Raw genomic sequence first — 123,670 nt, forward strand, 5'->3', positions numbered from 1 at the left:
CCCCCCCCCCCCCCGCCAGAATGCTTACAGCTGAATTGACTGCTCAGGTGCAACTCTCAGAGTTAGATGTCAGGTATATCTCACATACTTTATGTCTCCCCCGCTTTAACAGCCAGATGTAACATATGGTCTTTATTTGTGTTTCCTCCAGATACACCTATACCTACGTTACCAGATGAGAAGACAAACACACAGACCCAGAAGAGGCAAGAGCCTCACTTGGGGGAGCGGACGCAAAGGGAAAGCAAGAACATTGGTGTTGGAGGGGCCTGGGAATTTCCTAGACCAGCGGTCCCTAAACTTCTGTGGACCACCAAGCAGGTTGGTAAGACGTTTGAAACGCTCCCCAGAGAAACGTGCAGAGAAACGACAGTTTGCATATAATTTCAGAGGGCACGTGGACCGCTCCACCCCGACCCCAAGCCCACCCATGGCCTTCAGAGTCTCTGAAGCTCTGAAATTTTAACCCCTCATCCTGCACGTGAAAGAACAGAGGCCTGGAAAGGGAGAGAGGCCCCCAGCCCGGGACTGAGGGTGGGAGAGAAGGGAAGACAGAATCCTCGGTCTGGCCAGGGCAGGCCCTGCTAGCAGGTGTCCGGCTCTCCGTGTGATCCTCCGCCTAGGCTGCCCGGGCCACAGGAGGAGCCTAAAGGCAATTTGGAAACTGCGATGGGGCCGGAGGAAACACCCGGGCTCTGCAACCCCCTTCCTGTGCAGCAGGCTTGGGAGGGTCGGGTAGTCAAAACCACAGCTAAGTGAGCTGAAGGGCTCGGACCAGATCAAGAATCATAATTAGCCAAAGGACCCACACACCTTCACCTCTGGGCCCAGACGGAAGCCCCCCAACCTGGCTGGGCCTGGGGGCTGGAGTTCACCCCCGGGAGGGCCTAGCTGGGTGGGAACCAGGAAGCCCAGTGCCTCCCTGCCCATGGGGTACCCCCTCCCCGTGAACAGTCTGACCGGGGCTTTTCATTTCGCAGCTGCAGCTGCAGGCACACCCCTGCCTCATCTGGCTTTGTTGTGCTTTGTTTCAGGAAGGAAACAAAGCAGCCGTCCTCACCCCTCACCCCCACTTCTATTCCCAGTCAAGGTCACAGGCTCTTCCTCTCCTCCTGGGGCCCGTGCTAGCCACTACCCGTCAGGGTTTAGAGAGCAATCTTCCGAGCTTTCAACGGCTCTGTGAAAGTGGTTGTTTGGGGAACCATTGCTGAGCGGGACAGGGGAGATGCCCCAAAACTCGAACTGACTATCTGAAGTCAAGTAGGTACTTGAGAATTCCTGGGAAAAATCGAGGACCTATCCAGTGTCACCGTGGGGACTGCCTTTTGCAAATGTAACTGGTTCATTAAATGAGCCGCACTGCGTGGCTGGCAAGCAAGAAGCAACTTTATTTTTTCTTCCATCGTCCCATTCAAACCCATTCTGTCAGACCCGCCTTCTCCACTGGACCAGGTTCCGCTCCTGCGCGACCTTCACCCGGATACTGAGTGACTGAAAACAAGCACCGCTCACGTGCTCACAGTTCTGCGGGTTAGCAACTTGGGCGGGGCCCCGAGAAGAGGTTTTGGGCCCGCCCCACCTGGGGTCCTTCATGCCACTGCCGTCTTGTGGCTTTGGGGCTCAACAGGGCCTGGACGGTCCCAGCTGGCCCCGTTCGCAAGTCTGGTGGTTGGTGCCGGCTGTCGGCCTGGCCCCTCCTCTCCTACTCCAGCTTTCCTGATGCTTTATTCACGTGGCCTGTGAAAGCGGCCTCTCCTCAGCCTCTGCAGCTCCAAGTTCCCACTGTCACCGTCAGTCAAATGACCGACCGACTTTCTCAGTTCCAAATTCCCAGAGGAGAACATTGGACGGTCTAAGCTCAAGGTAAGTTTAGCCAGGTTTGGTCAGCCGTGACCAGGAGGCTGAGGTCACCTGGTTGTAGTACGAGTGCTGTGTTCTGCCCTGTTTATGGGAGAGATGGAAATTCCCAGGGAGAGGGGTGGCCGTGAGCCCCCAGGCTGGACAGACAAGCCCAAGAGGCGTTTGCCGCGGCGTCTGCGACCAGATCCAGCCCCGTGCCAACTCTTATACGGACAGTTCCTCCAGGACCATCAGGCTGGTTAACTCTGAAATCGTTGGCGGTTACTTAGAAAGCTGCTTCGGCAGAGTGGTGGGGCGGAAAGTGGATTGAGAGGGTGCGAAGGTAAGGCGGGGGGGGGGAAGTGGAGGCCAGATAGATGTGCAGGCTGCTCGGAATAGACGTCTGGCTCTTCTTCATCCAGCACAGCTGTCCTTCCGGGAAAAGCTTCCCCCTTATTCTTCCTGCTTCACCGACGTGGCCGGGTGAGGCTGCCACGTGCTCGCAAGGTCCTGCCCTCCCTACTGGCCAGTTGTCCAGGTGAGAACCCAACAGCGGCTGGGCCAGCTGGGGCCCTTTGCAGGGCACTGAGCTTTGCATCAGAGACTGTGTGAGTCAGACCCTCCCGGGGAGCAAAGGCCTTACTTGTCAAAGTCGGAATCTTTTGTAGGCCGTATTTCTTATCATGCGGACGAGGCTAGTCTTCGGGGAAGGCGAATGGAGCTGACCACAGAGAAAAGCAGGGATGAGAGATGGAGAGAGTCTTGGCATCAGATGGACCATAGATTCTTGACATTCCCGAGGCCAAATGGCATTCCTGGCTTTCTGAGGCAGCCACGGAGATGCGCCGCTTGGGTTTCCCTTCCAAACCAACTCCATTCCGCTGTGGGTCAGTGGGGCACGGTCGGCCTGCAGAGTCCACCTCAGCTTGTGAGCCGAGACCAAGCCCTCCCCAGGGAGTCCCTAGCCAACCCGGAGTGCGGCTGGGAACTCAGGCCTGGCTATCCCTGCCCACCGTGGATCTCTGCTCCGCAGCGCCCTGTGGGTCAGCCGAGACTCTCTGCCTCGTGGTTTGAAGTCCCACCTGCACGATTCTGCTTCCTCCCAACTTTCCTTTCTGAGGTGTCAGATCCACATTGTGCCTAAGACTGTTTTCTCCCTTTTTTAATCTTTCACAGGAATTACCTCCCAATATATCTCTTACCCCCTCCCTCTACCTGCCTCCAGAAGGACCCATCTGACACCCTTTCCCGGGAATTCAATGAGCCGATACATTTCCCTTTACATCTTGGTTAGTTGAGTTGGGCTTCCGACCTTGCAATCACAAGATTCCTGACGTTCTACCCTTGACTTACACAAACAGTATTAAAAACATGACGTAGGTCCTCCAGCCCCTTGCCCAGAGCGCCTTCCCTTCCTGGAATTCCTTATTCTTCTCCCACCACCAGAGGACCCAGCTGACCTGGTTTCCCGTTGAAAGAATGGCTCCCCTGGCCCCTGGCTTTTCCCCACAGGCTGAAGGAGGCTGGAGCCCAGCGCCCCCTCCATCAGCGGTGGGAGCCGGAACTGTGGTCCAGAGAGTCCATTCTCGTGGTGTTCAGCGGAAGAGAAAAGCCCAGATCCGTGAAAACATCCACTCCTTCTCTGCTTAACCCCTGATTCTCAGAAGATGGAGACTTGCCCCTCCCCATTCCTCCAGGTGAATCAGCAGTGGAAGGGCCTAAGACCCCTGCTCAAAGGGAGCCCAGTTCAGTGCAGGCCTCCAAGGGGCTGTCAGAGTCTGACACTTGCAAGTTTCCAGCTGGGGTCAAGGTTATTAACAACTCACCTTGCCCAACATCCAGGTGGTAACCATCCCCGGTGGTGCCACTATGCTGAGCATCATTGCATTCCTGACCGCTAAAGGAAAAGAAGGTGGGAGCAGTGGCCCTTCAAGGTCGTCTTCATCAGCCTGTTTTCCAGAACCATCCTCCAGACCAAACCAGCCATGATGCCACAGGGGCAGAAGTGATAACTGAGGCCCCGGGGCCAATGCCTGCCGCTAGGGATGCCACTCTTCCTGGACCACCTGGAGCCATTTCCAGGCAAACGTGGGAGACCCATGCTGGTGAGGCAGCCTTCCCTCTAGACTTGGAAAGATGAGTTCTGATGGACTGGGCTCCAGCAGCATCGAGCAAGAAATGGAAGAGGAGGAACACGTTCCCTGGAGTGGGGCCCGTGAAGGAAGAGGAAGCCCCTGGCAGGAGCGTGACAAGAGGACTCTGCACTCTTACGTGGATGGGATCCAATGTACCTCCAGTACGACTGGGAAGAGAGGACCCCGGGCGGAGCTTGTCTGGCACCAGCACAGCCCTTTCGCTCACACGGCGGTGCAGGTGACTCCCTGTTCTAAGCGTCCGTTTCCTCTCGGCACGATGAGGATGAAGTGACACTTCACTGGACGAAATGAACTGGTGTATAATAATGACATGATGGAGCAGGGCCTGGCGAATTCTGGGTCTAAAATTAGCTCACGTTACTGAAAGACACATTGAATCTTATTGCATAAAACTCACCCAGGGAAGGACTATTTTCTGATCTTTCCAACTGCGGTTCTTACAGAGCGTCATGGCTGTGAGCGGCACATGGCAAGTGCTCAGCGAGTGGTAACCAGCGTTGCTCTTCTTTTTCCCCATCAGAGACAGGAGCTTTTATTGATGCTGATGGGGGTAGGAAGGGCCCCCGGGAGCCCGGAGCGGGGTGGGAGGGCCGAGTCAGTCAGCAGATGCCCAAGGCCTGGGCAAGTGGGAGCGGCTTAGGGCACATTCATCTTCTTAGGATTCTGCGGCTCCTTCTTTGGGGAAGGGAGAGAGCATCTTGAGGGGGAGCAATTCGCAGACCAGCAAGGGGAGGTTAGGGATGGCTGAGAGCTCCTAACCTGAGAGAAGGCACCGCAATAGGCACCTTCTGTGTGGAAAGCTGGATTAACTGGTCAGTAGGGGAAAGGGAGCGGGGCACTGGGTTGGTGATGGAAAAGAGCTGGGGCGAGTGACAAGTAAATGCTGCGGACGAAGGTCAGGCCAGCGCCAAAGACACATTCCTAGAGAATACAGGGTCTAAATTAGAATGTGGGCTCAGCGAGGAATCATTATATTTCAACAGCAACACACAAAGACAAGGCCACCAAGTAAATCGCGTTACAGCTGAATCCTTTTATGGACTCTTGGAGACTTTGGTAAAATGTCATTGGGATTATGCGTTTTTCCCCAGACTTGTGTAACGTTGTTTCAGATCTTAAAATCCCTTCAAGTGGGTGTCAGAATTCCGGCTGAAAGTGTGCCTCAAACATACAAAAGCCGAGAGCCCTGGCATAGCAGGTGAGACGTTCTGGCTGGAAACCCGGTGGAGGTAGGTTTTTATTCTGAATCCACCACTTTTACTCGCTGTGTGACTGCAGGCAAGCCTTTCACTCTCTCTGAGCTTCAGTCCCCTCCTCAGCGGGGGGTGATTGGAGGATTAAATTAGGTAAAGTTTGTTGTGGTGACGGGCACATTTACTAGCACTTAATAATGTGAGCTATTGTGGGGTATTTTTATTTTCTTCTTTACACCTTTTTTTTTTTTGGCGGTATGCAGGCCTCTCACTGACGCGGCCTCTCCCGTTGCGGAGCACAGGCTCCGGACGCGCAGGCTCAGCGGCCATGGCTCACGGGCCCAGCCGCTCCGCGGCATGTGGGATCTTCCTGGACTGGGGCACGAACCCATGTCCCCTGTATTGGCAGGCGGACTCTCAACCACTGCGCCACCAGGGAAGCCCTGTTTAGTTTTTTTGTAGGTGAACGTTAGCATCAGGTCGTTTTTGTTTGTCTTAAACACTAGCTCACAGGCGTCACCTTCGCGATTGCTCAGCAGAGAGGAGGGAAAGCCTCCTGCATGAGTGTTCTAGAATATTCTCCTCCATGTACCGGGACGGCTCTATAAACAGCAGTCACAGCAAAAGTGGCAAGGTCCCAAGTGAAGAACCGTGGTAATGAGAGAGTAAAGAGAATGGGATGGATTTTAGGAGAAAAGTTGCCTGTTAGAAATATGTGTAGGTTTGGGGGATGTAGCTCACGTGAGGGGCACTGACTGTAGGTCACACCGTCCAAGGTCCAAGTTCATGTACCGTCTAAGTACTCTGACACTGCGATGTCCCTCTTGGTGTAGGCATCTCTCCACCTCTCTCTCTCCCCTGCTCAGCCCTCTCTCATAGCGCTGAGAACATGAAGTCTCATCCCCACAACAGAGCTGCTTTTCATCAAGCGCATGTCACGTAATCAGTCTGCAGTCGGGCTCGTCTGTCCACCTCGGAGACCAGGGCCTCCTGTGTGAGGATGAGCGAGCAGCGGGGCCCGAGGAGATGAGGGGTCCAACCTCGCAGACCCGGGGCCGGACACCGGCTCAGTGGCGGTGCCAGAGCGTCCCGGGAGTGGGTGCAGGACAGCCGCCCACACTGCCCTGAGGGGCAGTCAGGTCTGACAGCATTAGCTTCAGGACCTCTAAGATAGCAGAGAACATTAAGAGTCTAAATCCCACCTTCCACTGCAGGGAGATTTCTTTTATTTTGTCTAAAATTTCCCTTTTCCAGTCTCAAGGGGAGGCCCTCTGAGTGGTCACACCTAACAAGCCCTGGGCACTTCGCCTGTGCTGGGCACCACGTGGGCGCTGAGGGACGAGCTCACCAAGTGTCAGCCGTGGGTAAACAGTAGGTCACCTGACTTGCACGCGGGAGAGCGCCGGAGGGGGCGGCTGAGGCTCCCTTCCTGCCACTGCGCTGGCTGTGGACACAGAGGCTGCCGCTCGCCCAGCTCACCCCACACAGCCGAGGATGCTGACGGGGCCCGGTGGGGTCAGCAGCATGAGGACCAGTAGCCAAGCCATCACCAGCTCCGCAGTGGTCCATGGCCACCTCACCCCTGGGGCCGCTTGAGGCCCCTCTCCCCAGGCTGTCCCCTCTCTCCCTTCCTGGGGGCAGGGACTTGGACAAAGGCTATGGAATCCTCACCGGCCCCTCTGCTTGGATTTCCATCCCTTTCCCCAGGGTCAGGGAGGAGACTCGACGTCCCACGTCCCCTCAGCCATGAGTGGGGTGCGCTGTGCAGGCTGGAAATCATAGTTCCTGGCAGACGCCTCTCCTTCCCTCATGTTTTCCCTGGACCTGGGGACCCTGAACTGCCTGACGCAGTGAAGCAGTGAGAGGCGCTCAGCATCCCCTAGTCTTGATGAGAGCCTTGAACCTGAATCCAGTCATAAGAAACAATGAGTCCAAACCAGACAATGGGGTGTTGTACAGGACAACCGCTCTGACATATTAAGAACTGTCAGTGTCCTTAAAAAACTAAAAATAGAGTTACCATTCCTGGGCATATATCTGGAGAAAACTCTAATTCAAAAAGATACACGCACTCCCTATGTTCACAGCAGCACTATTTACAATAGCCAAGACATGGAAGCAACCGAAATGTCCATCAACAGATGAATGGATAAAGAAGATGGGGGGGCTTCCCTGGTGGTGCAGTGGTTGAGAGTCCGCCTGCCGATGCAGGGGACGCGGGTTCGTGCCCCGGTCTGGGAAGATCCCACATGCCGCGGAGCGGCTGGGCCCGTGAGCCATGGCCGCTGAGCCTGCGCGTCCGGAGCCTGTGCTCCACAACAGGAGAGGCCACAACAGTGAGAGGCCCGCATACCAAAAAAAAAAAAGAAGATGGGGTATATATACACAATGGAATATTACTCAGCCATAAAAAAGAATGAAATGATACCATTTGCAGCAAGATGGATGGAGCTAGAGATTATCATACTAAGAGAAGTCAGAGAGAGAAAGACAAATACCATATGATATCACTTATTTGTGGTATCTAAAAAAAAAATGATACAACTGAACTTATTTGCAAAACAGAAACAGACTCACAGAGATAGAAATCTTACCAAAGGGGAAGTGGTGGGAGAGGGATAAATTAGGAGTTTGGGATTAGCAGATACACACTACTATATATAAAAACAGATAAACAACAAGGACCTACTGCATAGCACAGGAAACTATATTCAATATCTTGTGACAACCTATAATGGAAAGGAATCTGAAAAAAAAAAATATATATATATATATACACACAAAACTGAATCACTTTGCTGTACATCTGAAATTAACACAACATTGTAAGTCAAGTACATTCATTAAAAAAAATAAAAAAAGAATTGTCAATGTCATGGAAGAAAAAAGGGTCGGGGCGGTTCTAGATTAAAGGAGATGAGAGATGCGTCAGCCAAATTCAATGCATACCATTTAGTTGAATCTTGGACAGAAATAAATTGTAAATCATTATTGGGACAATTGGGAAAATTTGAATGTAGACTGCATCATGCCATGATATTATTATGTCAAAGTTAAATTTTGGGGGGGCTGTAGTAGTATGATTATGTAGGAGGTTGCTCTTAGGATATATATGATGAAATATTTCAGAGAGGAATGCCATGATGTCTGCAGTATACTTACAAATGGTTCAGCAAAAAAGAAAACATGTCTATACATATGGCGAGAGAGACGTGAAGCAACTATGGCTAGATAGTAACACCTGGTGAATTCTAGGGGGCGCGTGCTTGGCTGTCTGTAGCACCATTCTCTCACATTTTCTGTAGGTTTCAAATTAAACGGAAACGTATCAATCCCACTACATGATATATATTTGTAAAATTGATACAGATATGTGTTGTTAATGCTAAATGTCTTTCAGAAACCATTTGACTTTCCCTGTCCAGAGCCTTAAAATACATATTCAGTGATCCTATTTTAGGGGATTTCAAAACAGGAGAAAAGCCGTGGGCACTGCAAGCCAAACACCGAACAGTGAAGATACGTCCAAATAAACGATGGTGCCTCCGTTGCATGAAATATTGTCCAGTGATTAGAACTATAATGTGAAACAACCCACATAGTCAGATGGAAACACTTAGGATAGACTCACTTCTGGCTGCAGGAAACATGGTGGAGGTACCAACTTTGGGCTTTGCTAATAGAATGGACTTTGCCCAATAAAATGTGAAAACTGAGAAAGGGTATTTCTGGCGGGGGGAACAGCAAGGAAGAGTGGGAATGTTTGGGCTCAGGTATGCGTGAGGAGCCGGGCTGAAGTGTAAGTTCTGTGAGAGAAGCCAGTGCGTGATGAGATTGTTCGGCTAAGTCGAGGCCAGCCCGTGGAAGGCTCTGGACGCCGGGGTGAGCTGAGGGACCTGATTCTGCCGCCCATGGGGAGTCTCTGAAGGATGCTGACCCCGCTCCCCACCCCCAGCAAGGTGGCAGCAGCACCAAGCTCTGCTTTAGGGAGAGAAACCTGGCGACAGTAAGACATGGGCTCACCCCACATCCAGGACGCCCACACAGGATGACCTCAGGTGCTGCACAGTGGAAGCTTTGAGGGTCCTTCAAATTGTTTAGGAATAGAAGGGGCCTATTCGTGGCTTCTCGGCCTTCCTTTCAGCCCTCGGACCACACTGGTTGCAGCTTTAATCTGTAATTGCTTGTCCTGCCCTGCAGGTGGCGCCGAGGCCCTGGAACGGAAGCCCAGCAATTGCCTCCTAAACTGGAATTCAGAAATGCAGCCACTCTGCCTCGGTTTGACAGAGAAAGTGGTCTCTGTGCAATCTGATGGATGGCGAGAGGCGTCCCAGGCTAAGAAGAGCCTCCTTTTCTGCTCACAACCACCTGAAAGTCAATATATAGGTGACCCAGGGCCGGGCCTCGCTCCAGACCAATAGAATCTGTGCAAGTGGGCCCCAACCTGACCCCAGTGTGTGCCCAGGTCTGCTTCTCTAGGGTCTTGTCCTTCGTCACCTTAAAGACCAGCTCACCACCAAGCCAGAAGCATTTACAACATTGGGAGTGGAAAGGAGGGAGTGTCTGAGCCAAGTGGACACAGATGCTCCAGGACTAGGATAGAATGTTTCTAACTTCTTTTCTGTAATAATGTGTGACCAGCCTCTTAACGGGGGGGGGGGGGGGGGGGGGGGGGTGGGGAAGCAGAAACACAGCGCTGAACCCCAGGTGTCAATGGTATTAGCTCACAGTTTCAATTAGAATCCAAGGGCTCTATAAACTCTTGGAAAATTTCAATGAATTCATTCCAATACCTTCACTCTCTGGTGTCTCAAATCCAAATAAAAGCGTTGTTCAGATATTCAATACATGTTTATTGAACCCCTACTATGTCCCTGACCCAGTGTTGGTGCAGAAATACAACATGTCTCCGCCCTCATTCATAGAGCTTAGATTTCGGGGTGGGGAGCATTCAACAAATAACGCACAAATAAATGTTTCCTGTTAGTAGTTTTAAAGATAATCTTTTCTCTTCCTCCCTGAATTGCCTCAGACTTGAAGGTGCAGCTTTCACTGTGCTCTTGCTCTGCATGTTTTAGGATCTCACTTTGCTCTGAAGCCAGATTACCCAAGCTCCCAGCACAGCTCAGTCCCCTAGTGGCTGTGTGACCTCGAGCAAGTTTTCTCATTTGTAAAATAAGAATGAAATAATGGGGGCTTCCCTGGCGGCGCAGTGGTTAAGAATCCACCTGCCAGTGCAGGGGACACGGGCTCGAGCCCTGGTCCGGGAAGATCCCACATGCCGCGGAGCAGCTGAGCCCGTGCGCCACAACTACTGAGCCCGCGCTCTAGAGCCCGCGAGCCACAACTACTGAGCCCGCGCGCCTAGAGCCCGTGCTCCGCAGCAAGAGAAGCCACTGCAGTAAGTCTGCGCACCGCAACAAAGAGTAGCCCCCGCTCGCCGCAACTAGAGAAAGCCCACGCGCAGCAACGAAGACCCAACGCAGCCAAAAATAAATAAATAAAATAAATTTATTTTTTAAAAAAAGATGATAGTATTTACAGCTACCTAAACTGTTGTGAGGAATGAGGAATGAAGGAACTCATAAAAAGTACTCAGTGGTTTTCTTCATATAAATCTTTGTTGGATTTGTTCCTAGATACTTGAATTTTTGTTACTATAAAAATGTTTTCTTTTTAAAAAAAAAATTTATGTATTTATTTGGTTACACCGGGTTTTAGTTGCAGCACATGGGCTCCTTAGTTGCAGCATGTAGGATCTAGTTCACTGACCAGGGATCGAACCTGGGCCCCCTGCATTGGAAGCCCAGAGTCTTATCCACTGTGCCACCAGGGAAGTCTCCCCCAATTTTTTTTCTAACTGCCGTTGTTGGTATATGCAAATACTGCTTACTCTGGTACATTGGCCTTTAGCCATTTATAAACTCTCCCATTACTAGGTTATCTATAGATGTTTTCAACTGTCTATATATATAGTCATATCACCTGTGAGTAATGACTCCTGTGTTCCTTTTCTGATCATCAAACCTGCATCTTCCTTGCTCACTGTTCTGTCTGGGACATCCACTGCAGCGCTGAATTACAGTGTGAAAGGCAGCCTCCTTTACTTGTTCAATAGGTCATCATTAAGTATTACGTTTACCGTAAGACTTTTTTTTTTTTGGTAGATAATCTTTATCAAATTAAGCGATGTCCTTTCTCATCCCAGTTTACTTAGAGCATTTATGGATGTTGGCTCTTATCAGATGATCTTTATGCAGCTACTGAGATGACCTTTCTCCTTTATTATGATGGCGTGTTACCACTAGTGATTTCCAAATGTTAAAACCATCTGAATCTCTGCAATAAAACCAACTCAATCATGATGTTTTTTTCTTTTTATAAACTGCTGCATTGTTTGGCAATACTTTAAGATTTTTGCTTCTTTGAACACTTTGGGAGATGAGCCTGTGACTTTCTTCTCTTGTACTGTCCTTCTCAGGTTTTGGTTTCAGAGTTATGCTAGTCTCACAAGTGAGTCAGAGCATTCTGTATTTTTCTGTTCTTTGGGATACTTTGTGTATTAGTGAAATTACCTTCTCCTTAAATGAGGTAGAATTTATCAGAGAAGACTTCCAGGTCTGTACTTTTGTGGGAAGATGTTTGACCACCGATGCAATTTTTCCAATGTCATGGGACTAGTCAGGTTTTCTATTTCTTCTTGAGTCTGTTTCGCTAAGTTGTATTCTTGTGGGAGTTGTCTGAGTTTTCAAATTTTTGGCGAAGTTTGAAGTATCTTTTTATCTTCATACGGTCTGTAGCAGCATCTGAAGGGGTGTCACCGCCTTCTTTTTTCAGTGACGAATCACACCACGAACTGGTCAAGTTTGTTAGGTTTGTGAAAAACACAATTTTTGGCTTTCTTGATTGTATCTGTTATGCGTATGCTATTTCAGTAATTTCTACTCTTATGTTTACATGCCTTAATGTTTCGGGGGCTTTTGCTGTCCTATTTGTACCTCCTTGTAAATTCTCAGCCTTTCTTTTTTTTGCATGCTCACCCATTTCTCAGTACTGATTCAGCTGTATCCTACAAGTTTTGATATGCCGTACTTTCTTATAGTGCTGTTCAAAATATTCCTTATGATTTCTTCATTGACACACAGGTTACTTAGGAGCACAGTTCTTATTTTATTTATATATATATGTATATGAGTTTCTCATTTCTTGTTATTTGCTTCTAGCTTAAAAGCTTAAGTATGGTCAGGAAGCATATTCAGTGTAATTTGAATACTTTCAAATTTGTTTACACTTAGGGCTTAGTATAGGGTCCGTTTTTGTAAATGTTGTGTGTGTGCTTGAAAAGAATGAATATTCTGTAGTTCTGTGGTGCCGTGTTCTAGATTCATCAATCGGGCCAATTTTGTTAATTGGCTCGTTCAAATCTTCCATATCCTTCCTGATTTGTCCTATCAATTTCTTAAAAAAACTATGCTAAAACTTCCCAAATACAGCTGTAAATTTGGATGTCTTCCCTTTTATTTCTTTAAATGTTGAGGCTGGTTGAGGGGAAAATGGAATGACTGATAACAAAACCCACAACACTGTCAGTACAAAAGGTGGCAGGAAAGACGGGAACCCCCCACCACCAAGTGAGACAAACGTAAGCACAAAATAAGATGCTATATTCAAATCTCAATGTGTCAGCAATCGTTTTGCACATAAATGGATTAAGGGCTCTGAGTAAAGGACCAAATTTGTCAGGCTGGATTAAAGGACAAAATCCAACCGTAGGCTGTTTACAGAGGCCACATCTAAAACACAAGGACACAAGGTCTAGAGCAAGCCTGGTCTGCCCATGCGCCGAGCTCCTTCAGCAGAGAGCGGTGACGTTGTGGGGCGTCTCAGGCAGGGACTGTGGACCCCGCACCCCTTCACCTCCACGGCGGCCCCCCTTCTGCTGGACTGTGTGGGGCCCGCTCCGATGCCGACAGGCTGAGACGGGACCTTCCCACCTTCCTGCCTCACAGCGGCCTCGGGCTGGCGGGGCAGGTGGGCCGCCGGGGACCCTGACCAGAGGAAGCTCCGTGGGAGCAAAGGTTCTCTGCCCCCATCTCCAGACCCCGGGAATTCCTGAGTTCCAAAGGCCCCTCGGTTTCTCCCACCAGAGTGACCCCATTTCCTCACGAAGTAGTTGGAGATGGACACAGGATCAAACTCCTACACTGCACACAGATTGCTCACCAAATCACAGATTCTAGAAGGCTTTTCAGTTAATAAAGGGTTTTGTCCACGTGGCAGGCAGTGGACCTGGGGGACGAATGTGGCTGCAGACCAAGGAGTGTCTCACCCTTTATTTTATTACTCGTTTTCTACATTCTTGAGAAAAGACTTGCACTTTCCTACAGGGTCCAGGTGGACCCGCAGCCCCCGGCCTGGGCCGCAGCCAACGCCGTGCGCGCTCCCCCACCCCGCCAGCGCCAGCAGGAGGCCCGCGCAGCCCGGAGCAACCGCTCCTCCTGGCCTCTGGGCCCGCGTGCTCCCTCGCGCGTTGACGTGCAGGCTGATTTGTAAAACCCACAAAACCGAGCCTTCAAACGTCACGCAGAGGAGGACGGCGCGCCCCGCCCCGTCCCCCCGCTGAGAAGGGCGCGCGGAGGGGAGGCCGCCCAGGGTGATGGGCAGGCGGATGGGCGGAGGCCTCCTCCGCGAGGCCAGGGCCCCTCGCCCGCACCGACCCCTCTCCCCGCCAGGCCGCCAGACCCTTACTACTGGCTCTGAAACGGGCCCAGCGTCGCTCCTGCACAGCCTGGGAACGAGCTGGACTCATTTTCCTGAGTGGAAAGCCTAGAACTTTTCTGTTCCTTATGCTCCATCGAGTATGGCTAACCGGAGGCTTCCCTACTGGCGCAGTGGTTGCGAGTCCGCCTGCCGATGCAGGGGACACGGGTTCGTGCCCTGGCCTGGGAAGATCCCACATGCCGCGGAGCGTCTGGGCCTGTGAGCCATGGCCGCTGAGCCTGCGCGTCCGGAGCCTGTGCTCCGCAACGGGAGAGGCCACAGCGGTGAGAGGCCCGCGTACCGCAAAAAAAAAAAAAAAAAAGTATGGCTAACTGTGAAGACTGTCTCTTAAACATCCTACTTACATGATCTGACGAACACTAGCTTCTGAGACAGTCACCTTGGGACTAGTCCTGGAACTGCTCTAACACCCCCTTCCCATGGTCTGTCTGCAGGCTACTGCCGTCGGCATGAGTGGCCTGCTCCCTCCACAGAGGCAGCAAGGAGCACAGGCCAGGCCCGGCGTGTGTCCCCAAAAACCCTGATTTTAAGGGCGCACTGGGTACAGCAGCCACAAGGCCCCCCTTCAGCACCCATCGTGGCTACAGCCGCTCTGGCCCCGAGTTGGCCTGGGCCTCAGCGCCGCACCCGGGTTCCCTGACAGCACAGCTAACCACGCCACAGGGCCTTCCCGGATGACCTGTGTGCACAACCATCCCGAGGATTCCTCAGATCAAGTAAGGACTCAGGCGGGGAAAGATCGGGAGAGAAGATCTGACCCTCGGGAGGGAAATGCGGCAGACGACAGGCAGGCCGTTCCCTGTGCTACACCAAGTGCCACCTGAGGGGCGGGGCCCAGGGTAGGCTGGTGGCCGCCGGGAAAGCAGACCTAGTGACCCCGCTCATGCTTTCTTCCCCCACGAGGAACCCAAGTTTAGCTCAGCCCCTCACGTGTGTTAGGGGCTGGAGTGTGCACGACTCCCGCGGATCGTACATTGGAGTCCTACCCCCAGTACCACCAAACGCGATCTTAGCTGGAGGCAAGGTCTTTACAGAAGTAATCATGTTAGTCAGGGCATGAGGATGGTGTCCTCAGACGAAAGGGACATTTGAGGCATGAGCTCAGGGAGAGCACACCGCGAACATGAGGACGGTCAGCGACCGGCCACGGAGAGGGGCCTCGAACAGCCTCAGAAGGAGCCAACTCCTCAACCTTGGACGTCTGGCCTCCAGAACCGCGGGGATGTAAGTGTGTGTTGTTTAGGGCGCCCGGCCTGTGGTACTGTTACTGCGGCCCCAGGAAGACAACATGTGTTGCTCTTTCCCAGGGAGTCGTGTGCGAATTCCTCCCCCAGCCGCGGAGGGGGCTTGGGGGGCGGGGTAGGGGGTTGCTGATTCTCTGGAGGCTCTGGGAGGGCAGGCTTGTCCCCAGTGCTGGTGACAACCAAACAGCCATGTGCTGGTGTGGCCCCTCTGGACTCCTTTCTGTAGGAGCCATGGGCCTTTTCATTAGCAACCAGGGTCGGTAATTTTAGAATCCACCACAGGTATATCCAGCTTAGACCAAGGGGTGGAGTTCTGCCCCAAATGAAAGCTAAGCCCCCATCCGCCAGGAAGAGGGCAGCCATGGCTTCTCAGCGCTGAGGTCAGGACAGCAGGCGGGAAGAGGGGCTCTCCTGCGTGGCGCCCCTGCAGTGGCTCGCAGCGCCCCGGCAACGTGGTGTGCGCACGCGTGTACGCATACCACCCCCTGCCGGCGCTGGCAGTTCCAGCACGAAGGGCAGGAGGGGAAGCGACATCTAAACGAACCTGAGTCAAGAAAGCCAGAGGCGTGGCTGGGGAACGCACCTCCCTGAGCAACAGGCATCCTGAAGTCTGGGGCGGTCAGGCCAAGGGCAGACCCCTGGCCCCCTCACAGTCCAGACACAGGGAAGGTTCTGCTGCAGGGGGCCGAGGGCGGAGGCCGGCCTCCAGAAGAGGCCAGGGGTGGGGCATCCTCGGAAGGATGCAGCCCATTAAGACGGCGGCTAGGGGGCCCCCACCCGGGGTCCCTGTGCTCCCCACCCCACAGCTCCCCCTCAAGGGCTCTCTGGAGCCCCGCCAACAGGCTGCTTGGATCCTTGGGCCACTTTAGGGTCCTGGGCGGTGCCGCTGCTGCAGCCCGAGGCTCTGCTCCTGCACTGGCGGCCACCTGGAGGGGTGGGGCAGCAGGCAGCAAAGGGGGTGGGGGGCTCCAGTGGCTCTCCGGGAGTCCGAGGGGGTGACAAGCGGTCAGCACAGCGGGGCTGCCGCATGCCGAGGAGAGAGGGCCGGAGCTGGGCCCAGAAGCCTCTGCCAGGGGCACGTCCGGGGGCAGCTGAGGCACCAGGCGGGGCCTCCCGCTGGCCAGGCCTGAGGAGTCGCCGGCCCTGCAGCCTTCCGCCTGGCCCCGCAAGATCTTCGGTCTCGGCCTGCGGGGGCCCTTGTGCCTCCAGTAGGGCGGGTGTCTGTGAGCAGGGCCACCGGTCCAGCGAGGGCCCCAGAGGAGGCCCTTCGTCCCCGGGCCCCATGGGCGCCGCCCCAGCCGATCCACCTGGGTTCTCACGGCGGCCACTTCCTGAGCCAGGCCGGCCAGGGTCCCGGCCAGCCGATCCAGCTTCTCTGAGAGGGCGGCACCGAGGCCGCGGAGCTCGTGCTGCAAGGAACTCGCGCAGGGGCACGGTGGCCGTGGGGAGGCGTGCGGCAAAGCCCCAGGGATGGCGGCTCCGGGGGTAGGCCCAGGCGGATCTCCGGGAAGGGGCCTCGGGTGGGTCCCGGCTGAAACCAGAGCGGTACGCGGGTGAGGGTCCTTGAAGGCTCAGGACCTTCTCTCCCCCCAGGGTCTGTCCCTTCAGCTAAGGCCGGGCTTCAGACGGGTAGGATCCTAGTGACTCAGAATGGGGAATTATGGATGGCTGTTCCCCAGAGTCACGGGCAGGCTAAATCACAGACCGGGTCTCCATGGTAACCAAGCTTGCTTAGGACAGTGGCCTTCCCATCTTCTAGGAAAAGGTGGGTTCTCTATGCCACCTTTGGGCCCTACTGATGTCCCGAGTAACTCTGCCCTTGGGAGTCAGTGGGCAGGGCCTGGAGAAGCCACAGATGGTATGAGGCCAAGACCGTGGGCAGCATCTGGAGAGGGCCCAGGAGGGCCAGTCCAGCCTGGGTCCCAGGTGTTGCTAGTGGGGTGACGAGGGAGCTGTATCAGCACCCAGTGCTACTGGTCACCAGTAAACCACAAGCGTCCCCACTCCCTCCTGACCTTTGCCCTCCCTCTTCAGAAGTTACAGACATAGGACTTTAAGTCTTCAGTTACTTTAAAAAAAAAAAAATCACCTCCTCCTTCACCCTAAGTTCCCTTGGAACTGGTCTCCACCCGATGCACTCCACCCATAAAGAAGCCCCGTTACCACCCGGAGCTGCAGGACAGACCTGCTCTCCGGCCACGTCTGAGTCCCCAGCCCGGCTCTGGCCTGCGCTTCTCAGGACCCCAGAGCTTCAAACAGAAAAAGCGGAGACTGGAGCCCAAGGACCCAAACGATGCCCGGCCACGTGCTTCAGGAAGGACCTCGGCTAAGGGCCCTCGATAGTGCTGCTGTCCTACGCACCCTTCTACCTGTCGCGCAGCAGCAGGGCTGCTGGCCTCAGGCCAGCTCAGCGCTCCCGATAGAGCAGCTGCACCTGCAGGGGCGCCAAGCCCACGACACGACGGAGCCCCCCCACCGCAGGCTTCAAGTGTGAGGATCTGGGTGCACGGCCCAGAGCGGACCAGGGGCCGAGCCCTGCCCTCCCGAGGCGGGTCTCTGACGTGGTGTAGGGAAGAGCTTCCTCGGGGCCGGGTGACGCAGAGCCACATCTCTGGGGACGCCCCCGCCGGGCCGCTCACTACTGCGCCTGTTCCCCGCTCTGTCCTCTAAAGCCGCCTCAGACCCCGAGCTTTGATCCTGGACGCACCTATTCTGGGGAAAGTCTCAATGTCTGTTTTGCCTCTAAAAAGGGTCTGCACACTCTTATGAAACAGCCCACTAGTCCTGGAGGAAAACCCTGAAATGAAATAAGCAAGCCGAAGTGAGTTCAACGTGAGACTCTTCCTGCCTGTGACCCAGACGAGCCTGGAAGGCTGTTATGAAAACGCCTTTCCCAGGCTGTGAGCCCAGGGGTCTGGCTGGCCCACCCCGCCACAGTGAGCTAAGCAGCGGGGAAAGAGGGTGGGTGGCCGTGCAGACGCTGAGGCCCCGCCAACCCCGTGCTTGCAGGGCTCCCGATACTTGAGGCGGCGGGGAAGCCACCAGCTCACCTGTAACACCTGGGCTTCCGTCTCCGGGCCCCAGGCCCCTGGACTCTTCACCAGCCGTCGGATTCCAGGACAGGGGCCCACAGGCTGACCCAGGAGGCTGGCAGGGCCCAGACCCCGACCTTGTCTCCAGCTGAGAGGCAGGGTCCACAGCTGCCCCCGCAGGAAGAGCACAGAGCACTTGGCGTGTGGATACACATCGTCCTCCCAGAGCCACTCTGACCGGGGATACTTGGACACGACCTAAAAAAACCCAAAACAACCAAACTTTCAACTTTCAAATACTCGTTAAACGAGACGCAAGAGGGATATGCTCGGCTCGTTAGGATGCCCATCTCTGGGCACCAGGGCACACAGGACAAGGGTGGCCCAGATTATTTCCGGAGTCCTCTGCGGCTCCAGCATGATGCCTCTGGCTCTCCCAGTAGGTGGGGGCTGGAGAGCGCCATGCCTGCAGTGAGGCCCCTCTGGAGACCTGATGGAGGCCCTGTGGGTCCCCCAGTGAGGCCCCTCTGGAGACCTGATGGAGGCCCTGTGGGTCCACGCCTGGCCCCCTCTGCTGTTTCCCGACAGGCCCACAGCCGGTGAGGAATGTGGGTACAGCCGGGGCTTGCGCAGAGGCCAAGCGGTGGGCGGAGCCACCGGCCTGAGTGCGGGGGGTGGGGAGCCCCTTCCCCGACCCTGCACCCCACCCATCCCTACCTCCTCCGGCGCTGCCCAGGGGGCCAGGCGGGCCCAGGCTCTCCAAGCACACTTCTCTCCAGGGCGGATGGGACCGGCCTCCCACCTTCTCTTCTGCTTTTCCTGCTGGGAGCGAACACTGGGTCAGGCTCCGACTGAGAACTGCGGAGGCCTGGAGTAGCAGGCAGCCGTTTCCAGCTTTCCTGACGGGAGGACCACTTCGTTTCCCTGGGTGGAGGGATCTCACTTGTGACACTGTTTCTGTTTACCGCCAAAGCTACTGGCAACACAACCAGGTAAGGAAGCAGGCAGCCCCCAGATCTGGGTGACCTAGATCAATGACCACTTGAGTGACCCTACTTCTCCCTTCTTGGGCCCCAATTCCACGCTTATGCTTTAAATAAGCCAATAAAGAGTGAACCTGCCAAACCCTAGACACCCTACCCTCCACCCTAATAAAAACACAGTCAGGGCTGCGCACGCTCTCTCCCCCGCACCTTGCCGGTGGGCGTGCCACGTAACCTCCACGACCTGCAAGTAATACATCCTGTGCCTCCAAGTTCCCTGACGGTTTCTGCCGAAGTGCGTCCTACAGCACACAACGCTGGCTCCAGTGGGGCTCCAGTGTGTGGGGCTGGCCCGCTACGAGTAACACGAGCTGGGGTGAGGGCCCCAGGTGTTCCTAGCTGAGAGCTTCACTATCGATATACTGGGACCGACACAACAGTATATATACGTACATATGTTATTAAGTGTGTGTAATGTGCATATAGTATATACACATATTAAAAAAAAATATATATATATATATCAAGTTTACTGTCGGACTTTCCAATTAAACACACTCATTTAACACTCCTGGGGCCCCATGTGCCTCAATGTCCCCGCCTTCTCTCTTGGACACAGCTCATCCTATGGGGAACTCAAGCGTGACAAAAGTAGAGAACTTTCTGGCAAGAGTCAGGGCAAGTGATGGGTGGGACTCAGAGAACCCAGTCTCTGGACCCTTGGCCCTTCTGGGGGACATGCCCCCTTCTCAGGAGACCCCAGGCTCACCTGCACTGAGACCACGGTGGTCCCCGGTCTCGCCTCTTCTCCGGCCTTCACCAGGGCTGCTGCCAGCGCGAGGGCCGCCAGGGCGTGGGGAAGGAGGGCCAAGGCCCTTGCAGCTGGGAAGGCGGTCCCTCTCTGTCACAGACAAAGCCGGGGTCAGGGCGGTGCCTGCACCCTGGGGCGGGGCTGCCGGCTCTCCTCTCCCCAACAAGCTCACCCTGCAGGAGGGGCTGCCAGAGCTCAGGCTCCAGCCTTGGGTCTTCTCCTTCTGAGCTGCTGGAGCTGGAGCTGGGGCTGGGGCTGGGGCCCGGGACAGGGTCAGCCAGGCAGGCGAAGTGCAGGGGCCCCCCGGGCAAAATCCCCTTCAGAGAGTTCTCCAGGCAGTGGAGTGGGGAGGGCTTGGTGGCTGGCCCTGGGCAAATGGCAATAAAGAAGCCCTCTGTCCATCAGCCCAATGCGCGGCAGGAGGGCCCTCTGCCTAAACGGGCGGGCTCGTGGAGCTGATCCCTTTTCAGCTCAGCCCCATACAAGCTCTGGTGGACCCTGAACAGCGTCCTCTCTGGCCATGGGGAGTGGACAGATGCAAAGCCAGAGCCTGGCCCGGTCCCCAGTCACTCTGGAAAGGCCGCCGGGGACCCTTCCAGAAGTCTCAAGACCCTGGAAGCCATTAGCAGTCTGGTTCCAGCCAGGATTTGGGTCTTATAAGCTAGGCAGCACCCCCTACTCGCACTCACTCAGGACCTGCAGCCTGAGAAGAGATTCAGTTATGCCCACAGGAGGCCCTCCAAACCAGCTCTTTCTTGCCTGGTGGGAGTATTAGAAATACTGTACTTATTCAAGTGAGTCAGACCCTACCAGCCCACCTCAGCAAGTCTAGGAAGGAATTCTGCTCTGAGTTCAGCTACGCTGCAGCAGCAGGACACACGCCTCCCACCCCAGGCAACTAGTACAATAGAGGAAACCACCAGTCTTTCCCCCAGAGAAACGCAACTTCTGGATAAAAGCAGTGCTCTCCCCACTTCTTTTCAGCACACCTCGGGGTGCTCCAGCCAGCAGTCTTTGGGAAATGTACACACACTCCAGCTGGCAGTCCCGAATGGGTGAGATAAGGAAGGAACAGAGGAGCACAGAGGGAAGGGGACATCTGTTCCCTCATCAAACACTGTTACCGGGAGGGAAGACACGCCAGCAAGTCCCGGGGCAGAGGCAGCTCACCATCTGGGAGCCACCTCCACGGTCCTGGCCTGGCGGCCCCGGGGTCCTTGGGACCTTGCTGGTGGCAGGCAGGGATGGTGCCAGGGGCAAGTGCCTGTGGGCTGGCCAGGCGGAGGCTCCTGGTGGGCACGTCACCCCCTCGCTGTCCCAGGTGGGCTGGCTCACAGGCCTCGCCCCTCAGTCCTGTTTCAATGAGAAGCCAAGAGGCCTGTCAGCCCGGGGGCCCCGTGTTGGCACCGAGGCCAGGAAGTCACTGGACAGAGAACAACTTCTGTCACGTTGGACTCTCGGGCTCACGAGCTCCTGGAGCGCGTCATACAACAGCCCCGCAGACGTTCCCGGAGCCTCCTGAATCCTCCAGGATCTCCTCATGCCCCGACCCAGCTACCCAGACTCCCAGCAGCCCCACAGCTCAGCGGCCGTGCTGGACGCCAAGGCACGTGGGGCCGACAGCCAGGACACAGACACTCTGCGGCCCAGGCCCCGGCCCAGGCCCGGATTTGGAGCAGCGGTGGGGCTGGGTGTCCCGTCCCGCCTCACCGCCGCCAAGCCTCTGCCCAGGCCGTTTCCAGGACATCATCTCATCTCAGCCTGGGATGGGCGCCCACCAGCTTCCGGGGAGGCAGCGCCCAGGGCGGTCCCTGGTGCTGGCCTCCAGCTGCTCTGGAAGGCTGCCGGGGAACCTTCCAGAAGCCTCAAGATCCTTCAGACGCCGGGCAGCGCTTTACCTTCCACGCCCGCCGTCCAGTTCTTGGACTCCACCCTCCGCGGCCCCCTGTGCCCTGCCGAGGAGCAGGGCCAGGTGGGCTGCGGCCCAGGTGCAGGCATCTCTCTGAGGCAGTTCTCCAGGCCCTGGAGCGGGGAGCTTCCCTCGCGGCTTCCTGTGAAAACCCAACGCTCACGGTCTTGGCTGGTCAGAGCTCGGTCCTGTGAACCGCAGGAGCCTCGCCTGTGCCCCGTGTCCGGTGCAGCCGGAGCTACTGGAGGCGGCGCACGGCCCGAGGCCGGTCACGCCGGCTCAGGGCACCCGGGGGTGGGGGCGGACCTGGCCCCAAACCCATCACTCCTGCCTCCCGGCCGCCCTGGGAGAGGCCTCCCCAGCTCGGCTGCCTACACAGAAACTGGTCAGCGGGCTGTGGTGGGGGAGATGGGCCCTGAGGCTGGAACATCATCAGGCTGCCTTCGCTACTCAAAGAGGGAAAGGCCAAGGATGGAGCAGGTCAAGAAGGGCAACGTGGGCTTCCCTGGTGGCGCAGTGGTTGAGAGTCCACCTGCCGATGCAGGGGACACGGGTTCGTGCCCCGGTCCGGGAAGATCCCACAGGCCGCGGAGCGGCTGGGCCCGTGAGCCATGGCTGCTGAGCCTGTGCGTCCGGAGCCTGTGCTCCGCAACAGGAGAGGCCACAACAGTGAGAGGCCCGCGTACCGCAAAAAAAAAAAAAAAAAAAAAGAAAAAAAAAAAGGCAACGCTAATGCCTTTCAACTTGGGAAAAAAACAAATTGCCAAAATCGTATTTCTAGTGACGGAGCCGTGGATGCGACAGGAACTAGATGGACTGAAACTGTTTTTCTTTTTTTTTGGCTGTGCCACGCGGCACGTGGGATCTTAGTTCCCCGACCATTGACTGAACCCACGCCCCCGGCAATGGAAGCGCAGAGTCCTAACCACCGGACCACCAGGGAAGTCCCTGGACGGAAATTCTAGAAAAGGCCCTTCCTGGGTCAGCTGTCACCTCAGCCATGCTCTTCCCTGAAGGCGTTTGCCGATGCTGGGCCAGGCAGAGCAGGAGAAAAGAGAAACTTCCAGAGCTTCAGGCCCCTGTGAGGCTGGAATTGCAAAGTCACGAGAGGAACCCCACACACAGCTTTCCCCACGGACGCTGCTGAGTTCTGGGGCAACACGGGGAGCTGGGGAGCTGGGCTGGAAGCTTCTACAAGGCGGCGTGAGATCGCCCGCCGTCTGGGTGACTTAGAAAACCAGGTCTGTTGACAGAGGATGCTCGAGAAGGAATGTCCTGGTACCGACCGCAGCCCACCGCGCAGCTGCGGGGAAGAGACGAGGGGGCAGCACAGCGCTGAGGATGCTAAGATCAAAGGTGGGAAGACGCCAAAGGGACGCATGAAGACAGAAAGCACGGTGGAGAAGCTGCGCGCAGGATGCGGGGCCACACGCAGCGTCCCTGGAAGTCACGGCAGCGGGTGGCTCAGCAACACAGGGCAGCAGAGGGAGATGCCACCCTTCCTCCGCAACCGTCCGCAGCTTTTAAGCAAGACTGAACGATCTATTACCTACTAAGAACTAAAAATTAAAAAGAAACTTCGGCTGCATGTTGGGAGGTAAAGCCCCCCCCCACCCAAGGGGCTAACCCGCGGCAGGTGCAGGGACCCAGGCCCAGGGACACTGGAGGACCCAGGCCGGCCCGATGGCCCCAGCTGGCCTGGCGCAGAGCCCTGGGTGCAGCTCCAGGCCTTTCCACTGACAGTGGGTGAGGCCAAAACACAGAGGAGAGCCCCGGGGACCGGGTGTCCATGGACAAGGCAGGCAGAGAGCACTGGGATTATTCAGGTGGAGAAAAAGGTCCAGTCCTGCAAGGTCCCAAAGAGGGGACAGCTCACATGGCGGCCTCCACGAGGAGGTACCCCGACGCACAGCCGCCAAACACACCCTCTAAGGTGGTTTCACACAAACCTCATGACGTTTTTCCTTAAGTTGGAAAGTCAGTGAATATGACAGACACTGACTTCTTCGTGGCTGGGATAAGGAAGAATTTGATGTTAAAGGAGCTCTTTTTACTTTTTAAGACATCTTAGTTGTCGTCCTGCCCCTTCTGAGCCAAGTCACTAAAAGAGACCCCCGCCCCCAAAACAGGTCCTGCATCTGCTCCCGCCGTGGCATCCCCGCTCTGCTGCCGGCATCGGGCACGATGGCCTGACTTGCTGGGGCCGGACACATGGCGGTGGGCAGGGGGCGCCTCCCGTCCTTCCCCAGAATCCACTCCCAGCCTCAGGCCGGCCAGCTCACCTTTTCCAGGCCGATGCCCCTGGCTGCCCTCAGGGCTCTGGAAATCCAGGTCCCCGTCAATGCTGCTGGACGAAGAGAAGCTGGCGGAGGTGCCTTGGGAGCCTGCAGGGAGGGCAGGGGTCTCTCATGCAGCCCCGCAGGCCCAGAGCCAGAAGAGGCCCCAAGACCACCTCTGCGGGAAACAGCACAGCTGGTGTCATGGGAAAACCACAGGAGAAGAGGTCCCCTGGGCCCTGGGCTGTGGACGGGCGCCCAGACCAGCCCCAACGCCTCTCCCACTGGGATCTCCCCTTAGGTGAGGGCACTCGTGGCGCTGATTAAAACCCTGTAGCACGTTAACCCACATAAACCCAACCACGGGTCTCGTGGGCCTAGAGGGTAGGTGAACCTCTCAGTGGAGACAGTGGGCAGAAGAGTTTAACTGGCTTCCACCAAATGCAGGGGCTGTTTGGGGGTAGGCGTGGGAGGGGGCTGGGGGAGAAGGGCTGCACCCCTGAGGCCTGGGATGAGGGCGGACCTGACGGTGTCCTTGGCATCCCCCCGTTCTGTGCACAGGGACAAACGCCACCCCGAGCCCATGACGTGGTCTACCTCTGCTGTGTGATCCGAGGCGCTGCAGCTCGGGCCTCTGAGACCCAGGGTCTCCTGGCTGGGGGCTCTGGGACCAAGAGCTGGCCGGCGGCTGGGAAGGTAACGACCCACTCAGGGGGATGCCCCTCAGACAGGCCTCCAGGGCTTCCAGGGGTGAGCTCGAGGCGCTGCCGGCTGGGATAGGGGAGATGCCCCATCACCATCTCTGGCCCATCCCCCCGGCCCAGCCCCGGCTGGCTGCCTGGCCTGCCTTCCACAGGGGTGGCGAGTCCTGTACCAGGCGTGGGAGCCTGCCGGGCAGGACACCCTTCTGTGCGGGCTCTGATCTGTTTTCTGCTCCCCAATCTGGGGAAGCAACGCCAGCTGTACTCAGGCCCAGGGGCAGCGCTGGGAGAGCCACACGTAGGGGCCAGCTTCCCAACTGTTGGGAATTGTCTGCAAGACCACGGTCCTTACAGTGGAAGGCTTCCTGGGCAAGGGCCTGGGTTAAGGAGGACGGGAATTAAGGAAAGGGATTAACTGCCTGGGAAGGACGGCCAGGTGAATGCCTCTCCACCCAGGAGACAGACAGGTGCCCCGTCCCCTGTGGGCTGGCAGAACTTTGTTGGGGCGCTGAGAACCCCACCCGGGAAGACTCGAGCAGACAAGCCCAGGCCTCACCTCGAGCTGCAGAGCCCCAGCTGGGCACTTGGACCCGGGCAGTGCCTCCACTGTCCCCAGGGCTGCCCGCGGTGGAAGGGCCGTGGGTCCGCTTGCTGAGCTCACAGGCTGTGGGCTCTGGGGGCCCCTGGGCCCAGCCGTCCTCCACCTTCACTGCAGAGAGCACGCTGCCAGCTCCAGGACCAGGCCCGGGGGGAGGGGTCTGGAAGGGGCGGGGCCCTGTGGGAAGCCCCGCGTGAGGCCTTCTCATAGGGTTAGGATGGGGCATCCAAGGCCCCCGGCCTCCACAGCCGCCTCGGCTCCAAGGTCGTCGCTGCTCAGTCATCGGCAGATGGACCCAGTCCCACCCCCGCCTCCAGGGATTTCTGCCGAGGGATGATGCCAAGCAGCCCACCCCAGGCAGCACCGAGCCAGGGTCCTGCCTTCAAGGGCAGCGCGCCCGTCTCAGATCGACTTTCTCAAAGTTCCGGGACGCTGATGACCAGTGGTGAGCCCGTGCGAATGTGACAAGAACCCCGTCGTCAAAATGATACCGGGCACGTCTACTGCCTGGAGCTATGTCTCCTATTTTCCGTCTCTCTCCCTCCCAACCATCCCCTGCTTCCTCTGGAACCCTCAGCTCCTACTGTAAGAGCCAATCTGGAATGTCACTGCACTGCTGCACCTCCTACACGCCCTTTTACAGCACGATCCCCGACGTCTGGCTACTCCAACCGACACACTGATGTGGACGCCCGAGTGTCTGGCTGTGGAGGGTAACCTACTGCCCTGCTTGGAGTGGAGAAAGGCAGTGGTTGACGTCCAGGGGCCTCCCTGCCCAGCCAGTGGCCTTTACCTCCAGAATTCCTTTTCCAGGCCCCTGGGTCCTCCTGCAGCCATGGGTCCCTTGCTCCTGAGGGGCTGGGTTGCTTGTCCCGGGCCTCTGGGATCTCCTTCAGACAGTTCAGCAGACTCTGGAGGGGACAAGCCCCTGAGGCTGTCTCTGTCTTCACTACAGAAAAAAGGAACACACGTTCCCCCTGAATCGGCGACTTCAGGCTCGGTGACAAACACCCAAAAGGGGAATTCAGTTAAAAGGTCCAAGGCCAGAAATCTGGAGATGCAGGTCTTCTTACAACTCACTCAGCCTTGCACAGGCCACTGTCTTCTTAGTGCTTGGTTTAAAAATGCCTGTCTACACACCTCCCAGAACTGGATGGATGAAAGGAAGATGTGCAAATGCACCCTACGGGCAGAGCATACGGTGCTACTCTGAGTACAAACGAAGGAAGTGGGTGGACTGGGTTGCTGCTTTGTAGATGGTTCTCTGGGCCCTGAACAGAACTTAATTTGAGGAGGCCCAAGCTTTTTACACACACACACACACACACACACACAGTGTACCTACGCCTCACAACAGCCCTCTAAGGTGGGAACAATTATCCCCTTTTACAGACTGGAAACCAAGGCTCAAAGCCTGGAGGAGCGTCTCACAGTCTGCCCGGCTAACAGGCGTCAGGGTCCAGGGCTGGGGCTCCTGCCCCCACCGCGTCACCCTGCTCCCCCAAGCCCACCGCAAGCATCCCACTTCATGTCAACATGAAGTGACATCACTCATCATCTCCTCCTCAGGTGTCCCATATCAGGACGAGTAAAGAACCCAAAGAACCCAGGGCAAAGTCTATTTCTGAGCTTTCTTACACCAGCTGACCAAAGCTGCTCCCCTAAGACAGCCATCTGGCTCCAGAAATGTGACACTGACGATACTGGAACGGCCAAGCTGGCGACGATCCTCAGGGAGGATGTTGTATTTATAGACAAGGATCCATCCAAGGGCAATTCCGCGGGCTCAGAAACCTTGGCGCGAGGAGACGGGTCCGCAGGGACTCACCTGCCCAGGGCGGGCTCCCGGGCCGCAGCTCTGCTCCAGTCAGCTGGGACGCACCCAGGCTGCCGGCTGGCGGCAGGAAGCGCAGGGGCCGCTCGGGGTGCTGGGGCCCGGGCTCGAGGATTTCCTTCAGGCAGTTGATGAGGCCTTGCAGGGGGCTGTTCCCAGGAGAGGTTCCTGCAGCTCCTGCAAGGCCCGCACGCTCAGGGCAGCCCTGAATGCGGCAGCTGTGGGAACTTCAGGGTCAGATTTCCCACCCGTGAGAATGCGGGCGACGTCTGAGCGCCACGCCGGGCGGTCAGGAGGCTGAGGTGGGAGCCACACGACGCCTCCCTTTTCCCACCCCCTCAGCTCCGGCGCAGGCCCCGCCCTCAGGAAAGGCAGCCCCTCACCTGCCCCCGTGGCCCGTCTCTCCTGATTCCTGTGGCTCTTCCGCCTGCCGGGGCTACAGGTAGGAGGGCTAGGCTCCTGGCTGGGGGCCCCTGGGCTTTCCTCCTCCACAGGCCTTGGCATGTCAGCAGTTTCTGTTGCAGGAGAGACAGGAAGGCCTCTCTAGCCCCAGCTCCCGACCCTGAGAAGTCACGCAGGATCTGGTCCCCCGAGAGGACAGGCCTCTCCAGGCTCTAAATCCCTGAGGGGCAGCCAAGTCCTGGGAATCTGGATTTGCGGCAGAGCCAGCTCCCGCAGGCTTGTTCCAGGAGTCCATCCTGGGGAAGGCAGGGTCTCTCCCTGTTTCCTTATGGTGTAAACGTAAACACAAGACTGTCCACTCCGGGACCCTCCCCCACCCCCAGCCTCTGACTCTGGCTCAGCAGGTCATATGCCCATAGCCTCAACACGCAGGCCCAAGCCTTGTACATGTTTCTCAAAGCTGGGCACGTGGCAAAGGTGCCAGGTGACCCCTGAAACTACAGGCTAAATGGGGTATGTTTTTCAGGAGTGCCAATTTTATGCCATATTAATTTGAAACGTTTCAGATAAAAACAGATATTCAGACAAATGTATAATTTGCAAAAATTTTAAAATAAAATGAGACCCAGAGAAATTGCAGTGGCCACCTTGCCCTCCCCGACTATTAACGCTGCCCCGGCGAGAAGCTCTGAGAGTCAGGTCCGGGGCCACAGGCACGCTGCACACAGCACCCCGCGAGTGGGGCCGAGCACCCCGCATCTGCGCTGGCCCACGGGCGGAGGCCCAGCACTAGGCCTGCTCCCTGGGGCCCCCGTGCTGGGTCATACTCACTGATGGGGAGGGGGCTCCCCTGCCCCCTGGCTCTGGGCGGGCTGCGGGATGAGCTGCCGCTGGGCATGGCGGCCAGGCCAGGCCGGCTGACAGGTGTGTCCGGAAGGCAGCCGAGCAAGCCTCGGAGAGGGCAAGTATCCCCCATCACAGCTGCTGCTGGGGCGGGACACTGGAATTAAGCCCTGCAGGAGGCAAAATGCCCCCACCATTGTCCCATCCTGGCCCTTCCCTGCCGTGTTCCACTAACAACGACCAGGACGTCAGTAACCTCCGCCCTGTCATCTCTGGGCTCTGACCGTAGATTCATAGTCTAGGTCTTGTTCTGATAAGATCCTTCTCACCCGACCATCAGCTGAGCGGACTCAAAGGAACCCTACGGGCTGGGGCTGCTGGGGACAGACGCCTGAGGAGGTGAGAGTGCCGGCGAGCAGAGCTTGGGGAAGGAGGGAGAGTCTGGTGAGGCGGGAAGAGTGCAGGCTCGGGGGGCCTGGCCGCTCATCTACAGAACAGGGCTGGCCTCGCCCACCACGCGGGGCACGGCACGACGGGGGCCCCAAGGGCGTGGATGAAGCCAGGCAGAGCCAGTAGAGAAGAGTCAGAAGCTGCTGTCTCACCACGATCCACGCTCTCTCAGAGGACAGACACGCCGTCCGGGTTCATGCAGTGGGGCGACTCCACCCAGGGCCTGGCAGGGGCCGGGCAGGCGCACAGTGCTGCCCACAGCTTGAACTTGTCTGTGGGATGCAGAGGGCCCGCCCGCTGTCGACTCACCCTCAGGGCTCGCCCCCTCCCCGTCCAGGCTGGCTCCCCTGCTCTCAGGGCTGACTTCCCCGAACAGGAACTCTGGGATCTCCTTCACCAGCTGCACCAGGGCGCTGAGGTGCAGGCTGTGCTGGGGGGCTCCTCCTGCCAAGAGGCCACAGGGAACCCCCCGCATTAGCTCGGCACTCATGCTGCTGCTTGCGGCGTCATGCTGCGTCTCATGTAATCCTCCCACCATGTGAGGAGCAGCAAAGGAGAGACCCATGTCCGCAGACAAAGAGGACCTGGGCTCAGGGCACAGCCAGGAGCAGGACGCTGGGGACCACGGGTAACTGAGCTCCTGTCGCTCGTTCCCTGTTACTCCTCCGAGGCGACCGCCAAGGAGGGCTGCCTCCCCGTGCCCTGCCACTATCCGGGCCCCTGCCTTTCCTGGCACCCCCTGGACCACATCCACCGCCCAAAGCCTCTGGACCTTCAGGGGCTGCAGGCTGGCTCTGCACGGGTGGTGGCGGGAAGGGGGCCTAAGCGGGGAAAGCTCTCCAAGGTGACCCCAGCTTTCTTCTGAGCACTTCATGTGATGGGCAACAGTGTACCAGGCTCCCGGCCCAGAGGGGTGAGGGGTGAAAGGTCATGGAGGGGTCGGTGTGGCGAGGCGGGGAGGGTTGCGGTCACAGCGTCCCGGAAGGAACGGAGCCAGAGGCTGAGGACACGTGGGAAGGACACGAGTGAGTCCATCTGGGCCTAGCCTACCCAGGAGGACCAGGACCCCAAAAGGGCCTGTCCTCGTCCGCCAAGATTACTCACCCAGGGGCCCTCCTCCCCGCGGAGGGTCCTGCCCATCAGCAGCACAGCCCCCGCCCCCCACGGCTCCTCCAGGCTCCGAGGGACACAGGAAGGCAGAGAGGGGCAGCAGCTCCACTGTCCCTGGGAAGGAAAAGAGGGACAGTCCCCCGGGAGTGGAAGCTGGCCTCCGCCCCCCCACACGCGATTGCGCCAGCAGCCCGGGCACCTGCAATCCACGCACCTGTGCACGTGTGTGTCCGTATGAGCACCCAAACCCCAGGGACGGTCAGAACCTCGGGGACCAGTGCTGTTTTGCCAGTCTGTTAGGGCCCCCACTGAGTCACACCCAGCACCCTAGTACAGTCCACAGAAACGACAGCATAGAAGACCCGCGAGGCCCCCAGCTCAGCGCAAGGCTCCCGACGCCACCTCATGTGTAAGCAAAGCCCAAGGCCCGGTAGGTCCCAGGGTCCAGAGCGACTCGGGACCCGGCCTCCCGTCCACCCGCCAGCCAGCTCCTGCCTGCCCCTCACCCAGGGAGGCCAGCGTCTCGTAGTTCTCCCGCATCACGTCCAGGTAGAGCGCCCTCTGCCCCTCCCCCAGCAGCCGCCACTCGTCCTCGGAGAACCGCACGGCCAGGTCCTGGAAGGCCATGGACACCTGTGGGCACAATCTCAGGGGAGTTGGCTGGTTCCCTCCCAGCAAGGCCCGCCTAGTCATCCTCAGCTTGCCTGTGTCTCCAGGTGGACACCAGAGGGGGGGCAGTAGTGACAGAGAGCGTGGGGCGGGCGCCTGACACACGGGAATGGGCAAAGGGGCAACGGGAGTCTGCTCAAGAGACAGTGACGGGGGTCAACTGTGTCCCCCAAAAGTTACGCCAAAGACTTCACCCCAGTACCTGAGAACGTGGCCTTATTTGAAAATAGGGTTGCTGCAGATGTAATTAGTTAAGGTGAGGTCATAATGGAATAAGGCAGGTCCTTAATCCAATATGACTGGTGTCCTTAAAAGAAGAGGAACAGAGACGGACCCACAGGCAGGAAAAGTCCATGTGACAATGGAGACGGAGGCTGGAGTGCTGTAGCCACAAGCCAAGGAATGCCCGGGGCCACCAGAAGCTGGAAGAGGTGAGGCAGGAGCCTCCTCCAGAGCCTTTGGAGCCAGCTTCGTAAGATTAAAGAGACATTGTGTCCTAATTTCTTTAAAAATAGTCATTAAGTGGGCTTTAAAATGGCCGTCAGACCCTAGAAGATGACCAGCATCTCGAAGGCATGTATTTTAAATTACAGCAAAAATTAACTTCATGCAAATTAAGCACAAAGTTTACATTTATATTAAGCAGAATATAAATTACGGGAAGGGTCCTTCTGGCTTAGGAACAAATGCTAAACTATTTATCTGTAAGAAAAAAATTATTAAATAAAATGAAGACACTCCTAATAAAGCAAAGATAATCTACTGCCTTGTTTCATCAACTCAAGTGAGTGATTTTAAAAACCATCGCTGTGGGACTTCCCTGGTGGCGCAGTGGTTAAGAATCCACCTGTCAACGCAGGGGACACGAGTTCGAGCCCTGGTCCAGGTGGAGCAACTAAGCGCGTGCGCCACAACTACTGAGCTTGCGCTCTAGAGCCCGCGAGCCACAACTACTGAAGCCCACGCACCACAACTACTGAAGCTCACGCGCCTAGAGCCCGTGCTCCACAACAAGAGAAGCCACCGCAATGAGAAGCCTGCGCACTGCAGCGAAGAGTAGCCCCCGCTTGTCGCAACTAAATAAATAAATAAATAAATGTAAAAACCATCGCCGCTACCAACCACGGCCTTGTCACCAATGGCATCTGCTCCCCGCTCTGTCTCCCGCTGACCACTGGCACCACGAGGACACACCCGGCTGGAGGCAGCCTCTCCACGGGCTACCTGCCTTTGATCCAGAGTCCGAAGGCCCACAAGTGGTCAGACACCGCAGTCTCCTCCTCCTCGGCCCCCTGTGCATTCTGACCACCGGACAGCCGCTCAGCAGGCCAGCGGGCTCTCCTGAACTAACCTCTGCCCCCTGGCTGGGTATGGGCACCTCCTCTCGGGAACACGCTCAGACGCCCTCCGAAACATCTCTCAAAGAGCCACCTTCATCTCTTCCTGGCCTTCTGGACAGAGAGCTCGTAGCCAAAGCTCAGGTCCGTATGGAAGAGCGGGCCTGACGCTGCTGCCCCGAGAAAGGCTTGCCTGCGAGGCTGGCCTGAGGCTGGTGTTGGGGAACTTGGATTTGGGGAGGTTCCCACGGTCTCCTGACTGATGAGGATGGTTTGCTGGGCCCAGACTGTTTGTGCAAACAGTGCGGTTGATGCTGAACACTGCTTTCCTTCTGGGACTCTGGGATTTCAGTACATGCCAGGAGGAGGGTGTCTACATGGTCTGCCTCCAGTGAAAACCCTGAGTCTCTAGTGAGCTTCCCCGGGAGAGGACATTTCACACCGGTTGTCACAACTCACGGCTGGAAGAGTTAAGTACGACCTGTGTGACGCCGCCAGGAGAGGATGCGTCTCCTGCTCTGTCGGGACTCTGCCCCGTGCCTTTCCCCTCGGCTGATCGTGACTGCGTCCTCTGGCTGTAATGAGTCACAGCCGTGAATACAACTATACGACGGGCCCCGGGAGTCCTCCTAGCAAATCCCTGACCCTGGGGTGGTCTCAGGGACCCCGACACAGGGTCCCATTACACTTCCCAACAGGACACGAGCACTGTGCGGGCCCAGAGGGTGTCCCACCTGGCACACCTGGCGGGGAGGCCTCACGACCCTAGCTTTGCAGCCTCGTCCCCCGCTGCTTCCACTCACGCCTCCCTCCTGGCATCCACAGCCCACCTGCCTCGCTCTGTCCTCTGTTCCTCTCTCCTCTTCTTCCGTCTCTCCCTCCCAGAGTCTGAATCTCAGCCAGGCTCGGGAACCCTGGAGCTGGTGGAGCAGGGAGACGCTTTGGTTAGGGAGTCCCTGTCTGCTCTGCAGACCGTGATGGAATAAAATTTGTTTTTAAGGCAGAACAAGGAAACTGAAGCATAACGTACTCCCTGCCTGTGCTGGGCCCCCCTAACGTGCAATGGGCATCTACATCATACGTTAAGCAGACTTCCACGAAGGCAGGAATGTCTGCTCAACCATAAAGATCAATGAGTTTTTTCCTTCTTCATTCTTTTCCTAATTCTGTATGGGGTCATGGTGACCTGCTGTACGTGTAGATCTGGACTGTGTATCTTTGGTGAACTTTATGTAAAATGTCAGTGTGTCATTTTGACAAACGATCCTTTGTCTCTAGAATGTACATAACTGTGCCTTCGACCTCTAACAAGTGGAACAGTCCTCAGAGTTTTCTGAAAGACTGTCTCTCGGGTTATAATCCTCAGGTTGGCGTGAATAAAATTCTCTATTTCTCCTTTAGATCGACGACTGGTTAGCTTTTTGTCAACGTTCGGGAGGCTCAGACTTGTCCCAACAGGCCCAGGGGCTGAATGGGCACAAACGCTGCCAGCAGGCTGCATGCACACGTTTATAGATGCTGTTGTGATGAACACATGTGTGTCCTTTAAATACTGAATTTATTTTAAAATACGTGGAAAGGCTAAATTCTAATGTACTAAGTTTTCAACGTTAAGAAAGAGGGTCACAGAATCAAAAAGGTTGGCACCCCCTATCAGTAGTGCCACTCTCTCACCACCACAGCCAAGGAAAAGTGGGGAGGGGGCAGGAGAGGGTCAAGGAGTTACAATTACTTCACTCTCTTTTCCCTTAGACACTCAAATACGTGTTAAATTCCCACTATGACCAATGCGCTAGAGAAAAGTAGGTGTCCCCAGAGCCTGGAAACAAGTCACACCAAGCCCTGGAGGAAAGATCGGCCACCTGGAGGGGGCCTAGCAATGGCAGGGAGTTTGGAAGCCCCAGGTCCTGGCCTTTGGACCTGTCAGGGAGGCTGGAGGGCAGGCGGAGGGGCTGGCACCACCACTGCGGCACTGTCACCATGGACCACGCCTAGAGAAGGGCACTGGGGGCTCCAGAGTCTGTCTGGGCTTCCTGGCCTTGCCCAGGTGACAAGAGTCTCTGTCCTGCACCGCAGGGCTCTTCCTAAGGGAGGCGGGTGCTTCAGGCCATCCTGGCTCCACGATGCCAGCTTATCCAGCAAACCTCTGTGCTCGGACTCTGTTAACCCTGGGCTTCCTGTGCAGATTTCACGTTAGGTGGTCAAACACGTAATCGGCCACCATATAGTTCCAGTTTGATTGTCAGCTCTATTTTTCACCGTAAGTTAAGGAACTGGCATATTCTGATTTATCTCTCTGTCCTTTGTGAGTCTGGTTAGTGTACGTTGATCCCCCTGAGAATTATAAGGGGGGGGGGATGCACCGACCGACACCAGGCTCTGCACCTGCAAAACAAAAATGCCACCCAAAACACACGCCCATTTTATAGGAGGCCGGTAAGGAGAGCCAAGGTGGGCTTCGAGGCCACGTCTTCTCCACCTTCTGGCAGCTCCACACAGGGCTGGCTCTGCAGGTCCCTTAGCTCAAGGGAAGAACACGCAGATCCCAGCTACCGAGCTGCAGAGGGCCCGCCTGTCTAATGAGGCCCCGCCCCTGGCCCTCTCTAGGGAACACCAGCCACGCTGAGAACTGACACGGCCTCGACACCTCCCTCTCTGGAGATGAGAGCTGGGGTCGTGGTACCTTCTCTGCCTGTACACTTTCCCCAACACGCCACATTTTATATGTGGACCAGGTGCGTGAGACCCCAGCCAGCCTCTCAGCTCCATCCATCTCTGTCCCTCCCTCTAACCCACTCGGATGCTAAGTGAGATGCCACACACAGGGGGCCTAAGCATCAGCAGAGGGGTGATCCCTACACACTTGCGAGCACTTCAGATCTCTCGTTTGATTGACAGGATGGCCCTATGCAGGCAGCTGCTCAGGCACTTTATCCTGGGCTTGGGGCGAAGGTTCCAAAGCAAGGAGGGGTGATGCAGCAGGAGCAGGCAGACAGCCAGGGGCCAAGTCTACGACCCTAGACTCTGCCTGACTGTGACTATAACCTATCAGAAGATCAGTAAACCTTAACAAACCAAGCATCAAACAACCACTTTTATTTTTTTTGGCCACGCCTTGCGGCATGCGAGATCTTAGTTTCCAGACCAGGGATCAAACCCACGTCCCCTGCATTGGAAGCACAGAGTCTTAACCACTGGACTGCCAGGGAAGTCCCAAACATCCACTTTTTAGAAAATCATTATTACCCAGTACAGTTTGTGGTGATAGATTGTGGGAGTATCTGTTACAAACAAATTCTCATTCTCAGTAACCTCTTAATAAAAGCTGAACTTTTAACAAGATTTTCAAGATGGTGATGGAGGGGAGGCGTAGGGTCCTGGGTAAAAATAAATGATCCTGTAGCCACTGATAATGGCAGAGTCCAAATGGCATGGCCCTTGCTGGAGCAGGAAGTGGGGAGAGTAAGGGTCCAGCAGAGCCAACTGGCAGGTCTGTTGCAGAGCTAGTTCAAGTCAGCAGACAGCTTCTCTGTTTGTCAAACTGGGTGAAAAATACTCTGTCCTTATCTTCTCCCATCAGAAGCTATTTACTACCTAACATCTGAAAAAACAGAAAGGCTTTTAGGTTCAAAGGATTTACTTCAGAATTTCCTTTTAATCAGGACTGATTTTCTCACCTCATCTTAGATCTACTAAATCATGATTATGTTTAGTGCTTTCAGAGCCCAGAAATTGACATTTTCAAGTTTCCCAGATGATTCTGACACATTCTAAGTTTAGAATCACAGGGCCAGGGGAGAGCTGCCCTCCAGTCACGGCCCCGGAGACTGGACAGAACCTGCCCCGCCTGCCAGAATGAAAACTACTCGGGTGAACGGGACCCTCTCCTCCCGCCAGGGGCCAGCTGTCCACCACAGCATGTCTGTGAACTAGAAATCACCGACAACTGCTGTACACCTTTAAGGCTCAGTGAACATTTAGTGCCAACTTCCACTCACAACAGGGGGGTTCTTCAATTTCTCCTTGAACACCTATAGCAATGGAGGGCTCACCACAGTCCCATCGTTGGCCTGATCTGTCAGTTAAGAAGTTCTGGAACACGAACGGGCAGATGTGGGGCTTTGGGCTTGACCTCAGGAGCCAGGCTGCTGGAATTCCAATCCCTGCTTTGCTTCACATTAGCTAAGGGCTTGGCAAACTCATCTATAAAACAGGGATCAAAACAACCTCTCTCGGGACTTCCCTGATGGTACAGTGGATAGGACTCTGTGCTCCTAATGCAGGGGGACCGGGTTCGATCCCTGGATCGGGTTAGATCCGGGTTAGATCCCACATGCAAGCCACAACTGGGAGTTCGCATGCCACAATGAAGGAGCCCATGTGCTGCAACTAAGAAGCCCACGAGCTGCAACTAAGGAGACTGCCTGCTGCAACTAAGACCCGGTGCAACAAAATACACAAATAAATAAATATTAAAAAAAAAAAAAAACCTCTCTCATAGGGATGTTGTGAAGATTAAATGAATTAACATAAGAAAAGTGCCTGGAACAAATGCTGGGACGTGATAAGTGCTACGATTCCTATTCTTAGAGCCGAATCTGTCTGCCTAACGTCCACCTGTAGGTCACAGCCGGCCACCTCCAGCTGCAGAGTGGGCTCTTACACACACCGTTCCTGACCTTGAGTGCCTCTTTATCTCCTGGCTAAATATACCAGCTCTTTTAGACATCTGGAAGAGATGGTTTCTAGGCCATTCACCACCTCAGCCAAAAGATAAACTCTTGTATGACAAAGTTCTCATAAAACGGGAATGGGAATTGACTGTGGCCAGGGGAGGTGGTTCCATCAGTAGTCTCCCCCTACCCAGAAAAAGCAGAGGAAGAGTGAGGAGTGTGTGTGTGTGCGCGCGCACACGCACGCATCGGCGCAAACCCGCTCTCCCAGCATGTTTCAGGCTCAGACTCTGGGCTTCCAGATCAGATCCCGAACCCTGCTGCCCCCACCTGCGGGCTGTGCTCCCACTCCCCTGACCATCTGGCAGTCCTGCTGGACAGGAAGACAGGAGGCCGTCCCTGTTCCTCTCCCTCTGACTGTGACCTACCACTCCTCAAGGCCACTCCTGGGCACCTTCTCCATGAAGCTACACAATGGGAGGACACACTCCAGAACATGAGATCTAAAAGATCCAACCCCTCACTGTACAGAAGAGGAAACTATGGTACGAGGAGGCCTGAGCATGGGGCCAGCGGGCATATCTGAGCTTGGGTGTCCGTGGCTCCCTAACTACACAACCAGATCTGCAGAGGGGACTGCCCTTGTTCCCACAGCATCCAAACTGCTTGGCTTCTCCCTTTCTCCCAGGAGCCTGTGGGGCATTAATGTCGCCAAGGTCCTGGCACAGTGCTGCTCTGTCTGGCCACAGACTGCCCCAGCCACTCTCCCAACACCACCACCCCTTCCCCCGCCCTCAAACCACGGAGCCCACGGTTGTCTGAGGCTGGCCCAAGCTCATGAGCCACCACAATTACAGAGCTGGCCCCAGGGACCCACCCAGCAGAACGTGCAGCAACTCCCCTTTGGTACCATCAGGTTTCCTAGCACCTTCACACAACTTGCCCAAACTGGTCCCAGGCTATGACAGATGGGGCTCCCTCCACCTCTCGGACCTACACATTTCACCTAATGGATAAAACCCGGTACCTCGTTCTATGCTCTCCCCCCGCCCAGAGTCCAGGATCCTACCAAGAATGAAAGTGAACAGATTTACTCATTCTCCTTAGGCCTTCGTGCCCATCGCTCCCAGTATAATTTATCATTAAAAGCCAAGAAGAGAGGGTGATGCTTAACCCAAAGGAACGAGTTTCCAAAGGTGGAGAGAGACTCCAAGTATGCGTACACTGCGGGGCGGGGAGAAAGGAGGGGGGCGTCCGGGGACCTAGACTTCTCCGCACCAAATCTTGCGCACCAGCACTCTCCCCCCGACCCGGCCAAAGTTGGCGGGTCCCAGGCTCGCCCCCGCCCTCCAGGCACGCACAGCGCCGCGTGGAGCAGACCCGCCGAGGCGTCCGTCTGTTCTCGCCGGCTGGCGGCGGGGTCCCGGCTCGCGGCGCCGTCCGCGGTAGTCTTACCTGGCGCGCCATCCCGGACTCAGCCTCCGTTCCTGGCTTCCGGCACGGCCGGGGTCGCTCGCTCCCCGCCCACAGCCTGCGTCGCGACCCTCGGTGGCGGCGGCGGCGGCTGCGACCTAGGTCGGCGCAGGAGGAAACCGGGCCGGGCGCGCAGGCCGTTGAGGAGGGGCGGGCGTGGGGCGTCACATCCCAGGAGAGGGGGACCAGCCTCCGCGGCCCTCCGGGCGCAGGCGCGAACTACACTTCCCAGAAGGCGCCGCGGCGCCGCCCGGAGGAGGGGCGAGGTGAAGGAGGGGCGAGGTGAAGGCGGGGCGAGGTGAAGGCGGGGCGAGGTGAAGGCGGGGCGAGCCTGTTGGGCCGCCCTCTGCCCGCTGGTTCAGCCGAGACCCCGAGAAGCTGCCAGGGGGGCTTGGCGCCGGGATCTGCCGGGTGGTCAGCTTGCGGTGTGCTTGCACACGTAAACCCGTCTATCCACACATCCATCCATCCATTATTTACTGAGCGCACCCTATGTGCCAGGTGGGATGCTCGGATTAAACGGGAACCGCCTCTCCCAGAGGACGCATCCCGCAAACCGACCTTGACTAGGGCCGCCTGGGAGGCGTGGGGGAAGCGGGTCCCGAGAGGTGCGGAGGGGGCTGCAGGCCAGACCGCTCGGCTGGGATAGTGTGTGGGTCCGAGTGGCTGCCTGAGCCCAGCACATGCTCAGATCTGTCACCCCGCTCCCGCGCTCGCCATAGCATTGACCCGTGTGCCGCTATATCTGTGTGACTATTTGCTGGTCTATCTTGTTGATTGTGGTAACCCCATAAGTTCCTGACACGTAGTAGGCCCTCAAGTAAATGTGATGAATGAACGAAGCGTGAGCCCACCATTCTCCAGGTCAGAAAGGAAGCAGTGGGGCTGGGGGAGGGTGGCGGACTCCGGGGAAAGGACCCCGGCTGAGCCCAACGAGCCTCATTCTTGGTCTGGAGGACCCCGGTTAGGACAGCTCGGAGAAGGTGGGCTTCTGGGGCAAACCTGCTCTGGTTGACAGAGGCTTACAGGAGCAGGGGAAGGCCGGGTCCAACGAGGAGGAGGGGTCTGCCGCCCAGAGAGCCCTTCCCCAATCCCCCACCCCGACAGTTCTCTTCCTCTGGACTCTTTGGGGAAAGGGAACGTCTGGCCCAGCAATCCCAGAGTTGTTCCCTGTAGCCGCTCTAGTCTTCCATGGGCCTCCGCTAGCCTTGTTGCTGATCACCTCCCAGAACTTTGGGATACAGTGTTGACAATCTTGGCCTGGCCTCCAGGGAGAGGCCGCAGGAGACCACTCTCAGTCCCTGCCCAGCCCCATACCTGCGCAAAGCCCCCTCCTCCACACCCAAGGAATCACTGACACAGGACCCGTGTCTGTGTAGCCCACTGTCCTGAGGATCTGAAGATATCGCAAGGTTTCACGCCATGGAAAAGGACAGTTTAAAATTCAACATCTGATCTCAGGATTCCTAAAGGCCACAGAGCCCCTTGGTAAGTGCCTTACCTGTGCTTTGGGCCTATGTCCTATCATCTTGCTGAGGTCAGCTTCCTCCTTATAGGTGTCCCTTCTTCCAGCTCATGCCAACGTGCCACCCTCAGTCTCAATCCCTAAACTTTAAAATCCCTTAAGGGATTAGCACACTCCTTTTGTCTAGCTATCCTTATCGTTCATTTGACCATTTATTTCTTATTTATTTATGTCTGCGTTGGGTCTTCGTTGCTGGGCGGGGGCTTTCTCTAGTTGCGGGAGGGCTCGAACCAGGGTCCCCTGCATTGGCAGGCGGATTCCTAACCACTGCGCCACCAGGGAAGCCCCCGACCATTTCTTAATTTGACTCCTTTGCTCACCACAAACAGTTCTTGCTGAGCTCTGTCTTTCCTGTGTCTGGCATTGATTAGGACTCAAATATGTCTTAAGTAAGTGGATGATTCCATAACATCCACTGCTCTGATGTCTATAAGCATCGTGAGGATAGAGTGAGGGGGCGGGTCACAGAGCCCATGCCACTATAGAGAAGATGGATTAGGGACAGTGGTGTGTTCAAGCTGGCTTACACCAGAGAGTCACTTGTTAGCATGTCTTCCCAGCTCCATGATCAGTGATCTTATGTTTGTGGCTTGACATTGGATACGGTGAGATTATTTACACCATGAAATTGGAAAACACTACAAATCAGTGCTTTGTAGCAACAACCCCAAGAGCTGGTTGTTAAACACTAACCAGCAAGCACTGATTTAGGGCAATGAAAACATGTAGCAACAAGCCTATGTAGAACAAGACCTGTGGTAAGTGAAATTAAAAAGTCAGGGTTGGAGGAACTTATCACTCTGGGGTTGTAGTGCTCAGTGACAGGGTTTTAAGTTACCCTGGACTTTTTCCCAGATTTGAGAAGGCTCGGTGTACTGCGGCCCGGGATTAGGGAAAGGAGCAGAGCCTTCGACACCAGCTCCAACTAGCAAAAGTGAAGGACAGCAGGGGGCACCTGGATTTGAACCAGGGACCTCTTGATCTGCAGTCAAATGCTCTACCCCTGAGCTACACCCCCTGACATAGGTACAGGCCTTAGTACTACCTTATACCTGTGCAGCCATGCCCAACATTCCTATAAATCTTTGCCACAGATACTCATCACGCTGGGCCTGCTGAAAGCTGCCAAGCTGGCCTCACTTTAATTTTATTTCCTTGATGCAAAATAAGAAACAGTTTCCCCCTCCCTGTAGCTACCTCCCTGCTCTTTCTGGAAATGCACTGACACAGATATTTATAGCAGGAAGAGACTTCAGGGTCGCTAGTCTGTGCCCTTCGCAGTGCGATCTGAAAACAGAGATTCAGGATTACTGGTCCCCCCAAGCACACACGGATCCTTACAGATACGCTCGGGACCTGAATCCATCCTCCTGACTTCGGGTTCAGGACCCTGTAATTAAACCAATGACTCTCTCATCTTCCTCTTGTCCCTATCTTCCATTCATCAGAAAATGTAAAGACTACATAATGGGAGCCTCTGAAGAAATTACTCGGGACCATCAAGGGGGCTAGAATGTGGGCTTAGCGGAGCAGAGTGCCATGCAGCTCAAGAACAACAGGGAACAGCTAATGGGGACACTAGGATTTGATCTGGTGCGTGGACTGCACCCTTTGGGCCAGTCCTCAGATTTCCTGTGCTTAGGAATCATCTTGGGAGCTTGTCAAACATGCAGATGCGATCTGGGGTTAGGAACAAGCTCCTCATAGAGGGTCGGGAGACCCCACTTTGAGGAACACCTGCCACAGATCTACGTCGGCTTCTTCTGCGCCACCTGCAGGAAGACTTAGGTACTGAAACACCCAAGAAGGGGATGGGTTAGGAATTGTATCACTTGCCGCAGGGTCAGCCAGAGCTGGTGGGAAGAGGCAGGATGAAAACCAAGGACCACGATCAGACTGCTCATCCTCTGAAATCTGTTCTAGACCCGTGGTTCTTAATTTTAGGGTGCATCAGAATCATCTGGAGGGCTTGTTAAAACAAAGATGACTGGGCTCCCCCTGAAAGTTTCTGATTAGCAAGTTCTCAGGTAATGCTGATGCTGCTGGTCTGGGGCCATGCTTCGAGAACCACTGTTCTAGATCCACACATCTGTGACCAGGCCCTTTCACACTCGCAGTCACACCCAGGGCGCCTGTTCACCGTTGCTCCTTCTGTGTGTTTACCGAGCACTGGTGCCTCTACTCCACCAAAGACGTGTGTCCTGAGACCCTCTCCCTTTCCTCCCAGTGCCTGCCGGGAGCCCCGAGGGTGGTCTTCTTTGTCCTGGGTTAGCCCTCTTCCCAGTTTATCATTTAGGAAGCTAAATCTTAAGAAGCTTCTGCCCCCCTCCCCAATATGGGGAAAACTCGTTCAAGCAAGTCAAGGAGCAGACCCACCTCTTCCATCCAGAGCAGCACAATTCGAGCTGAAGATCCCAGTTTGTCTCAGAAAAATCCAGCCCCAGGGGGTTGTGTTATTCCTCCCGTATCACAGATGAGGAAACAGAGGACGAGAGGGTATCTTCGGCCCCACAAAGGAGAGTATCCAGGTTGGAACGTGGAAGCCTGGAGTTCTCTAGAGATGCAGCCACGTCCTTGACTTTGGAGGTTTCTTGGAGCTTTTATTCAACCTTCATCTCTTAGGGTCCTACTGTGTGCTGGGCACTGTGGTACCCTCAGCAGAAGCTGAGATTTCAGTGCTCTTTGAGGAGAAGAAATGGGCACACGTGCGCAACAAATGTTTCTGAGCACTTGGCCATGAGCTGGAAACTGTGCTGGGCTCCGGGGATACTGGGTGAACGGTATCAGCTCCGGGAAAAGTGGGCAGTTCCATTCTTACTGATAAAATTCCACGCAGCAGTTTCTGATCGTCTCTGATTTTAGAGAAGAACGTTTCTCCAAGAGGCATTTTACAACTTGACATTTTACAACTGCAGTGCCTCGGTGTTACCTGAGGTTTTTATTTTCTCCCTCTGAGCTCATGTTCACTTTCTCAGACATCTTCATGAGGAACAGTAGGGAATAAATAAGGTGGATGTGAATTTGAACCAGTGTCCTCTTGATCTGTAGCCAGAAAGTTTTGCCTCTGAGCTACAAGCCCTCGCATGTCAACAACCCCTAGTGGGTACCTTTTACCCTTGACGCCACTTTCAGACTCCAGGAACTCACTGCTGCTTCTGTGTGTCTAAGGAGCAGGAAGCCTTTTGTATGGGTTGAATTGTGCCCCCCAAAAGGTATGTTGAAGTGCTAACCCCGGTACTCGGGAAAGTGACCCATTTAGAAATAGGGCCTTTGCAGATATTATTAGTAATTAGTTAAAATGAGGTTATAGTGGATTCGGGTGGGTCCTAATCCAATGACTCGTGTCCTTATAAAAGGAGAAGAGACGGACACACAAACAGGAAGAGGGCCGTGTGAAGACAGAGGCAGAGATTGGAGTCATGCAGCTACAGGACAAGGAACACAGGTTGCCGGCTACCCCCAGGAGCTATCATTTTAGCATCCTGGCCACAGAAATGGGAGAAATGGGAGTGAATACACAATTCTGCATTTCCACACTGACAAATATTGGCTGCTAAGAGTGCTTGCGTGAGTTTTTGAAATGAGAGAGATTAAAACATTTCTTCAAAATGCTGAGAAGACCCATTTCTATGGCCTTGAGGCACAAGTGGAATATCTCAGGTGTACAAATATTTTGACTACCCGGAATCTATCACTCCAGGGCTTTAATACCATGCTTTTTCGTTGTTTGGTTAAGAAGACCTGTTTGTGGAACAATAATTCAATAGTTGTGTTTAGCTGATTCCCTGTCCATGATGATTTTGTTCATTCACGGTAGAGACAGGAACTAATGGTGTGTTACTAGGCATATGTGAAAACCACATCCAAATGCTACAGAAGAATCTAAGGAAATACCTCCCAAAGCCAGAGTGGACTAGAAATACGTTCACTGCTCTCTCCCACGTTGGTGTACTCAACTCCCAGGTTTAAGGACCATGTGCTTGTCAACCTCATATCTGAGTGATTGTGGAGAGCAGTCTTTAGTGAGAAATTTGAGTAACCATAGTTATCTGCCAGGATCACCAAACACTTGCTACTATACCTTATGACCTTTAAGTTATCATGACTTAACAGAAATAAGGAATATGAAATGAAATCACCAGATTTGGAAATCTGACCTATGGTTCAAGATAGCTGTCATTAAGCCAGATAAAGATAATTTGGTGAAAGATTGCAAATGGTATCATGCCTCTCTCCATGGAAACAACTGTTACTCATCTTAAAATATTATATGTTACTTTTTCTTTTGATGAAAACAAATCAATCTATCTTTTTTTAAGAAATAGTATGTGTCTTTTGTGTTAAATCCTTCCCTTCCCTGAGAGTATAAAGATAGTCTCCTTTTTTTTTTTTTTTATGAAAGAAGTGGAAAATTTTATTTGAGCCAAATTTGAGGAATATAACCCGGGAACAGCATCTCGGAAAGTTCCAAGAACTGTTCCTGAAAGTCTCCTATTTTTTTTTTTGTTTGTTTTTTTTCAGTACGCGGGCCTCTCACTGCTGTGGCCTCTCCCGTCGTGGAGCACAGGCTCTGGACGCACAGGCTCAGCGGCCATGGCTCACGGGCCCATGTGGGATCCTCCCGGACCGGGGCACGAACCCGTGTCCCCTGCATCGGCAGGCGGACTCTCAACCACTGCGCCACCAGGGAAGCCCAAGTCTCCTATTTTTAATTCAAATAATTAAAAAAAATTTTTTTCACATTTAGGTCTTTAATTCATCTGGAATCTACCTTTCTGTGTGGTGAGGGTTTTTAAGTAGTAGTAGTTGTTGTTGTTTTTAATATGGAAAACCAGTTATTTCAGTACCATTTGTTGAACAATTTGGCCCTTTCCCCGCTAGTTTGTAATTCCACTTTCATCATGTGTTGGAGAACCATCTAGTTATCATTCAACCAGGAAACCTTTGCAAGAGAAAAGGGATGCTATTCATATTGATGCTGGGACCACACGCATCAGCTGGGACTGTCCCAAGCAAATTAGGACATAGAATCACCATATTGGTCAGGGTTGTCCATAGAAACAGAACCACTAGGATGCATATAGTTATATATAGAAATAGAAAGTGATTTATTATGAGGAATTGGCTCAGTGATTATGGAGTCTGAGAGGTTTCACCATCTGTCTTCTGCAAGCTAGAGGTCCAGGAAAGCAGGTGGTGTAGCTCCTTCCAAGCTTGGAGGCCTGAGAACCAAGATAACCAATAGTGTAAGGTCTGGTCTGAGTCCAGAGGCTGGAGAATCAGGAGCGCTGAGGTCTGAAGGCAGGAGAAAGTGACGTCCCAGCTCAAGCAGAGAGCAGATTCACCCTTCCCCCACCTTTGTGTTCTGTCCAGCCCCTCCGTGGATTGCATGCTGCCCGCCCTATAGGTGAGGGTGAACTTCTTTGTCTGCGTGTTGATCGGTTTCTTTGTTTAACGTTTATTCATCCATTTATACAACAAATAGTTTTGAGAGCTCAGTAAGCGCCAGACACACAGAAGAAAACAGATGAAGGGTCCGCCTTCCCGGAGCTTCCATCGCGGTGAGGGTGACAGATAATTAATAAAAATCTATATTGCTGTAATGCAGGTCATAAGAGGGACTGTGAGAAAAACAAAAACAGAGCAAAGGGCTGAAAAATGATGGGGTGCAATTTAAACAAAGCGGCCAGAGGAGGCCTTGCTGCTGAGCAGACTCTGGACGGAGCAGTGAGTGATGGGAAGGGGCCCCGGCCTGTGTCCAGGGAAAGGTGCCAGGCTCCAAGGTGGAGCGTGTTTCATGCTTTGGCAGAACAGCAAAGACCAGTACGGCTGGGGGCAAGCGCTGGGAACAAGAAAGGAAGGGGTTGGGGGGAGAAGCAGCCAGGGCCAGCTCCTGCGGGTTCCAAGGAGGATGGACTTGGGATTTCATTCCGAGCAGAGCAGGGAGCTGCCGAACCAAGCGGGACACAGAATCTGACTCACGTTTGAAAAGATCACGTTGGTGCCCAGTGGAAGTAGATGGACGGGGAGAAAGGAGACCTGTCAGGAGAGTGTGACAGTGGGTTTGGTGGGGCACAGACAGTAGGGCCTTGACCGCAAGTCCTGATGGTGTGCGGCCAGATGGGCTCAGATGCTGATAGATCCTACCGAAGAGCCGGCATGACTTGCCGTGGGCTTTGGATGCAAAAGGGGTGAATTGACAGTGGCTGGCGGGTGGCTGGCAGAGTCGCTGGGAGAATCGTGCCTTTACTTCGCTGGGCAACACAGTTGAGGGGTGGGGAGCAGGTTAAGGGTGAGAACTAATAATTTCCTCTTGCCCATGTTTGGTTTGAGAAGCGTACAGGATCTCTAAATGAAGATATCAAGTAGCAGACCCTAGCTCAGGAGAGAAGGTACCACAGGGGAGTCATCCTTCAACTTTGCATTCTCCTATTTCTCCCTGGGTTCATCTCCCTTCTTTCTCCTTCTGTGAGGCTCTGCTCCAATAAATGCTCTTGGTTCTGCACATCTGAAATGTCTTTATTTTGTCCTCTTGCTTCAATGTTAGTTTACCTGGGTTCAGAATTCTAGATTGGAAGTTATTTTTCTTCATACCTAAAAAATATTTATTTTATAATGTTATAAAATGTCAGTAAAGACAACTTTATTATTCAATTGCACTTCTCACCAAAGCAGCAAATTTTTAGAAAATTTTGAAATACATGGTTCATGTGTATAAAAGGATATGTTTATCAGTGCTTAATACTTTGGATTATAATTCTTAGCTACAACACATTTTTTAAGTAACACACAAATAGTAAGGGAAGAAAGTACATAATTTAGAAACAATGAGAAAATATACATTTTGAACAATCCTTAGTAACTATGAATATCCTGGGTTTAATTCAGAACATTTATGTTTTTTAAAACCCTGTACAGCTGTACGCCTGAAACTAACACATTGTAAATCAAGTCTACTCCAATATAAATTTTTTTTAAAAAAACCTACATTTAACAGTGCAAACAGTACATTTGAGGCTGCAGAGATTGGAGATATGGTTTGAGTTTTTTACTTCCTTGGGGGAAAAAATGTGTTTTTTCCCTGCTAAAATATTGGGTTGTCCAAAACATTAGTTTGTAACATCTTATGGAGAAACCTGAACGAACGTTTTGGCCAACCCACTACATATCTGTCAGAGCTATTTAATTTTACTTTATTTATGTCTATATTTTCACTTATACAGGTCTTAGAAATAACATTTTCCTAATTATAATAAAGCAATAAAAATGTATAAATCCACAGGACAAAAAGCAGATGGATGAGGGATAATTAGTTTCACACAGAAGAAAAAAGGAAACAAACAAACAGCTGACATTCAGTCTGTAGAGGAATCGTCCAACAAGAAGTAAGCACTTTTGTGGGAAATGAAAGGGAGGTTGGTGACCAGAGGGCGTCGCTGAGGGATGCAGTTCTGCAGGTTCTCACCAGCTCGCCGAGAATGGCTGATAATTGCAGTGTACAGCATACCTGGATATTGAGACATACTGAAATGATGCAAGTTAAGAACCTAGAATCTGTGGTGGGGGTATAGCTCAGGGGTAGAGCATTTGACTGCAGATCAAGAGGTCCCCGGTTCAAATCCGGGTGCCCCCTGTCAGTTTTCTTTCCATCCTGAATCCACACAGGTGGTCACTGTAGACCTCCTCAGTACCGACACCGGCCCCTTGTTAGGTAGCTCTCTAAATTTGGCTACTTTCCTCTAGAGAGGCTTAGCAGACAGGACAGGAGAGGGGAGAAAAGGTAGGAAAGATCATCTTCTGACTCAGGAAATGGTTGGAAGTTTTCCTCATCCAGAATTAGAGGTTTTGTCTTGATCCGAGGAGAAACGTGAGTGCTAGGTCAGTTCTCCCATTTACTATTTCTCTTTTCAAGTGAGTTAATAGGCAGGAAGGTCCAGGGAGCCGACTGAATTAGCAGTTGTGCCCCAGAGACCCTAAGGAGGGATCTGGATACCCTTTATTTAAAAAACAACACATACTCTGCTCTTCCTCCCACCTCTTCCTACCCTGCAAGCACTAGCCAATCGGACAGACACGTTTGGGGGAAGACGATACTGGGTGATTCTAAAGGGCATTTTGCCTAAACGTGTATGATTATCAAAGCCAGTGCCCTTTGCAGGGGCCTGAGAAGCTGCCAGGTGGGCAAGGAGGGAGAGGGTGGGAAGGAGACCTGGTGGGAAAGGTGTTCATCTGCCATGGGGCAGACCCCCGGCTTCGTGGAAGGCCACGAATACCCAGGTGGCTGGCTGAGTTACAGATCCAGATAGCATTATGGGTGGAAAGATGCTTTTTAGATAATAACAGCTCATAGGTACATCATTTAAACATGGATCATGGGGCCTCTGATTCATAATCCAGGTAGTCCTACCTGCTATCACTTTTAAAAAAATTAATAGACATTGTTTTTTAGAGCAGTTTTAGGTTTACAGAAAAATGGAGCAGAAAGTATAGAGAGTTCCCCTCTACCCCTCACCTCAGCTGCCGCCTCCCGGTTGCCCCATCATTAACATTTTACGATAGTGTGACATTTGATAAAAATGGTGAATGAATATTGATACATTATTATGAACCGAAGTCCATGGTTTACATTAAGGTTCATGCTTTGTGTTGTACAGTTTTGTAGAGTTTTGTGGGTTTTTGGCAAATGCATAACGTCATGTACCCACAATTGAAATACCACACAGAATAGTTTCACTGCCCTAAAAATTCCCCCTGCTATACATATGAGGAATAACCCCCTCTGTGTACCTGCCTGCCAGCCTCTCTCCCTCCGCAACAAATCCCTAGCAACCACTGATCCTGGAGCGTGCAGTGTCTGCGCCTGGAGGACGTAGGAGCCAGACCTCTGGGCAGAGGCAAGCCGAGGCTGGCAGGCAGGTACACAGAGGGGGTTGGGGGCCTGGGAGTGGGGTTGGGGGTCGGGTATGGAGGTGGTCACCAGCCCAGCGAGGTCACCGAGGGACTTCATTCTCTGGGCGTGTGCCTGGGGCAGAGCACACCAGGTGTCCTTACACACCTGCACCACCGCCCAACCTGCAACAGGAGCCAGAGCGAGAAGACCCCTTTCTCCTGCAGTGTCCCTCCTGCGCCCTCTACTGACAACTGTTAACATTGCGCTCACTTAAAGGAGAAATGCTTAAAGAATCCAGTCCGTTATCCCACAGCAGGTACAGAAGGGTGAATTTGGAGCTACCAGTCAATAAATTGATAACTGGCACGCCATGTGATGTGTTTGGGCCAACAGGATGTTGGTAGATATGATACAAGCAGGGCCTTGAGATCTACTTGCAAGGTTGGGCTTACCCTCTGGGACTTCCACTCTTACCCTGAGATGTGCTGGCCCAGTAAGGTTCTCTCCTTCAGCCTGGGCCCCAACATGAACACACAAGGCCCAGCCCTGAGCCCAATTCACTGAGAGGAGCTAAGGCCAACTAGACCCACAGCTTGAGGCCCACCCACCCGGCCAAGCCCAGCCTAGACCAGCCAATTCAAATTCAACCTGCAAACCCATGGGCGTGACAATAAATGCTTATCATTGTGTGTTAGTGGGGGGGGGGGGGCTTGTTATGCAACATTATTGTGAATAAGACTGGCAGATACTGAAATCGGTATCTAGGAGGAGGCTCTGGCTGTGCCCTAATGTAGAAGGGAGCATGGTAGTTTCTTTTGCATACCCATGTGCTTCCTATTTTGTTCAGTCTTTGAATGTAGATGTTTATTGAGGTAAGTCTGTTCCTGTACTGTCACTGGATTTGGCATATGTGAGGGGTGGATAACTTATCTTTTAAGTTCATATGTTTCCAGATCAAGGGATCTTATGTAGATCCTGGACTCTGACTGCCTGAGGCTCTGGGGACTTGGGATAAAGCTGAGTATATTTTGCACGTGGGAGAGATGTAAATAATTATGACCGAGAGGGCAGACCGTGATAGATTAAACAGTTAGCCCCCGCTCTTCACTTATTCTATCTGTGCCCTTTGCCACAAGACTTTTCAGATCCTCCCATTAGAAGTGGGACATATTTCCCTGCCTTTGATATACGGCTTGGTCCTGTGACTGGCTTTGACTGATGGGATGTTAGCTCACGTGATACAAGCAGAGGCCTGCAACCTGCTTGCACTGTTGGGCTCGCCTTTTTGAGTTTCTGCCATTGCCCATAAATCTCTCTCATTCCCACTTCATCACTTTTCCATGCTTTGCATCCTCTCTTTAGGTTGCTTTTTGCATCTGACACTGGAAGGATGCAGCAAATGGAGAGGGAAGAGGAAGAAGAGAAGAGATAAAGGAGGCGGTTCTTCTCCTGCCCGATATGTTTAGTGCAAAGAGGCCCTTAAGCATAGCTGTGGATTCTGGCTGTGACTTGGTCATTAATCTGTTGTGTTTTGTTTGGGCATGATTTTAATTACTACTGTCATTTTTGTCAGATCTGTACCATGAAGATTAAATCAATAGCTCCAAAGCTATCTGTGAGTCAGAATCATTAGGAGCTTGTTAGAGGCACACACTGTCCCCTCGTCCCCTTCCCAGAGAGTCTGGTTTAGGGATTCTCAGGTGGGGCCCAAGAGCACTTACCTTTGCCCAGCCCTGCCTTTTCCACTGTAACCTCAAAGAGTCTGTTGAGTAGCCAATGCTTCGAGTCCTGTTCTTCTAGGTGGGTCGGAAGGGTGTTCCAGCTGCAAACCTCAGTGAGTTCAACACCAGTGCCTTCAGCCAGGGGAAGGGGGTGGGCACAGTGAGAAGAGCATCCCTTTGCAGGGGTGTGGGATGGAAGAGCAGTAGCAAGTACACGTCTCAAAACGTGACACCCAGGGTGTGGCTCTGCAGGTTTAGGGTGCTTATTAAACATAGGTGAGTAGGTGGAGGTATAGCTCAGGGGTAGAGCATTTGACTGCAGATCAAGAGGTCCCTGGTTCAAGCCCAGGCGCCCCCTGCCCAAACTTGCTTTTACTCACTGAACACAAGGTTCTACCTCCAGCTTTCTCCACCACACTGATTCAGCCTGCAAAGGGAAGAAGCAGTGCAAGTCTTCACCAGAACCCCTCCCCTGACACCTGCAGCTCTAGATGAACCCGATTTCTTCAAGGAGGAGTCAGTTCTCATAGGTCCTGTAGTGAACGTTTATTCCCTTTTCTTTTTTCCTTTTTTGCCCAGCATGTGAATCCTTTTAACTCCTTTTCTGGGGAATTCACAATTGTCTCAGTCTTGGAGGGAGACAGGAACCTGTCTGTGGCTGAGGTAGACAAAAATGCCAGGAGAAAGAGAGAGATTGATTTTCTTTTAATTTTATTTTATTTATTTATTATATGGCAAGTTCTTATTAGTTATCTCTTTTATACATATTAGTGTATATATGTCAATCCCAATCTCCCAACCCATCCCCCCACCACCCCCGCCCCACCACTTTCCCCGCTTGGTGTCCATACGTTTGTTGAGAGAGACTGATTTGAAGGAATCGGCTCACATGACATTGAGGGCTCTGGCAAGTCTTAATCTTGCAGGTCAGCAGGCTGGAGACCCAGGGAAGAGTTGACATTGCAGTTTGAGTCCGAAGGCTGTCTGGAGGCAGAATTCCCTATTTCTCAGGGGACTTCAGTCTTTTTCTCTCAAGGCTTTCAACTGATTGCATGGGGCCCGTCCACATTATGGAGGGTCATCTGCTTTACTCAGAGTCTACCGATGTAAATGGAAATCACATCTAAAAAAACATCTTCATGGCAACATCTAGATTAGGATTTGACCGAATATCTGGGTACCAGAGCCTAAACAAGTTGACACATAAAATTAACCAGCACAGTTGGTAATGCCTTAAGCTTGGCCAACTATAGGCCCATCAATAAGACTATGAATGTAGAATAAATCACACCTAGAAGTAGGAGAACTTGGAATTCATTCTGGAGGTGGCAGAGGTGTGGCAAGGACAGTGAGACCATTGGCTGCAGCCAGTATCCATGGTGGTGGCAACAATGGCTCCCTTACCAGGACCTGCTGAAATCCTGCCCACTTTATGAGCATTTTATAAGGGAAGATCTTCTGGCCTCCTTTCAGTGCTCTGAGCTCCTTGCCATCCTGGCAAGACTGCCTTCTGTGTTTCCCTTAGCCTGGGATGGCCTCTTCTTTAATCAAAGTGTCCTGATTGGTACCAGGAATGAGTAATAGGAAAAAGACCCTCAGAGAAAAGACGGGAATGTGGTTTGATCCTGGCCTTATTGGACCTGAAGATAATGAAAATCTAGGTAGTTGAGGGGATGCAAATCTAGGAGCCCATATGATATAGTAGAAAAAGCTGAGTGAATATTTGCCTCCTGTTTCCAAGGGATCAAGTCGAGTTCCCATGGAATACTAGAAGTGGCTTCAGGCCTGGATGGCTGATCCTAGCAGTTTAGTAACTAGTTTTTGTTTGTTTGTTTGCGGGTACGCGGCCTCACAGTTGTGGCCTCTTCCGTTGCGGAGCACAGGCTCCGGACGCGCAGGCTCAGCGGCCATGGCTCACAGGCCCAGCCACCTCGCGGCATGTGGGATCTTCCCAGACGGGGGCACGAACCCGTGTCCTCTACATCAGCAGGCGGACTCTCAACCACTGCACCACCAGGGAAGCCCATCCTAGCAGTTTAAAAGAAAGTTAATCATAAGCTCAAGTGTCACTCTGTATGGAGTGAAACCCGGGACTTTCTCTGACTGTATTGGGATCATCTCTTACCTCCAGTCACACAACCTGAAATAGCTGAAAACGGAAGTTGATCCTGAGGGTTGCCAAACGTTAATGTCAGTGGAATCTACAGCTTTCAGCAGTCTCCTTGCTGAAAATAGGTCTGTGGTTAAGAAAGGGTGGGACTTCAGGAATTACAGTGTGGATGTAGATATAGATCAGATACAGAGTAGATACAGGGTGGGAAGGAGGGAGCCTCGGTACCAACTACAAGCCATGGCTTTACGAGCAGTGCCTTCAGCCTGGAATCCGAGAAGGCTGCAAGATAGTGGGGAAAAGAGGTGGTGGGGCACCCAAGGGAGCAGCCTGTGGGAAGGAGAGGCGAGTTATCGGACACAAGAGGGTTCGTTAGCAGTGAGATCAGTCAGCCAGATCTACAGAGATGAGACCATGCAGTGTTTATCAAACCTGACTATACATTCAAACTATTTGAGAACTTGTTAAAAATTCAGATTCCCTGGGGATCCTGATACACTACATCTGACGGGCACAGCCTCCTGTTAATCCCTCCTAAACTCCAAAGACTGAGAGACAACCAAAGTTTATGGGAACCACTCTTCACGATGATGCTAAAGACACTTCCAGCTGTAGATACCAAAGCTGGTGCCTCCAGCCAGGGAGCAACGTTAAACCATTGGCAGCTCGATATTGGCCATGGTGGGAGTATTTGCAACTTGGCAAATGCTACAAATCAGACACTACTGATTGTCCTTTCTTTCTCCTTGAGCTGATTTACCAGCGTTTCCCTCTGTAAGGCTACAGGCATAGATAGCTGCCAGGTCTGGGGGCTGCGGGAAACGGAGCAGGGAGACAGGAGGGGCCAATTCACCAGGGCACACCCGACAAGCAAGCAGAGGTCTTAGTGTTGAAGTTCAGGACTTGGTCCAGGAGATGAAATGCGTTCATCGGATGAAATTCGTTCTTCTTACTCAGGAAAGCAGGTCATGCCATCCCAGGTTCAAATCCGGGCTCTGAGTGTTGCGATTCCAGTTTCCTTTCACAGGCTGATCTACAGGAAGATCAGATCAGATCTACAGGAAGGCTCCTCTGCGCTCCTGCAGCCCCAGGTGACTTCCATAATCCATATCCCCACTCACGTGGGCTGTGGGGAACGTTTTCTTTTATTGACGCACAGCATCTGAACCCTATCACATGTTTGGGGAATATGCAATTACATGAATTTTACTGAAAGGCATACCCTCATTTCTTACTCCATAAGCCAAAAATACTAGACACTTGGTCTCCCACTGTCTGGTAGTGAGGACTCGGGCGAGTGCCCTCAGCATAGCCACCGCAGACTTCGGACATTGAGTGAAACACAGAAGCAGGAGGAGTTGAGATTTCCGTCTGGTGACATGGATGTGGCATCGGCTCCGGCCTTACCCTTCTTCACAGACTGGGCCTCTGTGCAATCTTGGTTCCCCTCGGAGTCCATCAAGTGTCTACACCTCTTTCCCTTCGGTGTCATGAACTACCTGACAAGTGCTGCCTCATCTGTTTCAAAATTAGTTTCTGGTTTTGCACCCAAATTTCCTACCTGGTACATAAATTGGGGTTAGGAGTGGGTTTCAGGCAACACAGCCTCATGAAAATGGTATTAATTACCCAGACTAGTTAAAACTACAGTTAGGGGAAATCCAATTAGTTCTTCAGGCCTGGGAATCTGTCATAACTTATATTCCACCCTGGCACGATGGGAAAGTAAATTATCGCTAGTGGCCATCAGGAATGCAGTGCCTATGGGGTAAGGCTTCCGGATACCTTTGTGCTTCTTATCATTGAACTGGAAGCTGACTGATGCTAAAGGCACCAAAGTAGTCTAGAAAAACAATGAAAATCCCAATGAGAAGAATCAAAATCTCTTCTCTCTAGCAGCCATATGATTTAGCAGAAAACCAAAGGCAGTGTTTGATGCTGCAAGACTGCTGAATGACAACGTCAGTTTAATTCACAGCCTCCCCGGTGTGAAAGCTTAGGGCTCTGATGTGGAAAGAGTGAGATCCCAGAGTCGTCATGAGGCTTCACGAGAAGATTTGTAGAACCCCGAAAATACCTCACCACAACAACTTCGGAACCTCCTTTGCCAGCTGAAGAAGCCCCTCCTTCTCTCCTGTGGATATGGTTCCTGCTTTACCTCCTCTCTCACCTCACCCCCCGCCCCGCCTCCTCTTTTTCTTTTGAGCTATAACTTGAGAAAATCCCACTGGAGAGCCAATTAAAAAGTCCCCCTTGCCGGTGAAGGCTTAAACGCAAAAATAATCACAAGACTCGGCTGATTTATAACAACAAAAGTCTAGGGAATGTGTGTGGAAATGAATTCTTGACGGCTTTTGGACGAGAAGGAAATATCTAGCGTTAAACTCTGCCGAACTCTGGATCCAGTGTTCTACTTTGAAGCGTTGTCATAATTTTGATTGTTTGCTCAACTCGTTCATCAAAACCAGGAATCAAAGTTGTTCAAGGATAGATGAAATGGAGACGCCAGAAAATTCTTGAAGACCAAATCTAAAGACTTTAAGGGATTGGAAAGGTGGCATGTACTGATGAGGCGTGACATGCCCCCACTCTCACCACAAAGCTTCAACCAACACAAGGGTTAGAAGACAGCCCCAACCATACAACCTTAAAAATGCATTATTTACCAGAGTTTTCGCATCTTTGAAAACCATTTGCATCACGTGTCTTTGTAGACTGGGAATGTTGGTGAGAGATGCTGTCATTGAGATACGTTCTCTAATTTGAATTAAGGATGGAGGTTCTTAGTGGAAGGGGCTAAAGTGTGCCCTTGATCACCACACCACACGCTGGCGGGAAGTGACTGCCTTGACAGCCTGTAGGTCCACAGCCTTGATCCAAAGGGTCCCTGTGGAGTTCTTAGGACCTACCCAGAATGCACATCTCTGCAGTTCATTTTTCCATTTTCACAAACAACACTGCGATGCCCAACCATGTACATGCATCTTTGCACACCCATATGAATAAAACAAAGGCATGAATTTGTCTTTTGATTACCCAATAGCCTTCCAGCAAAGATACATCAATTACGTTCCCACCAGCCCTGTTTGGAAAGTACCCACCAACTTTTTAAGAATTACAGTAATTTTGGCACGAAAGAAAGACCAATGCAGGCATATGCGTGCTGTTACATCCCCAGTTCTTATCTTTACAGAACAGGACGGAGAACATTGTTAAGGGAGAAATGCAGCCTGAATAGGATGACAACTGAAAGTAGCTGGAAATTGACTCAACCACCATAGCAGCAAAAGTTGGATCCCCCAGCCTAGGGCTATATATTATTAAGTTTGGAAGAAGAGAAACCAGACTGTTACCAGCAGTTAGTTTACTTGTGAGATTAATTTTTATTTTCTTCCTGATGCTTAATTGTGTTTTTTAATTTTTCTATATGTTTTTTAGTCAACAAATGTTTGTTGAAAATCTGTAATGTACTCAACAACAGGCAAGGCACTGACGCGAGGTATTCTTAAAAGAAGCAAATGTTTCCTTTCCTCCCGCCCCCCTCCTCCTCTCCTTCTTCCTCCTTCTTCTTCTTTTCACCATACAGAACTTATCCGTGTTATAAGAATAATCGAGTCCCTTTCCTAACAGGACTTTTCCAGGGTCCTCCACGGCCCCCTGGGTGGCAGCCATCCGATGTTTTAGCTGTTAAGAAGGGTCAGGTAGTGACATCACCGCCACGTATCTGCCGGAGGAAAGGAGCCCATCCTTCAGTGGGGGGTGGTCTGTTCTGCTGTAGGGCAAGGCTTGGCAAGGAGGGTCCCAAAGGGCCAGGCTTGGCACCGCTGCAGCTGTGCCCACCTGCTGGTCTGGGGCCTCCTGCGGGAACCGGGGCTGCATTTGGGCCTCGCGTGGAGGCTGCAGTCTTTGTGGCCAAATACCTGCCCTGGTGTCCACCAAGTCTCTGGAGACTCTGCCAAGGTCATGGGCTTGAGGGGAAAAGACCACAGAGGATGAGCTGGTAGAGGGACCCAAAGTCCCTGCCGTGTTTCTAGAGGGGACGGTGAGGTGGCCCCAGGTGGGCGCTGAGGGAGGGAAACCTCAGAGGAGGCTTCTGGGTTCCCACAAGGCACAGGGGAGCATGAGGTCATAGCCAGAAAAGGGTGAGTTTGCAGTGAGACCTGTCTGCCAGGTGCCCAGGGGCAGACTAGGGGTGACTAGGAATGCCAGTGTGCTCTTGCTGGGGGGGTGGGTGGCACGCACTGGTGAACAGTACTAGACCACACGCCCCCCAGGGAGGAGCTACAGCTCTGCAGATCAGGAGGTCCCTGGTTCAAATCCCAGTGCCCCCTAATGAGCCTCCTTTTATCCCCTGAAACAGCTGCTGTCCCCCACACTGAAATCTCTAGGAGGACAGAAGAGAGAAGAGGTGGGCTCAGGACCCCTTGGTCACAGCCCTTCCTTTGTCACAAACCCAGATGGTTTGGTCCGTCACCCAACCCCACTGTGCTGGTCAGTCCCTTTCTCGTGGCTTCAGGTGGACTTTTGAATTATTCCTTGTCAGCCCAGCACTGGAACGTCCTTCTTCTGTTTTAGCAGAAGAAGCTTCTGGGCACTCAAATGGGGGCCCAGTAGGAAAAGGAGCTTATGGTCAGGAGAGGGTGGGTCAGCCAGGCCATGGGGCCAACCAGGGAGAAACGGAAATGACTGGGGTGCTGGAGGACCCCTCCCTGGAGAGGCCACAACCATGAGATGCTGTCACTTAGGAAAGGGTTTGAAGCGGGCTCCTGGAGCAGGGGAGGAGCCTCTGACTGCAGGTGAACAGGTGTGTGGTTCAGATTTTCAGGCCCCTGCAAGCTTATCTCATTTAGTACCAGACATCGGGTAGAAACCTTTCAGGTCATCTCTTGGGAAGGCCTATCTCCCTCCACCCAGTCAGGGCTTGGCCATGGGAGTGGGAAGCAGATGAAGCCAGCCAGGTCGTGCCTTGCCCCAGGGCTGGGGGAACAGGAAGAACCTGAGACTAGCCCTGTGGATCTGGCCCCAACCCTATTATTAATCAGGTGTGTGTGCTTGGACGTGTCTCTTAATTAAAAAGGCCATAATTTTCAACCCTATAATATGGGGCCCAGAACTAGATTGGTGGTTCCTAATTTTCACTTTCCTTTGGGATCTTCTCAGGAGTTTGTTCAAAATAGAGTCCTTTGGTCTCACTCCCAACCCTTCTAATTCAGGAGGTCCAACCTGGAGCCTTGAACTTCCTTTCCATGAAAGCCCTTCCTGCTCTCACCACCTCACCTGCCTGTGTGTGGTGGGCAGCCCAGTTGGGGGACTGAGGCCTTAGTTTAGTTCAGAGACCCTCCACCGGTACAGCCATGGCTTTTACACTGATGTCCTTGGCCCTGAATGGCTGGGCGTGGGCAGAGGCTTGTGCAGAAGGGGGTGGCGAGCAGGGATGCCTCCTGTGTGCGGTAGAGCAGGTCTCGTGGACTCATTAGACAGAGGTGCTGCACAGTGTCTGAAGGAGTTCTGAATATAATTACAGAGGTCAGAGGTCTTCATTAGGCTGGAACAATGAGATGAGCTTTTAAGGACAGATGCGTCTTACCTGTTTCTTACTTTTACGTTTTCACTGATTTGGGAATATAATTCCAGCTGCCTTTCCCTGGCCGGAGCCAATGATTCTGCATGGAGGAGAAAGAACCAAGAGGCAGGGAGTGTCAGGCCGGCCCTTCCCCCACCCCTCGCTCCTTGGCATTAGTCCCACAGAGCCAAGCAGAATCCTGTTCTTCCCCAGACCCTGGTCTGGGTCTGTGAGTCTGGAGTAGACCCAGTGGGAGCGTTAGGACCTGGGGACATGGAGCCTAAGTCCAGGGCCCCTGACCCGCAGCCCAGCATGAGGGGCTCAGGGAGCTAAGCAGCTACCCCACTGCAGGAGTACAAGGGCTCCTCTAGGCTCATCTACTTCAGGTTATAACCCGTGGGGGTGCAATGAAGACACACCAGCCCCCTCCGTGGAGAAGGTGTGGATCTGTGAAAGGTGAAATCTCTGGCTGGAGCTGAGGAAAACCCAGAGGGGTTGGAGGAAGCAGGGGTCTGTGCCTTGTAAACTTTAATTTTCCTGTAAGTCACCTGAAGGTGTATCTTTGAATTTCAGATTGGGTCTGCACTTTCTGAGGAGTTGTGAGTCAAAGAGTTTTAGTCTTTCTCTTTCTTCTCCAGGTGCCCTGGCCTAGGGAGGGGGAAACAGGTAATGCCAGACCCACTCTGGGATTAAAAGTGAGACAAGGGCTTCCCTGGTGGTGCAGTGGTTGAGAGTCCGCCTGCCGATGCAGGGGACACGGGTTCGTGCCCCGGTCCGGGAAGATCCCACATGCCACGGAGTGGCTGGGCCCGTGAGCCATGGCCGCTGAGCCTGTGCGTCCAGAGTCTGTACTCCACAACAGGAGAGGCCACAACAGTGAGAGACCTGTGTACCACAAAAAAAAAAAAAAAGTGAGACAAAGCAGGGGGCGCCCGGATTTGAACCGGGGACCTCTTGATCTGCAGTCAAATGCTCTACCCCTGAGCTACACCCCCAGACCTGACAGAGTGGTGTAATTAATGCCTTTTACCTGTGTTGACACACCCAGACTCAGTCTTGCTGGTTGGGATGTCCTGGTCAGCTCTGCTTCTTTGAACCCTGGCCTCCCACCTTCCAGGGACCAGCCTTTCTTCCCTCATCACTTCTACGTGCATCTGGCTGAGGACCCCCTGGTAGGTTGACCTTTAAAGGTGGGGAGACCTTTCAAAGCATCCAGATAATCCTCTTTGGTAATGAGTCATTGAGCATCTACTGTGTGTCAGGCACACTGGGATGGTGACATAACTGTGACTAGGCGACAGTGCCTTCTCCTGCCTGAAAGAAGGTTCAGAGCCCATGTCCAAGGGTTATTTAATGACATAGAATAATGTTCATGAGAGTTCGTCAAGTGAAAAGGCAGTTACAGAACAGTCTGTCAGGAGTTATAGATGAATTCAGCTTTTTATGTGTTTTTATGTGTTTTATGTGTTTTTATGTGTTTTTATTTCCCTTTTCAACTTTTCTATATTGAGCATGTTGCCTTTGTAAAAACAAAAACAAAGTTACGTAGGAAAAATGATACTCTAGGGAGTTCCACTTCTAGGAACGTCTAGGTATCCTTTAGAAATATTCATGAAGGCACAGTGAGGGTGGAGCCTCCCTGCAGCCTCTTTCTGGATTAGCGCGAAACTGGAAACCACCTAAATATCCATCGCAGGGAACTGGTTACACACGCTGTGGTACAGTCATAGGAATACGATGCAACAGTAAAAGATAAAATCGGTCCAGAGTTCTGTCACGGAAAGATGCTTAAACAATACCATTAAGTGAAGAAAGCAAATTGTATGACATATACATGTATGATATGAGCTCTTTCGGGCTTTTGAAAAGATACTGTGTATATGTATTATTATGTAATAAAAAGATTATACACACATACAAAGAAACTTACGTATAAACATAGGTGTCTACATGTCCATACATATACATATACACCTATGGAAGGAAATAGACCAGATCGTTAATAATGGCAACCCCCAGAGAGTAGGGAGGGGGTTCTTTTATTTTCCAATGTTTGCATGTCCAATAATAACCCAAATGTCTACACGGTTGCAGCCTTCCAGGTCCTGAGTGGGAAAAAAATAAATGAGAGAAAGCACTGCAGATGTTGTCCAGGAAGTCTTTGCCGCCTTCCAGTGGCGGCCACCCCTGCCCTCCCTCTCCCTCAGACCCCAGTCACTTCCCAATCCAAACCCTTCCTGGTCTCTCCCTAGTCCGTCACCTCTGCCACATTCATTTCAGGCCTTTCTCTTTCTGCACTGCCGTCACTCTTGTTTCACACGCCGGTTTTCCAGCATCCACCCAGCTAGAAAGGTAGGATGTCCTGTGATGTCGGACTGAGGGCAAAGGGCACCCCTGCAGTGGGCCAGGTCAATCCCCTGCCTGAGACCTACACCCAGCAGGTCCCAGACCCCTCGGCCACACCTGCCCCCTCCGCCCTGCCCTCCTGCAGCCTCCCCAGAGGCCTGTCAGACTTAAAGGAACCGGCACCCAGGTAGACTGAGGGACACCCAAGGAGCAGACAAACTGCATAGATGTCTGAGAATAATGAGAGGATCGCTCACGTCCCAGCTCAGCTGAGTCTCGCCATAGGTCAATAGGAGGAGGCAGCGCTTTTAAAGGCAGAGAAAGGTTTTTATATTCATACCTGGAGCAAGGTATTCAAGGAAGGGACGGGCCCCAGCTCAGCGATGAAACCATACACACCGCTGACAAGGCCTCCCGGTCAGAGGGAGATGGCTGGACGGGGGAGGAGGGGGGCTATTGGGGAGCCTCCTGAAGGCAAGAAAGAGGCGAAGGCAGCTTCTTCCCAGGCGGAGAAGGAAGCTAAGGCCGCTGTGCCTGAAATGGATACTGACTGCGAGAGCCAGGGGGTGCCCGTCCCCTCCATCTGGGCTTGGACTGTACCGGCCCTAAAAGTGCCAGTGCCTGTCCTTGGCAGACAGCTTCGCTTACTGAGTCCACCGATGCAAGCAGCCAGCCGGCCTGCAGCTCTCGTTGGAGGGAATATCACAAGGTATCAACCAGAGCGCCGATGGCCGCCCTGGCCCAGCCTTTGGACCCACCCGCCTTTTCACCTCCTGCATTATAATTCCCTTATGAAGCTGCCCTAACCTTCCGGCAAGGAAAACTGCATAAACCACTCAGCCTAGCGGGCTCTTTGTGGGGAGACTAAAGGGTCGAGGCGGCAGTAGTTGACTTAGGTTCCGGCTGAAAGGCACGTGAGTATCGAGGGCTGCAAGTGGGGACCCCAGACATGGCCACACCAGGGGTGGCGCTCACAAAACCGGAGGTGGTGACGAAGACACAGAGGCCAGGGAAGTGAGAGGATAGCTCACTATCAAGCAGATTTGCTGCTCCCCCTGCCCCAGCTCCAGAGGCTGGAATACTGCCTTCTGCAAGGGAGGAGAGGAGACCAGCGCACGTCTTTTGTAATGGCAAACTCTACTTTATAAAGGACAACTTGCCTCCTAGGAGCTAGGTGTGCAGTGAAGACTGGCGCCTGGCGTCCCAACTCGGCAGCGTAGAACATGCCAAGAACCATCTAGAACTATCTAGATACTGTCTAGACATAGACTGTCTAGAACTATCTAGAAAAGCGGTTGGGAGAATTAGACACACACGGGGCACATGTAGAGGCAGCGCTGGAAGAGCCACAGCGATGGGTGAGAGTTTCCACAGAAGTAGAAGAGTTTGTGAGGAAGGTAGACAGACCACAGGCAAAGACCACAAAGGGCCAAGGAATCGTGACTGCGAGGCCAATAGTGGGGTCCATAATGGGTGGGCAGACAGGTGAGCCAGAAGGTAGCTCTGCAATCACGGAAACACAAAAAGGTGAAAGAGATTGAGGTCAAAAGGAGAACAATGCACAGTAACAGCAACGACAGGAAGAAGTAAAAACTAGAAGAGGCATCAGAAAGGACTTTTCAGATCAAAGATCTTGAAAGGGAACATTTCCTTTTTTAAAACATTTGAGGGGGCTTCCCTGGTGGCGCAGTGGTTGGGAGTCCGCCTGCCGATGCAGGGGACACGGGTTCGTGCCCCGGTCCGAGAGGATCCCACGTGCCGCGGAGCGGCTGGGCCCGTGAGCCATGGCCGCTGAGCCTGCGCGTCCGGAGCCTGTGCTCCGCAACGGGAGAGGCCGCAACAGTGAGAGGCCCGCGTACCGCAAAAAAAACAGAAAATTCAAGTCTCTTGTTAACAAAATGAATGAGCTTCAATGAAAGGGAAACTGAAGTGTAGCCCTGAAGCTAAAAGGAGTTTTGTTTTTACAGGCACTTATGTCCTGTGCTGATAAGAGAACTCAGAGGAGACAGAATATTTATAACATGGGGAGTTAGACAAAGAGCTATTCCTCAGCTTATCAAGTTAGACAAAGTCTCAGGGAAGACTGGACTTGACCGTGTTCTGTCTTAAATTGCTTTTTGTCTGTATTGTGTTTTCCTGCCATTCCATGGAAAGACATTAAGACTTTCTTGCTGTCAAATAGTTTTATTACAGAGAAGCTGTTTTTAGGCCATCTGAAGTATAGACTTCTGTGTTTATATAAACCTGGAACATCATGAAATATATTTTAGGTAGTTGTGAGAAAGGTCTTAGAAGATGGTTGGTGCCGGGGATAATAAAATTCACGACGTGTACTTCTGAATTACATGCTAGAGGTCTGAAGCCACGATGAATTCTTAGCACATCTACCAAAATGCTCAGCTGTTTGTTCTCCAAACCATAGAAAGCCATGGCGTTCTTTAGTTGTGAGATAGCTGATAAAATTCACTGGTCCCTTCTGCAGAAGTTTACTTTTAAAGCGTGCATGAGACGTAAAATTGTCTTTAATAATTACACAACCTAAACTGACACTTTTGCATGTGGATATTTCATCCTCCACGAACTCTCTCAGCCCCGTGAGGGCTCATTCCCTGAGAGGCACAGATCCTGGTGGTTTGGCTTGCAAAGAGAAGACCAATTCCACCCTGTCCCATGGAGAATGACTGGACTGAGAAAGAGAACAATTAAGGAAACTATGAAATGCTGAAACAGCAAATTTTCCTGGAAGATGCCATTAAGGTCAAGTTATAAATCATGTCCACATAAGGATGCAGAAGAGGGGAGCCCGAATATAAGATGCTGGGCAGACAGAGCTGGCATGAGGGAACCTGGGTCTGAGAAGGCTTCTGGAAGCTCTGCTGAAGCTGGTTTCAACTTAGCTGCAGGCTAGGAGCGCTGGGGGGTGCTTACGATACCTGGGCTCCACCTCAAATACGCTGATTTAATTGGTCTGGGGTGAGGCCTGGGAAATGGCATGTTTATAGACTTTTCATGTGATTCTAATTTATATTTAGAGTTAAGAACTGCCAACTACCATAGTAAAGCTTCACCATTTGCTGGTTCTAGGAAAAAAGTCTTTATGTTGATGTCTAGTGGGGAAGAAGAAGTTGAAATGCAGCACCGAAGGTAAAAGTTAAGAATAAGCAGGGGGCACCCAGATTTGAACTGGGGACCTCTTGATCTGCAGTCAAATGCTCTACCCCTGAGCTACACCCCCTTCTGCTATGATGTGACTTAATTAATATTTTTCATCTGTCTAGCCACACCCAGACTCCCCATAAACCTATGAGTTACCACTTCAGGATGGCCCTCTCTTAGGAACTGCCAGGCCTACTGCAGTGAAAACTCATCAACCTGCCACAGGAAAAGCAACAGGCTCTCTCCTCAAAAGCCCAACAGCCTATGTCCCCCCTCCCACCCACTCCCGCCCCAGCCCACAGCACCAGTGTGTGGGCAGCAGCCTGGAGAAGCATTGACATTGGCTACAGAATGGCCTTCAGAGTCGGATGCCTGTGCCCATCATGGTGGGCACCTAAAAAACAGAAACTCGGGGTGATTGAGGTGTCTGTCCAAACCCACCTAATGAAGGCCTGACCCTCCTAGGCTAACATTCAGTTCAGAGTGCTTTCTACTAAACTATAGTCCAGGACACAAATGACCCTCCCAACCGCCACGTCTTCAGTTAATATAGATGGAGAATCATGGAGAATGACCCACTCCTAGAAACAGTCAGAATTAGGTGGTGAGTAGACTTAGGAATCCCCCAAATCATTAATGGACCTAAGCTAACATAATTCAGGGACCAAAAAATGCTGCTGGAGAAGAACCACATTCTACCCAGAGGCTCTCTGATCTGTGGACAAAGCCCTATCCCACCTAGACGATGAGCTTACTTTGATTGGCACCTTCCATCTCTACAGCCACGCCAAGGCCCTGCTTCTGCTGTTGTCACGGGAGCTGGTAAGCTTTCTCTCCTGCAAGCTCTCTCTGCCGCCTGCTGGAATCTCTCCCTCTTACCCCCCAGCTTCCCCCTTGGGGCCTTAGCCGCCCAGCAGCCACTTCCCCTCCTCTCCTGGCCAAGAAGCTGGGGAAACACTGATTTCTACACTGATTCCTACCATGATGCTAAAGTCCTCTGGATTTCTCTTGTCAACAGTATGCAGCCGAGAAGCCTCCACATATATCAGCTTATTATACATCAAACCTTGGGGACCAGGATTTCATTATCTCCATTTCACAGATGAGGGGACTGAGGCCCAGAGAAGCTAAACTTCTTGCCCAAGATCCCCTGCATATATATATGCATATATAATATTATATATAATATAATAACAATAATATAATATTATTATAATATATATTATTCTATATGTATTAGAAACTCTACATTGAATTTTACTGATATTCAGGAAAGAGAAATCCCAACACCCCATGACCCCTTAGCCTCAGGCAGAGAAGCCAGAGTGTGTGACTTAAAGGAAATTAGAAAAACTCTCTGAGCCTCAGTTTCTTATCTGTAAATTGGGGGAAATATCAATTGATATGAGGATTAAATAAGATAATATCCTTAGGACGGTCTCTGATGTGTAGTAAGCACTCGAATATGACTAGCCATTATTACTACAGTTCCGGATAATTCTCACCTTCCCAATCCGGTCAGATCCCTGGCTTTCACTGCTTTACTGAGCTCTGGCATGAGATCCTTTCTTGTTTGAAAGCCAGATGTATCCTTACTTGGAATCTGATTGCAATCACCAGAGTAGTATTAATGCAACCATCTCTGTTGATACTGGAATAGCTAGTGTACTCTTGGGTTCTGTTGCAGGAAGCTAGTTCTTTCCACTCTCTCTTTTTAAAAATGAATTAAATATATATATATATATATATTTTATTTATTTATTTATTTATTTATTTAGCTGCACCAGGTCTTTAGTTGCTGTGTGCAGGATCTTCGTTGTGGCATGTGGGATCTTTAGTTGCAGCATGTGAACTCTTAGTTGCGGCATGTGGGATCTAGTTCCCTGACCAGGGATTGGACCCAGGCCCCCTGCATTGGGAGCGTGGAGTCTTAGCCACTGGACCATCAGGGAAGTCTCAAAAATGGATTTTTTTCATTAAAAAAATTTTTAACCTTTTGACCCCTTTCACCCATTTCTCCCACCCCTCACCTCCCCCCACCTTTGGCAACCGCCAATCCGTAGGTTTATCCATATGTCTATATCCTTATGTTTTTTATTTACCTCCTGGGAATAACATAGTTGTTTCTTTAATTCAGTGGCATTCTTTGTCTTTTTACTGTGGTATTTCATACATTTATTTTTAATGTTAATACTGATAATATTTTGGTTTAAATTTTCTATCTCTTTTGTCCTGCAAGCCCTAGTTTCTTTTTCTCTCCTTTGTCTTCTTTTGTAGACTATAGGAAAAGACCCTCAGAGGTTAGAGATGAGATCCCTGAACCCTGGAATGCAACTGGCGAAAAATCCACAAGTGTCCTTTGAGCTAATGGACCCCTCTGCCGAGGGGATCACCCAAAAGATGGTTAGCGTGTGGCTGACAGAAACTGGGACTGGGATGTACACGAGGGAACCAGTAACCTTGTCTGCTGTTGACAGTAACCTAAGCTCCTTAGGTTGGAATTTGCATAGAATAAAAAACAGAGAGCTAGAGAATAAAATCATTGGCACTTGCCCTGTGCTGACCTGGATGGGGACAGATGTATCTGGGTAAAGCGATGCTCTCAGTGCCCACGAAAGTTGGCCCTCAGAGAGGTGCAGAATCAGCTCACCCCTGCCCACCGCAGACCCTCCGACTGCTTTTGTTTGCACTGCAGGCTCACCAATGACATGCTTTCTTCCCCCCCCCAACCCCCGCGTCTGTGCTCTCGCTCCAGCACAAGAGGTTACCTCTGCTTAACAGACAGAACAGATTCAGCTAAACCTCAACTCCTTGATTTCCCTTCGTATCTCAGAGACATCTCTCCTCAGCTGTCCTTAGTCCTCTCCCTTCCATCTCAGAGAAGAACATTCCCCTCCCCTCCCCCTTCCAAAATAAATGGCTCCATATGTACTCTTGTCCTCAGGACTGAATTGATTCAATTTTCTCCGTCCTGTTCCCTCCACAGCCAAAAGTATGCTCAAGTCTCTAGCCTAAGTTAAATTAGGTTTCCCACCTTCCCCTGTAGCTGCTGCTGTATTTCTCTCTGGATAACAGTAATTTTCATTTTCCACCTCTGCCCCCACACACTATTCTTCATCCTGCATATCTTATATAAGTCACCATGTCCCACATATTATAACCTGAAAATTTCTCTGGAATTCCTTTTCTCCTCTGTATTTGTTTCCTTACTCTGTATGTGTCACTGGGCAAGTTCTTGAACTCTGTAAGCTTCCATTTCTTGGTCTTAAATAGGGATAAGTTTCTCGTGACGTATAAATATGGCAACTTCAGATAAATCGCCCAGCATGGTACTAACACACAGTAGGTGCTCAAAAAATACTATCAGTTAAGGAACCGTCTTTAGGCAAACTCCCAGCCGCTCTCCGCGATGTCTCCCAAGTGACCTCCTGAAATAAAGGAAATGAATTCGCTTCTTTGCAGCCACAGCCCTCCCTATCGCCCACAGAACAATGTCCGAACTCTGGAACATATTTTACACACAAATTTTCTTCAGTCTAATCATCCACCTCCAACAGTAGGTCACAGTCACACTCTCTCCCCCCTCCCCCCTGCAAAGTCATGGCACACACACACTTACAACCTACCCCAGGTGCACACACTCACACCAACATGCATGGTCACACCCACAGCCACACACATACACACAGACATGCACACATATACCTTTTCCACCCAGAAAGCACTCCCAAAACATTGCATCTTTGTTTCTTTACACTGTCTGTCTGGCACGCCCTTTCCCCACACTGCCTGGACATGCACCTTCCAGACCCAGCTGACCCCCGCATCTCTGCAAAGCTGTCACAGCCCAGCTGTCACAGCCCAGCTGCGCTCTAAGCTCCTTTCTATGACATCTAACATATCTTCATGTTGCAAATCACTCTTCCCTGCGAGAAAGAGTGAAGGATGAACCGTCATGTCTAGATTTCACTCATCCCTGGGTCCTCTCAAGGCCTGGCCTCTTGTCCGGCAAAGTAAGCATTTGAGGAACGTAACTGAGGGACTGATCGCTCTCTGGGTTTTGTTCTCGGCCACAGAGAGAGAGATGGGGGAGAGGAGGATTCAGGGCTGCGGACAGAGGGCTCCCCGTGGACCCGCTTGGCCGGGGGACAAGGGGAAGAGACCCCTGCCTGCTGCCTGCGGGCCAACCCCACTGATTCAGGACCGCAAAGCCGGGGGTGCGGCTCCAGCACTGCAGAGGTACCAGCTGTTCATTCATCTGCTGGGTGACAGGACGCATAGTAGCTTAGACCTAGTCCGCAGACTAAGAAACTCTGGTTGACATCTCCATGCCCACTACTTACGCATAATTTTATTCATTTAACTGTTGTTGTTTCTTGGCATTTAAAAAAATTTTTTATTTTATATTGGACTGTAGTTGATTTACAATGTTGTGTTGGTTTCAGGTGTACAGCAAAGTGATTCAGTTATACGTACCATTGAGTAGTTTCTAAAACCTACTAGGAGTGCACTGGACTAATGCCTTCCGGCCCTTTACTGATTATAATGGGGTCAAGGGGATGAGCCCGACAGCATCCAGGGACATCACATGGCCTCCTACTATGCCACCATAAGAGGGAGGTTCTAGGGTTGTTCCTACAAACCCCAGCGAATGGGGATCTCCTAAATCTTCAATGGGGTCCCATGTAACATGCATGTAGCTAAGTTTAGCTACCAAAATTGCGCATAAACTAGGGGGCACCTGGATTTGAACCAGGGACCTCTATTTTTATTGAAGTATAGTTAATTTACAATGTTGTGTTACTTTCAAGTGTACAGCATGATTCAGTTTTATATATATATGTGTATATATACATACACACACACACATATTCTTTTTCAGATTCTTTTCCATTATAGGTTATTACAAGGTATTGAGTATAGTTTTCTGTGCTATGCAATAGGTCCTTGTTGTTTACGTATTTTATATTATTTTATTTTTTAATAAATTTATTTATTTATTTTTGGTTACGTTGGGTCTTCGTTGCTGTGCGTGGGCTTTCTCTAGTTGTGGCGAGCAGGGGCTAGTCTTTGTTGTGGTGCCCAGGCTTCTCACTGCGGTGGCTTCTCTTGTTGCGGAGCTGTAGGCGCACAGGCTTCAGTAGCTGTGGCTCGCAGGCTCTAGAGCGCAGGCTCAGTAGTTGTGGCGCATGGGCTTAGTTGCTCCGTGGCATGTGGGATCTTCCCGGACCAGGGCTCGAACCCGTGTCCCCTGCATTGGCAGGCAGATTCTTAACCACTGCGCCACCAGGGAAGCCCCTATGTATTTTATATACAGTATGTTAATCCCAAACTCCTAATTTATCCCTTCCCCCCCTTTCCCCTTTGGTAATTGTTAGTTTGTTTTCTATGTCTGTGAGTCTGTTTCTGTTTTGTAAATAAGTTCATTTATATCATTTCTTTAAGATTCGACATATAAGTGATATCATGTGATATTTGTCTTTCTCTGACTGGCTTACTTCACTTAGTATGATAATCTCTAGGTCCATCCATGTTGCTGCAGATGGCATTATTTCATTCTTTTTATGGCTGAGTAATATTCCATGATGTGTGTGTGTATATATATATATATATGTATATATATCACATCTTCTTTATCCATTCATCTGTTGATGGACATTTAGGTGGTTACCACGTCTTGGCTATTGTAAATAGTGCTGCTATGAACATAGGGGTGCATGTATCTTTTTGAATTAGAGATTTCTCTAGATATATGCTCAGGAGTGGGATTGCAGGATCATATGGTAATTCTATTTTTAGGTTTTTGAGGACCCTCCATACTGTTCTCGATAGTGGCTGCACCAATTTACATTCCCACCAACAGTGTAGGAGGGTTCCTTTTTCTCCACACCCTCTCCAGCATTTATTATTTGTAGACTTTTAAATGATGGCCATTTTGACTGGTGTGAGGTAACACCTCACTGTAGTTTTGATTTGCATTTCTCTAATACTTGAAGATATTGAGCATCTTTTCCTGTGCCTTTTGGCCATCTGTATGTCTCCTTTGGAGAAATGTCTATTTAGGTCTTCTGCCCATTTTTTGATTGGGTTGTTTGTTTTTTATATTAAGCTGTATGAGCTGTTTGTATATTTTGGAAATTAATCCCTTGTCAGTAGCATCGTTTGCAAATATTTTCTCTCAGTCCATAGGTTGTCTTTTCGTTTTGTTTATGGATTCCTTTGCTGTGCGAAAGCTTTTAAGTTTAATTAGGTCCCATCTGTTTATTTTTGTTTTTATTTCCATTACTCTGGGAGACGGATCAAAAAAAATATTGCTGTACTTTATGTCAAAGAGTGTTCTGCCTATGTTTTCCTCCAGGAGTTTTATAGTATCCAGTCTTACATTTAGATCTTTAATCCATTTTGAGTTTATTTTTGTATGTGGTGTTAGAGAATGTTCTAATTTCATCCTTTTACATGTAGCTGTCCAATTTTCCCAGCACCGCTTATTGAAAAGACTATCTTTTCTCCATTGTCTATTCTTGCCTCCATTGTCGCAGATTGACAAGTGCGTGGGTTTATCTCTGGGCTTTCTATCTCGTTCCATTGATCTATGTTTCTGTTTTTGTGCCAGTACCAGAACCAGGGACCTGTTAACGTGCAGTCAAATCCTCTACCCCTGAGCTCTACCCCCCAGAACACTAGTGTAGTCTAATTCACATCTTTCATTTGTGTGGTAACACTCAACTCTGCAAAATGAAGTTATAGATCTCCTCCAGACCTGGCTTTTTGGAAGCTGCCAGACCGGGCTTCTAGTAAGACATCTTCCCTCAGGCCTGCAGCTTTCCAGTCCTCAGTCCCTGGGTGGGGTCATCAATAAGGAGAAAAGGCGAGAAGCTGCCTGATGAACCCCCAACCCATTTCCCACTGCCTTGGTTTAGCCCAAGAGCTGGACGAAGGTCTCCAAAACTACCCACCTACCCTACCTGGGCTCCCAGCCGTTTGTTTCCATAGGTCTGACCACCCTCCCCACTCCACTGTGCCAACCTGTTTTGGAGGGAAGGAGGGGTGAGAGTGATAATTTAGGGTGACCATTCTTAAAAAATTTTATTTATTTTTGGCTGCGCTGGGTCTTCATTGCTGCGCGTGGGCTTTTGTCTAGTTGCTGTGAGCAGGGGCTACTCTTCGTTGCAGTGTGCGGGCTTCTCATTGCGGTGGCTTCTCTTGTTGCAGAGCACAGGCTCTAGGCGCACGGTCTTCAGTAGTTGTGGCATGCGGGCTTAGTAGCTGTGGCTCGCAGGCTCTAGAGTGCAGGCTTAGTAGTTGTGGTGCACGGGCTTAGTTGCTCCATGGCATGTGTAATCTTCCTGGAGCAGGGCTCGAACCCGTGTCCCCTGCACTGGCAGGCAGATTCTTTTTTTTTTTTTTTTTTTTGCGGTACGCGGGCCTCTCACTGTTGTGACCTTTCCCGTTGCGGAGCACAGGCTCCGGACGCGCAGGCTCAGCGGCCATGGCCCACGGGCCCAGCCGCTCCGCAGCATGTGGGATCTTCTAGACCAGGGCACGAACCCGTGTCCCCTGCATCGGCAGGTGGACTCTCAACCACTGCGTCACTTGGCAGGCAGATTCTTAACCACTGCGCCACCGGGGACCTAGGGTTACCATTAATGCCTGTTCCTGGGAAGTCATCTGTATCTACAGCTCTCTGGTCTGCCCTAAAGAAGTCTGCATCAGGGGCCTTGCTTTCTCTTTGAGGATCCAATAGAGTTGGAGAAATGAGAAACATACAGAAGAAAAGAGTCCTGATGCCATGAGGAGGATAGATACCTAGAGTATTAGTGCAGGAAGACATGAGAAGAGGCTCCACCCAGATTGCTGTTGTACAAGGGCTGACCTGTAGCTTCCAGTTTCAGGTAGGATCCTGATTGATGGATGAAGGAAAATGGGATGAGTAACAGCTTCCATGAATAGAAAATCCAATATGGCAGGGGGTACCCGGATTTGAGCCAGGGACCTCTTGATCTGCAGTCAAACGCTCTACCCCCGAGCTACACCCCCCCTACTTACTATAGGTGTCTCATAAACACCTTTCACCTTCATGGTCCCACCCAGAACTCCTGCAACATACTGGAAGTTTCTACTTATTTCTAGAGAGCTGGTAAGACCAGCAACTTATTCCTCCACAAACTCAGTCCAGAGAGGTCATCCCCCAGGCCCCAGAGTCCCACAAGCCTACGCCTTCACATGCCCGCATCTCCCCCTTTTCCTCAGTGTGTGGTGACGGCAGCAGCTTGGAGGAGCACTGACATTCACTAGTGGAACGGCCTTCAGAATTTATTTGTCTGTTTTTCTCTTGTTCTGCACTACAAAACAGCAAATTGAAGAGATCTTGCCCAACCTCTTTGGAAACACATGCAGTACGTACACCAGGGGGTGTCTCTTCAGCTTTGTGCTGTGCATTAATCCCCAGGGTGCTGGTGGGGTCTTTGTATCTGTGCATTAAACCCCACCGAGGGTGCTGGTGGGGTCTTTGTATCTGTGCGTTAAACCCCAGGGTGCTGGTGGGGACAGCTGGGGAGGTTGGTGAGCTTCCGAGTCCCTAACCTGGATCTTTTTAATTTTCCTGAAGTTGGTGATAATCTCATGTCTCTTAGGCTAATATTTTATCTAAGTAAGCGGATTGCAACTACGACTATATTATTATTGGTTATTATTATTCCCTTGCTTTGGAGGAGAAAACCTGCCAGGGATGATGCAGGATTGACTTCAGCTCTTTGCTTTTAACTATTGTTTTTGAGGGTATGAAGAGTTTGAGTGGAGTGAGAGGTCCCCTGACATTCAGAATAAGAATTTCAAGTGGAATAAAACAGTGCAGTAAACTCATACCCTGAAGTCTGTGGACTGCAGGAGTGAGCTAGCTAGAAGGGCCCCCATATGGTCATGATGTGGGTTTATCGACCTGAAATAGGAGCTCCTGCAAGAGACAACGGGTCCACCATCTAGATGCTGCCACAAAGAATAACTGAGCACCAATGAGAACAGAACGGAGACCACTGCCTTTGCCAGCCTTCCTCCAATATTCCATGGTCAGCACTGAAAGACTCTCTAAAGCAGGTCACCTGGTTCATCTTCCTGAGGAAACATGCTGCAGCTCACTCATCCCCATGGGCTCTGTGAGTCTCTGCTGCTCAGACCGGAAGCAGACGTCCACGGTGCATTTCCAGGGTCCCTGTTCAAGGCTGGTGACTGAGGTCCTTGCGTGAATGCAGGGGGCAGGGAAGTAGCCCCTAGACGTGGCACACGGCCTCACGATTGAAAGTGGCTTGCAGCCCCTAGTATGTAGCAGCCAGTCGCCGGCAGTCAGCGTGCTCCGCAAACAGCCCCCTAACTGCCTTTTCTTTAGATCTTTGCTCTGTGCTGACCCTGCTGAAGCAGCTCAGGATGGAGAGACTGGAGCCCTGGGGGCCTCTTGCAAGCACTGCCCTGTGCTCCGTAATGGGCGGAGCATACAAGAGGCATCAAAGCTCCCATTGCCCCCAACGGCGGTGCCTGTGCATGGTGAGGTGGGATGTGCCCACAGGAAAGGTGAAAATCTGCAAGGCTCTAAAGATAAGTGTTAACGGGGATCGGGGTTGGGTCAGCCCTGGAGAAGCTCACCTGGGGCTGCAAGAAGCTAGAGAGGCTTTCTGGCAAAGATCTAAACTGTCCAACCTCTCTTCTGTCCTACGAAGACTCAATCCATGGGCCCAGAGGTAAAAAGGCATTTCTTCAATCGTAGAAACCTGAAAGGGTGTTGTTGGAAGGTGGAGATATTGAATAATATCCTTCTAACCAAGAAGGAACTTTAAGACTGAAAAACGAAGCGGGCGACTCCATGAAGTACAAACACAAAGTTTGTTGTGGATGACTTCCATAGGGTGGGATCTGGCGGACGGCAAGCCTGCAGCACTGGCAGCTGCACTCTGCGCTGCCCACAGGGGTACAGGCGGATTTAAAGGGCCCAAAGCGAAAATCTGACTACTGAGGCAGAAGCATGTCCACACTGACGGGAACCAGGGTTTGTTCCTCGCCCTGGGGATCTCATGACCATTAACCACCTGGGTTAACAAAAGGCACTCTTCCAGTGTTCACCTCAGACGAAGGCTAAGGGTAAAAGGTGATAAGGAACTCACCTGTCTTGGGTGCGTTCCTTGTTGAGTAGGCTGAAGTTCAGTCATGCAGAAGGGGAGGGGGTAGGACTGCCGGCCTGAGATGAAGCTGACACGATGGGGTCAGTGTGGTTCAACCACGCAGGCTTGCTCTAACTGTCTAATAAGCACCTGTGGAGCCTCATCAGCACTTCTGTTTATTTTCCATGCGCCCATGAGGACAGCTCCACCGCAAACTAAACCCGTTCCCTCTTACCTTCTCCTTCCCCCAAGCCTGGACCCCCTCCCACCTGGCAGCCCTGCAGCTTCTCCTCCCCCCAATTCATGGCAAGTCATCTAAAGCCGCTGATGTTCTCCTAGAAGGGCTTCTAGAATGACCAGATCAGGAGGTGCCTAATGTGGCACCGGGAAAATCATCTACTGCTTCTGTGATGTGAGTGGACGATAAGAAGGACGCGTGCTGTTGAAAAGCAAAACTCTGCAGGCCAGCAAAACCTGAATCTCCGGAGAGGGGGCCCAGGGAAAATGTATGTTTACATTCCCACAATCCCAGGTAGTTCTAGTGCTTGGGTGAGCCTTGAGTCCACATGATCTTGGCTAGAACCACTTTTCTGGTTCTAGGACTTTCCATTGCCCCCGCCCAGGAGATGAGCTAGACAAGCTTCCTTCCTCCCCGCCCCCCCACCTCCTTTACCAATTATGGCACCCCTCAATCTGCCGAGTAAGAAGAGCCCACCTGAAGGTGCCATTTGGTGTAGGTCCTGAAACAAAGCTTATTTCAGGGGACACCTGGATTTGAACCAGGGACCTCTTGATCTGCAGTCAAATGCTCTACCACTGAGCTATAGCCCCCTGCTTGTTAAGAGGATCTAATAAATACCCTTTCACCTGTGTTGAAATGCCCACACCCACTGTGCACTGAAATTTCTATTGATTCTCAGAACGTTCTGGAGATAGGGGAATTTTGCCTTACAGAAAGCTAGCTTCTTCTTCCCCATAGATCCCCCTCTGAATTTTGGCCCCCAGAAACCTTCTCTGCTCACAATCTTGCAGTCTCATTTTTCTTGGTACCACTTGGAAGGCACCTGCTGGTTGCTAAGAGCTGGACCACCCCTGCTTCCTTCCTCCCTCAGGAAGCTCCATCTGCTTTCAACTTGCCTGCGGCTCTGTCGTCTCCACGCTCACCGCTATCCTGCAGGATGGACTGGGGGCTCCGTTGCCCGACTCATCCTCTCTGCTCTTCTTTCCTCTCATCACAGCTACTTCTTGGCTTTTGGCAGGGTCTTGACTGAATCCAGGCAAATTACTTGAATTTTTTGCCGAAGAGGACACAACCCTCATCCTGGGGCCCAGGAAGCTGTCCCAGCTGTCCCAAGGGGCCTCAATCCAGAAGGTCAGCACAGCTGGAGCAGCAGGGACTTCCCTGAGAATCAGGACCAGGGATGCCTCTGCTGGATGAACCCCTGGCCGGAGGCATAGCACTGCGCTCCTAAGGAGTGAACCTAGCCCCTGGCCAACACCACCCGGAGATCTAAAGGCCACGTAGACCTCAAAAGTGTACAGTAAAGACAACTGCCCAAAGGTGCTGAAAGTGCCTGTTATATCTGTGTCCAGGAGACCAGCGTTGGGAACGTACAGGGACTTGCAAAGGAAACCCCGGACAAGGGAAATACCCCCCATCATCCATCAGTTTAATTTAGTGACGTTATTTACATTGTTGCAAAGTAAAAAGGTAATCTCTCTATTTTTCTACAGTGACTAACACAACATTGAGCATGAAAGTATGTATGCAATAAATATTTGTTGGATGGAAGTAAAGATAGCAGAATTAGCAAAGATACCTAAGTATGGAATAAATGCAAAATATCTCAGATACCACCAGCCAAATGAACACTTCTGGTATTTTCACATCTGTTTCTCCAAACTTGTGCAAATACATGCCCCTGCGTTTGGGTTCGACTCCTTCTTGCCGGAGATGAGCCAGTTCACACTTCATGAAACTCGTTCACCAGCTATTCTCCCTCATCAGTCTTCTGGCCCCCTTAGAAATGTTCCCCTCTCTTACTGAAAAGTTTAAAAACATGGAAAGACTTAGAAGAATACCCATATAAAAATTTCTCTTGTTAAAAAAAAAGGACTCATGGGCTTCCCTGGTGGCGCAGTGGTTGAGAGTCCGCCTGCCGATGCAGGGGACACGGGTTCGTGCCCCGGCCCGGGAAGATCCCACATGCCGCGGAGCGGCTGGGCCCGTGAGCCATGGCCGCTGAGCCTGCGCGTCCCGGGCCTGTGCTCCGCAAGGGGAGAGGCCACAACAGTGAGAGGCCCGCGTACCGCAAAAGAAAAAAAAAAGGACTCAGGAAATCCTTGGCATCCCAGTGGTTAGGACTCAGAGCTTTCACTGCCTGGGCCCGGGTTCAATCCCCAGTCGGGGAACTAAGATCCTGCAAGCGGTGTGGCAGGGCCAATAAATAAATAAATTAATTAATTAATTACATCTTTAGGAAAAAAACAAACAAACAGGACTCAAAAAATATCCAGCAGGGCATCTCTAAAACAAATAAACACACCTCCACCAATCGTCACACCCAGTGGTCAACATCATAAGGCTTCTCTTGAGAACTGGAAACAAGGCAAGGATGTCTGTTAGCGTTGTTTCCATTTAACATTGTACCTAAAACCAGAGGCAATGTATTAAGATTAAAAAAAGTGGAACAGGAGGAACAAAACACCCATTGTTCATAGATAGTATGATTATCTCAATAGAAAACACAAAATAATCTACAAGTCATTTGAACTATCAAGTTTAATACATTGCAAGATAAAGTTATTAAAAATCAATTCCTATACACAATAATGAAGAGTTAGAAATAAAATCTTTTAAAGTATGTCACTAAAAATAGTATCAAAAATGCAGGACCCCTAGGAATAAATATAAGCTGTACAGAACCTTTATTTAAAATATTTTAAAGCTTCACTGAAAGACACTGAAGGGGACCTAAATGAAGAGATAGGCTCTGTTTTGGGGTAGGACAAAATAACAATTTTATAAAGATGTTAATGCTTCCCAAATTGGCCTATAGGTTTAATGTAATTGCAGTCAAAATCCCGGTTGTGATTTTTATAGTCTTTGACACACTGATGTTAAAAGTTATGTGGGAAAAGAAAGAGCTGGGAATAGCTAGTGTTTTCCTGAAGAATGAGAGCTGGACAAGGAAATTTGTCCTATCAGATATGAAGTTATTACAGTTTAAGCCTGTAAGACAGTGTAGTGTTGGCACAAGGATAGACAAATCACTATAAAGCAGAATAGAGATCCCAGAAATGGACCTATCTATAGAGAGACACTGATATATGATAGGGCAGAGGGGAAGGGGGTGGACTTGCTGATAAATGGTGCTAAGACAATTGGATATCCATACACAAAATAAATTCCAGGAGGATTCAAGACTTAAATATAACAGACAAATCGTCAAACTTTTAGAAGAAAATATAAGAGAAAACCTTTATGACTTTGGAGTAGGAGAAGGATTTCTTAATCATGACACACATAAACACCATAAAGAAAACGATTGATGTATTCTAGTTCATTGAAATTAAGAACTTCTGTGTACTAAAAGTCTCCAGACAGAAAGTGGAAAGATGAGTCATAGATCAGAAAAAGAGATTTGTCCATCATGTGTCAGTCAAGATATTGTCAGAAAATAGAAAGTACACTAGGCAGTTCAACAGAGAGAATTTAATACTGGGAATTGGTTAAATAGGTGCTGAGGAAATAAAACAGCAAAGAGAGAACTGCAAGGTAATGCAGAGATAAGAACTCCAGGAAGCACCTCTCACTCCCTGTGCTGACAGAAGAAGGAAAGAGGTTGCAGTTATCAGAATGCAGAAGCTGGAGGGAGGGGCTCTGAAGAGTTGGGACTCAGACTTGTGAGGATGCGGCGCTGCCCAGCTGGTGCTGGTACCTCAGGAGCTCAGAAGGCTGGTCTCCCAGAGACAGAGCACTGACGGTAAGGCTGGTCCTAGGAGTGCCAAACGAAAGCTGGGAATGAAAACCAACGCTGCCAGCGTGGAGGGACACGGCTAGGGCTACACTGACAGGAGCAAGCAGAACAAAGCAAGTTCTGATCTGCTTTCCATTATTATAGATTACTTTGCATTTTCTAGTAGGTTATAAAAGTGGAATTATACAATATGCACTCTTTTTGTCTTGCTTCTTTCACTCAATATAACTGTTTTCAGATTTGCCCATGTTGTTGCATGCATCGATAGTTCACTCCTTTTTACTGCTCAGTAGTATTCTACGGTATGGATAGATATATATTAAGTTTTGTTTACCCACTCACCGCTCACCCGTTAATGGTCATTTGTGTTATTTCCAGTTTTTGGCTATGACAAATCAAGCTGCTATGACATTCACATACAAATCTTTGGATACATGCTTTCACTCCTCTTGGGTAAATATCTGCAAGTAGAACAGCTGGATCAAAGTGATTGTAACATTTTACGTTCAACCAAGAGTGTATTCCCATCGGCAGCTGCTCCATATCCTTGTCAACGCTTGGTAGGGTCAGTCTTTTTAGTTTTAGGTCTTCGAAGGGGTGTGCAATTGTAGGAGGCGGTTTTAATCTCATTGTGGTTTTAATTTGCATTTCTCTGAGGACTAATGATACTGAACACCTTCACCTATGCTTGGGATAGCTGGAGCTACTTCCCCAGAATCATTTCCTCGTAGAGGTTAGAGTTAGAGTTGGCCCAAATGAGAATTCGCATGATATCTGGGAGGTGGAAGTGAAGCAGCAGACACTGCTCTCTGAAAGCTGTTGCAGTTGCGTGTGTGACAGCCAGACACAGACACCAACAGATCCCAGCCTATCTGCAACCACCCCCGTCGTGTCCAGCTTCTCTTCCCAACTGCGTGTCCATCAACAGGAGCCCCAGTGCCACCACCAGATACTTGGCTGAGGACCTACAGAAGTAGTAACTAAGCAGAAGTGTTGATTTCCTATCAACTTCTTCACCAGCCCTTTCACAGTTCCCCTCCAGGGGTGGGATATGCTTGGCTTCCCAGATCCCTCTTCACCTCCGACTTTTCCACCTTGCCTTGCTTTAGGGAGGCTCGTAGGTGACTGTTCTTTGATCCTCCAACTCCCCCTTCTGGACTGTTACTTCTCCCAGCTCATGATAAAATTGTGTAAGGTCTTATTTCCATAACAATTGTTATTGTTCAGTAATACTTATAGTGATTCTGCTTCTCTGATGAATACTGACTGGCTCATCTCACTGTGTTTATTTTTTTTTTCACTTTTTCATGCGTGTACGAAACTGCATGAATCATTCAGCCTTATGAATAATAAAAAATAATATACCTGTGTAATCTCACACCCAGAGCAAGAAATAGAACATTATTCAGAGGTGGATGGAAATGAGATATAAGGGGTGGCGAAGAGAATCGGTCTTCCCTGAGTGTACAATTTTATATAACCTTGACTTTTGAATTGTTTTACATTTCAAAAAAATAACTCAAGTATGAAGAGATGAAGCTGAAAATAAATATAAACAAAACCCCCAAACCTAATGTTATATCACATTGGTAACATGACCACAAAGAAGAAAACACCCTTAGTGGTATATATTCTAAGGGGAGAAATAGATACTGAACTTTACCTAGGAAGTTGTTTTGGTGTAACTTACAAAACGTATGGTTTTGTTTTTTTGTTTTTAATATTTATTTATTTATTTTGGCTGCCTCGGGTTTTAGTTACAGCACATGGGTTCTTCGTTGCAGCATGCAGGATCTTTAGTTGTGGCATGCGGGCTCATAGTTGCAGCACAGGAACTCTTAGTTGCGGCACGCATGCGGTATCTAGTTCCCTGACCAGGGATGGAACCCAGTCCCCCTACATTGGGAGTGTGGAGCCTTATGCACTGGACCACCAGGGAAGTCCCCCGCAAAACTTACGTTTTTGAGAAATTGAGTAAATATACTGATATTTGGGGGAAACAGAGTTCTAATTGTGGGAGACAGGAGGTATAAATATGGAATGAAGATAGGCAAGGAAGAATTGTGGAGTTGGACTGGAATCATAAGTAGCTGTGTGAATACACAAGCACACAGCACACACACACACACACACACACACAAGTACACACGTACATTTTCTAACTCTGCCCTCTGAAAAGGTGCTAGAAACAACATCTCAGTTGCAATGAGCACTCCTAATGCCCATATCGTGGTTATTAAATACCATTTAAAAGAACCAGAGGGACTTCCAGGTGGTGCAGTGGTTAAGAATCCTCCTGCCAATGCAAGGGACACGGGTTCGAGCCCTGGTCCGGGAAGATCCCACATGCTGTGGAGCAACAAAGCCTGAGCGCCACAACTCCTGAGCCTGCGCTCTAGAGTCCATGAGCCACAACTCCTGAGCCCGTGTGCCACAACTACTGATACCCGCGTGCCTACAGCCCATGCTCGGCAATAAGAGAAGCCACCGCAGTGAGAAGCGTGCGCACCGCAATGAAGAGTAGCCCCCGCTCGCGGCAACTAGAGAAAGCCCGCGCGCAGCAACGAAGACCCAACGCAGCCACAAATAAATTAATTAATTAAGAAAAAAAAAAAAAGAACCAGAAACTTGGAGATTTGTCTGATTCCACAGCTGGGTAAGAAACCTAAAATGTGAACCATGGAACATTTTGTGCCGGACAGTAGGAACGTGCTCAAAAACTGATGGGAACATGTCACAGAACACAGGGCCGGCTTGAAGAGGCTCACCGCTAGCTAAATTTGGGACAATCTGAGCATCAAAACAAGTGGAGGAATATGTTATAGCTCATTAAATTAGAGAATCCATGTTAGTGGGTTTTTTTAAAAAAAATTTTTGGGTAGAGAAAGGAAAGCTTTACAAAATCTTTACCAACAAATCAACCAATAAATGTAAAAAGGGTAGAAATATAAAAATCTTCATTTTATGACCATCATTGTAAAAACTGACTTAGATAAGAGTTTCAGAGACCATCCCTTGTACCAGCTCTGTACCGAATTTTTAAAAATTGTAATTTTGTGAAGGTTTTTTCCTCAATAGTCCCCAAATGGTACAAGCTTCAGGCCCACAAAACAGGGGTCCACCCTTGGTAGAGGAGATGTGTTATTTGGGAAGGAGAGATCACGTGGAAGAAGAGCTGGGGGGGGGGAGGTAAAGGACCTCGGGGCAGATTCCAGAACATTCTCCTGTAGTGGAAGGGTCGACTTTGCGTGCTCAGGAGTTTCCTCCAAAAGGCAAGAGGGTGCAGGGGCTCCAATCGGGAAATCCCTATCCCCTACCCTCAACCCCGCATTTGAGAGGCAATCCCGGAGAGCTGGGTGTGGGGCGGAGGGGACATGAGAAAACAGCTGGGCTAGCATCAGTGAGAAAAAGAAAATCAGGCACTCGGAACAGACCTCTCGCAACCGTGTGAGTACAGTGTCGCCCCACCACCATGCCTGGGGAGAGTCCACTTTCATACCCAAAGAACGCATCCGGGATGACGCCCTTGCTGTACGCTCAGCCCAGGCTGATGAAGAGAAAACAAAGGGCACCTTAAGACCCCGGCGGCCAGACCCGAAGCCCGCAGAGTACAGAGCACGTGGTGCGCAGGTCCCTCTTCAGCAGAGTCCCACTTAGAGGAAATTCTCAAAGGAAAGGCATCTTCACGGCCACATGGGGGCGCCATTCAAAGGCTCCTTCCATCCGCCGGCCCCGGTTCGCCTCTTGTTTTCCGACTGATAAATTTATTTTTCTCTCCTTGTCTTAAAAATACTATTCTTGTTATTACAAAATATTATAAAATATTACTATTACGAAATTTTTAAAAATTAAGTTAGAAAATGTATAAAAATGGCTTGTGTTCTCACTGTTAAAGAAAACTACTTGACTATATGCTTCCAAACCTTCCAATGATAATATATGTAATCATTTTATAATCATTTTATATATATTATATATACAATATATATAATATATATATAATAATATAATCATTCTGGACAGACTTCTCTTAAAATATCATGAACATCTTCCCACACAAAGTTCTTCACCAAAATAATTTTAGGTGATGGTATTGTGTTCCGTTGTCCATCCCATTAAAAATATTTTTTATAGCTAACCCACACTTTATAGAAAGTTCTAAGTGGCTGCCTACAGGGATTTAGTGAGCTATATTCCTATTGTTGGAAGAATTTTTTCCATTTCAAATCAAAGGTAGACATGAGGTACAGCTGTCCAAGTAAGTAAACACACAAGAAGCCCAGATCGCCCCGCAGGACCTCAAGCAGCAGAGGCGACGTGGCGGGCGCCCCAGGGGAGAAGGCGCTGGTCTCCTGGGGTTCGCATGGGGGGGGGGGCGGCCGCCGTCGCCGTGGTCACCGGGGACGGCCCGGCTCCCCCACTGGAGCGGGGAGATCCTTTTTGGTCACCGAGTCCCTCGGGGCGCGGGGGACCAAAGTCCGAGGCTCTCGCGGCGGGCGGCAGGTCTGGCGCTGAGTCCGGTCGGCGACTCAGCGCGCACCCGGCCGTGTTCGTTGGGCCTAGGGGTCGGGGACTCGGGGGATCGGGGTGTCGGCGGAGTGGCAGGCCAGTGGGTCGGTAAGATCAAGGGGCCAGGGGGATCGGCGGGCCGGTGGATCAGGGGCCGGGGGGTTGGCGGGTCAGCGGCAGGGTGGGTCGGCGCGTCGGCGGGTCGGGGGTTCGGTGGGTCGGGAGGCCGGCGGGCCGGGCAGTGTCCGGGGCTCGGCTGGCAGGCGGGTGGCACGGCGGCAACGGGCCGCCGGGCGGGGCGGGGCGGGGCGGGGCGGGCGCCGCGCCTGCCGTTCGCCTCTCCGGGCTGCAGGTGGGGCTGTGCGGCCGCGCTGCCTCCAGGAAGCCTCACGGGCCTGCGCCGGCTCCCAGGATGCAGTGTGGACCGGCCGGGCGCTGACGGCGGCGGCGCGTCTGCGGGCGGAGCGGCGCGGGCCGGCCAGCGAGGAGCGCGGCGACGCGGGTGGGGACAGCAGGGCCGGGCAGGCGCCGCCTGCAGAGAGGCCGGGGGCCGGCTAGCGTGCGGCCGCGCGGCGGCGGCGGCGGCGGCGGCGACTTCCTCCGGGCCGAGCCGGACAGCGCAGGGCCATGGCCGAGGCGGCCGCGGCTCCGGTAAGGGCGGCCCGCGCGCACGGACGTGCGGACTCGGGGCCCGGGCGGCCCGGGCCCAGCATACGGCGTCGCAGGCCCTAGGGAGGGACTCCGGGGGTCGGGCCGGGCCGCCGGGCCTGGGGCTCCAGCGAGCGGGACGCGGGGTCCGCCGGGGCCTAGGCACCCGCCGGCCAGGCCCCCCGTTCCGGGCCGAGCCTGAGCAGGGCGGGACCGGCCGTCCGCGCACCAGAGGCCGCCCCACGCCGAGTTCCTGCTGCCCTCCGGGGCTTCCTGCCCCCGCCCCATCCGCTGGCCCCCTCGTCTCCGCGCCCCCCACCCCGCGTCTCCTTTCTCTGCCCACTGCTCAGCCTTGCGTTCCCTTCCCCCCAGCTCCCCCCAGCGGCCTGGTGGCACCTGGGAGGCGTCCCGAGCGGCGGCGATTCCGCTGGCACCGAGGCCCCTCTGCGTGCCCGGCTCGCTCGGGGTCGGGGCGGAAGACAGCTGCTCTGGTTCGTAGAGGGACGCAGGCACGGCACCAGCCCTGTTAGGCGTGATTTTGTCCTCACAGGAAACCTAGGGGGTAGGCTCTGATTCTCTGTCATAAAAAAGAAAAACCCGAGGCCTAGAGAAGTTAACTTGCCCAGGATCGCACGGCTAGAAAAGGTGTGGAAAGACAGGGTCGCTCTGTGTGCTGGGACACACTGGCGCTTTGGGGGAAACAGGTACACTGGTGATGGTAAAGCAAAGCAGGAGGTGCGTGCACCTTCCTGGCCTGTGCTGCTGTGATTTGAGCTGGGCTTTTAGGGAAGGCTAGGATTTCATCAGGCTGAGCTGGACCCGTGGAGCTTTTCAGGTAGGGAGGAGGCTTGGACACAGACTGGCAGGCAGTGCCGGGAGGAGACAGAAGTCGTTTGCCTGGAAAAGATGGTTTTGGTAGGGAGGCACGGGGAGAGGAGGCTGCAGGGAGAGTTGGAAGGGGTTTGAAGGCCTGCCTGGACTTCATCCTATGGGTGGGGAGCCATTGAAGGATTTGGAGTTCTCTTCCCATCAGCTGTTCTCAAGCAAAGAGTTTCCGCTTCCCTGGCAGGAGTCTGAGGCCAGCCCCATCTTGTCCACCCACTATTCAGTGAGGAGCTGGGCTTGAGTAGAAACAGTCGCCACCTCTCACCAAATAGTGTGAAGGCCTCACACGAGGCTCCCTGGTCCCTTAAAATGTAAGAAAACTGCATGTGTCCATTTATAAGGTTGGAGTTTACGCAGATGCCCTTTTCATGGAACACAAAGATTATAATAATGGCAGTCAGATGCTCTTGGAGGCTGAGTGGGATTTCTGGGGTTGGGGAGCTGGGAGATAAAGTGAAAGGACACTTCTGAAGCAAACGTTTAGAGGCTGGGGTCATATGTCTGGGATCGGTCAAGAGAGGAGGAGTGAGGGGAAGGGAAGAAACGTGGCCTCGCACCCAGGGGCAGGGCTGCGCCAGCCCAAGGTGCCAGCCCAGTGCAGTCTTTGCAGCCTCAGAGCAGAGCCACCTACCTCCTGAGCAGGAATCCCACATCCAGTTGTTTCTCTGCCAGTCCAGCTCCTCTCCGTCCTTTGAGGCCCAGCTAAAGCCCTACCTTCTTCAGGTCAGAGGTCGTCTGGTCCAGCTGCCTTCCAAACAACCACAAAATCCCTGATGCTCCACTCTTGCCAGTTTTTTCAGCCTCTGTTCAGACTCTCCTGTTGCTATTTTCTGAGGCACCCTCCCATGTTCTAGTTCTCAGTGACTCCCTCTGAATGAACCCACACTGGTTCCTACCAGTCACTTTTCAATTTTGCAGATAGTCACCAAACATTTGTTTGGGAATAGTTTTCAGAATGCTGTAAGATACCATTGATCCTCAGGTGCTGCCAGAAGGTATAAATATCAGGGCTTCCTCTCTGACCCATGGGTCCTACTTTCAGATGTGGGTTGGGGGGGTCTAGTGGTCGAGCCCCACCCAAAGCAAAATGTGTCCTTGCCTCGGTGTCCCCAGCTGCCGGTCATCTAAGCCACGACTGAACTGTCCAGCGACAGGCAAGTCAGGGGAATGACGGTTTATGATGGTTGCAGCACATATAAAAGTCTCACCTTATGGCATATGTCTCACCTTCCTCACCAGTCTGTAAGGTGTGTCACTGATCCTGGGGCAGCGACAACAATGTCCGAGACTGTAATTCGCCCCTTGGGAAGGGTGGGAACAGTGAGAGAAAAAAGTCAGTCTCACAAGGGCAGGGGCTCGTGTTTTGTCAAAAAGTCTTAACTCTCGGCTGGAGGAGATTTGCAGTAATGGTGATTTTTAGTTTGAGGTGGGTGGTAATTGGACAAAATTAGATTGTCCTGGGGTGGAAAGGAGTTAGTCATCAGACTTCCGTGTTTATTAAAGAGACACGAGTTGCTTTTTAATAAAGCGGTTGAGCAGCGCTTGTGTTTGTGTCATTTCAGTGAACCAGCTGTTTTTTTTGCTAGGTCATCATCAGTAGACAGATCCTGTGCAATTATGATGGGAGGTGCTGGCGGGGCTCTAGTAAACCTGCAGTTTACTGTTTCTCCATTAAGACACCCCAGCGGTGCGAAGTCACTGTTGATTTAGCAAAATTGCACCGAGCGCCTACCACGGGCCCCTCACTGTGCTGTGAAAAGATGCAGCGCTGCCTTCAGAGAGCTTGTAGAGGTGGATGCGGGAGGTTACCGTATAGGGCGGCGAGTGCCCTGATGGGGGTCTGCAAGGAGTGCTGCGGAGGCCTGGAGGCAGGGCACCCGCCCAGAGGAGCTGACAGCCAGGCCGAGATCTGGCGTGTGGCACAGGACATCCCCACTTCCCACACGTGCGCTGCTCCACTCAGCTCCCTGATGCTTCAGAGAGAGGGGCTCAAGGAACACGGCGGGCGGAATGATTGATGCTGTTCTCTCTGTTTCTGCAAGATTTCTCCGTGGACAATGGCAGCTACAATTCAGGCCATGGAGAGGAAGATCGAATCGCAGGCTGCCCGCTTGCTTTCCCTAGAAGGTCGAACCGGGATGGCCGAGAAGAAGCTGGCCGACTGCGAGAAGACGGCCGTGGAGTTGGGGAACCAGCTGGAGGGCAAGTGGGCGGTGCTGGGGACCCTGCTGCAGGAGTACGGGCTGCTGCAGAGGCGGCTGGAGAACGTGGAGAACCTGCTGAGGAACAGGAACTTCTGGATCCTGCGGCTGCCCCCGGGCAGCAAGGGCGAGGCCCCCAAGGTAAGCCCTGGGCGCCGGGGGTGGGACAGCCCGTGCCCGTTAGCGTGCAGGTAAGCGTGCGTGACACTGTGGTTCCGGGTGCCTGTGACCTTTGATGATATGGCCGTGTATTTCTCTGAGCAGGAGTGGGGGAACCTGTCCGAGTGGCAGAAGGAGCTGTACAAGCACGTGATGCGGGGCAACTACGAGACGCTGGTCTCCCTGGGTAAGGCGTGAGACTCATTTCTTGGTTACATGTGATTTGGGGAGACCTCAGCTTCTCTCTTCCTTCTGGTGGCTTTTGTCCTGAGGATATGTAAATCGCTGGGAACCTTGACCAGGCACGGTTATCGCCTCTTTTTCCTAAAGGTGAGGCCTGGGTGACTGAGTCAAAGGCTGCCTTCTACTTGGTGAAGTTCACGGGGTGCCAGACCGGGAGGCATGGTGGCCCCTCTCCAACCAGGCTCAGAGCACAGCCGTTTCTGTTCTCCTGCTGAGACCTGGAGTGGAGAAGGCTCCCACCGCTCTCAGATCCAGTATGATCAACCCAGGTTTGAGAAGGACTTTTTCTCTCGCCTTCTCTCGCTGAGACATGAGGCCTGACCGAGTGGCTCCTCTGGGTCGGCGGAGAATGTGGGCAGACCATGCTTCTCAGAGCCAGCGCTGCCTTCACACCTGGAGGCTTCCCCAGACCCTGGGCCTGCCGCCGCTCCCTTCAGTCAGTACCCCCAAGAAGGCCTGGACTGTTTCTTCTGGGCTTATTACCTCTTGGGATGGTATGTGTGTGACCCCAGGTCTGAAGGCAAAAGGCATGGTTATGAGGCTGGGAGCAGGTGCGGGTGTGAGGTTCTATTTCAGTTTGCAGGAATGTACGGCTTCTTAACCTCGAGACCCTATACCAGAGTGTCTTCAGCTCAGCACTGCATCTTGGGCCAGATGAGGCTTTGTTTTGGGGGCCATCCTGTGCCTCATAGGATGTTCGGCAGTGTCCCTCTTCCCAGCAGATGCCAGTGGCACCTCTCCCCCAGCCCCCAGTCGTGACAACCAAAAATGTCTCAGACTTTGACAAATGTCCCCTAGGAGGCAAAATTGCCTACGGTTGGGAACCCCTGCCCTTTACCAATCCAGAAATGTAGTTTCTGGGCCATCTTGGTTTCCCAGGCTGCCTGTCCCCAGCTCTGAACGGAACGTGGCAAAAGCTAACCCTTCTGTCTTCCCCCAGACTATGCCATCTCCAAGCCCGAGGTCCTCTCCCAGATTGAACAGGGGAAGGAGCCGTGCAGCTGGCGTCGCGCTGGCCCCAAGGTTCCAGATGTTCCTGTGGACCCGAGTCCAGGTGAGGGGTTGGGGGAAGGCTAGGGAGATAGCAGGCAATCAGATGGAAACAAAAGTAAAGGGCCAGGGAAGGTGTGACCTTCTTTCCAGGGAGAGCCAAGGAAAAACATCAATGGTTTTTTTGTTGTTGTTTTTTTTGTTTTTTTTGTTTTGCGGTATGCGGGCCTCTCACTGCTGTGGCCTCTCCCGCTGCGGAGCACAGGCTCCGTTCGCGCAGGCTCAGAGGCCATGGCTCACGGGCCCAGCCGCTCTGCGGCATGTGGGATCCTCCCGGACCGGGGCATGAACCCGTGTCCCCTGCATCGGCAGGAGGACTCTCAACCACTGCGCCACCAGGGAAGGCCAACATCAATGTTTTAAACCTGAGTTTTCTTATAGTTGAATTATGACCTATAGCCTGTTCAGCTAACACTCCAGGAATACTTCCCAGCGTGAAAACAGGCAACAAACCTAGTCTTTTAGGAAAGAGATGGTGCCAGTGGCTCAGCATTAGAGGAAGAAGGAGGGGGACACAGACAGGAAGGTAGAAGATAATAAAGACAAAATTTAATTCATTCATAGCTTTACAAAGAGTCAGCCTTGCCTCCACCTGAAAACCAAATTTCACTTAAAACCATTAGTAATTACAGAACATTAACCCCTTAGCCATGTCTCAACATGGTTAGAGTCACTGATTTATTTAAAGGTGAATCTGGATACCCGATACTACGGTCTCAGATTTTCCTGGGCCAGTCAGCACGTTTGAAAGTTAAGGAAAGGACAGGTAGACACATGATAAAAGCCAGATGGCTGACGGGAAGACCTTGCTGGGTTGGGGGTCAGCAACGGTCTGTCACTTACCAGGAAGACTCCGCCCCTGCAGGCTCAAGCCCACCTCCTCCCAAGACTCCTTGTCTGTACCACCTGCCTTGGGGCTTGCCTTTCGTCTGAACACCTGGGTTACTAAAAAGTCTTATATGTTTAATTTGTGATTCACAAAATGTGTCTTCCGTGTTTGCTGTGTCCCTGCAGTTAGATTTCCCCTTCCCCGGGGCAGGCCATGTTCAGAAATCATTCACCAGTTTAGGTCAACAGGGACAGTGCTGAAAGCTAGAAATTGACTAAGAGCAGAGCGCCGTCTGGATGGAAAAGACAGTTATGACACGTGGGGCTGCCGGCGGCTTACCTTGCGTGGGAGGTTCCCCGTAGGTTTGTTTTATCGTATGTGGAGGCCTCCCTGGATGTAATAAATATACACGATAATGAGAGTGAATAGGGGCCTGGAAATGTGGTGGCTTCTGGGGAGTCCCTGCCCAGCCCTCCCCTCCGGCACTCAGAGCTCCCCTCTCAGGCCTTGAGCCCATCAGCGGGATCCCTGGGTGGCCCTCATCCCCGCCCACCTCAGTCCAAGAAGCCGGGACCCCGGTCCACCCTCCCCAGCTCTGGGCTTTGTGCAGCCGCTCATCAGACCTCCTCTCCCACTTCTCTTCAACCCCTAAATCCTCCCAGCTGTGCTTGGGGAAGTGGGTGCTCAGCAAGGCCGCCAATCCTCAGGCTCCTCCCCAGCTGTCCACCCATTCTTGCCCAGCGGAGACCTGCTTCCTGCCCTTTCCTCACCCTCTTTCCCTGCCTGGAGGGCGCTGCTGTCACTGGGGTCGTTGCTCCTCAGTATAGCCTCTCCTGGTTTTCCTCCCACCTTTCCTTTGCTGTTTCCTGCTGCCCTTTCTGATCTTTAAGCATTGGGGTGCCCTCAGCCCTCCTCCGCCTCTCTCTGCACCCACACTCCATCCTTCCGGTGGGCACTCCCACCAGGGCCTCTCCCCTGAATCCTGCACGCCCGCCGCCCGGTCTGTCTGCACGTGGACAGCTGCCGGACAGCCCGCTTGGACCATGTGCCTCCCCGAGCTCCTCGAGGGTCTGCCCGTCAGAACCTGCTCTTCCCACAGGCTTCCCCACTGCAGTAGGAGCCCTCCGTCCTCCAGCTGCTGGCCCAGAACATAGGGGCCATCCCTGACCCTCTTTCACGCCCAGTCCCCACCGTCGGGAAACCCTGCCAGCACTCCTCCAGACTCTCCTGCCTGTCCCCCTGCCCCCAGGCCCGTGGTTTCCTGCTTAGAGTATCGCGGGCACCTCCCACCAGTCTCCCTGCTCCTGCCCTAATCCTCCAGAGTCTGCTCCCCACCCAGCAGCTAGAGTGACCCCTTTACAGCACAAGTCCTGCGTCCTTTGGCTCCCAACCCCTGCTGGCTTTCCATCGACTCACACAGCCAGGCTTCTCTCCCTCTGCTTGTCCCCCACTCACTCAGTTCCAGCCACACCAGCCTCCTTGATGTTCCTGCAACACTCCAGGCTGGCCCAGTCTCTGAGCCTTTGCACCTGGCAGTGCCCTCTGCCAGGAGTGCTCTTCAGATATTTCCTGGGCTCAACCCATTACCTCCTTCAGGTCTCTGCTGAAATATGACTTTCCCTAATCACCCTATTTAAAATGGCAGCCCCTCTCCCCACCCAGAGTTTCCAGGCTCCCTTTCCTACTTTGGTTTGTTCCATATCCGATATCATCTATTATGTATATTTCATATTTTACATTATTATATATTTTATATTTATAGACTTTATATAGACATAGATATTACATATGTATAACTAGAATATATTTCATATTTATAGATTATACATGTTTCCTATTGATAGACGTGTATGTGTCTGGTCACCACCCTCACCTTCATTAGGATGTAAATTTCAAGAGGATGAGCACTTTTATTTGTTTTGTTCATATAATCATTCTGGCCTCCTAGAACACTGCCTAGCACGGAGTAGGAATTTAATACTTTTGAATGTATCCTGTGTCTCATAATTTAAATCGTGTGTGTGTATAATATATTTCTGATACAATTTAAATTCCTTTTTAGATCTCCCAGTCTCATTCCTCCTCAGGGTAGCCAGTTGTCCAGAAGTTGTTTGTCCTTTCTATCCACATTTTAAAACTTCTATTGTATACATATGTAGCCATAAACAATATATAATAATGGTTTTGTGTGTTTTGAAAAATCACGTGTCATCATCTCTATCACTCGGTATTCTGTGTTTCATACTTATCTCTGTCGACGCATATAAGTCAAGTTCGTTCATTTTAATGGCTGCTCAGCATTCCGAAAGCAACTATATTACAATTTTTTATCCATCCCTCCATTGAGTTGCACTTAAGCTGTTTGTAACTTTTCACTGTCACAAGTGGTACTGGAGTGAACATTCTTAAAGGTGTCTTTTTGTGTCCATGTGCTGATGTCTCTCTAGGGAATAGACCTGGAGGAGGAATCCCAGTGTGGAGGGCATGCCCGTCTGCACCTCTGCTGTTGCCAGCTCACCCTCCCCATGGTCACACTGGCGTACATACTCCCCAGCAGTTAAGAGGACCTGCTTTCTTACTTCCTTGCCCACTTTTCAGAATTAGATGTTTGCCGATCTGATGGAAGTGAAATGGTATCTTGTTTTAATTTGCATTTCCCCAGTTGTTAGTGGAGCTGAGCATCTTCAGATGTTTATTTGGGTTCTGCTTCAGTGAATTATCTTTTTCTGTTTTTCTCCTGTAGTTTCTCATTATCTTACTGATTCAGGTCTCTTTATGTAGTTCTGGATACTAACACTTGGTCTGTTATTTGCATTACAAATTTTCTTCTCCCAGTCTGTGGCAGGTCTTTTAACTTTGTAGTTCTTAGATAGAAGTTTTAATTTTTGGTAGAGTCATAAACACCAGTCTTTTCCTTTATGATCTGTGCTTTTTCTGTCTTAAAATGTCCTTTCCTGCCTCACTCTAGTCTTGCTTTTTACATTTAAGTCTCTAATCCAACTAGAATGAATATTTGGGGAGGTTACAAGGGAGAATTTAAAAAAATTTTCCCCACAAGACATCTAGTTTTCCAGCAAAGTCGGCTGGAGACTCTCCCTTTTCTCCAATGATGTGTAATGCCCATTTGGTCGCGAACCAGGTTTCCATACGTGCACGCGCCGTTCCTGGGCTCTTTACTGGTTTCTTTGGTCTCTTTGTCTATCTCTGCACCAATTCTCACTGTTTTAGTTTCCTACTAAGCCTTGATATGTAGTAGACTAAGCTTTCCCTACTTGTTCTTCTAAACTTTTCTTGGCTATTCTTGGACCTTTGTTCTTCTAGATGAATTTCAGAATCTTTGTGTCAGGTTCTCAGAAATCCTGTTGGAATTTTGATTGGAATTGCATTTCTTTTGTAATTTCATCTCTGGAGAATTACTGTCATTGCAGTATTGAGCCCCCTTACCCACAGGAGGACTTGTTTACTGAAGCCTTCTGTATGTGCCTGAATAGGACTTTACAGTTTTCTCCTGATCATTGTTTCTATTGTGAATGAGATTTTTAAATTAATTACATGTTTTAAATAGTCGTTGCAGGTGTGCGGTAAAGCTGTTGACTTTGTTTAGTAAGAAAAACAATTTTCTCAGCTCTCTCATTACTTCTAATGACTGGTCAGTTTAGAGTCTTAGGTTCTTTACATGCACAATTGTGCTCTCCATAGACAGCACAAAAGTTATCTCTTCTTTTTAAATGTTCGTAACTTTATTTTTCTGGTTTAGCAGTGGGCCTACGACATGGTTAAATAGTAGCTGTGATAGCTGGCATCCTTGTCTGTGGGATACTTAAAGAGTTTCGGCATTTAGGATGATTTTTGCCGTAGACTTTTGAAGATACTGTTAGTTTAAAAGAAGTTTCCTTCCACTTCTGGCCACTGTTTTTAATCGTGAATAAATGTTATATTGTATCAAATGTTGTTTTTTGTTTTTTTAATATTATTTTATTTCTTTAATACATTTTACTTTGTATTATATAACATAAACAAAATACATACAGAATAAAATACATAAAATACATAAAGTTTAGAGAACGATTGGTAAACACCCATATTCCCAACTCGCAGCATAAGAAATAGATCATAACCCGATCTATTTCCAAGACCCCACTGTCCCTCCCAGACCCCAGACCCCTCGCTTCCTCTCACAGATAAACGCAAAATTCAGACAGATGAGATCAGTCCCTTGCTTTTCCTTACATTTTTATTACCTGTGTATATGTTCCTAAGTAACATTGTTTAACCTGGTTTTGAACTTTTTATGAATGAGATCATACCATATATACTCTTCTTTAACTTGCTGTTTTCATTTGACTTTGTTTTTGAGAGTCATCCATGTTGGTGTAGTACAGCTGTAGTCATTCCTTTTCGTTCCCTCCCACCCAGTTAGGCACCCCACCAGAGGTGCCACCAGGGATGCACCTCATCGGCGAGTTTGGGAGCAAGGATTGGACAAGCACAGTCCTTGCCCAACCTTCTTCCCTTGGGCAGCTGGCTGCCCCCAGGGACAGGCAGTCTCTGCTGCTCTGCTGGGGAGAGCCTCCTTCACCATGGTCCAGGGTGACTTCCTGATCCAGGGTCAGTGCTGAGGGCCCCTCTTACATAAAACCTGCATCCTCATTTATCAGTAATAAAAAGAGTTTACCCTCACCAGCCTTCCTCTTTTGTTTTATTTCTCTAATTGTTAAGATCCATGACAGGAAAGAAAAATGGTAATTACCAGGCTCCCTTAAAACCCTAAGAGTGGACAAAAATGCAATTGTCTTTTATTTATCGATATTTCTATCTAGGAACCTTGCCAAAATTCTCATTAGTACTAATAACTTTTCCAATAATTGTCTGATGAGTCTCGGGTTTTCTGAAAAGATAATCATATCCCCTATGAGTAATAAGAATTTTTTGTTTCGTTTCAAATCTTTATGATTTAGTTTTCTCTTGTTTTACTGTGCTGGCTGAGAACTCCCAGAAAATCCTTAAATAGAAGTGATGACAACAGGTATCTTATTGGTTCATGATGTTAAAGAAGATACTTTTTAACTTTTCACATTGAGTCTAATATTTGTTAAAAGTTTTTTGATCAGTGCTGTTTATCAGGTTAAAAGAGTTTGGTATATGTCTGGTCGACTAGATGTTTCTAACAGGAATCGCTGTTGAATTTTTATGGAATGCTATTTTGGTATCTACTGAGATGATTATATGATTTTTCTTCTTTAACTAGTATGGTAAATTATGTCATTTTCTCATGTTGAACCAACCTTGCAATTTTGGGAAAAAAACCTAACTTAGTCATGATCCTTTATATACATTGCTGGACTTAATATGCTAATTATTTTGTTTAGGATTTTTGAATCTTTGTTCATGAGTGAGACTGGCCTTTACTTTTCCTTTCTCAGACTGTCTTTGGCTGGTTTTGATATTAAAGATATGTTATGATGTATTCCCTCTGTTTTTATTTGCTCAGGGAGTTTGTGTAATATTGGGCTTATCTATTCTTTGAATGTTTTTCTTTGTGGGGGAGATTTTTGTCTACTGATTTAAGTTCTTTAGTAGCTATAGGACCTTCTTGATTCAGTTTTGGCAAGTTCTAGTTTTTCTAAGGAATTTGTTCATTTCCCCAGAGTTTTCAAATTTCTTGGAATAACGTTCATAATATTCTATTTTTTAATCTCAGCTACATCTATCATTATGTCCCTTTTTCATTCTTCATGTTGGTTATTGGTGCTTTCTCCTTTTCTCTTGATAATCTTGCTAGAGATGTATTGGTTAATATCCTTTCCAGAGAACCAACTTTTGCTTCTCTGTGTTCTTTGTTTCTTCTTTTATTAACTTATACTCTCATAGTATTTCCTTTCTTTTTATTTTATTGCTTTTATTTTATTGCTGTTACTTTCTAACATCTTGCATTGACTGCTTGACCTATTAATTTTCAACCTGTTTCCTCTTTTTTAATATAAATATATGAGGCTACAAACTTTCCTCTAAGTACCATGTAGATGCAGACACACATTTTGATAATTTTTTCATTAGCATTGGGTTCCAAATAGCTTCCATTTTCATTGTGATTTGTCCTTAGAGCCTTGGATTATTTAGAAAGCATATATATATATATATATATATATATATATATATATATAATTTTAGTATATATGGGGAGTTTGAGGATATCTGTTATTGATTTCTAACTTAATGCTGTTATAGTTAGAAAATAGATGTGTAAAATACTAATCTTTTAAAATTTATTGAAGTTTGTTTTATGGCCTAGAAAGTATTCATTTTTTCTTAATGTTTTGTATGGCTTGAGAAGCTTGTGTTTTCCTTGTCTTTAAGTTATGCTTATGTCCATTTGGTCAGTTTGTTAATAGTGTTGTTCAGATCCTATAATCTTTGGTTGGCTTGGTTTACCAGTTATGGAAAATGGTATGTCAGTCCCCCACAGAGGAGGTGGATTTGTTCATTTCTCCTGGAGTTCTGTCAGTTTTGCTTTATTATTTTGAAGCTGTGTTATTAGATTTAAATCATAGAATTATTGTATCTTTCTGGTCAGTTTACCATTGTGCAGTGATTCTTTTTTATTTCTACGGATACTTTTCTTTTTAAGTCTATTTCATCTGATATGGTATAACCACATCTTTTTGTTTTTAATTGTTTATTTGACTTAGCATATCTTTTATTGTCTCACACTGCTTTTGCATCCTTCTGTTTTAGGTGTGTCTCCTATAAACGGCACGTAGCTGCGTCTCTTGTTTGTTTTTAGTCTGCTCATCTTTACGTGTGAAATGTCCAGAACAGTAGGCACCAGCCACATGTGACTGTCAAGCACTTAAAGGGATGAAATATGTCTAAATGAATACTCTGGATATATTTGGATATATTGGGTTAAAAAAATATTGATAAAATTATTTCACCTGTTTCTTTCTACTTTTCTAAGGTAGCTACTATCAAACCTAAAATCAGATATGTGGCCCACCTTGATCTCTGTTGTACGGCACTGGTCTAGATCATTGACATTGACCATGGCCACTAGGGTGTTCGGATTCTTAGCCACCATCTTAAATTGTGCTGTGAGACCTTAACCCTGCCTTTCCTGTATTTATTTTTTTCCCCACGCCTCCCTTGAGAATGACTCATTTAGATTTTTTCTTCCTTAAACTGTTATTATTTTTAATTAGTTTGGAACACCAGCCTGGGGTGTGTCAACTCCCAGGGGAGACTGTTCTCCCCACTCAGCTAAGACCGAAGGCCAGAATGGGCAGTTGCCTTTCACAGGGCAGGTTTTCACCTTTGTTTTATGTTTAGTGCACTGGGAACATTGCTCTTTGGTCCCAGGTTTATGTGTGTGGTGGTGGTGAGGGGTCTCCAGCCCAACCTTCCACCCTGCTTAAGCACCCGGCTTCTCACATCTATCTGCCCCAGGTGTGCACAGTCCATTGCAGCCCAGCAGTAGGGGAATGGGAGATGCCCTACAGTTTACCGTGGCTGACTTAGGCTTTCTTAGAGGTCATCCATGCTTAAAAATTTGTGTGTTTTTATACTCTACCCATCATTTTTAGATACTCCATATTAAGAGGAGTTTCTCTGCACAGCTAGCCAGCCATATGCCAGAAATGGAAGAGTTGAATGCTGCTTCTGTGTCTGTTGAGATGACTATTGTTTTCTCCATTAATCTGTTTGTGAGTTGTGTTACTGTATTGTCCAGGGGTAGCTTATCCTTGAGTTCTCAGGAGAAACCCAGTTTGTTCATAATGTACTGTCTCTTCTTCTTTTTTGAAAACATATTACAGGATTTGATTTCTATTTCTCTCATTTAGAACCTTTGCGTACCTGTTCATAAATGACCATTTTATGAATTTTTTCATACACTGTTCTCTAGTTTCTGCAATGAGAATTATACTGGCTTCATTTTGACAGCTATTTTCCCTGTCAAATATTGAAAATATTATCTTCTGACATCGTACTTGCTGATAGAAATCTGCTTTCAGTCTGAATGTCATTCTTTTCTCTCTGGTGCCTTTTAAGATTTTCTCTTTGTCTTTGCTGTTCCATATCACATGAATATTGTCTAGGTTTATATTCTTTTTTATTTCCTACTTAGGAAGTGGTGTTTTCCTTCAAACCATGGGCTCACCATGCCTTCAGTTTTGGAAAATTCTCAGCTGTTATTTCTTTACCTGTTGCCACGTATCCATTTCTTATTCCCTCCTTCTGGGATTTCTGCCAGCATATGTTGGAACTTCTCGTTTAATCCTCCGTGTCTCAACTTCTCTTTCATATTTTCATTTCTTTATCTCTCAGTGTTGTACTCTGGATTGTTTCCCCAGATCCATCTTCTAAGTCACTAATTTTCTCTGTAACTGTGTTCACTCTGTTGTTAAGCCAGCCATTGTATTTTTTATTTCCATGACTGTTTTTGTCATTTCTAGAATGTCTATTTGGTTCTCTTTCACATCTGCCTTTTAAAAAATAATTTCCCATTCTTGCCTTACAGATTCTGTTCCTTCCTTTATTTCTTTGAATATTTTAAACATACTTATGCTACTGTATCCTTCGGCCTATTCCTTTTCTGTAGTTTGCAGGAGTGAGTTCTGCCATGGCTCTCATGCCGTTTGGCTCCTCTTCTGGTTTGTAAGTTTAGCCTTTTAGTAGGGGCCCCTTAAGGCCTGCCTTGTGGGTGTGCCCCTATGGGCAGGTTTGCATTTGCCTCTGTTTGGGGCCCTCCTGGGTTGCCGTGGTTCTCAGCCAATTTTTCTGTGAATTTCTCAACTTTTCTCAGCTGCACCACGTGGTTAGTATGAAGTTAGTGTGGACACGGAAATCTAATCTATTATGGGTGGCTTTTCCATCCATGGCCCGGGACAAGACGCAGCTTCCTTATTGTGCCCCTGCGTGGGTGGGGTTTTAGTCCCCATCTACTTGATGGGACAGAGCCTCATGGCTCCTGGCTGATGCAGGCAGCTCAGCTCTGCTCTCACCTCACTCGGACATCAAAGCCCCGCCCCTAAGGCCTGCATCCTGTTTCAACAGCTCTGCTTGGTTCCTGCTCAAACTCTTGATTTGACTTTGTGTTTTTTCTTTGATTCTTTTTTTTCTTTTTAATTTTTTTTTTTTCGGTACGGGGGCCTCTCACCGCCGTGGCCTCTCCCGCTGCGGAGCACAGGCTCCAGACGCGCAGGCCCAGCGGCCATGGCCCACGGGCCCAGCCGCTCCGTGGCATGTGGGATCCTCCCGGACCGGGGCACGAACCCGCGCCCCCTGCATTGGCAGGCGGACTCTCAACCACTGCGCCACCAGGGAAGCCCTTTTCTTTGATTCTTATATCTGGAATCTTTCTTTTGTGCTCACGTAAATACATGTGTAGGGGTAAGGTTTTGGGGACGGGGGTAGATTTTGTCTAGCATTTCTGTGTTTAAAGTGAGAGCAGGACCTCCCTAGGGCAGCACAGTCTTGCCCATGGACCAGAGATCCAGCCCTGAGAATGCGTTTTTTTTGTTTTATTTATTTATTTATTTTTGGTTAGGTTGGGTTTTTGTTGCTGCGCGCGGGCTTTCTCTAGTTGTGGTACGCGGGCTTCTCATTGTGGTGGCTTCTCTTGCTGCAGAGCACGGCCTCTAGGCGCACGGGCTTCAGTGGTTGTGGCACACGGGCTCAGTAGTTGTGGCTCGCGGGCTCTAGAGCGCAGGCTCAGTAGCTGTGGCGCACGGGCTTAGTTGCACTGCGACACGTGGGATCTTCCCAGACCAGGGCTGGAACCCGTGTCCCCTGCATTGGCAGGCAGATTCTTAACCACCGCACCACCAGGGAAGTCCAAGAATGCGTTTTGTACTCCTCACTTTTCCCTGCCTGACCCGTGTGCTCAGTACCATGTGACCACATGCTTTGCCTGGAAGACCCTGCAGTCCCTGTTTGAGCTCTTGCCTTCCCTTTCCACCAGTCTCTTTTGCTGTTTGACCTTTGCAAGGCCCCCTGTGCCTTTCCTTGGCTGGATGTGTGTCCGCCCCAGGGCCCCTGATGCTGTCACTCACGCACTCTCTTCTTCTCAGGCTCAGGGCCCCCCGTTCCTGCCCCTGACCTCTTGATGCAGATCAAGCAGGAAGGGGAGCTCCAGCTCCAGGAGCAGCAGGCTCTAGGCGTGGAGGCGTGGGCAGCCGGACAGCCAGACATCGGGGAGGAGCCGTGGGGCCTCAGCCAGCTGGACTCTGGAGCAGGAGACGTCTCTACCGACGCTGCCTCTGGTGAGTGGCTGAGGCTGGGAGCAGACAGCAGGAACCAGATGCAGGGACTGAGGGCAGGACCTGGGAGAAGAAGTTCCTGCAAGCATTGCGGGGGGCTGTGGGCTCTGGCCTGACGAGTTTAGATTTCCCACCTTACGGCAGGGGTTGCCCCGAAGGACATCTTGCTGGTCCCTCTGGGTTCCATGATGCTCTTGTCCTGGTATTCCTCCGCCTCACTCTTGCCGGCCCCCTCCTGGTCTTCTTGCCCCAGCACTGGACATTTAAATCACCAGCTGCCTCCTATTAAAGAGGGGCTGTGTGACAAGAGTGTGACGTCTGAGCTTCCGGGTGCCTCAGAGAAGGGGACGGAAGCAAACTGGTTCAGGAGAGGTGGGGTCGTTGTGCTCGGGCAGGAGAGTCACCGGTGGGGTCTCGGGGCAGCTGCTCCGCCTCTCCCACGGGGTCTGCCCGCTTCTTTCCCTGACCCACTGGCTCTGCTCTCTCTTCACTGCAGGCGTCCACTCCAACTTCTCAACCACTATCCCGCCCACCTCCTGGCAGGCGGATCTCCCCCCTCACCATCCCTCCTCCGCCTGCTCAGACGGGACGCTGAAGCTCAGCACGGCCGCCTCCACGGAAGGTACGGGGTGCGGAGGGAGGACTGGAAGGGCTCATGTCTGCCCCGGAGGCTGCCTCAGCCGTGGCCCCTGGTGGTGCAGCCAGCAGGCATTTAGGTGCCGGTGATGTGAACACTCTGTACAGTCTGTCCCTTTTCTCCTTCTAGATTCTTAGGCTTCAACAGTCTTTCTTGAGACGGTCCATTTTCCCACAGTTCCTTTCTTGTGTTAACCAGTCAATCCTGACAAGCTGAACCCTTAAGGGGATGTACCTCTTGCCCAGACTCAGCAACCCTGGCTCCTCCCTGACCTGGAAAAACCCAAACCCACCTAGAACCGCTTCTTAGATATCAGCACTACCAAAGACAGGTGTCCACAGGCCCGAATTGGGAGGAACTGCCTCGTATATGTATTAGTTTTCTACTCTGTCTTGAAAGGCAGTTATCTGTTACTTTAAGTAATAATTTCTGTCATATTTTGGCACCCCAAAATTGTGCTAGAAGCCTAGATCCCTGATATAAAACTCTAGGGCATGAAATTCAAGTACATTTACGTAAAATCCAACACACTTTTACTACTGCACTAATATTTTTATCATTAGCTAGCTGGCTACATTTACTGAATGCTTAATGCATGCAAAACAGCATGCTAAGTGCTTTCACATGTGCTGTGTGGTTGAAACTTCATGCAACGCTGTGCAACAGGGTATTCACAGAGGAGCTTGCCTGAGGCCACTGCTGCTCTGTGGGGAGCCACGTTCCAGTCTCAGATAAACCTGAGCCCAGCTCTGTGCTTTTGCCCCTCGGGTGCATTGCCACCAGTGCTCAGAGCTCCTTCCTTGGCATAACTTCATGATTAGCCTTAAGAGCCAAAGTGAAAATGGAACGCGGTGAGCAGATGCAATGGTTGCTCTCCTGGGGTGAAGGTTCTAGAACAAGGGGAGCAGATAGGCTGGTTGCTTTACCTGTGGTGAAGGTCTGGAACACGATGTCCTCACCCACGGTTTGAGGCAGCCACCTGACCGCCTGGGGCATCTCTGCTGAAATGGTTGGATCCGGAGGCTTCGAGACTAGGGCTCAGAGTGGCCGTAGTTGGGCCAAATGTCCCGGTGAAAGATCTTCCCTTTGTAAGCGGGGAGGGGACAGAATGATACCTGGTCTTTCTGTCTCTTTCTCAGCAGATGTAAAGATTGTGATAAAAACCGAAGTCCAGGAAGAGGAGGTAGTGGCCACACCAGTGCATCCTACTGACCTAGAAGCCCACGCGACCCTGTTCGGACCAGGCCAAGCCACAAGGTTCTTCCCTAGTCCTGTCCAGGAAGGAGCCTGGGAGAGCCAGGGCAGCTCCTTCCCCAGCCAGGACCCCGTGCTGGGGCTGAGAGAGCCCGCCCGGCCCGAGCGCGAGCTGGGCGAGCCCAGCCCCGCGGTGACCCAGGACGAGACCCCTCCAGGGGACTGGCTCTTCGGGGGGGTCCGGTGGGGCTGGAATTTCAGGTGTAAGCCTCCCGCGAGCCTGAACCCGAGGACCGGGCCTGAGGGTCTGGCCTACTCCTCGCCCGACAACGGAGAGGCCGTGCTGGACCCCGGCCAGGCCCCGAGACCCTTCAGCGACCCCTGCAAGTACCCCGGCCGGACCAAAGGCTTCGGCCACAAGCCGGGCCTGAAGAAACACCCGGCAGCCCCCCCGGGGGGGCGGCCGTTCACGTGCGCCGCGTGCGGGAAGAGCTTCCAGCTGCAGGTCAGCCTGAGCGCGCACCAGCGCAGCTGCGGGGGGCTGCCCGACGGGGCGCCGGGGGCGGCGGGCGGCGCGCGGGACGGCAGCGGCCTGCGGTGCGGCGAGTGTGGCCGCTGCTTCACGCGGCCAGCGCACCTCATCCGGCACCGCATGCTGCACACGGGCGAGCGGCCCTTCCCCTGCACCGAGTGCGAGAAGCGCTTCACCGAGCGCTCCAAGCTCATCGACCACTACCGCACGCACACGGGCGTGCGGCCCTTCACCTGCACCGTGTGCGGCAAGAGCTTCATCCGCAAGGACCACCTCCGCAAGCACCAGCGCAACCACGCAGCGGGCGCCAAGCCGGCCCGGGGCCAGCCCCTGCCGCCGCTGCCTGCCGTGCCCCCCGACCCCTTCAAGAGCCCCGCCTCCAAAGGACCCTTGGCCTCCACGGACCTCGTGACCGACTGGACTTGTGGCCTGAGTGTCCTGGGACCCACCGACGGCGGGGACCTGTGAGGCCCCCGCGGGCGACCCCCGCAGGCCCAAGTGTAAAGAGGCGCTTCTCCAGACAGCAGGGTGGTGCGAAAAGCTTCGAGGCGGAACGGAGCCTGGGGGAGAACCAGATTCCCAGTTGCTGAACCGATCACTGGAGCGGGAGAAAATACCAGACAACGCAGCTCCCACCTCTAAACAAAGTAGAATTCTCTGATTGTGAAACTGAGCAGCATAGAATTTTAAGTAATTTAATTACGAAACTTTTTTTTTTTTTCTAATTCTTGAAGAGAAAGCCGTTAAATAGTAGTAGCAGCAGTTTAAACTTCGTAGTGTACCTTTGGTTTCTGGAGTGCGTGTGTGTGCTGTGGGCTGTGTCCTTACCAAGTCTGACAGAGGGTGCGACGGAAGCTTGGCTGGCCGGGGACGCGGGCGGGGAGGGACCTGGACCTCCCTGGCCTCAGTGACCCCTAGGGATGGGCCGGTCTCTGCAAACAGCCCCAGGGGAGCGGAGACCGGGCTCTGCCCAGGGCCAGGCTGGGAAGTAAGGCCAGCCGGGCGCCGTGGAAGCCCAGCCTCAGCTCGCGGGCAGGAGGACTGAGGAGCAGTAGCCCGGCGTCTCTCAGCACCTGCCTCTCATCTGCGAAGGCTCTGCGCCAAGTGCCCGCCGTGCGCAGGCGCTCTGCCGCTTCCCCCCCCCCCCGCCCCGCCCCGTGACTCCTGGGCCTCGTAAAGGAGAGCTGTCCGGAAGCACCGTTAGGGATGCAGGCGTGAGGCAGGGGCTGCAGAAGCAGGGCCGGGAACAGAGCCTCACCTGCCAACCCCCACAGGGGAGGGGCTGCCCTCTGCTCCTGCCAGATGCTCGTTTCCTTTTCTCTTGGTGTGGTGTGTGTTCTCGTTGTCCAGACGCTTTCACACGGAACCTCATTTGATCGTTACTGTGCCCTAGTGAAGCACGCCGGACGAGCATCCTTTCCTGCGAGAGATGAGGCAGTGTTACTCAGAGGGGACCCATCTCAGCCTCGCACCCCGTGTGCACGATGAGTGCAGACACTTGGGAAGAGGCTCAGGTCAGACTTGGCTCATCCTTCTGGAGCATCAGTTTGGGGGAGGAAAGCTTTTCATTTTGCCCTCTTAGAAGGTTTGCCCCACATCTGCCTGAGCAAAATCATCAGGCCTCAAGCTTTAGCCAAGTGGCGGCCTTGGCGGCCGGTGGGCGCTCACCCCCGGGAGGGGTCGGGGTTGAGGGGCTGGGCCAGGGGCAGGGCTTGCTCGTTCCCTGGCTGACATCTTGAAGGTGGAATTAGAAATGGGCCAAGGTTTCTTGATTCCACCCCAATGCTGTCTCTGCCACACGAGTATCCATTCCCATTTTGTTGAAGCAGACGCTGGTTCCTTGTCCTCTGGGGAACTTGTTTCCCGAGGGGGGGAGACCATCACTTCTGTTCATTCAGCTCCCTTGTGCGTACTTTTATTAGGCAATAGACTAGTTAAGAAGATTGTTTCTATGTACTGTATATTTTGTACCAGTTTACACTTCTAATATTGATATAACTGATATTTTGAGAAACAAATGAAGAGGAGATCTCCTGTTAAAATAAAACCTAACCAGCACCGAGGCGGTTTGGTGGGTCCTGTTCTTAGACCCGCGTCTTTGGCCCTGGCGCCACTACATGCATCCCCCGCGGCAGCGGTGCAGTCAGCTTTCTCTGCGCCCTCCTCAGGGTGGCCTTGGACCCAGGGAGGCAGCTGTCCCTGAGAGCTGGGATGGGAGAATCCAGAGAAGTTTGACTCTGTGGAGATAAAACCGACACCTGGAGGGAAAATAAAACCACATCCAGTCACCTCGCTTCAGAATATAGTCATGGTTTTTGTCATTTAGTTGAATATGAGATCATGTACATGAAGATAGGAAGAAAAAATTGCAGGGTATCAAAGAAGAACTGAAGCTGGATGTTTTCTCTTTACATCTTTTCTTGGCTGGGCAGAGGCCAAGAAAGGATCTGGGATGCCTGCAGTGGCTGTAACCCTGGTCTTGGAGTGAAATCCCTCCAATGGCATTTGAGCCAGGCCAGCTGACACCCATATTCCCACCAACTAGGGTTAACACTTGTTAACATTCTATCTCATGTTTTGTTTTCAGTCTCTTTTGTTTTGATTGTTGTCTTTTTAAGAAAATGAAAATGTAAAAAATTTAAAAATCCACTCGAATTTGCCACAGAAGGTGTGGGAGTGGGACACGGAGAAGGAAGGGGAGTGGCTCTCATCCAGGCCCATCGTGAGATGGCGGGCACAGGCCATGGCGTCTCATTCCTTCTCAGCAGCCCTGACCTCTCTGCTGTGCTTCTGGCCCACCGCCCCCACTGGACATGTCTCTCGTGCTTGGAAGCCAACCGGGATGCATGTGGTGTCTGCCCGGCTGGCGGGGCTCCTCCTCCACCACCACACCCTCGCCCGTCCTCACATGCATTCTCACGCCCTCATGCTGCCTGCGTGTCACGCCAGAACCCCATCCGAGGCCCAGGAAAGGATGACTCCTAAGGTCCGGCTCAGGTGCTCTCCAAGACAGAGGGCATGGGAGGAAAGGTTTTAGGCAGTGGGGAGGGGCAGGCTGAGGTCCGTCTCAGACATCCAGCAGGGGTGCCCAATCAGTGAGGGAGACCAGACAAGCACTGTGGAACGGGGACCCCACCACGACTCCCAAACTTCCAGGGAACGCTTGCTCTGCCACAGCTCAAAAGAATCCTACTGGGCTTCCCTGGTGGCGCAGTGGTTGAGAGTCCGCCTGCCGATGCAGGGGACACGGGTTCGTGCCCCAGTCCAGGAAGATCCCACATGCTGCGGAGCGGCTGGGCCGGTGAGCCATGGCCACTGAGCCTGCGCATCCGGAGCCTGTGCTCCGCAGCGGGAGAGGCCACAACAGTGAGAGGCCCGCATACTGCAAAAAAACCCCCAAAAAACAGAAAAAAGAATCCCACTTAGGCCAAAGCACAGTGGTCCCTGGTATTAGCTTCCTATTGCTGCTGTAACAAATTACCACAAACTTCATGGCTTAAACCAACCAGATTTATCTTACATTTCTGGAGGTCAGGAGTCCAAAATGAGTCATATAGAGCTACAATCAAGGTGTCATCAGGGCTGCATTCCTTCTGGAGACTCTAGAGGAGAATCCATTTCCTCGCCTTTTCCAGCTTCTTGAGGCCACCTGCATTCCTTGGCTTGTGGCCCCTTCCTTCATCTTCAAAGGGAATCACTCCAACCTCTGCTTCAATCATTACATCTTTTTTTTGACTTTGACCCTCTTATCTCCCTCTCATAAAGACTCTTGCAATTTCATTGGGCCTGCCCAGATAATTGAGAATGATCTCTGCATCCAAAGATCCTAATTTAATCACATCTGCAAAGTCCCCTTTGCCATACTATAAGGCTACACAGGTTCTGGGAATTAGGATGTGGACAGCTTTCACGGGTGTGGGGGCATTATTTGACTTACCACACTTCCCAAATCTCAGGACAACACTCATCACCTCTCCGAGGCCAGACCAGATCCTCCCTGGGATGCTCCTGTATGTTCTGGCACTGAAATAACCTGCCAAAATGAGAACACTCGAGGTTCATCATTCCCAGTCATTCCTTCATATCGGCCACCCTCTGTTGCCCATCAAAATGTACCTGTCTGCTGCCTGCCTCCTCCTGACATCTTTCTTTACCTTCATCTTTTTCCAACTTTGTTCTCATTCCTATGCTTCCAAAGATGGTCACCATCCCTTCCGACTCTCCATTGTTAAGTAGTAGTGCTACATCATTGTCACATTTACAGGCAGACTGAAGACAAGGTGGGTCAGCTGCACCTTAACCATTTCAACAGCCTCAAGATCTTTTAAGATTGTGCTGGCCACGTGTGACTGTTACTCTCCTTTGCGTCTCCATCCTGGGGAAGACGCCCCCTCCTCCTCTAAAGTTCCTGTCCTCTTTTTCTCTGTCGTTTATCAGTCTTTCTTCCACATCAGTGAAGGCTTGCCAGAAGTCCTTCTGGGTCTCAAGTCTGTGGCTCCCACCCCATCCTGCATTTCTCCATCCCTCACGCAGGCCCAAAGTGACCTTTCTAACTGGGAGATCTGATCCCTCTCATTCCAGGTTTTAAAGTCCTCCAGCAACTCCACCACCTGCACTGAGAATCTAAACTTCAGCACGACATTTCCGACCCCTCATGAGGTGGCTCCTTCCCTGTCATCGCCTGCAACTCCCCTTGCATCTCATGCTCTAGATGAACTGAACCACCTGCCCTTCCCAGAGCACTGTGCTGTTCCTCATCTCTGCACATGCTGTGCCCGCTGCAGACGATGTCCTCCTTCCCTTTGCCCCACTGCCCCATCCACCTGGTGCACTCCTTCTTACCCCTCAGTTCATGGCTCAACCTCACCCAGCCTTCCACAGTTTCTGCAGGTGGAATTGATGCCTCCCCTGTTTTTCCATGGACACTTGCTCAGACTCCATCTGTCATCTCACGGGACTCTCTCTTACTTTGTATATCATGTGTTCCTGGAAATGTGTATAAAGGTGTATGTGTAAAAATGAAGCAATAAAATGATGCGACCAACAAGGGGGTAATTTCCAAAATATACATACAAGCAACTCATACAGCTCAATGTCAAAAAAGCAACCCAATCAAAAAATGGGCAGAAGACCTAACTAGACATTTCTCCAAAGAAGACATACAGATGGCCAACAAGTACATGAAAAGATGCTCAACATTGCTAATCATTAGAGAAATGCAAATTAGCACTACAACGAGGTACCACCTCACACCAGTCAGAATGGCCATAATTAAAAATTCTACAAATAATAAATGCTGGAGAGAGTGTGGAGAAAAGAGAACCCTCCTACACTGTTGGTGGGAATGTAAACCGGTGCAGCCACTATGGAGAACAGTATGGAAGTTCCCTAAAAAACTAAAAATAGAGTCACCATATGATCCAGCAATCCCACTCCTGGGCATATATCCAGGAAATGTGAAACCTCTAAATCAAAAAGATACATGCACCCCAATGTTCATTACAGCACTATTTACAATAACCAAGACATGGAAGCAACCCAGATGCCCATCAACAGATGATTGGTTTAAAAAGATGTGGTATACATATACAATGAAATATTACTGATCCATAAAAAAATAATGAAATATTGCCATTTGCAGCAACATGGATGGACCCAGAGATTATCATACTAATCAGACAAAGACAAATATGATACGATATCACTTATATATGGAATCTAAAAAATAATACAAATGAATTTAGTTACAAAACAGAAACAGACTCACAGACATAGAAAACAAACTAACAGTTACCAAAGGGGAAAGGGAGGGGAGAGATAAATTAGGAGTATGGGATTAACAGATACACACTACTGTATATAAAATACATAGGGGCTTCCCTGGTGGCGCAGTGGTTAAGAATCTGCCTGTGGTTAAGAATCTACTATACATAAAATAGACAAGCAACACAGATTTACTGTATAGCACAGGGAACTATATTCAATATTTTGTAATAACCTATAATGGAAAAAATCTGAAAAAATAGATGTGAATCACTTTGCTGTCACCTGAAACTAACACAATATTGTAAATCAACTAAACTTCAATTAAAAAATAAAAGAAGCAAGGGACTTACAAATCACAAGGAAGGCTTTATTCCCTGACAGCAGCTGTAAAACAAAGTTCCTGATTTGCGTAATTGTCACATTTCTTTTCACCCTGAGTATCGTACAGTTTGTATATGATTATCTAAAAACATTAAAAGCACTGTTTAGACATTAAGTATATATACTTAATTTCTGTCTTAAGAAAATTCTTTGTCAAAAAGTAATAAACACAAAATACTGAACACACTCCTGATACGAATACCTAGGAATTCCAGATGGGATATAGTAAACGTAATTTTAAATATAGAGCTAATATAGAAAGGAGTAAAGGGAGATCCTATTGTGCCAGAAACAAAGACAGAAGAGAGCAGCCATGTTGGAAGCCTACGAGGAGCTGCTGCACCTACCTGGAGTGGGCCTTGGGTCCATGGAGGTGAGAAGTTGGAACTAACACCTCCAGATAAAGTCCCTTCAAGGCCTCATCTTCAGAAAATACATGGTTCACAAACAATGCATCCTAACATCAAAAGATGATGTGTTACTTGGGTCCTCAGGAAGCAGATGCTGAGACATAGTTTGAAGTACAAGAGGAGAATGATGCCTATGAAAGGTAAAAGGAGGAGGAAGCAGGGTTTTGCAGGCAAAGTCTCAGACCAGGACACATATCCAACATCCGTGAAAGGAAAGAGGAGAAGAAGCAGTTTTGGGCAGCAGGAACAGACCATTATGCAGCTCTGACAAAGTTTCAGCCAACTAAACAAAGGGTTCTAGAGCAAATATTGCCCGTTAGAGGAGTCCTGTGTTGGGAAGAAATGACCAGGCCTAGGACCCCCCCTGCTCACTCATTGCCTGGGGCTGTCCAAGAAAAGCATGGCCTCAGCTGGAAAGCCAAGGCATTTCCTAGAGGTGTAACTGGTCAGTTAACTGCACTTCTTGTAGCTGAATCCTAAGCTCTTGAACAGAGATCTGAGTGGCATATCTCCATGCCTGCCACAGTGACAAAAAGCTTATCTATCTCAGGCTGGGCTCTGGGTGACGGTAGTGGATGGGGTGATATCTTCCTTGAGAATCCAAAACCACAGATAGTACCTTATGGAGATCGGGATTCAAATTTTACATTACCTTCGGGGCTGATAAATTGACATAAAAATTGGACCTAGGCCAATGAAAGCACTTGAGGTCTCTGATTGAAGGAAACAAAAACAGGAGGAACTATCCCACAATCCAGACCACAAGCCCAGCTCAATATAAACTCACAATCAGAAACTGCAAAACCCAGAAGGAAACAGTCCACCATTATTGAGAATATAACGAAAGAGCAGGAGTAAATATCCAGGAACTTGAATTCAGGTAAAATAATTCAAAACAGACTATAATGTGAATATTTTTATAATTTCTAAAAACTAAGGGCAAAGAAGTAGAAGCAGCAGCATGGTAAAAGCAAGGTAAATAGAAATCACCAAACCTTAAGAAAAATCAAGACACTATTAAAAAGAAACATTTTAAAAAGAAAGCATGAGAAAAAATAGAGCCACTGAAATTAAAAAACTCAATGGACTGGTTGAGGTTAAACAGCAGACCTAGACACAGCTGGTAAGAATTCATTAAATGAAAGATAGTTGAGGAAAGTACCCAGAATGAAAGACAGATAAAATGATGGATGGAAACATATGGTATGTTAAGAACATAGACTAGGAACACTGACCATACATCTATCAAATCAGATTTTCTTATCTAGAAAGAGATAATTAGGAAATTAGAAGAAAATAAATATTTTTTGAAAGAATAACAGTCTTCAAGAACTGATGAAAGATATAAATCCTCAAATCCAAGACACACAAATGTAAATCCACTTGTATAAACATTGTGGCGAAACTAGAACACCAAAAACAAAGAAGAAATCCTAAAAGCAACCAGAGAAAAAGACAGATTGACATCAAAGAAAGAACTACTAGATTGACAGTAGACTCTTCTATGATAAAAATAAAGGTCAGAAGACAATGGACGAACACCTACACAGTGGTGAGGGAAAATAACTGTCAACCTAGATTTTATACCCTGATCAATTGTCACACACGAGCAAAACCAAATAAAGACAGTTCCAGAAAATAAAAACTGGAAATGTACCATTTATAAACCCTCACTGAAAAACTACTGAGGACTATCCTTTGAGAAGAGGAAACTTGAACTCAGTAAGAAGAAGGACACAAGGAGAGTGGTGAGCAAAACAAATTTAGTAAACATGGGTAAATCTCAACATGCATTGACTTTGTAAGACAATAATAAAGACAAGTTTGGGGGATACAAAACAAATGGAACTACAATACTAGACAACATGTAAGAAGGATAGAACATGACTTCAACGAAAGTATCCTACAGTCTTGGTGATTTCAAGAGAAGGGCAGAGACAGCAATTACATTTAGACTTCGTAAGTCAAATATACATATTTACTAAGTTCATCACAGCTGCTGAAAGAACAGAGGTAGAATGGCTCCTAGCAGAGGGAGAAGAGATGAATAAAGAAAATCTGATTAATCTAACAGAAGGTAGGGAAAGGGGGAAAGAAGCAAAGTTACAGTAAATAAAGATCACAAAATAAGATGATAAAAAAAACCATATATATCTATATTCACAATAAATATAAAGAAAATAAGCTCTCCAGTTGAAAGACAAATTGTCAGATTATAAAACTAAACAAAAATCCAGCTCTATGAAGTTTTATGAGAAACATTAATTCATTGGGGCATAAACATAAAATAGTTTCCCTTTCTCCCGTGACTGCCCCATAATTGTGTTATGTCAACCCTTGTTTTCTTACTGGTTATTCAGTACAATAATGACATCTTTTTGAAATTCCAAAATGTTTCATCACTTTCTCTTGTCAGAGAGTCTCATTTCAGCCTCAGTCTGAACTGTGTTTGAATTCAGTCAGAGCTGGGGTCCCCTCCACTCCAGTTCAGGCTAGATCTGTCTGGGGCACTAGCGGCTTGAGGTGAAGAGGGCATGCGGTCTGCTTTTCAAACACTTCTTCGTTTTTCTCTCTGGTCTTCCAAGCTTCCTCCACCCACACTCTAACTTAGGCTTTTACAAAGCCTCACTTTTGGCCAAAGCATGGAGCGCTCAAAAAGGAGGTGACGGAGGACGTGGTTTTCTGTGTTGATTGGAACCCTCCCACCGCTGGGTCCCACCTGGGACCGTGGGCCTCTGCTGCTATGGTGCTTTCCAGGTAGGCAGTATGTGAGGTTACCTTGGGGTAGTGCTCAGCTTCACTCTGTCCCACTCTGACACTGAGACTCACTCCCAGAGGGGTAACTAGAAATTTCTGTCCCTAGCTCTTCCCAGAGGTAGGCACCCATCAAGTGGCCTGTGGCCATGTGGCCCTGTGGGATGTGGGCACAGCAGAGTCCCTGCTCCTCCCCCAACCCCCATGCTCTTTACAAGAAAGCAAGGAAGTTGTTTGGGTTGTATAATGCACCATCAGAGGTTGAGGGGAACTGGAATGGGGTGGGAGTAGCCTAGTGTCTTTCTGGTGATGTTTTTAAGCCTTCAGAAATCTCTGTGTTAAAAACTGTCTGTTTCCACGTTCCAGTGTGCCCACACCTACAGGGGACATGGATCAAGCACCCTCCTCTTCTTCCCTGTAATGGAAGAGGGAGACTGCAAAGGGCACTGAGCCATACTTCTGGGCTCCACAAAAGAGGACCAAGAACTCTCTCGCATCGTGGAAAGGGAGGGACGGCCCAGAAACCCGTTCTCTCTAGTCTCTTTATGCAGGGGTTGGGGGGCGGGCACGGGGATAGTGTCAGTTCTTAAGTGGTGCCTCCTAGTAAGCTCTGTAGGTAAGTGACAGTTCCCACGCCTTCTGGCCACACAAAATCAAAACATGGGGTAGGTTATGCCTTTTGTCCTCAGCTCTGGGCCTTAGCCTCAATGCCCAGACAAGGGCAAAAAGACACTTGACATTCTGTCACATGCTGTTTACAAGAGATATCTAAAACTTAAGGACACAGTATAGAGTAAAGTAACGAATTGGGAAGGAAAAAAGACATACCAGCAAACACTAACCAAAAGAAAGCTGGCATAGTAATACCATTGAACAAAACAGGCTTTAAAGCAAAAACTATTACTAGGATAAAAAGGTCACTATATTGTGAAAAAAAGTATGATATAATGTAGCTAACAGCATGATCTCAAAATATATAAAGCAAAAAATGACAGAATTATGAGGAAAAAATTGAAAAAAACCCACAATGGAATGCTTCTATATACCTCTTTCTCTGTAATTGATAAAACAGACAAAAATTAGTAAGAATACAGAAAATTTGAAAAGCATATTAATGTTATCCAAACAATTAAGAGATTTCTATGTTCTTTTCAAATATACATGGAATATTTACAAAAACTGGCTGTAAGCAAATTATAACAAATTCCAAATAACCAATTTTATTCAGATCACTTTTTATACTCAAAATACAATAAAATTAGAAATAAAGAATAAGATGATATACAAAATGTTTTTTCTTTTCTTTTGCGGTACGCGGGCCTCTCACTGTTGTGGCCTCTCCCATTGTGGAGCACAGGCTCCGGACACACAGGCTCAGCGGCCACGGCTCACAGGCCCAGCCGCTCCACGGCACGTGGGATCTTCCCAGACCAGGGCACAAATCCATGTCCCCTGCATCGGCAGGCGGACTCTCAACCACTGTGCCACCAGGGAAGCCCCAAAATGTTTTTTAAAGACAATAATCATTTATTTAAGAAAAAACAAAACACATTTTGCTCACATTTTAATACTGCCTTACATGTTTGTTTCTTAGAACAATTCCTATTGTAATAAGTTCATAACAAAAAACTTCAACTGATTACACAATATTTAATATTAATGTGTCAAATATACAGCTGGTAATATTGAGGGAGAAAATATAGCAAAAGTATATGCAATTATAGAACTAAATTCATATTAAATATGTCAAATGGAAGATACATTTTATTTTTCCACTTTTTACATAGTCTACACGACAAAGGAAGATAAATAGACTCCAATCAGTTAATTAATTATCCTGGTGAGTGAAGTCTTTCATTTTATTTTGGTAACAAGAAAATCCAGCGAGATTGGTTCAAGATGGCAGAGTAGAAGGACGTGCTCTCACTCCCTCTTGCGAGAACACCGGAATCACAACTAACTGCTGAACAATCATCAACAGGAAGACAATGGAACTCACCAAAAAAGATACCCCACATCCAAAGACAAAGGAGAAGCCACAATGAGACGGTAGGAGGGGCACAATCACAATAAAATTAAAACCCATACCTGCTGGGTGGGTGACTCACACACTGGAGAACACTTATACCACAGAAGTCCACCCACTGGAGTGAAGGTTCTGAGCCCCACGTCAGGCTTCCCAACCTGGGGGTCCAGCAACGGGAGGAGGAATTCCTAGAGAATCAGACTTCGAAGGCTAGCGGGATTTGATTGCAGGACTTCAACAGGACTGAGGGAAACAGAGACTCCACTCTTGGAGGGCACACACAAAGTAGTGTGCGCATCGGGACCCAGGGGATGGAGCAGTGACCCCAGGGGAGACTGAACCAGACCTACCTGCTAGTGTTGGAGGGTCTCCTGCAGAGTTCGGGGGTGGCTCTGTCTCACCATGAGGACAAGGACACTGGCAGCAGAAGTTCTGGGAAGTACTCCTTGGTGTGAGCCCTCCCAGAGTCTGCCATTAGCCCCACCAAAGCGCCCAGGTAGGCTCAGGGTTGGATCGCCTCAGGCCAAACAACCAACAGGGAGGGAACCCAGCCCCACCCATCAGCAGACAAGCAGATTAAAGTTTTACTGAGCTCTGCCCACCAGAGCAACAGCCAGCTCTACCCACCACCAGTCCCTCCCATCAGGAAACTTGCACAAGCCTCTTAGATAGCCTCATCCACCAGAGGGCAGACAGCAGAAGCAAGAAGAACTACAATCTTGCAACCTGTGGAACAAAAACCACATTCACAGAAAGATAGACAAGATGAAAAGGCAGAGGGCTACGTACCAGATGAAGGAACAAGATAGAACCCCAGAAAAACAACTAAATGAAGTGGAGATAGGCAACCTTCCAGAAAAAGAATTCAGAATAATGATAGCGAAGATGATCCAGGACCTCGGAAAAAGAATGGAGGCAAAGATCAAGAAGATGCAAGAAATGTTTAACAAAGACCTAGAAGAATTAAAGAACAAACAAACAGAGATGAACAATACAATAACTGAAATGAAAACTACACTAGAAGGAATCAATAGCAGAATAACTGAGGCAGAAGAACGGATAAGTGACCTGGAAGACAGAATGGTGGAATTCACGGCTGTGGAACAGAATAAAGAAAAAAGAATGAAAAGAAATGAAGACAGCCTAAGAGACCTCTGGGACAACATTAAACGCAACAACAGTTGCATTATAGGGGTCCCAGAAGGAAAAGAGAGAGAGAAAGGACCTGAGAAAATATTTGAAGAGATTATAGTCGAAAACTTCCCTAACATGGGAAAGGAAATAGCCACTCAAGTCCACAAAGCTCAGAGGGTCCCATACAGGATAAACCCAAGGAGAAACACGCCAATACACATAATAATCAAATTGGCAAAACTTAAAGACAAAGAAAAACTATTGAAAGCAGCAAGGGAAAAACGACAAATAACATACAAGGGAACTCCCATAAGGTTAACAGCTGATTTCTCAGCAGAAACGCTACAAGACAGAAGGGAGTGGCATGATATACTTAAAGTGATGAAAGGGAAGAACCCACAACCAAGATTACCCTACCCGGCAAGGATCTCATTCAGATTCGATGGAGAAATCAAAAACTTGACAGACAAGCAAAAGCTAAGAGAATCCAGCACCACCAAACCAGCTCTACAACAAATGCTAAAGGAACTTCTCTAAGTGGGAAACACAAGAGAAGAAAAGGAGCTACAAAAACAAACCAAAAACAATTAAGAAAATGGTAATAGGAACATACATATCGATAATTACCTCAAACGTGAATGGATTAAATGCTCCAAAAGACACAGGCTTGCTGAATGGATACAAAAACAAGACTCATATATATGAGTTGTCTACAAGAGACCCACTAGGGACACATACAGACTGAACGCGAGGGGATGGAAAAAGATATTCCACGCAAATGGAAATCAAAAGAAAGCTGGAGTACCAATACTCATATCAGATAAAATAGACTTTAAAATAAAGAATGTTACAAGAGACAAAGAAGGACACTACATAATGATCAAGGGATCAATCCAAGAAGATATAACAATTATAAATATATATGCACCCAACATAGGAGCACCTAAATACATAAGGCAACTATGAACAGCTATAAAAGAGGAAATCGACAGTAACACAATAATAGTGGGGGACTTTAACACCTCACTTACACCAAAGGAAAAGCATCCAAACAGAAAATTAATAAGGAAACACAAGCTTTAAGTGACACAACAGACCAGATAGATTTAATTGATATTTATAGGACATTCCATCCAAAAACAGTAGATTACACTTTCTTCTCAAGTGCGCACGGAACATTCTCCAGGAGAGATCACATCTTGAGTCACAAATCAAGCCTCTTAAATTGAGGAAAACTGAAATCATATCAAGCATCTTTTCTGACTACAACGCTATGAGATTAGAAATCAATTACCGGGGAAAAAACGTAAAAAACACAAACACATGGAGGCTAAACAATACGTTACTAAGTAACCAAGAGATTACTGAAGAAATCAAAGAGGAAATCAAAAAATACCTAAAGACAAATGACAATGAAAACACAACGATCCAAAACCTACGGGATGTGGCAAAAACAGTTCTAAGAGAGAAGTTTAGCTATACAAGCCTACCTCAAGAAACAAGAAAAATCTCAAATAAACAATCTAACTTTAAACCTAAAGGAGCTAGAGAAAGAAGAACAAACAAACCCCAAAGTTAGCAGAAGGAAAGAAATCATAAAGATCAGAGCAGAAATAAATGAAATAGAAACAAAGAAATCAATAGCAAGGCTCAGTAAAACTAAAAGCTAGTTCTTTGAGAAGATAAACAGAATTGATAAACCATTAGCCAGACTCATCAAAAAAAAAGAGGGAGAAGACTCAAATCAATAAAATTAGAAATGAAAAAGAAGTTACAACAGACACCGCATAAATACAAAGCATCCTAAGAGACTACTACAAGCAACTCTATGCCAATAAAATGGACAACCTGGAAGAAATGGACAAATTCTTAGAAAGGTATAACCTTCCAAGACTGAACCAGGAAAAAATAGAAAATATGAACAGACCAATCACAAGTAATGAAATTGAAACTGTGATTCAAATTCTTCCAACAAACAAAAGTCCAGGACCAGATGGCTTCACAGGTGAATTCTATCAAACACCCATCCTTCTCAAACTCTTCCAAAAAACTGCATAGGAAGGAACACTCCCAAACTCATTCTATGAGGCCACCATCACCCTGATACCAAAACCAGACAAAGATACTACAAAAAAAATTACAGACCAATATCACTAATGAATATAGATGCAAAAATCCTCAGCAAAATACTAGCAAACAGAATCCAACAACACATTAAAAGGATCATACACCATGATCAAGTGGGATTTATCCTAGGAATGCAAAGATTCTTCAGTATATGCAAATCAATCAATGTGATACACCATATTAACAAACTGAAGAATAAAAACCATATGAACATCTCAATAGATGCAGAATTCAACACCCATTTATGATAAAAACTCTTCAGAAAGTGGGTATAGAGGGACACTACCTCAACATAATAAAGGCCATATAGGACAAACCCACAGCAAACATCATTCTCAATGGTGAAAAACTGAAAGCATTTCCTCTAAGATCAGGAACAAGACAAGGATGTCCACTCTCACCACTATTATTCAACATAGTTTTGGAAGTCCCAGCCACGGCAATCAGAGAAGAAAAAGAAATAAAAGGAATACAAATTGGACAAGAAGAAGTATAACTGTCATTGTTGGCAGATGACATGATACTATACATAGAGGATCCTAATGATGCCACCAGAAAACTACTAGAGCTAATCAATGAATTTGGTAAAGTTGCAGGATACAAAATTAATGCACAGAAATCTCTTGCATTCCTATACACTAATGATGAAAAATCTGAAAGAGAAATTAAGGAAACGCTCCCATTTACCACTGCAACAAAAAGAATAAAATACCTAGGAATAAACCTACCGAGGGAGACAAATGACCTGTATGTAGAAAACTATAAGACACTGATGAAAGAAATTGAAGATGATACCAACATATGGAGAGACATACCGTGTTCTTGGATTGGAAGAATCAATATTGTGAAAATGACTATACTACCCAAAGCAATCTACAGATTCAATACAATCCCTATCAAATTACCAATTGCATTTTTTATGGAACTAGAACAAAAAATCTTAAATTTTTACGGAGACACAAAAGACCCCGAATAGCCAAAGCAGTGTTGAGGGAAAAAAACAGAGCTGGAGGAATCAGACTCCCTGGTTTCAGACTATACTACAAAGCTACAGTAATCAAGACAATATGGTACTGGCACAAAAAGAGAAATATAGATCAATGGAACAAGATAGAAAGCCCAGAGACAAACACCCGCACCTATGGTCAACTAATCTATGACAAAGGAGGCAAGAATATACAATGGAGAAAAGACAGTCTTTTCAATAAGTGGTGCTGGGAAAACTGGAGAGCTACATGTAAAAGAATGAAATTAGAACACTCCCTAACACCACACACAAAAATAAACTCGAAATGGATTAGAGACCTAAATGTAAGACCGGACACTATAAAACTCTTAGAGGAAATCATAGGAAGAACACTCTTTGACATAAATCACAGCAATATCTTTTTTGATCTACCTCCTAGAGTAATGGAAATAAAAACAAAAATAAATAAATGGGACCTAATGAAACTTAAAAGCTTTTGCACAGGGTTTCCCTAGTGGCACAGTGGTTGAGAGTCCGCCTGCCAATGCAGGGGACATGGGTTTGTGCCCTGGTCCGGGAAGGTCCCACATGCCACAGAGCGGCTGGGCCCTGTGAGCCATGGCCGCTGAGCCTGCGCTTCTGGAGCCTGTGCTCCGCAACCGCAGAGGCCAGAACAGTGAGAGGCCCACGTACCGCAAAAAAAAACCAAAAAAAACAAAAACTTTTGCACAGCAAAGGAAACCAGAAACAAGACGAAAAGACAATCCTCAGAATGGGAGAAAATATTTGCAAACGAATCAACAGACAAAGGATTAATCTCCAAAATATATAAACAGCTCATGCAGATCAATATTAAAAAAACAAACAACCCAATCCAAAAATGGGTAGAAGACCTAAACACACATTTCTCCAAAGAAAACATACAGATGGCCAAGAGGCACATGACAAGCTGCGCAGCATCACTAATTATTAGAGAAATGCAAATCAAAACTACAGTGAGGTATCACCTCACACCAGTTAGAATGGGCATCATCAGAAAACCTACAAACAACAAATGCTGGAGAGGGTGTGGAGAAAAGGTAACCCTCTTGCACTGTTGGTGGGAATGTAAATTGATACAGCCACTATGGAGAACAGTAAGGAAGTTCCGCAAAAAACTAAAAATAGAATTACCATATGACCCAGCAATCCCACTCCTGGGCATATACCCAGAGAAAACTATAATTCAAAAAGACACATGCACCTCAATGTTCATTTCAGCACTGTTTACAATAGCCAGGTCATGGAAGCAACGTAAATGTCCATCGACAGACGAATGGATAAAGATGTGGTACATATATACAATGGAATATTACTCAGCCATAAAAGGAATAAAATTGGGTCATTTGTAGAGACGTGGATGGATCTAGAGACTGTCATACAGAGTGAAGTAAGTCAGAAAAAGAAAAACAAATATTGTATATTAACGCATATATGTGGAACCTAGAAAAATGGTACAGATGAACCAGTTTGCAGGGCCGAAATTGAGACACAGATGTAGAGATCAAACGTATGGACACCAACAGGGGAAAGCCGCGGGGTGTGGGGTGATGGTGTGATGAATTGGGCGATTGGGATTCACATGTACACACTGATGTGTATGAAATGGATGACTAATAGGAAACTGCTGTATAAATAAATTAAATTAAAACAAAAAGAAAATCCAAAATTATTAATACTGGATTTCTCATCTTACATTCATCTGAAAAGAATCACCATAGAGTAGTCAACATAGGAGCCTCTTACTGGGATATTAGCTGATGAGTTGACTTCTGGGTCCCATCAAAATTCCAGATGGCTTATTTCCAGAAATTTATAAGCTCATTCTAAAATTCACATAGAAGTTCAAGGGATCCTGAGTAGCCCAAAACAATCTTGAAAGAAAAGAACAAGGCTGAAGGGCTCAAACTTTCTGATTTTGAAACCTACCACAAAGTGACAGTAATCAAAACAGTGTGTACTGGTATAAAGATAAGATATAGATCAATGGAATAGAATTAAAATAAATTATCACATTTATGGTCAATTGATTTTTTTGACAAAAGTACCACGACAATTCAATGGGGGTAAATAAATAGTCTTCTTAACAAATGGTGCTGGGACAACTGGACTTCCACATACAAAGGTATGATGTTGGACCCCTGCCTCACAATTTATACAAAAATTAACTGAAAATGAGTCACAGACCTGAATGTAAGAGCCAAAACTACAAAACCCTCAGAAGAAAAATGGGCATAAGCCTCCATGTCCTTGGATGAGGCAATGGTTGTTTAGATATGACACCAGAAAAACAAACAACAAAAGAAAAAATAGGTAAACTGAATTTCCTCAAAATTAAAATATTTTGTCATTCAAAAGACCCTTTCAATAAAGTGAACATACAACCTACAGAATGGGAGAAAATATTTGTGAATATTATATTTGATGAGGTACCTGTATCTAGAATATATATAGTACTTTTACAACCCAATTTTAAAATGGACAATTTTTTAAAAGTGATTTAAAAATGAGCAAAGGATTTGAATACACATTTCTCCAAAGCAGATATACAAATGGCCAATAGCACAAGAAGAAATGCTCAGCATCACTGATCATTAGGGAAATGCAAATCAAAAGCACCATCAGATACCACCTCACACCTGTTAGAATGGCTACTATCAAAACAAAACAAAACAAACAGAAAATGGTAAGTGTTGGTGAAGATGTGGAGAAACTGGACCTGTTGAGCACTGTTGGTAGGAAAGTATAATGGTGCAGCTGCTGTGGAAAACATTATGATGGTTCCTCAAAACATTAAAAATAGAACCCATTATGATCCAGCAATTCAGCTTCTGAGTATACAGCCCTAAAGAATTGAAAGCAGGGTCTCAAAGAGATATTTGTGCAGCCATGGTCATAGCAGCATGACTCGCAACAGCCATAAGGTGGCAGCAACCCAAGTGTCCCTCCACGGAGGAATGGATCAGCAAAGTATGATCTATACACACAATGGAATATTACTCACCTCTAAAGTGGAAGAAAATTGTGACACATGCTACAACACGGATGAATCTTGATGGCTGACATTATGCTAAGTGAAATAAACCAGTCACAAAAAGACAAGTAGTGTAGGATTCTACTTATATAAGGTGCCTAGAATAGTCAGATTCATAGAGACAGAAAGAGGAATGGTAGTTGCCCAGAGCTGGAGCTGGGGAAATGGGGAGTAATTGTTTGATGGGTATGGAGTTTTAGTTCTGCAAGATCAAACGAGTTCTGGAGATTGGCTATACAACAATGTGAATGTCCATACTGACTCTGAAAGGTACACTTAAAAATGGTTAAAATTGTAAATTTTATGTGTATTTTACCACAATTTAAAAAAATTGTAATGGGCAAAGTTCTGAATAGACGTGGCTCCAAAGAAGACATACAAATGACCAATATGCACATAAAAAGATGCTCGACATCATTAGCCATTAAGGAAATGTAAATCAAAACCACGGTGAGATGGGCTTCCCTGGTGGCGCAGTGGTTGAGAGTCCACCTGCCGATGCAAGGGACACGGGTTCGTGCCCTGGTCCGGGAAGATCCCACATGCTGTGGAGCGGCTGGGCCCGTGAGCCATGGCCGCTGAGCCTGCGCGTCCGGAGCCTGTGCTCCGCCCCGGGAGGGGCCCCGGCAGTGAGAGGCCCGCGTACCGCAAAAAAATAAAATAAATAAAATTAAAAAAACACCACGGTGAGATACCACTGCACACCCATAGATAGCTATAATAAGAAAGAGAATCAGTGTCGGTGAGGATGTGGAGAAATCGGAACCCTCTTACACGGCGGGTGGGAATGAGAAGTGGTGCAGCTTCTTTGGAAAAACAATTTAGCAGCTCCTTAGATATACATATAGCTTATTCACTTCGTTGTACAGCAGAAACTAACACAACATTGTAAAGCAATTATCCTCCAATAAAAATATATATTAAATAGTTGGCCCAGCAATTCTACTCTTAGAATTCCACTCAAGAGAAATGAAAATATCCATCCACACAAAAATCTGTACACAAATGTTCACAGCAGCATTTTTGATAATCGTCAAAGAGTGGGAAAAAATCCAAATGTCTATCAAGTGATGAACTGATAAATAAAATTGGGTCTATCCATACAATGAAGTAACAAGGAATGATATACTATTCATGCTACAACATGGACGAACCTTAAAAAACCTTATGTGAGTAAAAGAAGCCAGTAACAACTGACCACATATGATATGATTCTGTTTATTTGAAATGTCCAAAATAGGCAAATCTGTAGAGACGGAAAGTGGATTAGTGGTTACCTAGGGCTGAGTGGGAGTGGCTAGGGGCAAATGGGGTACAGGGTTTCTTTTTGGAGTGATGAAAATATCCTAAATTTAGGTTATAGTGATGGTTGCATAACTCTGTGAGCATAATAAACCACTGAATTGTACACTTTAAGTGGATGGATTTAATGCTCTGTGAATTATATCTCAGTAAAGATGCAACTTGTATTAAAAGCTAAAAGACTCAATTCTAGGTTAAAGATCTAACTGTGTAAAAGCTAAACTGTAAACATCTTAGAATAAAAAATTGAGGCATATCCTTAAGGCATTGGGTAGGGAAGAAAAGAAACAAAAAATAAAAGTGCAAACCCTAAAAATAAAAGTACTAAATTTGATTATATTTAAAAATAAATGTTTGTGCAACATATATTACCATGAAAAATGTTAAGACAAGAGACAGACTGGGAGAAGATATTTGCCATGTGCACAACCTACAATGAATTATGCAGATGGTAACATCTAGAAACATAAAATGTATGCTTACAACAGCACAAAGGATGGTGGATAAATTCCTGTGAGGTTAAAGCGCCACAGGTGGAGTGGTATAATTTACGTGAAGCAGGCTGTTGAAAATTAAAGATGTATATTGTAAAATGTAGAGCAACCATTAAAAATGATGTATAACTAATAAGTGAGTGATGAAAATAGAATTACTAAAAAAAAAAAAATACTCAATCCAAAAGCAGGCCAAAGAAAAAAGTGTCATTGAATGTCTGGAACACAGAAAACAACTATGGTAAGTAAGATGGGAGACTTAAATGCAACCCTATCAGCAATCACCTTAAGTGTCTGGTGATCGAATTAATGTCCGGAATATGATTTTAAACACCTATAAACCAATAAGAAAAAGGCTTCACAACAGAAATACTGGCAAAGGATATGAAGAGAAAATTCACAGAGGAAGAAACCAAATCTCTCGTAAATATGAAAAGATGTTCAACTTCCTTAATAATCAGGAAGAAATACTATAATAATTATATTATAATCAAATATAAATAAAAAGTAAAATATACTGAACTGCCATTTCACACTCATCCTGCTGGCAAAGGTTTTAAGTCCATTATCAGTAAGTGTTGGCAAGGATCTGAAAACAGGACCTAGGCACTGCTGGTGGGAGTGCCACTGGGCCCCCTCTCTTTGGTGAGCACTTTGGGGAGCCCAGGGAAGATGAGAGCACTCCTGTCCCCAGTACTGAGCGTCTCTGTGTCTCGGTGTCCCTCTGAGAGCAGCTCTGCACGGTGGGCAAAGAGACATTTATGCAGATTCCCCTCTGGAGAATGGAAAGTAAACTGGAGTTTATTTATTCAATGAAATACTATACAGTGGTTAAAACGAATGAGCCAGATATGCTTGTTTAAACATGACTCTATCTCAAAAAACATAATGATGTACGAAAAAAAGCAAGTTCCAACAGGATATGGACTGAAGTACATCATTCACATAAAAATTTAAAATACCAAAACCAGCGGTATGCACTGTTTACTGACACGTGGTAGGAGAAGCACCGGGAAGGGAAGGGAAAGGATTGGGTGGCCCCGGCCTTCTCTCTACCCGTTACTTTCCATTTTTAAAGAGAGATCTGAGCCGACAGCAGACCAAGTCTTGCTCCTGTTGCCTCCCAGGGCAAGTGCCCTGGGCGGGACCACCACGCCCCCCCGTGCCTTTAGGTGAACAAATATAGTCTACTTTTGTCTCTTCTTAAGTTAGTTCCAGTTGGGTTTTCATCACTTGTAACCAGGAGGCCTGCTTATACTTTCTTTTTCAGGTCATTACCCGTTCATGCCACCTTGTACGTACTCCCTAAAAATGTGTATAAGTGAACCCGTCCAGGAAAGGGAGTCGCCAGCTCCAGGCTCTCCCATTCCTTTTGGGATCGCTCTGCTGGTTAGAAAGAGCATTCCTACAAGGGACCGAAGGAGCAACTTGGGGTAAACAAGTCACTTCCCCCCCCACCCCGCCCCCGGCCTCAGTTTCCTCCCAGACGCCGGGTCTGCCCCCTCCAGCCCCAGCTCTCTCTCTGATTCTCGGCATTCTGTCCTTTCAGGTCGAAAACAACACTCGGGCGTTTCACAAAAGCACCCAACCCCCTTGCTCCCCTGGAACCGGGGCTGCACGGAGCCGGTCACATGAACTCCGGGCGTTCTTTAGTGTGACGGGTTTTTTAGATCCCTTTGTGAGCGCAGGTTTTGAAAGGGAACGACCCGGGTTCTGGGTTTGAGAGGAGCGGGAGGATCCGGCGGTTGGAAGGCTGTCGGAGCCAATCAAGCCGCCTCCAGACCCCAGCACGTCGCCTCGGCCGCGCGCTGTTATTTCTCCTCCATTCTCCTGCCTCCGGGTCTCGCCCTAGGGTGCCCGAAGAGGCGAGGACCCCAGGTGAGAGGCCGGGGGCCCCGGGGGGTGGGAGGCCCGAGCGGTTCGGCCCGGGCGGCACGACGGGCTGGCCCGGGGCTCAGGGCGTGTCCGTCGCCGCCTGGCTGCTCGCTCGACACTGTTCGCTCCTACCGGCTGTAGATGGAGCTGTCTGGGTTCCTGCAGCCTCCGACGAGCCTCGGAGTGTTTCTCTTTAAACGGCCTGAGAGGGACATGCCTCCCAGGATGCAGTTTGTATCAACATGGCAGCTGCTGTGCAGCTCCCCTGCTGAAGAGGCGCCGGGACGGCAGCGCAGCTCGCAGCCGGGGCCGGGGCCGGAGCCGGGGTCGCAGCCGCGGCCGCAGAGGGGCCGGTGCTGAGGGCCGGGGCCCAGCTCGCGGCCGGGGCGCAGCCCGCCGGGCCGCCCGCACCGCCGCGCGACCCGCTCCGACGCCGCCGCCGGGCTCGGCCGCTCCGTCCCCGCC

General features: G+C 49.8%; 3 protein-coding genes and 7 non-coding genes across 22 annotated transcripts in view; 4 read left to right on the forward strand and 6 right to left on the reverse strand.

Annotated features, from left to right (window-relative positions):
* Nucleotides 1–14,996: 14,996 nt before the first annotated feature.
* Nucleotides 14,997–38,510, reverse strand: KRABD3 (KRAB domain containing 3). Of its 10 annotated transcripts, XM_027101554.1 has the most exons (19): nucleotides 38,297–38,510; nucleotides 30,669–30,795; nucleotides 30,157–30,276; nucleotides 29,362–29,496; nucleotides 28,591–28,746; nucleotides 27,741–27,872; nucleotides 27,352–27,534; nucleotides 26,317–26,472; nucleotides 25,482–25,700; nucleotides 24,822–24,995; nucleotides 24,231–24,332; nucleotides 21,938–22,090; nucleotides 21,210–21,392; nucleotides 20,212–20,406; nucleotides 19,998–20,129; nucleotides 18,963–19,067; nucleotides 18,264–18,503; nucleotides 17,921–18,010; nucleotides 14,997–16,744 (listed from the first exon to the last, which is right to left on the reverse strand). In XM_027101554.1, the coding sequence occupies exons 1-19, from the start codon at nucleotides 38,306–38,308 to the stop codon at nucleotides 15,861–15,863; spliced, it is 3,498 nt and encodes a 1,165-aa protein (XP_026957355.1). In that variant the 5' UTR covers nucleotides 38,309–38,510; the 3' UTR covers nucleotides 14,997–15,860. The 10 variants fall into 10 exon arrangements, with proteins under 10 accessions (XP_026957355.1, XP_026957353.1, XP_026957354.1 ...); XM_027101552.1 differs by lacking the exon at nucleotides 38,297–38,510 and having other exon boundaries at nucleotides 28,591–28,743; nucleotides 30,669–31,734; XM_027101553.1 differs by lacking the exon at nucleotides 38,297–38,510 and having other exon boundaries at nucleotides 18,963–19,064; nucleotides 30,669–31,734.
* A 2,275-nt stretch (nucleotides 38,511–40,785) lies between these two features.
* On the reverse strand, nucleotides 40,786–40,857 carry TRNAC-GCA (transfer RNA cysteine (anticodon GCA)). The gene has a single exon. It is a non-coding gene; the product is annotated as a tRNA-Cys (tRNA).
* Nucleotides 40,858–47,400: 6,543 nt separating this feature from the next.
* Nucleotides 47,401–47,472, forward strand: TRNAC-GCA (transfer RNA cysteine (anticodon GCA)). The gene has a single exon. It is a non-coding gene; the product is annotated as a tRNA-Cys (tRNA).
* A 3,264-nt stretch (nucleotides 47,473–50,736) lies between these two features.
* Nucleotides 50,737–50,808, forward strand: TRNAC-GCA (transfer RNA cysteine (anticodon GCA)). The gene has a single exon. It is a non-coding gene; the product is annotated as a tRNA-Cys (tRNA).
* An 8,238-nt stretch (nucleotides 50,809–59,046) lies between these two features.
* TRNAC-GCA (transfer RNA cysteine (anticodon GCA)) lies at nucleotides 59,047–59,118 on the reverse strand. The gene has a single exon. It is a non-coding gene; the product is annotated as a tRNA-Cys (tRNA).
* Nucleotides 59,119–63,632: 4,514 nt separating this feature from the next.
* TRNAC-GCA (transfer RNA cysteine (anticodon GCA)) lies at nucleotides 63,633–63,704 on the reverse strand. The gene has a single exon. It is a non-coding gene; the product is annotated as a tRNA-Cys (tRNA).
* Nucleotides 63,705–71,590: 7,886 nt separating this feature from the next.
* On the reverse strand, nucleotides 71,591–71,662 carry TRNAC-GCA (transfer RNA cysteine (anticodon GCA)). Its single transcript has one exon. It is a non-coding gene; the product is annotated as a tRNA-Cys (tRNA).
* Nucleotides 71,663–74,532: 2,870 nt separating this feature from the next.
* On the reverse strand, nucleotides 74,533–74,604 carry TRNAC-GCA (transfer RNA cysteine (anticodon GCA)). The gene has a single exon. It is a non-coding gene; the product is annotated as a tRNA-Cys (tRNA).
* Nucleotides 74,605–82,624: 8,020 nt separating this feature from the next.
* On the forward strand, nucleotides 82,625–102,959 carry ZNF746 (zinc finger protein 746). Of its 4 annotated transcripts, none has more exons than XM_027101575.1 (7): nucleotides 82,625–82,913; nucleotides 85,838–86,137; nucleotides 86,261–86,342; nucleotides 87,339–87,452; nucleotides 98,345–98,536; nucleotides 99,030–99,155; nucleotides 100,310–102,959. In XM_027101575.1, the coding sequence occupies exons 1-7, from the start codon at nucleotides 82,890–82,892 to the stop codon at nucleotides 101,362–101,364; spliced, it is 1,893 nt and encodes a 630-aa protein (XP_026957376.1). In that variant the 5' UTR covers nucleotides 82,625–82,889; the 3' UTR covers nucleotides 101,365–102,959. The 4 variants fall into 4 exon arrangements, with proteins under 4 accessions (XP_026957376.1, XP_026957377.1, XP_026957374.1 ...); XM_027101576.1 differs by having other exon boundaries at nucleotides 100,313–102,959; XM_027101573.1 differs by lacking the exon at nucleotides 82,625–82,913 and adding an exon at nucleotides 83,430–85,042.
* Nucleotides 102,960–123,098: 20,139 nt separating this feature from the next.
* Nucleotides 123,099–123,670, forward strand: part of ZNF777 (zinc finger protein 777) — a 27,305-nt gene continuing 26,733 nt past the window's right edge. Inside the window, exon 1 of the mRNA XM_027101564.1 lies at nucleotides 123,099–123,208. The gene's annotated coding sequence lies outside the window, so the exon portion shown is untranslated. The remainder of the gene's footprint in view (nucleotides 123,209–123,670) is intronic.

Source organism: Aethalodelphis obliquidens, unplaced genomic scaffold (assembly GCF_003676395.1).
Source record: "Aethalodelphis obliquidens isolate GAN/ISIS:26980383/991018 unplaced genomic scaffold, ASM367639v1 scaffold5, whole genome shotgun sequence".
In the NCBI taxonomy this organism is placed as follows: Eukaryota; Metazoa; Chordata; class Mammalia; order Artiodactyla; family Delphinidae; genus Aethalodelphis; species Aethalodelphis obliquidens.

Coding starts and splice junctions, on each gene's coding strand:
- KRABD3 (XM_027101551.1), bottom strand. CDS start 30,855: ATGACTAGGCGGGCCTTGCTGGGAGGGAACCAGCCAACTCCCCTGAGA. Junction 18,504..18,962: donor CCTGGGCAGCGCCGGAGGAG/GTAGGGATGGGT, acceptor GGGTTTTTTTAG/GTCGTGTCCAAGTATCCCCG. Junction 18,011..18,263: donor CGGAAGCCCAGGTGTTACAG/GTGAGCTGGTGG, acceptor ATTTCATTTCAG/GGTTTTCCTCCAGGACTAGT.
- ZNF746 (XM_027101573.1), top strand. CDS start 85,007: ATGGCATATGTCTCACCTTCCTCACCAGTCTGTAAG. Junction 87,453..98,344: donor TCCTGTGGACCCGAGTCCAG/GTGAGGGGTTGG, acceptor TCTTCTTCTCAG/GCTCAGGGCCCCCCGTTCCT. Junction 98,537..99,029: donor CTCTACCGACGCTGCCTCTG/GTGAGTGGCTGA, acceptor TCTTCACTGCAG/GCGTCCACTCCAACTTCTCA.